Below are 144179 nucleotides of genomic sequence, written 5' to 3'. Positions count from 1 at the left end.
AATAGTAAAGACATCAAAACTATGGAATAACACATATGGAATCATGTAGTAACCAAAAAAGTGTTAAACAAATCAAAATATATTTTATATTCTTGAAAGTAGCCACCCTTTTCCTTGATGACAGCTTTGCACACTCTTGGCATTTTCTCAACCAGCTTCACCTGGAATGCTTTTCCAACAGTCTTGAAGGATTTCCTGCATATGCTGAGCACTTGTTGGCTGCTTTTCCTTCACTCTGCGGTCCAATTCATCCCAAAACATCTCAATTGGGTTGAGATCGGGGGATTGTGGAGGCCAGGTCATCTGAAGCAGCACTCCATCACTCTCCTTCTTGGTCAAATAGCCCTTACACAGCCTGGAGGTGTCATTGTCCTGTTCATCGTCCTGTTGAAAAACAAATTATAGTCCCACTAAGCGCAAACCAGATGGGATGGCGTATCGCTGCAGAATGCTGTGGTAGCCATGCTGGTTAAGTGTGCCTCGAGTTCTAAATAAATCTCTGACAGTGTCACCAGCAAAGCACCATCACACCTCCTCTTCCATGCTTCACGGTGGGAACTACACGTGCGGAGATCATCCGTTCACCTACTCTGCGTCTCACAAAGACACGGCGGTTGAAACCAAAAATCTCAAATTTGGACTCATCAGACCAAAGGACAGATTTCCACCGGTCTAATGTCCGTTGCTCGTGTTTCTTCACCCAAGCAAGTCTCTTATTATTATTGGTGTCCTTTAGTTGTGGTTTCTTTGCAGCAATTCGACCATGAAGGCCTGATTCACGCAGTCTCCTCTGAACAGTTGTTGTTGAGATGTGTGTTACTTGAACTCTGTGAAGCATATATTTGGGCGGCAATTTCTGAGGCGGTCCTCATGAGAGCCATTTTCATCATAACGCTTGATGGTTTTTGTGACTGCACTTGAAGAAACTTTCAAAGTTCTTGAAATTATCCGGATTGAGTGACATTATTGTTTTAAAGTAATGATGGACTGTCGTTTCTCTTTGCGCATTTGATCAGTTTTTGCCATAATATGGACTTGGTATTTTACCAAATAGAGCTATATTCTGTATACCAACGCTACCTTGTCACAACACAACTGATTGGTTCAAACACATTAAGAAGGAAAGAAATTCCACAAATTAACTTTTAACAAGGCACACCTGTTAATTGGAATGCATTCCAGGTGACTACCTTATGAAGCTGCCAAGAGTGTGCAAAGCTGTCAAGGCAAAGGGTGGCTACTTTGAAGAATTTCAAATACTATTTTTTGATTACTACATGATTCCATGTGTTTTTTCATAGTTTTGATGTCTTCACTATTATTCTACAATGTAGAAAATTGTGAAAATAATAAGTGACCAAACTATATTGCTACTTCTGGGACACACATTGGGCTATGCTACTGGTTCAAGAGCTATGCACGGAAGAGAGAGATGCCAGCGGAGATGCAGTATGCATGAATGCCCAAGAATGGGACAGTGAAGATAGATATGTGTAAATTAGAAGTTAATTCATAGGCTGGACTATTAATACACCATTCGAATGCTAGCCTATAAGACCTACTCTACTACAGTGCATTTAGGCGACCACCACCTGTGCTATGCCCACCCGTTTTGTGCCAATGAATTGAAGTTGAACATCCCCAAATACGTCAGTTGAATTAAATGTGCAATAAAAAGTATAGTGCCAAACCTATTTAACCCCCTAGAGTCGATGTCCGTGCAGCGCTGAAATCTAATTAGCATAATAATAAACAGCCCCATAAAAATCTGTACATTTAAAATAGAGAGATCCGTTTTTTTGCATTGGATGATTCCCAATCCACCGCGTCCGCCGATGTCACATTTCCACATATGCTGTGAAAAGTGACAGGGCTAGAGCGGTGTTTGTCAGACCATGAGACATCTCGAAAAATCGTCTGTAGTGTCAGAAAGGTTTGGCCTACAGGTAAAGCTCCACAAAAAAAGATAAGGAGCCAATGACCCTCTCACAAACACGGTTGTTTATTTTTCCGTTATTTTACCAGGTAAGTTGATTGAGAACACGTTCTCATTTACAGCAACAACCTGGGGAATAGTTACAGGGGAGAGGAGGGGGATGAATGAGCCAATCTTAAACTGGGGATTATTAGGTGACCGTGATGGTTTGAGGGCCAGATTGCAAATTTAGCCAGGAGTTAACACCCCTACAATAAGTGCCATGGGATTTTTAAGGACCTCAGAGAGTCAGGACACCCTTTTAACACCCCATCCGAAAGACAGCACCCTACACGGGGTAGTGTCCCCAATCACTGCCCTGGGGCATTGGGATATGTTTTAGACCAGAGGAAAGAGTGCCTCCTACTGGCCCTCCAACACCACTTCCAGCAGCATCTGGTCTCCCATCCAGGGACTGACCAGGACCAACCCTGCTTAGCTTCAGAAGCAAGCAAGCAGTGGTATGCAGGGTGGTATGCTGTTTTGTTCACCGTTTTGCTCCATGACACCCACAAGTGTTTTGGGACTGGACATGCCGATCTGCCAACTTCTGTAGCGTTGGAACAGTGCCCCCCCCCCCCCCCCCCCTGTGGACGACAGGTGCCAGTTTTGCATTTCTTTCCTGTCATTAACGAGATGCAACTAAAGCAAATGTTGCTTGATTGTTGGCTAATATTTCCTCATTATTTGTCTCTCATTACGGATACTCTCTTGCTACCTCAAACAACATGATCTTGCATTGAATTACAGCAGCAGGTCGTAATGGTAGTTTGTTGTTCTTAAAATTCCAATTCTATATTGTGCCAAATTAGCGCATACGTTGCCTAACAATAATGTTGTTTCCAACTATCAGCGACTGTTCTGTAAATCCAGCTGCATATTGAATGTTGAGATTGCCGAAAGACCAGACTCTTTGGCAATGGCAAGGAGTGGAATGTTAGATAAAGAGACTGGTAACGTTACTCAGTTTCTGGTACTCAGTTTAGTTTGCCGGTGTTGTGCCGAAAATCTCCCCCCTGCCAGAATTATCCCCCCTTCGCGTTCTTCATTGCTGCGACTTGCTTGCTAGTGTAACAGTATAGCTTCCGTCCCTCTCATCTGGGACCCTCTGCATACATCGACAACAGCCACCCTCGAAGCATCGTTACCCATCGCTCCTCAAAAGCCGCTGCCCTTGCAGAGCAAGGGGAACAACTACGTCAAGGTCTCAAAGCGAGTGGCATCACCGACTGAAACGCTATTAGCTCGCACCCCGCTAACTAGCTAGCCAGTTCACATCGGTTACACTAGTTGAGATTTCTGCTCTTCGCTCCGTTGTCAGTTTAGCGTACATTTCACTGATTTTAGTAGCAGAAAGAATTTGTCTGAACTCTATGCGTTCTCTGGAAAATAATGAACGAGGTGGAAGGTGTGTTCCACGACGTGCTAGCCCCTAGTTCATTGTCCCTTTAATACCATGGCTATAATTTAACACATTTACTGCTAGAAATGTGTTCAACATCCACTGAAGTAGTTGGCAAGTTTACTACTGTAGATAGCTACAGTAGTTGCGTTGGTAACCAAACAAACCGACCTCCTAGTTTAGCTAACCAACCCATCAGTCATAGCTAGCTATTATGAAAATCGAATTTAAAAAATCCAATAATGTTTTCAATTCGGCTTTTGCATTCAAAAGCAGCTCAAACATATAGCATTTAAGTGATAATGCCCTCGAAACCAGTGTTTGGAGGAAATATTTTCACGTGCCCAATGTAGCAAGTTTCGATAGTAACCAGGGGCTGTCACACACGGGGTCGTAGGAGCCGCTTCATAGCTCGAAACAGAAATTAGATATTTCATACTTCATTTTCCCGTTCCAACACCCGTGGAAATGTGGAACAGTCTTCTCAGGGAATTTGACGAGGACCCTTTCTTCTCGTAAGTAGTATCAATATTGTATTCTGCCACTCATCAATCGACTGTCTGAAGATTTTTCTAGAAAAATTATATTTATTTTAAATATCAGTCAAAAATCAACACCACTTTGAACATGACACATATAAAGATAAAGGACAATTACGACTGTAATCACCCCTTGTCTACAATGAGTCAGTAGTGTAGGCTATTATCAATAACGTTATAGTTTGCCAGTGATAAGATTGTGTAAAATAATGAATGTGGAGAATGTATCAGCACTGTATGTGTGTTAGCTTGCTAGACAATCTTAGAGGGGGATTATTCCATTATACAATTTTCAATAACTGCCAATATGCTAACATTCCATTCAAACAATGTAGTCAATCCCCAGCCGTACTCTGGCTAAAATCAGTTCATGATAGCATTTACACAAGTTGTACATGCAACAAGTACTGATAATGTATCATATAATAGCACTGACAGCTTTTCAAGAAAATTTAGAACGTTATGGTATTGTGACACGCTGGTAAAATAGTTAAGGCAAAACTTCGAATATTGTTTTTATAGAGCGAGCTCCGTTGTCACCACAGCTACCGACAACATGGCGTTGTTCTGATAGATCCTGCTCGAGCTTTGAATAGCCAGCCAATCGGAGGGTTCGTCAGAGGTCATGTGGCTGTTTGTTCATCAGCTCAACGTTCTAAAATGTAGCAAGTTTCGATGGTAACTTCATTGACACCGAGCGCGGGGGGCTGTCACGTTCACACACCGGTCGTAGGAGCCGCTTCATAGCAGGAGACAGAAAAGAGATATTTCATACTTCACTTTCCCCGTCCAACACCCGTGGAAATGTTTAACAGTCTTCTCAGGGAATTTGACGAGGACCCTTTCTTGTCGTAAGTAGTATAATTATTCGATTCTGCCACTCATTCATTCGACTGTCTGAATATTTTTCTCGAAAAATAATGTTTATTTTAAATACCAGTCAAAAGTCAACACCACTTTGAACATGACACATTGTCTCAGAAAATAGACAAGAACGACTGTATGCTACCCACCCCGTGTCTACAATGACACTATGTAGGCTATTATCTACAATGTTATATTTTAAGAGCTGCATTCACAATCAATAGGTTGAAGATATTATTATGGGGAAATTGTGTGCCCAATTCCAATGCTTTGTTATCGGCATAGCCAAAATCCTTATATAAGCAGTTCCAGACTGAAAAACTGGTTATATCTCCAGGCCATCAGACTGCTGAACAGCTATCACTTGCTGCATGGCTACCTGCCTGTACTCTGCCCTGCACCTTGGAGACTTATGCCCCATGTGTACATATAGAGTCATATTCTAAATAATTTAAATGACAACGAAGGCACACCGAAGTCGATGTTTGATGTGTGTCAATAGCTACTGGTTAACATGTAGGCTACAGTAATAGCATGGTACTTACTACTCAAAACATACCGGTGTCAGCAAAACATTGCTTCATGTTTTTCATTGGTGAATAGATGCTGTGACCCATTCCCCAGGATAAGTGAGAGAATGGAATATCTATTAAACACCTGGCCTAGATCCTTGTCATATCTTAGGCCTGCAATAAAATCTGATAAATGTCACCTTACAACCCCCATCTTCAGTCCACAAACCAGCCCTCCCCTTGCAATGCCCAGTTGCATGTTCTTGCTATTACTATTTTTATTATTAGAATTTTCTTTTTTAAAACATACATTCTACACAGAAGTGAAGCCGCTCCGAACACCCAAAACCTTCCGGTTGTCCCCGAACCCCCCCCCCCCATCCATCCCACATCTAGCTATGACTATTTGTACTATTTTCACACAGAAAAAAAAATGCCGATCACTGATTTGACCTAAGAAACAAGGCGGAGCAACACTGCCTCCTTTATTGAAGTGTTTGGGGAGGTGTTCCACTAATTGATAACTAATATAACTACGCCTACTCATATTAATTGTGGATTTGGTTGTATGACAGACAGTAAATTATGAAATGGTGAATGCCTGGTGTTAAGAAGTTTCATTCCCTCCTTTGTCTCCCTACCCTTTCCCTTATTCCAATATACAGCTCGTCAAGGTAGGACCATTTGTTTTTCACTCATTAGCACAGTCATCAATTCTGCAAAGAATTACAGAACCGGCATCTCTGGGAACGTTGAGGCTAATTCCCTCTCTTTTCTTTGTCTTCTCCACAGGGATCCATTCCAAGCACACAATACCCGTGTACAACAGATGATGCGGAGTTTCTCAGAGCCCTTCGGTCGGGACTTCATGCCCAGTCTGACTGGCGGGCGGGACAGGGGCCACGTATCCGGGGGCCAATTCAACTCTAGCATGGTGCCACGGGAGGACCACAGGGTGAGGACTGCTGCTTTGACTGTGACACACTGACTGGGGTAGGGTTACTAGGGCCAATGTGTTGTTATGGTGAACCAGGTTAGGTCCCACACATAATAATAACAATAATACATTTGTAAAGTGCATTTCCTATGCTCAATGTGCATGACACAAGTAGCCTGGGAGTATCGATATTGGCTAAAGCACATACAGATCCTGACCAGGATATGTCAGGTCAGGAGAGGGTTGTTGGTTTGAATCTCAAACAGGTGACTGCTTCAGTGCCTCTAGTTCATACCCTATCATTAAGCTGGTCTTCTTACTTGGAGAGCATTTCCCTTTGGATTTGTTCTTCTTATCTGTTTGTTCTATCATGTCAACTCCTTATCATTCCAAACATTTGTCTGCACAAACAGATCTGGGACCAGGCTATGTTCTCTTGGCTTGAGAAACAGAAACTGGCGACCATACCTCCCACTACATTGTAGATTCTCCCCATTCACTCGTACTCTCTTGGTGAAGGTGTGAAATCATATCCTTGGCCCAGGAGTTGGTCAGTTCCTGGTATTGGCGTACATACTGTCCTCTTAATCTATGTCAGTGAGTGAAGGAACCCAAACACCTTCACCACAACTCACCCCCCTCCACCCACCCCCCTCATTTCAGCGTCCAGCATTCAAACAAACAAGAACGCTGACCAGCCGAAAGAGAGAAAAAAGAAAAGGGCTTAGGTTTACCGGGGTCGTGATGGAAAATGGCCATGGACGTGTAACCGGATCCCCCCTGCTGCCAGGTCAGGCCAGCGATGCTGAAGTGCTTATTGAACCTCTGCTGCTGCTTGCTGGGGCACTGGAGAGTGTGGTGGGTTGTAGAAGGGCAACCCCCTCGCCTCTCTGGCCAGCTATCTTTGGCCTGAGGAGGGTATATTTAGAGCATTGTTCCACTGACACACTGCTTTCTCACTCAAACACACCAATGGCCCTCTTGAGGACCCTGCTGCCCAAGCTGTTGAAAAGACAAGTCAAAACAGACATGTTTGTTTTCATAGCTGTTTGGCCCATGGTTACATGCAGCAAATCAGGAAGGACACACTGTACACGTTTCTCACGACAGCATTGGTTATGAGTTTATCACAATCTAGTTCTGTTTTCTCATAGGCCTGAATCCTGACTTGAGATCCTTGTGCATAACGTTTTTGTGCAAATCATCCATTGGCATCAATGCATGATTGCAAAGTTAAGCATGTGCAAAGTTAGGATTCAGTGTGTGGTTAATTTTCTCTGTAAATTTGAACAATACTGAATTACAGTTTCATTACATTTAAACACTAGCCTATTAGCTCAGCTTTGCAATGCAGTTAGATGCATTTTCTATCAGAAGGCAAATAGACCATGTAGGCTGGTGGGAAGGCCACCACATTTTTTTCAATGCCCTTACCCAAAGTAGAACAAAGCACAACCATGTTTTTTCACATCCCTAATGTCTCCCATTTATGAAATGGATAGTTGTGTCCAAATATTTTTTGCAAAAGTGGTTAAATTTATAGATATTTTGACACACCCCCTAAATTCAAAAAGTACAGAATAATGCCTGGCTGTAGGGGGAATGGGCCGCATAAGCTCATGTAACCCAATATTGCAAGCTCTGATATCGCAACATTTTAAAATACAAGCAGTCAGTTGTCTGGTCTACATACATACACAAACAAACAAACGGCATTAGGATATCGTAATGCATCTTGGTAATATAAACCTGTAAACACAGAGATACAAGAGGCGGAAATGTCAGCTATAAATATTTATGATGAATGTAAGCTTTACTTTTTGCTACGTGCTTAAATTCTAACTTTCCATGTCAAATGTGCTCTCATTTAGTGATGTATCATCCTGCCTGACAAAAGTGCATACAGTTACATATGTTTTTTGATGTTGTGGCTAGTGTAATCTGCTCTAAGTAAAGCAAGTGGGCGCCGACATCGGAATTAGATTCGATTTTTTCCCATAATTGTATACAACACTCATGCCCATAAAGACTGATTTGGTGTAAATCCATTTTATTCGGAATCCAGTATGGTAAACATGATTACATTCAAACACCTTCGCCTGCATATAATTTGCCCTTGTTAATTTTGGATTGAATGTGTTATTCTGTCTTTAAAAAGGTTTCATCTTGGCATATCTAGGACTATGGGTGGCACTGCCACTGCCTCTGTTGTTTGAATACCAGATCCAAATAGCTTTTCAATGTGTGTTCATGTTTCAATCTCATTCACACACTTACAATGGGCAATTCTGAAAAATATAATAACAAACCTTTGATGACACAAGCACATAGTAGCGTAACCAAGTAACAGGAAAGCAACCTGTAATACAACATTCAGTCACTCTAGTAGCATATATGTACAGCGCTAACCTTTTCCCTCTTTCCCCACTGAAACTAAGTGTGCATGGTTGATTCAAAGTCTTTGAGGTGACCAGGACATGAGTGTGTCCTAACAGGGTGAGGAGACAAAGTAGCCAATAGTGGTTGTAGTTCTGGGGCCTGACCAGCTTGCATTGGTAACTGGCCATTCTAGGCAAGCTATCCTTCCTGTATGATGGGCAGGATATTGGGGCTGTGTGGTGATCAGTTTCCAATTCTACAACAGTTGGGTGCAGACTCTCAGGAGGTGCAGCTTGCATGCCAACCAGGGTTGGGCTCAATTTGAATTGAAGGCGGTCAGTTCAAGAAAGTAAACTGAAATTCCAATTCAATTATTGAAAAAAGGGCATCAATTTTCAATGACTTCTCAACAAACTGAAAAGGAAAAGCTATTCATGTAAAAAGTTTTAACATTTTAGAATTTTTAATTCAAATCACTTCCTGAATTGACTGACTTCAATTCTAATTGAGGCCAACCCTGAAGCCAATGAGACCCTTTGACTAATTTGAATGTTTTCTCAGCCTGAATGATCTTGGGGATACTTCAGTCGTGAAATGGTTAGTTGTCGGGTTGTGAAGGAGAGTCTGTGAAAGGGCTGTCACATACAGACCTGCCCATAGACCTTTCCAATGCTTAATTTAGTTTTTAATTTGTCACAATTCCTGCAGTTCACGTCCTACAAATTCCGTAATATTCTTCTGGAAGTCGGGTAGGATGATAATTTGGACGATATTGACTGTGGGTAGTTGGCTGTGAATACAGTCTGGGGCAGGACCAGGGGGAGATGAGGGTGACAGAACCAGTGATGGCGACCTCAGGAAGAAGTGTTATGATGGACGTAGCACAGCTCCACACACTGTACATTTAAAGATGATCCCTGGGCTTTGATGGACTGTAAAGGGTTTGCAGAGGAGGTGGCGCTGGTCAAGCATGGTGCACAAAGACCACTATCTCACAGTCAATCCCCAGCCACCATACACAATCACATACAGCAGGGCTGCCCAACCCTCTTCCTGGAGATCTACTGTCCTGTAGGTTTTCAGTCCAACCCTAATTTAGCATATCTGATTCAGCTAGTTAAGGTCTTGTTGAGCAGCTAATTAGTAGAATCAGGTGTGTTAAATTAGGGTTAGACTGAACCCACGGGACGGTAGATCTGCAGGAAGAGGGTTGGGCAGCCCTGACATATAGCATCTTTGTTTCAGTTTGACCGTCCTAAGGGGCCTCTTGTTTGCCCTAGATGGCATATATCCTTAAAGGGATGTTGGGATTACTGCACAGTTTCCCAGACCAATGCATGAGTCACCCCAACATGAAAGCTTATTCTTTACATGCAAGTCCAGTTCCGGTATGACATGGGCTGGCCAGCCATCGCAAAATAGGTACATATGATGGCAATGCACGGCAGCACTTTCCAGGTGGCATTTTGGCTATTGAACGGCCTACTGACATGTGACAGTCCAATTCCATGATGTCTCTGTCTATAGTAACTACCAGAGGGGAGGACTGTTTGTGGAGTGGACCTATCGAGGACTGGGAGATTCAGGATGGCATTGACATTGAAGAGGTGCAAATCCTATCATATGTGAAAGCCCAGTAAGTTGATGGCATTTCTCGTCAATGAGTGTCAGGTTGTGTTGGTTCAATGTGGGGAACACCTGCCTTATGAGCTTGTCATCATATGTGGTTACATCCTCCCCATACCTATAATGTCACCATGTCAACATGTATGGCGACTCCAGGGCAGACTGGGAGATTTGGGAAGGCCTTGACATTGGAGAGCTGCCATTCCTATGTCATTTGAAGGCCCACTAAGTTGATGGAATTTCTTGTCAATGAGTGTCAGGTTCTATTGCAAGAGTAGGGGCTGAACAAATAAAATCCACAATGAGAGTTTTCAGTGTCTGAACCCAATTGTTTTTCTTAGAGCCGATGAGATTACAATAGCCACAACATAAACGTGTTAGTGTATGCATCTCTGTCAGGCAGGACTATGCAGCACTGAATGACAGCAAAGTTGTCTATTAATCAGCTAGCAAAAATCATAATATTCATACTCTGTTTTCAGAAAGAATTCATACCCCTTTACTTATTCCATATTTTGTTGTGTTACAGACTGAATTCAAAATTAGATATATTGTTGTTTTCTCTCACAAATCTACACACTGCCCCATAATGACAAAGTGAAAACATGTTTTAGTAATATTTGCACATTTATTGAAAATGAAATACAGAAATATCTAATTTACATAAGTATTCACACCCCGGAGTCAATACATGTTAGAATCACCTTTGGCAGTGATTACTGCTGTGAGCATTTCTGTGTAAGTCTCTAAGAGCTTTGCACACATGGATTGTACAATATTTGACCATTATTCTTTCAAAATTCTTCAAGCTCTGTCAAATTGGTTGTTGTAAATTGTAGCAATGGCTAGATAACTATTTTCAAGTCTTGCCATAGATTTTCAAGCAGATTTAAGTCAGAACTGTAACTCGGCCACTCAGGAACAATCACTGTCTTCTTGGTAAGCAATTCCAGTGTAGATTTGGCCTTGTGTTTTAGGTTATTGTCCTGCTGAAAGGTGAATTAATTTCCCAGTGTCTGGTGGAAAGCAGACTGAACCAGGTTTCCCTCTAGGATTTTGCCTGTGCATAGCTACATTCTGTTTAGTTTTTATCCTGACAAACTCCCCAGTCCTTAACGATTACAAGCATACTCATAACATGATGCAGCCACCACTATGCTTGAAAATATGGAGTGGTACTCCGTAATGTGTTTTATTGGATTTGCCCCTAACATGACGCTTAATTTCTTTGCCACATGTTTTTGCAGTATTACTTTAGTGCCTTGTTGCAAACAGAATGCATGTTTTGGAATATTTTTTACTCTGTACAGGCTTCATTCTTTTCACTCTTTCAATTAGGTTAGTATTGTGGAGTGACTACAATGTTGTTGATCCATACTCAGTTTTCTTCTATCACATCCATTAAACAGTTTTAAAGTCATTGGCCTCCTGGTGAAATCCCTGAGCGGTTTCCTTCCTCTCTGGCAACTGAGTTAGGAAGGATGCCTGTATCTTTGTAGTGACTGCGTGTCTTGATACACCATCCAAAGTGGAATTAATAATTTCGCCATTCTCAAAGGGATATTCAATGTCTGCTTTTTACATTTTTACCCATCTACCAATAGGTACCTTCTTTGCAAGGCATTGGAAAACCTCCCTGGTCTTTGAGGTAGTTCATGCAACTTATGTGACTGGTTAAGCAAATGTTTACTCCTGAACTTATTTCGAAAAACATTATTCCACTTTGACATTATGGGGTATTGTGTGTAGGGCAGTGACAAAAACATCTATATTTAATACGTTTTTAATTCAAGCTGTAACACAACAAAATGTGGAAAGAAGTGAATGGGTGTGAATACATTCCTTCTATTGTATCTCTGTATTTACAGGTCTATATTTCCAAGATGCTAATTAATGCTGTCTGTGTATGTAGTGCAGACAACTGACTACTTGTATTATCAGAGCTTGCAATATTGGGTTACATAAGCTTATGTGGCCCTTCCCCCCTCCAGCCAGGCATATTCTGCTTTTTTTTTTAGTTTAGGGGGCGTGTTACAATATCTATCAATTTAACCACATTTGAAGTAAAATATTTTTACACATTTCAGACATGGGAGAGATAAGAGATGTGACAAAACATGGTTGTGTCGTTTTACATCGAGTAGGGGTATATTGGAAGCTCCTCAGAGCAGGACGGGGAGGACCATCCTACTCTGTGAATTTCAGGGGGAAAAAATAGTTACATTTAAGTTATCATTTTTAGATAAAACTATACTAAATATATTCACATCACCAAATAACTGATTTAAAGCACACTGTTTTGTAATGAAGGTCTACATTGGCCTCAATGTAGACCTACTAGAGGATAGCACGAGGGCGTAGCCGGAGGACAGCTATTTTCCGTCCTCCTCTGGGTACATTGACTTCAATACAATACCTAGGAGGCTCATGGTTCTCACCCCCTTCTATAGACCTAATGATTATAATGACTTCTGGAGTACTTCCTCCAACCTATCAGAGCTCTTGAAGTATGAACTGACATGTTGTCCAGCCAATCAAAGGATCAGATTACAAATTTGGTAATGAAAGCATAAGCTACAGCTAGCTAGCAATGCAGTATATAGAGTGTGGTGAGTAGTTGACTCAGAGTGAGAAAGATAATAGTTTAACAGTTTTGAACAAATTAACTTAATCAAAAATGAAGGAGAAGCAGCAGAGTTATATTTCATTGTACTTTTTCTTATTCTTAGTTTACCTTTCACTTAGCTAACGCAGCTAATACAGCCTACTCAACAACCTGACTCAAACGAACAGAGTGGAATGCTTTTTATGTTAGCTAGCTGGCTAAGGCTATCCAACACTGCAACTCTTCCAAGTCAAGGTAAGCTTTCTGTTTTATTGATGTATTGTCAACAGGGCCCGCTGGTGTAACTGCTAATCTGCTTGCTGTACACTACTGCCTGATTGTACACATGGATTGGATAGTGGGTTTACTAACACATTATTTCTAGTTTGTTGACAATAGAATTAATAAAATAAAATGTATTTTTATGGACTCGGGAGAAGCGAAGGTCGAGAGCAACCCAACCGAAACGCAACCCAACCAAGCCACACTGCTTCTTGACACAATGCCCATCCAACCCGGAAGCCAGCCGCACCAATTTGTCGGAGGAAACACCGTACACCTGGCGACCTGGTCAGCGTGCACTGCGCCCGGCCCGCCACAGGAGTCGCTAGTGCATGATGAGACAAGGATATCCCTGCCAGCCAAACCCTCCCTAATGATGCTGGGCCAATTGTGCGCCGCCCCATGGGTCTCCCGGTCGCGGCCGGCTGCGACAGAGCCTGGGCTCGAACCCAGAATCTCTAGTGGCACAGCTAGCACTACGATGTAGTTCCTTAGACCACTGCGCCACTCGGGAGGCGACAATAGCATTAATATGGTGACAACAATGTAGGCTGTGTAGCGGTTATGGTATAAATGTTTGTCTTGGAGAGGTTTTTGCGCCTTGTCACAGACAGCTGTTTTGTTGTGCACTGGAGTTCACAAGTGAAGGGGAAAAGGTGAGAGCAAGTGATGCTGTGTGTTGCTGCTATAAAAGTGAACTGTGTGTGCGGGTGATTAAAGGTGTATTCAATTCTGTTGCAAAACAATTCTTAAATGGAAGCAAACAGAACAAAACAGGGAGGGACCTACCTAAATTTGTCCAATAGAAACTCTTGTTTTATTTGCAAAACAGAATCAATCAATCAAATATATTTATGAAGCCATTTTTACATCAGCAGTTGTCACAAAGTGCTTATACAGAAACCCAGTCTAAAACCCTAGAGAGCAAGCAATGCAGATGTAGAAGCACATGGTGGATAGGAAAAACACCCCAAAAAGGTTGGAATCAAGGAAGAAACCTAGAGAGCAACCAGGCTCTGAGGGGTGGACAGTCCTCTGCTGGCAGTGCCAGGTGACGATTATAAGAGTACATGGTCATTAAGACCAGATTGTTCTTCAAGATGTTCAAACATTCATAGATGACCAGCCGGGTCAAATAATAATCACAGTGGTTATAGAGCAACCTGTGCAACAGGCTGACCTGTGCAACAGGTCAGCAACTCAGGAGGTGCAACTGTTTGGACTAATGATTACACACCCCAGATCAGCTAGATGCAGGCAAGAGTGTGCAAGGCAGTATTGAATGCATCACTGTTTGTCACCTTGATTACTCAAATTTGTCTCTCAAACCTTTGCAACTACGTTATAAACTTACATTTTTAGGCTAGGTTGTAGCAACTTTATGATGGGTATAGGTAATTTCAGTATCATGTAGTAGGCTACTAGCCAAACCTATCAATGTTACATTGAGCTGGGTGAATGGAATATGAATGACTGTCATTCATATTCCATTCATATGAATGACTCGTATGAATATTATAGTCATATTATAGTCTCGCTAGACCCACTGTCATATTCGTCGCCAGACCCACTGGCTCCAGGTCATCTATAAGTCCATGCTAGGTAAAGCTCCGCCTTATCTCAGTTCACAGGTCACGATAACAACACCCACCCGTAGCACGCGCTCCAGCAGGTATATCTCACTGATCATCCCAAAAGCCAACACCTCATTTGGCCGCCTTTTCTTCCAGTTCTCTGCTGCCTGTGACTGGAACGAATTGCAAAAATCGCTGAAGTTGGAGACTTTTATCTCCCTCACCAACTTTAAACATCTGCTATCTGAGCAGCTAACCAATCTCTGCAGCTGTACATAGTCCATCTGTAAACAGCCCACCCAATTTACCTACCTCATCCCCTTACTGTTTTTATTTATTTACTTTTCTGCTCTTTTGCACACCAGTATCTCTACTTGCACATGATCATCTGATGATTTATCACTCCAGTGTTAATCTGCTAAATTGTAATTATTCGCTCCTATGGCCTATTTATTGCCTATCTCCTCATGCCTTTTGCACACAATGTATATAGACTCATTTTTTCCTTCTACTGTGTTATTGACTTGTTTATTGTTTACTCCATGTGTAACTCTGTGTTGTTGTCTGTTCACACTGCTATGCTTTATCTTGGCCAGGTCGCAGTTGTAAATGAGAACTTGTTCTCAACTAGCCTACCTGGTTAAATAAAGGTGAAATAAAATAAATAAAAAATAATTATTTATATTATGCTATAATATAAATAAGGCCATGCTCATTAAAAATAAAATTCTCCCTAATCTTAAACAGCACTAGGGTTGCAAATCGACCCGTAGTTTACCAAAGTTACCGGACTTTTCAGTAATTTTGGTCATTAACAGAAAATCTATGGCAATCTATTGTAACTTTGGTCAATTATACTTGAATAACTTTTTTTATTTTTTTATCATATAGTATTCATTTTATTCTGTGTCTATATTGTCCATGAGTTTTTAGTAAATAGACCATATGGTTCAAGAAAAGAAAAAGAAACAAAAACAAATACAAGGGATATTTCAGGCTGAAACCAATGGTATTAACTCAGTTGATGGTTTATATTAATGTTTACAGCTTTGTCATTAAATGTTTTATTTGAAAATCATGTTATTGAATTGTTTGGTATATTTTACATGTGATAAGACCAGAAAGAGAGCAAGAGATAATTAGACACCTGTAAAAATCGGAAGTACCCAAAATGGCCACTAGATGTCTTGTGATATATTAGATAAAATCATTGAATGATACCAACATTCTGGTAGTATACTGGTAAACTTAGAAAGTTTCCAGTAATATACCCTCTCTTTGCAACTTTAAACGGCACCGACCGCCACTGCTCAAAAACTAAAGCCCTTCTTGAGGATTGGTCGATGGTCTAATGGTCATATTCATTAGGACATGAAAATGTTCTAAAACGTTTTGCAACAGATTCTGCAAATTTTCTTATTGGACAAGTTCAAGCTGTCTCTCCCTTTTTCAGTCCGTTTTCTTCCGTTTGGTGCCTAATGATCATGACCGAGATCTGTCTAATGGGCCTTTGCTCCCATTTCCCCTGAAGACACCTTCTCTCCCAGTATAAAGGTCTCATGATGACCAGGCAGCTGCCCTGTTTTAGAAGCCCTGAGGTGCTAAACTTAGTCCCTGAACTTTTTCACTAATCCTGCACCCCTCCCCGTGTGCCCAGTATATTTATCCCTGGTAATTACTTTCAACGGACACCAGCCTCAGCTCTATCTTGCTGCTCGCGACCCTGTAACTTTTTATTAGTCCTCTCCTCTCTCCTCAGAGGCAAGCACGCCAAGTGGCCTCTTGTTGAGTACAGCACAGAGAGACTGTGTACTTCCCAAATGGCACCCTATTCCCTAAATTAGTGCACTACACAGGTCATTAGTAGAGCACTACATTGGGAATAGGGTGCCATTTGTGAGGCAGACACTGTTTTAGAGCGCTTTAAAGAGCGCTACTGTAGCTAGCTAGCTCACAGTCGAAGGTGTTGTTGGTAAGAGCGTGTGGTGCACTGTGCACAGCGGTGGCTAGTTCTGTAGCAGTGCGCTGTTGTAGGGATCTTTCAAAAGCTACTGGTGGATGCAGGGCCAGATTAAGAAATCAACTTTGCTTTTTTTAAATATAAAATAGTTTCTATTGGTTCTACAGACTGATTAGTCTTCTCTTTTCAGCAGTAGGAATTTCTTTCCAAACTGTACATTTTTCCTGCGATTGTATTTTAAAATCTGCGAAGCAACAGCTGCAACCATCCATAGAAATATAATCCATAGATGGGAGTTCGCATTCAGGTCAGAACTGGCATCCATTGCTAGTGTACCCATGAGATTAACAGTCAAATTGCCAGGGTAAGAGGTTACAAAACCCTTCTACGGGGTATATGTCTATAGCCACAATGCAACAAGCTGTATATTTGGCATGCATGCTGCCCAAACTGTGGTCTTCCCAACTGTAGGCATACCTGTAACTGCCAAAATAATGGAAACACTTGAGTAAATGAGGGATGCAAAGTATACAGTGCATTCGGAAAGTATTCAGACACCTTGACTTTTTCCACATTTTGTTACGTTACAGCCTTATTCTAAAATTAATCAAATAAATGTTTTTCCTCATCAATCTACACACAATACCCCATAATGACAAAGCGAAAACAGGTTTTTAGAAATACCTTATTGACATAGGTATTCAGACCCTTTGCTATTAGACTCAAAATTGAGCTCCGGTGCATCCTGCTTCCGTTGATCATCCTTGAGATGTTTCTACAACTTGATTGGAGGCCATCTGTGGTAAATTCATTTGACTGGATATGATTTGGAAAGGCACACAACTGTCTATATAAGGTCCCGCAGTTGACAGTGCATGTCAGAGCAAAAACCAAGCCATGTGGTCGAAGGAATTGTCCGTAGAGCTCTGAGACAGGATTGTGTTGAGGCACAGATCTGGGAAAGGGTACCAAAAAATGTCTGTAGCATTGAAGGTCCCCAAGAACCCATTGGCCTCCATCATTCTTAAATGGAAGAAGGAACCACCAAGACTTCCTAGAGCAGGCTGCCCGGCCAAACTAAGCAATCGGGGGAGACGGAAGCCACTCTTCAGTTAAAGACACATGACAGCCAGCTTGGAGTTTGCCAAAAGGCACCTAAAGACTCTCAGACCATGAGAAACAAGATTCTCTGGTCTGGTGAAACCAAGATTGAACTCTCTGGCCTGAATGCCAAGCGTCACATCTGGAGGAAACCTGGCACTATCCCTACGTTGAAGCATGGTGGTGGCAGCATCATGCTGTGGGGATGTTTTTCAGCGACAGGGACTGGGAGACTAGTCAGGATCGTGGCAAAGATGAACGAAGTACAGAGAGATCCTTGATGAAAACCTGCTCCAGAGCGCTTAGGACCTCAGACTGGGGCGACGGTTCACCTTCCAACAGGACTACCCCCGAAGCACACAGCCAAGACAACACAGGAGTCTGAATGTCCTTGAGTGGCCCAGCCAGAGCCTGGACTTGAACCCGATCGAAGCATCTCGGGAGAGACCTGAAAATATCTGTGCAGCTACCCTCCCCATCCAACCTGACAGAGCTTGAGAGGATCTGCAGAGAAGAATGGGAGTGCCAAGCTCAAGACTCAATGCTGTAATCGCTGCCAAAGGTGCTGAGTAAAGGGTCTGAATACTTATGTAAATGTAATATTTAAAATTATTTTATTTTTAAAATAAATTAGCAACAATTTCTTAAACATTTTTTTCTTTGCCATTATGGGGTATTGTGTGTAGATTGATGAGGGGGGGGGAAATGGTTGAATCAATTTTAGAATAAGGCTGTAATGTAACTGGAAAAAGTCATGGGTTCCGAATATTTTCCGAAGGATATATATATATATATATTATTTTTTGCTTCCACTTGGGCCCCCCACGGGCCTGGGCCCAGTGGTTTCAGCACCGGTAAGCCCCTGCATTAATCCGGCCCTGGGTGGATGTTGTTTTGAGTTGTTCCTTTTGCTCTTCCATCTGCTTGGCAAGCGTACTCTGGCACCCACTGCAGAAGGGTTAGCAGCTATGAAAGATGTTATTGCTCCGCTACCGATCTCAAGTATCACACATGCTTTAGTGAATCCGCACCCTATATCAGATACGTGCACACAGGAGCACACACACATCAGCACACGCACGGACGCATTCACGCACGTACACACACACACACACATGACCACACATTCACAGCATCGTTGAAGTAAAGCTGCTGTTTCTTTTGCCGGTTTGCTGAGCATTCGATCCCCCCCAGCCTGTGAATATGTTCCGTCTTCTCTCTCAAAGGTTGTTTGGCTGTTTGGGAATATCACATTCCCTTCCTTCACACTCAACTACTTGCTTAGTTAATATCATCTTTCATAAGATACCTTGGATTCAGAGGAGTTGGTTTTATTTCGTATCACTTTATTTTATTGCTCATTAAAGAAAATATCAAATTGTTATATTTTGGTTAATTTAATTTCACTGCTTTAATTAAAGCCAAGAATAAATCTCAGCGTTTTATATATCTGTCATAATAAAAAAAACGTTATCATGTGTTTTGATTTATAAAAGGAAATGGGCACTTTGTCGCTAAAGTTACGCCTACTATCCTACGCCTCGTATCATCAATCTGCTGACCAGTTTTTTTATTTTTTATTAGGATGGCATCTTTAGCCTCCCCAGTGGTTTATAACAGTTCCTCGAACCCATGCCTTCACAGCTCGCATATCCCTCCAATCCCTGAAAGCTGAAATAAAAGCCCTATGCCCTGGCCTGTCTGACTCATAGCTCCACTTTAACCAGCGAGAGGGGGGAATAGAGTAAGACGAGATGCCATGACAGGCTGGGAGGGGGGAAAGGGGACCGTGAGTTTAAAAAAATCGAGCAGTAGCACAGCCGCCCCCAAAATAATGTGTTAAAGCCCCTACGAGTCAATGCTTTACATTTTGCACGATCAACCTCTGCGGCCATCAAAAATATGCCTGACGTGGGTGTAACGGGCATTTATTAGTTTATACATGCTAATCAGAGATATAATTGGCCCGCCGTGCTATGTACAGGCCTATCAGGGGCAGCGAGGAGCGTTTTACATCACCCTGACCTTTGGAAAAGAGCTGAGCGAGCAACCGAGATAGACCCAGACTCTCCGCCCCCCCACCCATCTGCCCACCCGTTGGGTTTTTTCAGAACGAGGATATGTTTTCAGTGTTAAACCCCCTGTAATCCATGGCAACGGGTCCCAATTACATGGAGAGCATAGCTCTCTCAACACCCTCCAGGCTGAGCTCCAGCCACCAGCCCAACCTCTCTCCCTCTCTCTGGTGTCTGTGTCCACATACGGTGCCCCTGGCTTGGGTTGGGATGTTTGGGATGCCTGCCCAGGCCTCCAGGGGTTATAAACACCCTGGAGTAGAGAGTCAGGGGAGCAGCGGCTCGGACTGAAATAGTCTTTCTCCCAATTTGCACATTCAGCAGGTTCTAGGCCCCATGGAAATGTGGGAAGGGCTAAGGTTCAGATTCACAGTGTAATATAACAAGAAAACAAAGCTAAAGAGACTACAGACTACATACTGAGAACAAACTGAATACATGTGTAAAGACGGACACTATTTTGTATATGAGCCTTCCTGCCCCAGTGGTGCTTTGCTTTCTCAGGCTTCTTTGAGCGTGTGTGTGTATATGTGTGTGCTTATGTCTGTGTTGCTGCTGCTCTTCACTCTATGTTCATTCTGTATTGTACTGCTTTTCAGACGATAAGCCAGTCGCTTTTGCCTTTTGGCTGTGTTGATAGCACGGTTAGTACGGCAGACTACTCAAATGCGATAATGCAGCACCATTCCTTGTTTCAGCCTTAAACTGACCATTGGCAAGTACTAACCCCCCTCACCTACACTATATCTTTATAGACACACACAGCAAGTTTGAATCTAGCTGAAGTTATCGTAATACCGTAATATTTGTTATATTATTATTATTATTTGACCCTGCTGGTCATCTACGAACATTTGAACATCTTGGCCATGTTCTGTTATAATCTCCACCCGGCAAAGCCAGAAGAGGACTGGCCACTCCTCATAGCCTTGTTCCTCTCTAGGTTTCTTCCTAGGTTCTGGCCTTTCTAGGGAGTTTTTCCTAGCCACCGTGCTTCTACACCTGCATTGCTTGCTGTTTGGGGTTTTAGGCTGGGTTTCTGTACAGCACTTTGAGATATTAGCTGATGTAAGAAGGGCTTTATAAATACATTTGATTTGATATACTGTGAATCTGAGCAAAGGCCACATTCACAGTGCACATGTGCCATGCCAAATTGGTAAGATGTGAGAGTATGCATGTGTTTACCCCATACCAAGTGTATGTGTAGGCTTACTAGGCTACGTGTGTGTGCGTGCGATTGTATCTACCAGTATCAGTGTGCGTGTGGTCATGCACACACGGCCTGGTTGTTTTACGAGCTGGTTGACCCCTCCTGTTGATGGCGTTGGGTCAAATATTACCCCAGCTGGCACCCACAGCGGGCCAGATCAACTCTGCTGGCTGGCTGGTACCCATGGTGGCTCAGCCTAGCGCTTTAGCTCACTCTAGCAGTCCTAGGAGGCCTGTGGTTAGTTACTGTAACTTACACTCCACTACAAGAGAGACTAGGATCATGTGGTTGGGTCGAGTATTGTAAAACAGTCAAAGAGCTCTACCCAATGACATGCACAGGATGTTGATTTAAAGCCCTATTAGCCCTGGTAAAAAGTTATGCACTATAAAGGGGATAGGGTGCCCTAACGGACGCAGCCTAAAGCTACTCTAACTTATCAGTGTGATTTTTGCAGTTGTGATGTTTTTTTTCCAAATCACAAAGGTTGCATATGCCCAACTAATGCACGTTACTAAAGCATATCTATCCACTGAGATGGAGATGCAGAGTAGGTGAACAGATCTCCACATATGTGGTTCCCACCATGAAGCATGGAGGAGGAGGTGTGATGGTGTGGGGGTGCTTTGCTGGTGACACTGTCTGTGATTTATTTAGAATTCAAGGCACATTTAACCAGAATGGCTACCACAGAATTCTGCAGCGATACGCCATCCCATCTGGTTTGCGCTTAGTGGGACTATCATTTGTTTTTCAACAGGACAATGACCCAAAACACACCTCCAGGCTGTGTAAGGGCTATTTGACCAAGAAGGAGAGTGACGGAGTGCTGCATCAGATGATCTGGCCGCCACAATCACCCGACCTCAACCCAATTGAGATGTTTTGGGATGAGTTGGACCGCAGAGTGAAGGAAAAGCAGCCAACAAGTGCTCAACATATGTAACTCACCACCTGGATTTGGTCTTATGTAGCAAAATGTAAAATTGTGTTTTTTACATTGGATAAAAGTAGAGACTCAGAGCTACAACATGGTATATCATACACTGAATTTTTGAGGAACAATGGGAAAGTAGTTCTGCTTTGAAAGTTGATACATTTGTTAACTCACTTTTGAGAAAATGGTCTTTGAATGTTTTGTTATCTAGAGCTTTTTGTCTACACCCATTCAGCATCGTTCACACCCTCTTAAGCTTTAGCCCCACCCATCTCGTTTAGCTCTCGGAGCGTTCAGAGCGCACACCTAACGCTCTGGCCGAAGATTTGTTTACCTCTGGATAACACGGAAACAGCCTAACCAGCTCTGCTGGCAACAATTTCATTACGCTTTTTTGCCAAAGTTTACTGACACCGGCCATATTCAACGGGTGTAATAATGTCATACACGTAACGTTAGCTAGGGAGCCAGCTAACGCTAGCTAGCTAGCTAAAAGTACACTTTAGCTTAAGACATGTAGCTAGCTAGCTAGGTAAACAACATGTAAGATCACACACGTAACGTTAGCTAACGAGCCAGCCAGCTAATGTTAGCTAGTTAAACAACAATGAACATAGTGCCAAATCATGTTGTTACTACCCTGCACGAATCTGCTGGGAGCTAACCAACCAGGTTCAATGTTAGCTAGCTAACATTAGGCTCTAACTAGCAAAGCAAACGGCTCTGGGATACGAATAATAACGTCATACACGTAACGTTAGCTAGAGAGCCAGCCAGCTAACGTTAGCTAGCTAGCTAACAGTACACTTTTAGCTTGAAAGGAAACCACTTTTGTGTAATATCTGAAAATGTAGCTAGCTATCTTACCTGTATACATCATCATGCATGATGGACACGTTTCCCTGTCACGGATGCCATGCCACAGTTGCCCTTAGTTTGAAGATGTAATCCGGAGACCGGTGTTTTCTCCATCTCTTTAGCTATCATACTCTAATTCCACTGATTTCAAAACTCGATCCTCCAGAAAGTGGAGAGCAACATTAAAAAAACTAAAAAACAGCGTTCGACATGATTACCAACACAGACTGACCAGCTCAAATAGACAGAAGCCTTCTATATGGCAGACCAATCCGAACTCCTCTCTCGGCATGTCCAGCCCACTCATTAACTCAGCCAATCATGACTTGTGTGAAGGTTGCTCGCTTTTTCTGTGTCTTAACCAATAAGGCTTGTCATTTAACAATTCTATTCATTTTTACAGACATATAAGTTTGTTATTAAGGCACATGAAAGTTCACGTCCAGAAGGCCTTTCTGCCAAAAAACGCATTTTGATCAAAATAAAAAACTTTCAAATGGCTCTCCTGTGAAGTCGTGACTCACGTTATACGCCTAGTGTCTTGAAACAGGTCACGTGGGAAATCCTTCTAGACCGTTGAAAAAGCATTCCACATGAAGCTGGTTGAGAGAATGCCAAGAGTGTGCAAAGCTGTCATCAAGGCAAAGGGTGGCTACATTGAAGAATATCAAATATATTTTGATTTGTTCAACACTTTTTTTTGGTTACTACATGATTTCATTTGTGTTATTTTATAGTTTTGATGTCATCACTATTCTACAATGTAGAAAATTGTTTAAAAAAATAAAGAAAAACCCTTGAATGAGTAGGTATGTCCAAACTTTTGACTGGTACTATATATTTAACGAGTATTGGTTATGTTTTAGTAAAAAATGACAGCATACAGTGTTCAGCTGCACACTCTGATGACGTCAGAATGTGTCCACGCTCCAGGCGGACAAAGGAATCACTCTCCGTGTATCTCTGATTGATGAAAGATGTCCAATATAGTGATGAGTGATTTTAATAAACTAGATTATGATTATAATTGTTAAGCTAATGCGCTATGTTGTAAATCCTTACTTAGCTTAAGTCAAGCATTCACCCAGTCATGCATTGATGTCAATGGGAAAATAAGTGGAAATTCGACTAGTGGAAGTTTTGCCCCTATGATGGTACAGCGTGGAGGGAGATTTTATATTGTATGTCTGTTGTAATGGTGGTATGGACCATAAAGTTAGTTTTGAATGGCCCATTGTTCTTGTTCCCTCTGCAGGACATGGAGTCGAAGAATCCATTCAGTATGTTGGACAGCATGATGTTCGGCGTGAGGAACAGGATGGAGGACATGCACAGAAACTTTGTGAGTCACGTTGTGTCTCTTCTCAGACCCCACACAGCCCATACAAATAGAATTACTAGAAGCGTAATGGTATGAATGAATTAATTCTATTTTTATGACAGACTTTGTTCATCAGTGTTTTAGCATGTGGGTTCTACATGGCTTTATACTCACGTCAATCTGTGTGTGGGTTGTTTTCCAGGAGAACCTGTCCACAGACTCGAACGGCAACACCAACGCCCACTCATTCAGCTCTTCCTCAGTGATGACCTATTCCAAGGTTGGAGACGAACCCCCCAAAGTGTTCCAGGCCTCCTCCCAGACACGGCGCGCCCCCGGCGGGGTATGTACACTCAAGTATGGACAGAGATACTGCTGAGGGGCTGGGGGAGGGCTCTCCAAGCTGATACTGCACTGAACACTAAGGAGGAAGTTGTTTACGAGAACAGCAAGCGCTCAGAGTAATATAGAGAGTATAAGAAGAGTTTAATTCCAAAACGCTATATATCCATTTATTAGCTTTTATTGTTTAAAGAAATTATGAAAGAGATTGGTGTATTTTTTTCTCTATCTAATCATGGCATGGGGATGTTCAATGACAGACATGCACAGTATTTGTTTAAACTATCACTTGATGGTTTCATTTTAGAGACAAATCAATTTTTTTAGCAAAATGCTTTATATTTCTCTCAGAGAAATAAGTAGTACTGCTAGGTTTTACACAAGCAAATGTAACAAATATTTTTTTGTTTATAAAAAACTGGACAAGTTATACATTTGTTGACAGTAGTATAAGTATGTATCTGTATCTAAAACATTTGACATTTTAGTCATTTAGCAGATGCCCTTTCGTCGGGGCATGGAGTCAACATGGGCCAGCATCTTGTAGACTCCAATGGTTCCCACAGTTGTCAAGTTGTGGATATCCTTTGGGTGGTGGACCATTCTTGATACACAAAGGGAAACTGTTGAGTGTGAAAAGCAGCAGCATTGCAGTTCTTGGAACATTAAAACTGATGCGCCTGGCACCTACTAACATACCCCGTTCAAAGGCACTTAAATCTTTTGTCTTTCACATTCACCCTCTGAATGGCACACATACCACAATCCGTGTCTCAATTTTCTCAAGGCTTAAACATCATTATTAAACCTGCCTCCTCCCCTTCATTTACACTGATTGAAGTGGATTTAACAAGTGACATCAATAATGGATCATAACTTTCACCTGGATTCACCTGCTCAGTCTATGTCATGGAAAGAACAGGTGTTCATAAAGAACAGGTGTTCATAATCAGTGTATAGGGTTTTGTGAGATTTTTTTTCATACACCTAAAATCTATGAAATTGTAGACCTCCACAAGTCTGGTTCATCCTTGGGAGCAATTTCCAAACGCCTGAAGGTACCACCTTCATCTGTACAAACAATAGTATGCAAGAATAAACACCATGGGACCACGCAGCCGTCATACCGCTCAGGAAGGAGACGCGTTCTGTCTCCTAGAGATGAACGTACTTTGATGCGAGAAGTGCAAATCAATCCCAGAACAACAGCAAAGGACTTTGTGAAGATGCTGGAGGAAACGGGTACAAAATTATCTATATCCACAGTAAAACATCGACATAACCTGAAAGGCCGCTCAACAAGGAAGAAGCCACTGCTCCAAAACTGACATAAAAAAGCCAGATTACGGTTTGCAACTGCACATGGGGACAAAGATTGTACTTTTTGGAGAAATGTCCTCTGGTCTGATAAAACTAAAATAGAACTGTTTGGCCATAATGACCATCGTTATGTTTGGAGGAAAAAGGGGGAGGCTTGAAAGCCGAAGAACACCATCCCAACCCGTTAAGCACAGGGGTGGCAGCATCATGTTGTGGGGGTGCTTTGCTGCAGGAGGGACTGGTGCACTTCACAAAATAGATGGCATCATGAGGCAGGACAATTATGTGGATATATTGAAGCAACATCTCAAGACATCAGTCAGGAAGTTAAAGCTTGGTCGCAAATAGGTCTTCCAAATGGACAATGACCTCAAGCATACTTCCAAAGTTGTGGCAAAATGGCTTAAGGACAGCAAAGTCAAGGTATTGGAGTGGCCATCACAAAGCCCTGACCTCAATCTCATAGAACATTTGTGGGCAGAGTTGAAAAAGCGTGTGTGAGCAAGGAGGCCTACAAACCTGACTCAGTTACACAAGCTGTCAGGAGGAATGGGCTAAAATTCACCCAACTTATTGTGGGAAGCTTGTGGAAGGCTACCAGAAACATTTGACACAAGTTAAACAATTCAAAGGCAATGCTACCAAATACTAATTGAGTGTATGTAAACTTCTGACCCACTGGGAATGTGATGAAAGAAATAAAAGCTGAAATAAATCATTCTCTCTACTATTATTCTGATATTTCACATTCTTAAAATAAAGTGGTGATCCTAACTGACCTAAAAGAGGGAATTTTTAGGATTAAAAATTAGGATTAAATGTCAGGAATTGTGAAACTGAGTTTAAATGTATTTGGCTGAGGTGTATGTAAACTTCCGACTTCCACTGAATGTCTGACACAGCAAGAGTTTCCTGATGCTGGCTTTCTCAGTCATTATTGTCCATCGCCTCTTTGGTAACTCATTCTGATTGGCTGTCCCCGTGTCTAGATTAAGGAGACTCGGCAGTCCCTGAAGGACTCAGAGAGTGGTCTGGAGAAGATGTCCATTGGACACCACATCCAGGACCGAGGACACGTGCTGGAGAAAAAACACAACAAGAAGACAGGGGAACGGGAGCTCAACCAGGACTTCCAGAATCTGGATGAATGTAAGTCAGTTGTAGTGTAAGGACGTCAGCATCCCAAAAAACCCCAAAGGGTAATACTTTACTTTAACCCTGCAGGTAATATGCATTATGATGTGGTTCTAATGCACTGTAAGACATGAGGTAAGAATGTGTCACCCCCTTATGTCTTATCTCATAATGATCGTTACTTGAGTCTGTTGAAAATGTCCTACATAAAGAGACATAACATATTATAAGCCTTATAATAAAACATCACAAAGGTGCATACATGCTTATAACAATAACACATAATACTTGCGGTCTTTAATTAAAGTGTTACCAATTTATGAAGTGTTTTTTATGATGCTTTGAGGATTATTTTAAGGCATATAGGTTATCAGTGTTCGATGAATAGTCATAAACAAAGACATAGGAGAATCCTCTGATAGTAAATTCTATCCCAGCTCTGTTTGGGGTTTATATAGTCTGAGACATTCAGTTATGTTCCTATCTCAGAGAAAATAAGGTATTCAAATTCCAAGGAACTGCCCCTTGCCAGGTTAATCACAGCATCCCACAGAGTGATACCTAAACTGTTCCTGACCCCTAACCTCTGCCCTTTCCCCTCATAGCCGAGGCGCAGTCCTTTGACGAAGAGTGGCAGCAAGAGGTGTCTAAATTCCGACCATTTGCCCCCAAGTCCAGTCTGGAGGCCCCCAAGCCTAAGGTGGTGCACCGGGCAGCCCTCACTGCCGCCACCGGCACCGACCAGGGACGTAGGTCAGTCATCATGTGTCATAGGTCATATAATGACACGTAGGACAGATCCGCTCGAGGAGGAGTGGCCGTAAACCAAAACAAACCATTTCTGGATGCTACATCAGTGAACATTTTGGTTATGATTGAAGTGTCAAGTATTATACTACAGTTGATCAATGGTTTATTGAAATGTGGGTTGATGGATGAATGATTTATGTCTGCTTTCTCATTTCCCCCCTCAGGGACAAAGCAAACCCAAAACCCGAAGGAAGAAAGATACACATCGAAGATCTTAAAGTCAAAGGATCAGGCATGGCGAAGCAGTAGAAATGTCTAGCAAATAAAGCTACATCAGGCAACAGCTCTTTGATGCTTTTACCTGTCTCCAAGACAAGTTTGGTTTCCAGGTGTTTTGTCTCACAGGAAATCAGACAATGACCCAGTTGTTATGCTTTTTACCCTTTCATTTTCACACTAACAAGTAAAGTAAAGAACACTTGTCAAGTCAGGCACTCATTCTGTCAGAGTAGATCCACACAAGCTTCTTCCAGAAAGCTCAGGACTCCTGTGGAAGTAGCATTAAGACAGGCACACATAAGCTACTAGCGATTATATGTGATATATGATTTCAGAATCATGACATGAGAGCAGACGTGTCACATGTTATATCATTGGGCATCAGATCAACAGCAATGTTATCTCAGAAATACTATCCTTCTGCTTTTGGAAATGTCATGTTCACATTGTATAGATTGCATCAAAAGGAAACAAACGTATATATTTATGCAGTTAGACATTTGAAGTCCATAAGTGCACTTAGACGTCAAACTTGTGTGCTTTTTATGTGTAGTGGCCATTGTTTTATTAATGTATTTTACCTGCTGTAATCTTTGTAAAAAATGATAATACCCTTTTTATATTGTTATTTGACATGGGGTTCTCATGTTTTTCACCATGCTATTAATTTATACCATAAAACACAGAATTTATGGTTGGGATGAAAGTGTCCGGTTCATTCTAAAATATTCTTATCATGGTATTCTTATAGCTTGAACTCATAAGATTCTCAATTTGAAAAATAAATATTTTATCTCAAAAGAAAATGGTAGTGTAGTCTATTCTTAAAACTGAGTGTGTTTTTTGAAGGTTCCGAAACATCCTTGTATTTGATTAGTCATCAAGCAGTGTGTGTATCACTGTATAGGAGCACTGCTGACTGTGCCTGTGTGGCAGATACATCTAACAGGGTATTTTTGGAACAGACCTGTCAGTGACTCAGATGTCTGAGGTCACACACAGATGTTATGAACCCAGCGCACTCTCGCATCACGTGCCCCATCATGTGCTCCTGATTTAGTTTAACTTGTCTCCTCGCATTTATATCAAGTGTGAAAATATATTACGGAATCACCTATGATGTTAACGCAACAAATTTCCATATATGCAGGCTTCTCAATTAGAAATTAAAAGGCAGGTAGGGAGGAGAAGAGCAGTTAGGTCCGAGGGGTGGCGTCTTGCCTCAAGGTTTCACAGGACAAAGTGGCATAACTCCTCTGTGTTTATGTAACAAAGTATATGTCCCATCTATCTTAACAGGGCTGCAGAAATTAGCCAGGTCAGTAATATCATCTGGGTGTTAGGATTCAGATGGAATGTGTCTCCTCAATTTGCACTGATCTGTGACAATACATAATAGGTAAAAGAGATTCAAATGCTGGTTCATGGATGCCTACCAAGAATTTGCTTTCCCCTGACCAGTTCCATTACCTCTGGGCAGATGAAGGAAAGGAGACAAGAAGCCGTTTGACTATTTACCTCTAGTCTAGCAAGGCCGTTTCATATCTCGTCAAAACGTGGGTGTCCGAAGCTACCTTACCTCAAACATCTTCATTTGTTCTGTGACAAACATATACTGACCAAAAATATAAAATGCAGCAATTTCAAAGATTTTACTGAGTTACAGTGCGTTCGGAAAGTGTTCAGACCCCTTAACTTTTTCCATTGTTGCGTTACAGCCTTGTTCTAAAATTGATTAAGTCATGTTTTTCCCCCTCATCTACACACAATTCCCAATAATGACAAAGCAAAAACAGGTTTGACATTTTTGCAAATGAAATAACTTCAACACCACATTTACCTAAGTATTTAGACCCTTCACTCTGTACTTTGTTGAAGCACCTTTGGCAGGCAGCGATTACAGCCTCAAGTCTCAGAGTTCAATCTTTGTCTCTTCGGACCAGAGAATCTTGTTTCTCATGGTCTGAAAGTACTTTAGGTGCCTTCTGGTAAACTCCAAGCAGGCTGTCATGTGCCTTTTACTGAGGAGTGGCTGCCTTCTGGCCACTACCATAAATGCCTGATTGGTGGAGTGCGGCAGAGATGGTTGTCCTTTTGGAAGGTTCTCTGGAGCTGTCAGAATGACCATCAGGTTTTTGGTCAGCTCCCTGACCAAGGCCCTTCTCTCCTGATTCCTCAGTTTGGCCAGGCAGCCAGCTCTAGAAAGAGTCTTAGTGGTTCAAAATGTCTTCCATTTTAAGAATGATGGAAGCCACTGTGTTCTTGGGGACATTTAATGCTGCAGAAATGTTTTGGTACCCTTCCCAGATCTGTGCCTCAACACAATCCTGTCTTGGAGCTCTTATGGACAATTCCTTCAACCTCATGACTTGTTTTTTTCTCTGACATGCACTGTCAACTGTGGGACCTTATATAGACAGGTGTGTGCCTTTCCAAATCATGTCCAATCGAGTGAATTTACCACAGGCGGACTCCAATCAAGTTGTTGAAACATCAAGGATGATCAATGGAAACAGGATGCACCTGAGCTCAATTTCAAGTCTCATAGCAAAGGGTCTGAATACTTATGTAAATAAGGTATTTTTAATAAATGTCTAAAAAACTGTTTTAGCGTTGCCATTATGGGATCTGTAGATTGGATTAAATGCATTTCCCCTCATGTTAGAATAAGGCTGTAACGTAACAAAACGTGGAAAAAGTCAAGGGGTCTGACTGTATGTAAAAGTAAGAGACAAATTAAAGTGAGTGTAAAGGGTTTATTATAATTAAGACAAAGCTACTCTGCCACAAAGGTTTTGCAATTTGGTTGAATGGTAGCTGCTCTTGGACAGCATTGGTACTCATGACTTGGTCACCCCTCCCTCTGGTGGTCATATTTGGTAATGTCCTCTACTTGTAACAAAACACTTATTTACACGTTAGGGCACGCAAACTTGATTAAAGCTGAACTCCGTAGTAGCGGTAGTCAAAATTATCCAACTCGTTAGTTTTCTCTCTTGAATTCTGAACGGTGCTGTGCCAGAATGACCACCAGAGCCCGGCGCGCTACATGGTTGTGGAAATGTTCTTCAAGCCAGAGATGGAATGTTTCGCTGTACTCCAATTATCCCGAAAATTCGAATGGCGAATCAAGAATATTGAAATATCGCTAATTGTGTATTAAACTGCCCTTTGTCATCGTGCTAGGTTAGCTAAAGGTATATCAACTCATTGGTTTCAACAACACTTCGGTTGTGTTGTTGAATTCCTCCCAACACTATCAGTCGTATTTTAATGGAATCCAATGGGCTGCTATGGCATTAGCTAGCCAGCATGCTGACAACAGCGGCCCGCGTTCTGGCATAGCACCATTCCGACTCAAGAGAGAAATGAACGAGTCTGATCATTTGGTCTACAGAAGCGGGAAAGGGTGCCAAAGACGTGCCACCTCGTTATTGTTTTTGTGTGCGAGCTCAGAAACGTGTAGCAGCATAGGGGGGAATGCAGTACCGTACAAATTGATGTTGTGCTCTTCTGTCGCGCATTATGTCCGAGGGGAAAAAAGTGTTTGCTATATTACAACAACGAAGTTATTGACAAACGGACGTGGTTGTTTCATCCTTGCGGATTACAGCTTTAAGTGTTATTTCAATTGATTTTTTTTCTTTTTTTGAAAAGAAGTGCGAGGAACAAAATAAGAAAGAGCACCGGATTGTAAAAATACTATAGCAACCTTAGTTCAACGCCTAGTGACCTCGTCAAGACCCCATTGGTGTCAAAAGTGGGATAGTGTTGTTGAAAACATGACTTGCCGGATCTGAGGCACATTTCGTTTTCCATAATCCAAGAAAGTTGTGAATCTCATTACTTGATGCTCGAGGACATTTTGTTTGCTACTTTTCTGATTTTGGGGGGAAGAAAATTGAAGAGGGGCATCCCTTAAATAATTAATCAACTGTGTATGTCCTTATCAATCCTTACAAAAAATACAAAACTTTAGAAAAATAACCACCATGTGATAGTATAATGGAATGCCCATTTCTACAGGATTCCTTGCGGCTGGCCCTTTCCTGCGATTTTCTTGGAGCACTCCAATAGAGCGTTGTGAATGTCTTTGGCGCAGGAGATCTGTGACTTGATCATGCTGAGGTACTGTGAGTAGGACAGGGACTCTGTCTGTACGGTGTCAGGCTTGGTGGCTGTTGGGACCAAGTTAGGAGAGTGCTTGGCACTGTCAATGCTCTGGGATAAGCACTCGTAGGCAAGCCGCTATGGGGGAAAGAAAATAAGATTAATAGTGAGCAGATAACCAGGCTGCCAGCTTTATCAATGTATAAACTATACTGTATGTTATGGTGAATGATGCTCAGTACTCTAAAAGCCTAATAGAAAGACGTGTAATAAGAGGTGGCGAACAATTTCATTTTGTGTGTGCCTTACTAAGCAAAGTTCCAGCTGATCGCACAGGGCATAAAACTCTTCCAGACTCTTGTCAAACCGCTGTACACTGGCATCACTGCTCTTTCTGAAACACAAAGGCATTAGGAAAGTTGTGCATTCCAGAAAAAAAACACTTAAAGGCTGTGTGTGTGCCATTGAGAGTTAGGGAAAAAGGGTACTTACATGCCATTGTCAATTGATGTATTATGCCCCAAATTTAAAGAGGCAATCTTCATGACATTCTAGACAGAAAATAATGCTCAAGTTATCCTATATTTGATGCAGCTACATTTTGCAATACCTGTACATAGCTATAAGCATAATATTTTGTTACTATGCAAACATATTCCATTAAAAAGCATGATCCCCCTACTCCCTGCCTTTGACCGCTATTTGCAGTTCAATTTATAAGGTAATCATAAAAAAATATTGCCTAGTCAGATCATTACTACTGTTCCAGATGGCTGATGGGCATGATTATTTAGGTAGTGTAAAGCGTAGCACAGACAATTTGACCAACCTTTACTTGTCGATACTTCCTAAATTCCCGACATGGAAGACAACGCATTGCTAGTTGCAGATGGTTCATTTGAAAAATGCTCCGTTATTTATTTATTTTTTTTGCTCCATGAAGTAATCAAGAATGTGTACTCCGCCATCTTCTACATTTAAAATCTTCTCTCATTGAGACATGTGAGTCTCCACCCAAAAGTTCTGCATGTCATGAGTGACTCAGAAATATTGAAAGCAGTGGTTGAATTGGGCCAGGTCCTAGACCCTGCACTTAAGATCCAAATTAGAGCCAGGTGGGGCTCTTGCATCTTTGGTAATGTTAATTTCAAATATAATGAAAAATTGTTGTCCACATTTAATATTTCCTCAGCCAACAACGAGTAATCAACAGCAGACATTTAATATTTCCTGCGCCCCAGACGCACAGAGGTCTAAGGCACTGCAGCTTAGTGCAAGAGGCGTCGCTGGTTTGAATCCAGACTGTATCACATCCGGCCGTGATTGGGAGTCCAATAGGGCAGCGCACAATTGGCCCAACGTCATCCGGGTTTGGCCGTCATTGTAAATAAGAATTTGTTCTTAATTAACTGACTAGCCTAGTTAAACTAATAAAAACAAAGAGTAATCAACACCAGATAATCCAATAGGATTGCATTTCAGTTGTACAACTGACTAGGTATCCCCCTTTCCCTAGTAGAAAGGGTTTACCCATTCAATTGGTCAGCTTGTCCCATTCTATGGGAGCAAATAATATTCCTCTGAGTTTTCAAATTTCGAGTGGCACTGGGAGGAAAAACATGCATGCCCAGTTGTTGGAAAAACACTTTAAACTGCTTTCATTGCCACTTAACAGAGCAGGATCACAGCTTTCTATTCTACTTACATTTAGTCCTCAATTGCCAGTTGGACCATTTTAAAACCAGGGTTTTTAGCAGCAACATGGATTAGGCGCATAGCGATCACAAATGGCGTTGAATGCATTGTCGGAGATCTGAGCAGACTTAACATGGGGTAGCTGCTAGCCCTTCTCGTGACACCAATGGATGTATTGGAACGCTGTATCACAACCCATAGTGCAGCGCACAATAGGCCAACGTCGTTAGGGTTTGGCCGGGGTAGGCCATCATTGCAAATATGAATTTGTTCTTAATTGACTAGCCTAGTTAAATAAAATATGAAGGATTGATTGAACTCTAAAGCTGGGCAAGACTAAAGTTATCTTGAGCTAGTCAGCTGGTTACATCCTTGGAGTACGCCCCAGAACGAAGGACCCCCCACCTCCCAAATGAACCACTGGTTTAATGACACTCACCTGTCTCAATCAATGAGAAGATTTGAAAGACAGACGGCAGCGTACACATTGATTACTCGAAGGATCGCCAAGTAAAGTTTTTTCGAAAATGCACTTTACCCCCTCTGTGTGGCAGTGAAGAGACCAGACTGACTAACGTTAGCCATTGTTACCAGCTCATGTAAACAAAACGTGGAGTACCTGGAGGCTCTCTTTTAATTGTGGAATAAGCATTTTGAATCGATGAACTGGGTCGAAATCTTGCTGTTGACTCAACTGCTGTTGTTGAAGTGTAGCAGCTTGCTGCATTCCAACTTGTGGAATCGGTCCACCGGGTTGTTGCTGCGCTGCCATTTTGGTAAACTTCTTCGGTGGAATTTTTACGGTGGACTACATCATTTCATTGTGTGTTGCCGCCACCGACTGGGTGGGGTGAAAACTGAAACTTTAACCCCAAAGAGAAATAGTAATGGAGTCGTTTTGGATACTTTTTTAGGCACTCCGTTGGACAAAACCTATGAGGAAAAGTAATGGCGTTTTTGTAGGATTTTGGGATAAACGCCTTAAATAAGGTATGTGGTAAACACAGTCTTCGATCTTAAACGTTTTGTTCTTTGAGATAATCAGCTAACCTCACTTTGTGAATTTTGAAGAATTTATGTAACCATAAAAACACAGACTTCATAAAGGTAATGTTAACTGACTGCTATTATCTCATAGAACAAAGCATATAAAATCAATGCCTGTGTTAACCTCAGACCTTATTTTTCAGTGTTAATTCCAAAACCAGAGCTAATTTATTTCTGGTAAGGACTAAATACACTGCTCAAAAAAATAAAGGGAACACTTAAACAACACAATGTAACTCCAAGTCAATCACACTTCTGTGAAATCAAACTGTCCACTTAGGAAGCAACACTGATTGACAATAAATTTAACATGCTGTTGTGCAAATGGAATAGACAAAAGGTGGAAATTATAGGCAATTAGCAAGACACCCCCAAAAAAGGAATGGTTCTGCAGGTGGTGACCACAGACCACTTCTCAGTTCCTATGCTTCCTGGCTGATGTTTTGGTCACTTTTGAATGCTGGCGGTGCTTTCACTCTAGTGGTAGCATGAGACGGAGTCTACAACCCACACAAGTGGCTCAGGTAGTGCAGTTCATCTAGGATGGCACATCAATGCGAGCTGTGGCAAAAGGGTTTGCTGTGTCTGTCAGCGTAGTGTCCAGAGCATGGAGGCGCTACCAGGAGACAGGCCAGTACATCAGGAGACGTGGAGGAGGCAGTAGGTGGGCAACAACCCAGCAGCAGGACCGCTACCTCCGCCTTTATGCAAGGAGGTGCACTGCCAGAGCCCTGCAAAATGACCTCCAGCAGGCCACAAATGTGCATGTGTCTGCTCAAACGGTCAGAAACAGACTCCATGAGGGTGGTATGAGGGCCCGACGTCCACAGGTGGGGGTTGTGCTTACAGCCCAACACCGTGCAGGACGTTTGGCATTTGCCAGAGAACACCAAGATTGGCAAATTCGCCACTGGCGCCCTGTGCTCTTCACAGATGAAAGCAGGTTCACACTGAGCACATGAGCACATGTGACAGACGTGAAAGAGTCTGGAGACGCTGTGGAGAACGTTCTGCTGCCTGCAACATCCTCCAGCATGACTGGTTTGGCGGTGGGTCAGTCATGGTGTGGGGTGGCATTTCTTTGTGGGGCCGCACAACCCTCCATGTGCTCGCCAAAGGTAGCCTGACTGCCATTAGGTACCGAGATGAGATCCTCAGACCCCTTGTGAGACCATATGCTGACACATGCACATTTGTGGCCTGCTGGAGGTCATTTTGCAGGGCTCTGGCAGTGCACCTCCTTGCATAAAGGCGGAGGTAGCGGTCCTGCTGCTGGGTTGTTGCCCACCTACGGCCTCCTCCACGTCTCCTGATGTACTGGCCTGTCTCCTGGTAGCGCCTCCATGCTCTGGACACTACGCTGACAGACACAGCAAACCCTTTTGCCACAGCTCGCATTGATGTGCCATCCTGGATGAACTGCACTACCTGAGCCACTTGTGTGGGTTGTAGACTCCGTCTCATGCTACCACTAGAGTGAAAGCACCGCCAGCATTCAAAAGTGACCAAAACATCAGCCAGGAAGCATAGGAACTGAGAAGTGGTCTGTGGTCACCACCTGCAGAACCATTCCTTTTTTGGGGGTGTCTTACTAATTGCCTATAATTTCCACCTTTTGTCTATTCCATTTGCACAACAGCATGTGAAATTTATTGTCAATCCGTGTTGCTTCCTAAGTGGACAGTTTGATTTCACAGAAGTGTGATTGACTTGGAGTTACATTGTGTTGTTTAAGTGTTCCCTTTATTTTTTTGAGCAGTGTATATTTGCTACAAGAGAAAAACATACCATAACCTATCCGTTGTAGTGACCAGATAGTCAAGTGGCTTCTCTATCAATTCAAATAAACGGCTCTTAAAGGGAAGGTAGTCAGGAGGCAAGAGCGTATGGCACCATTCTAGCCAATGAGAGGGCAGATGTGTGCACAACTGTGTTTTTTCTCAAAGTTGCCAGTACACTTGCAACACCCTAAGCATTATGTAGCGAATAAGCAATTACATGTTTTGTTAACCAAATAAAGTACCACAGTATGAGTCATAATACCCCAAAAACCTAGCTGTCAAACAGGGAAATGGTTCCAATTGTTTTTCCACCGTTCTTTTTTCCCATAGCAGATTTTAGAAACATTTAAAAGAAGGGCTGTGTTCTGTGAAAGTTTACCCTGGCGTAACGTTTTGATAACCATGTACAGTGCAGTCAAAAGTATTCAGATACATTTTTACAAATGTTGCATTAAAGCCTTATTCTAAAATGTATTAAATATTTTTTCCTCATCAATTTACACACAATACCCCATAAAAAAAAAAAAAAAACGGTTTAGAATTTTTGGCAAATGTATACAAATTTAAAAAATATTTACATAACTAATCAGACCTTTTACTTAGTACTTTGTTGAAGCACCTTTGGCAGCGATTACAGCCTTAAACCTTCCTGGGTATGATTCTACAAGCATGGCACACCTGTATTTGGGGAGTTTCTCCCATTCTTCTCTGCAGATCCTCTCAAGCTCTGTTAGGTTCGAAGGGGAGCATTGCTACACAGCTATTTTCATATCTCTCAAGAGATGTCCAGGCTCTGGCTTGGCGACTCAAGAACATTCAGAGACTTGTCCCGAAGCCACTTCTGCGTTGTCTTAGCTGTGTGCTTAGGGTCGTTGTCCTGTTGGAAGATAAACCTTCGCCTCAGTCTGAGGTCCTGAGCAGGTTTTCATCAAGTACTTTGATCCGTTCAGCTTTCCCTCAATCCTGACTAGTCCAGTCCCTGCCACTGAAAAACATCCCCACTGCATGATGCTGCCACCACCATGCTTCACCGTAGGGATGGTGCCAGGTTTCCTCCAGACGTGACACTGGGCATTCATGGCCAGAGTTCATCAGACCAGAAAATCTTGTTTCTCATGGACTGAGAGTCTTTAGGTGCCTTTTAGCAAACTCCAAGCGGGCTGTCATGTGCCTTTTACTGAGGAGTGGCTTCCATCTGACACCTCTACCATAAATGCCTGATTGGTGGAATGCTGCAGAGATGGTTGTCCTTCTGGAAGGTTGTCCAATCTCCAGAGGAACTCTGGAGCACTGTCAGACTGACCATCGGGTTCTTGGTCACCTCCCTGATCAAAGCCCTTCTCCCCCGATTGCTTAGTTTGGCCAGCTCTAGGAAGAGTCTTGGTGGTTCCAAACTTCTTCCATTTAAGAATGATGGAGGCCACTGTGTTCTTGGCGACCTTCAATGCAGCAGAAAAGTTGTGGTACCCTTCCCCAGATCTGTGCTTCAACACAATCCTGTCTCAGAGCTCTACAGACAATTCTTTTGACCTGAAGGCTTGGTTTTTGCTCTGACATGCACTGTCAACTGTGGGACCTTATATAGACAGGTGTGTGCCTTTCCAACTCATGTCCAATCAATTAAATTTACCACAGGTGGACTCCAATCAAGTTGTAGAAACAGCTCAAGGATGATCAATGGAAACAGGATGCACATGAGGTCAATTTTGAGTCTCATAGCAAAGGGTCTAAATGATTCTGTAGATAAGGTATTTCTGTTGTTTTTTTAGACATTTGAAAGGAAAAAAAGTTTTTGCTTTGTCATTATAGGGTATTGTGTGTAGATTGATGATGCACTGTAAATCTCTCTTGGACCAGGTGACTTATTAATATATTGGCCTGTATTTACACCCAACAAATTCGTTGCTAATTAGCTGCTAATGTGGCTATCATACAGAACTACAGATGCCATGATGATCTGGACGATACTGCCAAATTGAGGTAAAGCTAAGAATCTCTGGATGAACTATCTAATGTTAGGTAAAATGCAGTAATTAATAAATTGGCTAAATGTATTTAAATGAACAATTCTGTGAACTGTCTTTGGCAAGATTTACATTTACACAATACCTGTTAGTAAAGTTATCAACTACAGATGACGTGCAGGAGCTTGCATGGATTTGTAGTTTTGCATGATGTCTACTTTAATGCTAATTTGTATTTTCGAATCTGAGATTAAATAGAGCTGAATTATTGATAAAAGTCACCTTTACATGGTTATCCTACACGAAACACAGACATTATTTTAAGTGTTTCTAAAATCCCCTCTGGTAAAAATGTATGGTGGAAAACATATTGGAACCATTTCCCTGTTTGACCGCTAGTTGTTATGGTTATTATGACACCCCGCTGTGGGGATGTATTCAAGACTGGCTCATTGACCTCCTTACATATACGCCTTTCTAGGTAAGCGATAAAGAAGAAAAACGTAACCTGCTGGGGAAGCCAGATTTCGGACCAAGTTATCCCTCTCGCCTTTTCTACTCTGAATATACTCAATAATAATACGTAAACAAAAAAATGCTCAGTCTTATTCAAATGTCTTCTCAAATCCCTACACAGGCTCTGGGACCTTTTTGGTGAAGTTTCAAATCAAGCGAGAACATCAACTACCGGTATCATACTTAGCTCTTAATCTAAGTTTAGGGTTAGCCATAAAGTTGGGGTCTGGTTTAAAACCAGATTTTAAGAAGATAAATGGTAGAAATAGGCGGGGTTTATTACTTAATGACTGTGGTAACTAGTGACAACCATAAAACGCCGTAGAGAAAGGAGAGTCCTAGTGATTCACTTTTGGCTTACTGCAACACAAATCTAAAATGGCAGGAGCTGATGGAGATGATTCTCTTTACCCCATCGCCGTGCTCATTGACGAGCTTCGTAATGAGGATGTGCAGGTAATCACATATGCTCTGTTCATACGAGGTATTATATTGGTGGTGTTTATTTTACTTAAGCATGTCTGATTTCAAAAAGGATAGCTAGCTAACTGTACCTTACATCCCGAGGCCCCTTGCCATGGCCTGTTCGTGAAGTCTGCCTGGCGCACCCAGTCTGGCTAACTAGATAGCTAACGTTAGCGTGTTTCTTGGTGTGATAAATATCAAACGGAATAGCTGCATGTCGTATTTAGTTACTGCCGTGTATAACTAACCGGTGTTAGCTAACGTTAACCAAGTGACCTAACGTTAGTAACTAACGTTAGTTTGCTGGGCGACTATCGCTATGCTAGTTAGCAGCTAACTACCTTAACTAGTTAATAAACGTAATCTAACTAGGTGGTCAAATTCGCATGTTAACTTGCAGAGGCACCTAGTTAACGTTACTTTATTTTGTTACTGAAATATCAAAATGTACTCTAAACACAACTTTACTGTAAACTCATGTCAATAGCTGCTAACGTTAACTACATAGCTTCCTTCCTTGTACCCGTCGGTCATCCAGCTCCACCCTGGTAATGGTTGTGAGACTATCATTATTGTAACAAACTAGTTATCTAGGTAACTACTGACATGGTTAGTTATGTACTATATCTGCATCTTGCTTTGGTGTCTCTGAAATCATTTAAAAAACACCGATTTTCAATACTCTAGTAAAAGGTTGTATCATGTTCATAGGAAGGCATCTACATGGGAATATGCTCACGTCTGAAATAGTATTTTTAGTTGGCCTTACTGAAACGCTAAGATGTTTTTTATAGATCATGGTGGCATCTCTTGTAAGTTTTATGTAATAACATTTCCTGGTATTGTCTACTTTCCCAGCTGCGACTGAACAGCATCAAGAAGCTGTCTACCATCGCACTGGCCCTGGGAGTGGAGAGGACCCGCACTGAACTCCTCCCCTTCCTCACAGGTACAGTGCATTCAAAGTATTCAGACCCCTTGACTTTTTCCACATTTTATGTTACAGCCTTATTCTAAAATGGATTAAATACATAATGTTCCTCATCAATTCTCACACCATACCCCATAATGACAAAGCGAAAACAGGTTTTTAGAAATGTTTGAAAATATAAAATACCTTATTCACATAAGTATTCAGACCCTTTTCTCTGAGACTAGAAATTGAGCTCAGGTGCATCCTGTTTCCATTTATCATCTTTGAGCTGTTTCTACAACTTGATTGGAGTCCACCTATGGTTAATTGATTGAAAAGGATTTGGGAAGGCACACACCTGTCCGTCATTATTAAATGAAATAAGTTTGGAAACACAGAGACTCTTCCTAGAGCTGCCCACACTGGGCAATCGGGGGAGAAGGGCCTTGGTCAGGGAGATGACCAAGAACCCGATGGTCACTCTGACAGAGCTCCTCTGTGGAGATGGGAGAACCATCCAGAAGGACCACCATCTCTGCAGCACTCTACCAATCAGGCCTTTATGATAGTGGCTAGGCGTAAGCCACTCCTCAGTAAAAGGCACATGATAGCCCGCTTGGAGTTTGCCAAAATATGATTCTCTGGTCTGATGAAACCAAGATTGGTTTGTGTCAAGATGCCAAGTGTCATGTCTGGAGTAAACATGGCACCATCCCTACGGTGAAGCATGGTGGTGGCAGCACCATGCTGTGGGGATGTTTTTTAGCGGAAGAAACTGTGAGACTAGTCAGGATTGAGGGGAAAGATGAACGGAGCAAAGTACAGAGTGATCCTTGATGAAAACCTTCTCAGGACCTCTGACTGGGGCGAAGGTTCACCTTCCAACAGGACAACAACCCTAAGCACACAGCCAAGACAACGCAAGATTGGCTTCTGGATAAGTCTCTGAATGTCCTTGAGTGGCCCAGCCAGAGCTCAGACTTGAACCCGATCAAACATCTTTGTAGAGCCCTGAAAATAGCCCTGCAGCAACGCTCCCCATCCAACCTAACAGCTTGAGAGGATCTACAGAGAAGAATGGGAGGAACTCTCCAAATACAGGTGTGTCATGCTTGTAGAGTCATTCCCAAGAATACTCTAGCCTCTAATCGCTGCCAAAGGTGCTTCAACAAAGTACTGAGTAAAGGATCTGAATAGAAAGTGATATTTCATTTTTATGAACTTGCAAAAATTTCTGAACCTATTTTTGCTTTGTCATTATGTGGTATTGTGTGTAGATAGAGGAAAACAATTTTAATCAATTTTAGAATAAGGCTGTAACGTAACAAAATGTGGAAAAAGTGAAGGTCTGAATGCACTGTATGTCCTAAAATTAAGACCAAGTTACAGCAATCATTATGAGTTGTCGCCCCTCCCCTTAATTATGTTTCACACCTGACCTCTTGTAGACACCATCTATGATGAGGATGAGGTGCTTCTTGCCTTGGCTGAGCAGCTGGGAAACTTCACCATGCTGGTGGGAGGCCCTGAATACGTTCACTGTCTACTGGTACGTATCTGTTGCAAACAAAATCTGTCACTGAGCATATAATGCATACAGATATTCAACAGACCTGACAACACTTTTATTTATTTATTTATTTTTACTTATCCAGTCAGCTACACATTGGCACATTTATGTCCCTGTGTCTTTCTCCGCAGCCGCCGCTGGAGAGCCTGGCTACCGTGGAGGAAACAGTGGTGCGAGACAAGGCGGTAGAGTCTCTGCGTAAGATCTCCCAGGAGCACTCTCCTGTGGACCTGGAGGTGCACTTTGAGCCCCTGGTGAAGAGGCTGGCCAGTGGTGACTGGTTCACCTCCCGCACCTCCGCCTGTGGCCTGTTCAGCGTCTGCTACCCCCGCGTGTCCAGCACTGTCAAGGCTGAAATACGCCAGTGAGTAACTATATTAGGCAGGACTAAGATCCCAATGGGATTGAAATATTAGAGGTGCGGACATTACTATATCATATCAGGGGTCCAATGCACCCACCTTCTGTAGTCACATACTAGCCTTGCAGGCCCAAGTCAATCAGAGAGCCAATCCAATGGATGTATGGTCTGACGGTGGGTGGGGTGTTCTCTCCACAGGCATTTCCGCACTCTGTGCTCAGATGACACTCCCATGGTGCGCCGCGCCGCAGCCTCCAAGCTTGGGGAATTCGCCAAGGTTCTGGAGCTGGACTATGTCAAGAGTGACATCATCTCCCTCTTCACCGCACTGGCCTCTGATGAGCAGGTACATGCATGTACTGATAACACGCACACGGGGTGTCCTGTAACATTGCGGTGGGAAGTGCGTGGAATTCTTCCAGCTATTTGCTAAACCGACTGGCTTGTTGCCAATGGAAATAGCATGGCCATACAAATGAGATGTTTTTGAATGGTGATGGATGAATATTGAATGGGCTTAGAACAGTCATATTTCAGCGACTTCAATAGGTCGCCCTAACTGGGACTCAAAACCAGGTCTAGCTATTGTTAACCCAACGCCTCAGCAGTTGCACCATGAAATCCGGCCCATGGGGGAATTGCGTGTTCCCTCTATGCATTTCTATGGTGTTGCGACAGTATTTTATTAAATTGGTATAGAATCAGTAATAATCCCATGGTCGCCTGTAGGACTCAGTGCGCCTGCTGGCCGTGGAAGCCTGTGTGAGCATCGCCTCGCTGCTACCCCAGGAGGACCTGGAGACCCTGGTGATGCCCACCCTGCGCCAGGCCGCCGAGGATAAGTCCTGGAGGGTCCGCTACATGGTGGCTGACAAGTTCTCTGAGGTGAGCACGTGGAAACATTGATGTGTTGCATGTATCCATGATGGCTCAAATATATTTGCTGCTTTACTGAACCTGGAATGGACGTAATGGGGGGGGGGGGGCTTATATTCAGTGGTCACTTTAAAACTGCCTACCAGTAAAAATGTTGTGCCAAATTGAGAGATTTGGCAGATGCAATTGCTCAAATTTGTGTCTAGGAGGAGTTATATTTTCAGTGGATTACTGTATTGAACTTAAGTAATATAATCCAAGGGGGAATGGATAGCAGGACAGTAATGGGGGCCTGTATTGTTCATAGTCCCCCAGCGTAGACCGTTCTTATTGTTTTCTTTACCACTTACATTCACTACACTAATCCATTGATTTCTAACCCATATGACCTTCTCTCGTCATTTAGTATCAAATGGGTCACGTTGCCACTGTTCCATAATGTTATAGAAGTTCAGTCAATCAATATAAAAGCTTTCAGGCAACCTCTCACAAATGAAAGCTTAGCAAATGTTTTTTTTTTGTGCACCACACTTACTGAAAGGTCTTCTACCACTTTCTCCCTTGCCACCATGAACTTTGGTAGCATATGTTCCCGACCCCAAATCCCATTCGATTAGTGTGTTGATCAGCAAATCGGAGCAAGGTTAAAAGGGGGATTGTCAGAGCCGTAGATGGAGAGCTCTGCTGGATGTTAATTGCCATGCCCATAGTTTGTGGTAGAAGTTCCCTCAACCAATTTAACAGTTGTCAGGAAACATCCACACACATTAAAGCCTGGCAATGGAAAATCGTTGTGTGGACTTTACCCCTTGCTGTTATGGACTTTGTAGCTTGTGTGTTCCCAACTTGAATCCCATCAGTTAAGTGTGTTGGTTATGGAGTCTCACACGGTGGGTTAGTGGTGGGTGTTAAATGCCTTGTCACTGCCTCCACAGCTCCAGATAGCAGTGGGCCCAGAGATCACCAAGAACGACCTCGTCCCAGCCTTCCAGAACCTGCTCAAGGACTGTGAGGCTGAGGTCCGATCCGCTGCCGCCAAAAAGGTCAAGGGTGAGTGTCTGGATGCTATCTGCCAGTCATAAAGCCTATGTTGAAATAATGGTTTGGATGAGAAGCTTTTACCGTCTGATAGACCACGGTATTTACAATCCCGATTTCTGTCCTCAGAGTTTTGCGAGAACCTTCCAGAAGACAGCAGAGAGACCATCATCATGACTCACATTCTGTCCTGTGTCAAGGTAAAAATAATAAAAAATAAAAAAACACTGTTCACTTTTATCCCTTTTTTATTCTGCTAATTTACGTATGCAGGTTTCTTTGACCTGTCAATTTCTCACTCGATGGAAGTAATTCTGAGCACCCATGAGTCATGAAGGGGCCAAAAAAAATTACTTATCTAAAAAAATAAAAGATGTGTTCTGAAGTCTCGACAATAACGCATGTCAATCAATTTCTTGTGTTCAGAAGTGCAAATGCGGAAGTAGCAGATATGTTTACACCCACAAATCAATTTTTATCACGAGTGTCTGTACTGAGCTGCTAAACGAGGAACTGGTTGTTTTTGACTGTACTTTCTATAGGTGAGCCATGAGGATATAATGCTTTTGTAGGTTGGGGTCTATGGCTAGATGAGGAGTTGCGCTCAGTATAGCCTTTGGACAGCAGGGGGAACTGTTGTATTCTAAATTACTTCCAAACCACCACATCATTTCTATTCTGTCGTAAGTGTTAGGACTGACTGGTTGGTTCCTGAGTTTAAATAACACTCTTTTATTTAGAAAATATATTTTGTTTGGGAAAAACATCTCTTCTAGGAACATCTCCAACCTAAAATAAAAAAAATAAAAAGCTTTTACATTTTAGTTATTTAGCACACGCTCTTATCCAGAGCGACTTACTGTAGTGCATACATTTTCCTAATGTTGTTGTCCACTGCAATGTCTGACTCGTTCTCCTCTGACAGGAACTGGTGTCTGACACCAGCCAGCACGTGAAGTCTGCCCTGGCCTCTGTCATCATGGGCCTGTCCACCATCCTGGGCAAAGACAACACAGTGGAGCACCTGCTGCCCCTGTTCCTGGCCCAGCTCAAGGACGAGGTAAACACCAGTCACTACTGCTCCTACTCGTTCTATTCATTAAGTACCAAATGGGTGGGGGGGGGGCTGCCTGGACTTGGAGAAATGTCTCACGTGTCCAGTCTGATCTGATCACCCTCTTAATATCCTCTAATGCTATTGACCTGGTTCAGGATCAGATGTACCTGGCTGGCTCCCTACCGGAGTAAAAACCTAGGGATGACCCTTATAGGGTTTGAACCTTTTCCCTGGTGACATTTGTTCTAGTGGTGCTAGGCTATTTGATGCGATTTTCAGTGACGTGTGGTTTCTTTCTGACACATCCTTCCTAAATGTAACATGTATCGCAGCTAAAATCCTGGCCGACACATTTACGTATCTCTAGTGGTTTATTAATACCAGAGTGGAAGGTTTGGGTAGATGAGGGAAATTGCCCTGACAGCCTTCCTATTAAAAGATGTTCTAGTTTGCCTCGCAGCCAAAGCTGACTTGACAAGGTTTATGTCATAAAGGATTACAGTCAGAACGGACAACCGAGGTGCGAAACACCCCAAATGACTCACGGATATAAAAAAAATATCTGTTTTCTTCGATATTTAGTATCTCAGCTGGCTGCTATCTGTCGTCTCCTATTAGGGTCACAAAATGCTTGATGTGAAATCTGTCTGCACATTCTGAGGCTAAGAATCAAGGGTCTGGGACTGGCGGAAGGTCTTTGGCAATCCGTTTAGCCTCTGTTGCTAATGTCATGTCGAGATTGGAGCCAAGATGCGCATCATTATAAGCAGATGGAGATGCAATAGCTGTCACAATGATTTTTGCCACTTTTTTTTAAGACCGCATGTCTTTCCTTCTTAAAGGAAGACAGACATATGAAATGTAATTGTCCCCACAACTTAAACAAGAGATCCCTCTCTCTTGCCCTGCAGTGCCCTGAGGTGCGCCTCAACATCATCTCCAACCTGGACTGTGTCAACGAGGTGATCGGCATTCGCCAGCTCTCCCAGTCGCTGCTGCCTGCTATCGTGGAGCTGGCCGAGGACGCCAAGTGGAGGGTCCGCCTGGCCATTATCGAGTATATGCCCCTGTTGGCCGGACAGCTGGTGAGTCATCGGCTGCGTCCCCAAACCACGCCCTATTCCCTATATAGTGCACTACTTTTGATCAGAGCCCCCTCCAGTCCCACCTCAGAAGACCTGTCTGTCACATCCTCCCTTCCCCCTAATCACACATCTGTCTGTGGCCTACATCTGCCTCGTGCCATGCATATGTGCCTCAATTTATGGTGGGCAAGTGCTCGTCACTAATATCATCCATGGATCTTTAAAAAAGAGCTATGCAAAGTATAAGTAATTCAGCTAGCTTTATTTTTGCTTACTGAGTAGAACTCAATTTTTGGTTGAATTGGAACCCTATTCAATAATAGTGTTGCTTGCACTGTAATGTTTGGATATGCAAATGGTTTAGAAAATTATTCTCCTAATCATTCTTTTCCAGGGAGTGGAGTTCTTTGATGAGAAGCTGAACACCCTCTGCATGGCATGGCTCATTGACCACGGTAAGACCCCTCCCCCATACGTCACACTTGTCCTCTGTGAGCTTAGTTGGTGTCCTCCTCCATTGGACAGAGGTGGAGTCACGTCCCAGAAGGATCGTGTCTCATGCTGCTCTCACTGCTTCCCTCCTCCCCTGCATCCTATGTGGTTTGGGGGGGGTAGAGATGGAGACGCGTCAGGCTGCAGCTCTCTCTAAGCTTCACGGCTGTGCCAATGACAAAAGTCTGACAACCCAGTGACTTAGACTGGGAGAGGCCAAATTCTCTCCTTAATTGCATGCTGCCCTCTGTAGCTGAGCTGGATAGAATGTGAAAACTACTGCAATGGGCTGCAACCCAAATGGCACCATATCCCCTATATTGTGCACTACTTTATTTAATTTAACTAGGCAAGTCAGTTGTGATACAGCTTGGAATCAAACCAGGGTCTGTAGTGACGCCTCTAGCACTGAGATGCAGGGCCTTAGACCGCTGCGCCTCTCGGGAGTCCAATACCCATAGGGCTCTAATAAAAAGTAGGGCACTATATAGGGAATCTGGTGCCAATTAGGATACAAACCATACTGTAATACACCGTAACAGGAAGGCATTTGAATATGAGCAAATCAGCTATTTTCTGCAGTAGCCTTTTCTGTTAAGTTAAATTCAATGCTGTATTGAGTAGAGATGTGACTATCAGGGACAGGTTTTTGTGCAGAACGTATAGAATACGGGAACAGGCATCCTGGGGGGGGGGGGTGGGACAAACCCTGGTCATCACGATACCGGTGATACTTGGCCTGTTATCACATTGTTATTAAAATGTTGGTATTGTAACAACTCCACTCTGAAAATAGGCGCATCTTGCAGTTTACGTATTTTTGGTGTTTTGAATGCGCTGGTTTAATTTGCATGTGATATGGAGACCTTGTTGGCTACGTCTCTTCGCTCTGCCTTTAATGTCAGCAGAATAATTATTTTACCTGCTCCCTTTTTAGATTGTTCTTTAGACGGGTTGGTCGTTTAGCAACAAAACCGTTGCTTACCCAACTATGGGTCAAATCTGGTGGGGGACTCTGGCTTAGACTGTTGACATGTAGACTGTATTTAGTCTCCAAATGTTTATTGAAACATAAATACATTTACACAATGAGTACTTGTCTCTCAAACATTGTTACAGTTGTTGGTTAGCTTGCTAACTAATGTTTGCCATATTAGCTTAGACGTGAGTTTCCCTTAGCGTTTTTTTCAGCAGCGGTGGCAAAGTTAATGTGGAGGGCTGCTGTCTCTGACCGACATGTTATGCTTTCTCGACAGCAGAGATGATTTGTTTTCAAGCTAATTTTCTGTAGTTCACCACATTTTGCCATGGGGCTGAGAGAAAGTGTGAAGTTTTTGCAATTGCTTATGCCCAGTTGTGCTATCTGAGTTACTCAAATACCAATTTCAGATAGATAGATGTGGTAGTTACCTGGAAAAATACACACGCACACCAGTCAAGTTTGGACACCTACTCATTCAAGGATGTTTCTTTTACTTTGAATATTTTCTACATTGTAGAATAATAGTGAAGGCATCACAACTATGAAATGACACATGGAATCATGTAGTAAGCGCAAAAGTGTTTCTCAAAATATATTTTAGATTCTTCAAAGTAGCCTTGATGACAGCTTTGCACACTCTTGGCATTCTCTCAACCAGCTTCATGAGGTAGTCACCTGGAATGCATTTCAATTAACAGGTGTGCCTTGTTAGTTTGTGGAATTCCTTCTTAATGCATTTGAGCCAATCGGTTGTGTTGTGACAAGATGGGGGGGGGGATAGAGAAGATTTGTCCATATTATGGCAAGAACAGCTCAAATAAGCAGAGAAACGACAGTCTATCATTTAAGACATGAAGGTCAGTCAATCTGGAAAATTTCAATAACTTTGAAGTGCAGTTGCAAAAACATCAAGTGCTATGATATAACTCTCTCATGAGGGCCGCCACAGGAAAGGAAGACCCAGAGTTACCTCTTCCGCAGAGGATAAGTTCATAAGTTACCAGCCTCAGAAATTGCAGACCAAATAAATGCTTCAGAGTTCAAGTAACAAACACATCTCAACAGCAGCTGTTCAGAGGAGTCTGTGTGAATCAGGCCTTCATGGCCTAATTGCTGCAAACAAACCACTTCTAAAGGACACCAATAAGAAGAAGAGACTTGCTTGGGCCAAGAAACACAAACAATGTACATTAGACCGGTGGAAATCTGTAATTTGGTCTGATGAGTCCAAGTTTGAGATTCTTGGTTCCATCCGCTGTGTCTTTGTGAGACGCAGAGTAGGTGAACAGATCTCCGCATGTGTGGTTCCCACCGTGAAGCATGGAGGAGGAGGTGTGATGGTGTGGGGGTGCTTTGCTGGTGACACTGTCAATTATATATTTGGAATTCAAGGCACATTTAACCAGCATGGCAACCATAGCGTTCTGCCATCCCATCTGGTTTGCCCTTAGTGGACGATAATTTGCTTTTCAACAGGACAATGACCCAACACACCCCAAGCTGTCTAAGGACTATTTGACCAAAAATGAGCGTGATGGAGTGCTGCATCAGATGACCTGTCTTCCACAATCACCCGATCTCAACTCAATTGAGATGGTTTGGGATGAGTTGGACCGCAGAGGGAAGGAAAAGCAGCCAACATGTGCTTAGCATATGTGGGAACACCAAGACTGTTGGAAAAGCATTCTATGGGAAGCTGGTTGAGAGAATACCAAGTGTTAACCTCTTGGAAATAGGGGGTGCCATTTCCACTTTGGGAAAAAATCGTGCCCAAATTAAACGGCCTCGTACTCTGTTCTAGATCATACGATATGTATAGTATTATTACTATTGGATAGAAAACACTCTGAAGTTTCAAAAACTGTTTGAATTATATCTGTGAGTAAAACAGATCTCATTTGGTAGCAAACTTCCAAATAGGAAGTGAAAATTCTGAAAATGGGTCTCTGTGTAAGGCCTTGCCTATTCAATTGCCTTTTATTTATGGATCTGTATGCACTTCATACGCCTTCCACTAGATGTCAACAGGCAGTAGAATGTTGAATTGGGTATCTAGCTTGATGTGAGACCTAATGAGAGCTTTTGGAGTGACAGGTCCGCCATATTGGCAGTATTTTGCTGCGCACCAGAGAGCACCATATTGTTTTCTGCAATGCATTAGGTAGACACGACGAAATGCTCCGTCTTGGAAGTTATTGGATACATATGAGAAAAACATCAAAGATGGTTTTTCAACTGAGTTTGACCAGTTTATTCGACTTTTATTATGACTTTTGGAATTTTTCGTTCCATGCGCCAAGAGTTCATGGACATGTGCGCTCCACCATGCTAGCCAAAGTTGCTAATTCGACAGAAGAAATGGACATTCTAAAACAAAACAACGATTTATTGTGGAACTAGGACTCCTTGCACTGCATTCTGATGGAAGATCATCAAAAGTAAGAGAATATTTATGATTTTTTGTGGAATATGTTGGCTCCAACATGGCGGAGAATGGCTGGGCGCTGTCTCAGAATATTGCATGCTGTGCTTTGTACTAAAGTTATTTTTTTTAAATCTAACACAGCGGTTGCATTAAGAACCAGTGTATCTTTCATTTGCTGTACAACATGTATTTTTTTAGCAAAGTTTATAATGAGTCTTTTGGTTAGATTACGTGACTATCCAAAATTTCTCCGGACAATTTGGTGCATTTTGGCACCATATTCACAATGTAAAACCAGGATTTGTAGCTATAAATATGCACATTTTCGAACAAAACATAAATGTATTGTATAACATGATGTTATAAGACTGACATCTGAAGTTGTTCAAAGGTTAGTGATTCATTTTATCTCCATTTGTGGGTTTTGTGAAAGCTACCTTTGCGGTGGAAAAATGGCGGTGTGTTTTTGGATATTGTGGTGAGCTAACATAAATGTTGTTTTCGCTGTAAAACACTTTTAAAAAATTGGAAATATTGGCTGGATTCACAAGATGTTTATCTTTCATTTGCTGTACAACATGTATTTTTCATAAATGTTTTATGATGAGTATTTATGTATTTCACGTTGCTCTCTGTAATTATTTTGGCTGTTTTGGTGCTATTTGTGACGATGGCTGCAATGTAAAACTACGATTTACTACACGATTCAATATGTTATTTCATAGTTTTGATGTCTTCACTATTATTCAAAAATGTAGAAAATAGTAACAAATAAAGAACCCTTGAATGAGTAGGTGTCCAAACTTTGGACTGGTACTATAATGTATTTGACCCCCTTATTGACCACTTTCTTGCAGGTATATCCCTTTTATGCACATCAGTGAGTACCTGGCAAATTTGGATTGGTGGGGTGTGTTTGCGTTTCAAATTTATGCTAATTGAATACAGGGGAAGTACTGCATAACATCTGTCAAAACACCTCAAAACAAGACGTGGTATCAACACAACGAGCTGGACCAAGAGCCACCTACGATTCCCGTCTTAGTCAGCAACTATGACGAGAAGCTGCAATCTGACTGTTCAGAATCATTATCAGCCAACCTGTACATAAAGCCTTCAACAGCGAGATTGCATCTCTTTTGGCCTATCGCATACATTTTATACTAAACAGTACGTTCCAAGTAGTATGATTAGCACACAGTATGTAGTTTTAGTAAGAAGTTGGTAAGACCGATTTTGGACACGGCCAGTGTCACACAGGTTTTAATATCCCATTGTGGCTCCACAGGCTATTGGCATGGTTCTTCTAACCCCAACGTGGTTCTCTAGCAGTCTGTTTATTACTGTATTAGGGGCCAAATAGGGTTCGGTTAGTCTGTGGTTTAGAAATGTGTTGTACCCAGGCCCCCTGGTCTCCCGCTCTTTGTCCAACAGCTAGTATCGATTATCTGGAAATCAGGCTTGTGTGTACCCAGATGTCAAGTCACTGTCTTCTGGGCACAGTTGAGTGTTTTGAGCAGTTGTGCATTCACTAGCCTCTTTAGCCATGATTACTGATGGACATGTTTTCCATGCGAATGGGATTTTTGCCAATATTTATTTGTTAAAAGGCAAACAAACTGTGACAATAATCCAAAGATAGCTGCCAAACTGGAATGGAAAGAGCTCAAAAGAACCAAGAATCCTGGCAAACATTTTCAAGGGCTGGTTATTTGAGGTTTTTACTGAGTATTGTACTGACTGCCTACTCTTGTAGAGTTTGGATGTCTATATTGAACTTTGATCTGTGTAATTGAGTTTTGTACACGTTTTCTTTTTTGGTAGGATTGCCATTTCAATTGAGAAATGCTAGTCAATAGGTCCACCAAGTTAAAATAATATTATAGTTTGGTAAAGGAAAGCTCTGACACAATCTTTTTTTTTTTTTTTTCTGACAACTACAACAAATGTACTACTAGTCCTAATTTCTATCTAGTTCTACAGGCCAAGGTCTCTAAGCGCGTTTGTGTTGTCGACAGTATACGCTATCCGCGAGGCAGCCACCTGTAACCTTATGAAGCTGGTGGAGAAGTTTGGAGCCGAGTGGGCGCAGAACACCATCGTGCCCAAGGTGCTGGGCATGGCCAACGACCCCAACTACCTGCACAGGATGACCACGCTCTTCTGCATCAACGTGAGTCCTCCTGACCTTCACACCACACACAAACCCTCAGAGACCATAGGCTTATACTAAGATGGAAGCTAGATCTACTCTGGTTTTTATAGAGCTAGCCATATTACCAAGGTGGATATTGATCATGTAGCTGCCGCCAAATAAAGTGGCTTGTACCTGCGCGTGCATGTCGCACATGGGGAGTTGAACGCCAAACTATTCATCGCGTTGACGCTGAACCATCAATCCATGGGCGATTCAATGCCACAATTTGACTTTTGCCGAAATCAACAGGAAAGAAGATCTTGCAAATTTTGCAGGCTATGGTGTAAAACAGGATATTAGAAGTGGGTATTTTATTACGTATTATTGGTGCATTGAAAAGCACAACAATGCACAAACAGCCCCCCCCTCCCCCCCATCAATAAAATGATTGTATTAAGTCATACAAAAGTTTTACTGTGTGTGAACTTTCAAATGCATGCTGTCACACTAAATGTTTGTGTATTTTATTACTATTAACACATTTGATTCATAAAATATTGAATCAGTCGTCTTCCTCAAATTAAGCGGATGACGCAATCTTTGCGAAAGGGAGGGAATCTGATTTCAGTGGTCCTCACCTCGCGGCTCTGTCATTTCATTCAGGGTAAGTGGAGTTAGCGGCCTGCCCTGGAGCAGGTTAGTTATGAAGGATTCTTTGCGTAGAAATGTACCTGGCTAAAAAGCGAGACACTTTCGTATGACCGGTTATCCCGCGTTAAACTCAGTTGACCAAAGTTGCCTCGCTTACCTTTCAAACCTGATTCGTAGTATAGGGCTCATGTCATTAAACCTCAGATGGATTTAAACCAAGCATTTTTGAAAAACTTTTGTTTTAAAACTAAATCGTACTGTTTTATCATGACTTTATTTTACATCCTGATATTTTAGGCATTTATCAATGCTCTTATCCAGAGCGACTTAGTCACTTGTCTAACAATCATTTGTTTTATGCGTTGTTGGTTTCCGTGCCATCCACCCCAGTCACTGTCTGAGGCCTGTGGCCAGGACATCACCACTAAGCATATGCTGCCCGTGGTCCTCAAGATGTCCAACGACCAGGTGGCCAATGTGCGCTTCAATGTGGCCAAGTCCCTCCAGAAGATCGGCCCTGTCCTGGACAGCAAGTAGGTCTTCCTCATCCACCACAAAGCCCTCGTTCATATCGTTCAGGCATACCTGAACAACCATCTCCAATTAATTGTACACAGTCTACATCGGGGTCGTGTTCAGTAGGCACAAAATGGGAGAAAATATTTTGAAACGGAGGAGGCTCTTGCTTGAACTGGTCCAGTAAGGATGCTCATTTGTTATTCCGTCACAGTATGTTTTGCGTCTACTGAACATGACCTAGATGTCCATTCTTAATTCTAGCGCTCAGCTAATCCGTTATGGCATGGGAGTGTGGGGAAAAGGTGTGCTTTGTCTGAAACGTTTTTGTTTTTCTCAGTGCCCTGCAGACCGAGGTGAAACCAGTCCTGGAGAAACTAGCCACAGACACCGATATGGATGTTAAGTACTTTGCCCAGGAAGCTATACGTGGTAAGTATAGTACACTGTCCATTTTCTTCTATGAAGTCTCTTCATAGGGCCACGTTCAGTTTGGCACGTTGTGGAACATTGCTGAAATAAATGTCCTTAATTGAATTGCCGTAGGTCCTTGTGCTACATGTCAAAGAAGCATGTTTGTTAGGCTGTTTCTATATTATGTATATCTGAGCATTCCACAATGTTATGCCCTGCTGAATGTGTTGCCCAATGTGAACGTTACTCCATCTTGTCATTCTTCTGGTTCCTTATGTTTTTCCCCATAGTTCTGGCCCTGGCATAAACCAACCCAAGCTTGGCTATCCAGAGGAAACAAAAACCCAAGATGGCACGACGTTGAAAACACTTTTCACAATATATTTATTGATGTTCAAGAGCAAATGGTGAATTAATGGCCCCTATTAACATCTATTCTTTTTTTTTTTACTCTGAAAATAAAATGTCCAAGAAAAGCGCAGGCTTCTAATTTCCCCTTGCTGTAAATCTTTTGCTTCTCCAAGTGTGATGAAACATGCATTTAAGCACAGTATGCTGACCACTGTGCATAAGTAACATTGCTGGTTTGACCCACACATTCCTCCCCGTACGTACATAGCCGTTGACTGTAACGTTTCTATTAGCACGGCCCCTTTCGCTTTCACATTTCTCTGTACGGCGCACCCAGAACACGCAAGCCATCTCTTGGTTGCTTGTCTAAGTGCTAGACACATGCTATTGCTGCAGCAGATGGTGAGGAAGGCTGTTTTATTTGCTTGTGAAGAACCGCAAGGCTAAGGCACCCACAGATTTGTTTACATGTGCTGCTTCCTCTCCTGGGACATTTCTCATGTATTCAGAAAAGCTGTTGTGCAGCACCCCATCCTCTCTTTCTGTCCTGTGTGTACAATGAATTACGGTTTAATTTGTTTGAGGACATTGGTTGTGGGTTACTCATTTCTATCTAGACTTAAAGGGATACTTTGATTTTGGCAATGATGCCTTGTATCTACTTCCCCGGAGTTAGATGAATTTGGGGATACCATTTGTTTAATTTTTTGTCTGTCCAGTATGAAGGTAGTTTCATGATCCAAAGTGAACTAGCGCTAACGCTAGTTAGCAACTTCGTTCAAACTGCACACCGAGACAAATGGTATCCACAAGTCTGTTTGACGCAGGGGGAAACAGTGGGAGAATTTGTCCACAATCTCTCTTGCTATATTGCTCTTAATTGTTGTGCCAATTACTGATGAGCAATGGCTTCTTTTGTTGTTGCTAGTTTTCATATGGTTTAACTCTTGATTGTCCTTGTATGTCAAAATGTTTTCTGTTCTCTAAAGACAAGGCATCATTCCTCACGGGTTGTCAGTCAGTTAAACAAGGCTGGCCACTACAGCTAAAATGACGGGAGCACTAAGAATAGCAGGGCTCTGTGTAGGTGGTTGCATAATGTTTTATAGGATGAGAAGAGTGTGAATGATTTGGTCAATTACGGTCAATTTCCCATTGGTCTCTTAAATAAATAAACCTTGATTTTCCCATATCATGAAGACCCCACTTTGGTTTTTATTAAATCTCTTCACAATTGTGATGCTGTACTTTTATCTTGAACTGAATAAAGTAATATAAAGATTTGGCTGTTGACTGATTTTCTTTTACTCTAGGAACCATACAATATAAACTTTAGCATTTTAGTATTGTAGCTGTTTAGTTGTCTGCACACCCAAGGAGTTTACAGATTTTTGCTACCTTAAAGGTAGTCAGCGAAATGATGTTGCACATCAGCACCGTAATGAGCAAGATTAAAGACTACTCCAGTGCCGGAGTTAGGTATAGGCGACATGGGCAGCCGGCCAGACCCACATCTTGCCGGGGACAGCACGGGGAGGCCGCACAAAAATTCTGAATGGTGACATTTGCACAATCGGTTTTCTATCGCTCATTTGCACGTCACATCAATGATATGTCACCTTGTGGGACTAAGTCAATTAACCGTGTCGGAATGGGCGCCCTGATTCTAGTTTGTGAGCTAGGCAGGCTACTGCCTGGGAAGGTCTCCTACTCAAGTTCGAGATGGGGTGGGGGTAGGTTGACCTCAGAACTCCCCGCTTGAAGCCCGAGGTACTGTAGGGGGAGCGGGGGAATCTATCAAATAGCGCACCTCTAACTTTGTACAGTACTAATGCAATTAGTAAAATCAGTCATACTACGAAATTCTACCAAATAAACCACAATTCATTCATAATCGTGTGACAATATAGTTTCAGACATATTGTTGCATTTTGTTTCTGGTTTGTGCGAAATTGTTAAGAGTAATATAAAACCAGTCTGCACACAAAGGTGATATGATTTAGTCTTGACTCTTGGTTGACTGTGTTGGGGGATGGGTAATGTATTGATGCTCGAGTGCCAAATCAACACAAATGGATAAGAAAAGGTCTAATCCATCAGGTGCCCAGTTTAGGAAAGAAGAGGAGAAACGTGCAAAAGATAAAGGAATGCAGCTATGTCATCTCTTTGAGTATAATATGATGCATGTAACACACATAAGTGTTATACTAGCCTATGTTGCTTGCTATGCTATTACACATATAGCGACAATATTCAGTTCTGTCCAACAAGCATACATACCATTGCCCAGGGAGCCATACAAACTAGACCCGCCACTGCTCTGCTCTGTCACACACAGTATGCGTACTGGTTTGCTTCAGGCTCTTATATGATAGCCACGGGACCAAAACAGCAGAGAAGTTTAGCCTGTCACGCCAAAACTCCTAATTCTGACCTGAGTTTAGCACGTTAATGGGTGTAATTAATTTGGTATGCACTTCTCTCTAAGCGTGTTCTAACTGTACTTAAGCATGAGAATGAAGGTGTGGCGGAGGTGACTACAGATACGCCGTATTCTGATTTAGACTTAATTCCCTCATAATTCCACGACCTTTGCGCGCAACATAATTTATAAGATTGAGCCACCGTTGAAAGTGGAACAACCTCTACTTATTTTTTTTTCGATAGAAACACCATTCTCCATGCACTGTAATTTAAAAATAAATAAGAGCTAGGTAAATGAGTAAACTGTTTGCATAAGGGGATTGTAAATATAAATGACAATTGATTTAGATCTATTTTGTCACTGGAGAAGTGAAACCAGACGTGGCAGCAAACTGGAGCATATCAACCAACATATCACCTTTTCCACAGTGAAGTTTATGAAACGCTGGCCTTATAACTTGCGATACAATTTGGAGACCCAAGATATAGACTTCTGTAGCCATGTGTAAATGTATAGTATAGCGCCAAACCAATCAAGTTGATTTGTGATTTCTAGAATGTTTTAAATATATGGCTGGACGCACTGTATTTTTTACAATTTGTATCCCGTTAAATATTAGCCACTATCGGTAGTCACTGTCAGTTATATCAACGTACATTTACACTGAGCATACCAAACATTAACACTTTCCTAATACTGAGTTTGCACCCCTCCTCTTTTGCCCTAAGAACAGCCTCAATTCGTTGGGGGCATGGATTCTACAAGGGATCAAAAGCGTTCCACAGGGATGCTGGCTCATGTTGACTCCAATGCTACCCACAGTTGTGTCACGTTGTCTGGATGTCCTTTCGGTGGTGGACTATTCTTGATACACTGTTGAGTGTGAAAAACCAAGCAGTGTTGCAGTTCTTGACACACTCAAACCGGTGTGCCTGGCACCTACGACCATACCCCGTTCAAATGCACTTCAATATTTTGTTGTCTTGGCTGTGTGCTTATAGTTGTTGTTCTGTTGGAAGGTGAACCTTCGCCCCAGTCTGAGGTCTTGAATGCGCTCTGCAGCAGGTTTTCATCAAGGATCTCTCTGTACTTTGCTCCATTGATCTTTCCCTCGATTCTGACTGGTCGGACATTCCCTGCTGCTGAAAAACATCTTAGAATCTTAGAATCTTATTTCTCATGGTCTGAGAGTCCTGAGCACACCCTCATCCCCATCGACGGGGCCGCAGTGGAGAGGGTGCCTTTTGGTAACTCCAAGCGGGCTGTCATGTGTATTTTACTGATGAGTGGCTGATGTCTGGCCACTCTACCATAAAGGCCTGATCGGTAGAGTGCTGCAGAGATGGTTGTCCTTCTGGGAGGTTCTCCACAGAGGAACTCTGGAGCTCTTTCAGAGACCATTGGGTTCTTGGTCACCTCCCTGGCCAAGGCCCTTCTCACCCGATTGTTCAGTTTGGCTGGGCACCCAGCTCTAGGAAGAGTCTTCGTAGTTCCAAACTTCTTCCATATAAGAATGATGGAGGCCACTGTGTTTTTGGGGACCTTCAATGCTGCAGAAATGTTTTGGTACCCTTCCCCAGATCTGATGCTCAAAACAATCCTGTCTCGGCGCTCTACGGAAGATTCCTTCGACCTCATGTCTTGGTTTTTGGCTCTGACATGCACTGTCAACTGTGGGACCCTTATATAGACAGGTGTGTGTGTGTGTGTGTGTGCCTTTCCAAATCATGTCTAATCAATTATATTTACCACAGGCAGACTCCAATCAAGTTGTAGAAACATCTCAAGGATGATCAATGGAAACAAGATTCAACCGAGCTCAATTTTGAGTCTCATAGCAAAGGATCTGAATACCTATGTATATTTCTGTTTTAAATTCTAAAAAGCTGTTTTCGCTTTGTCATTATGGGGTATTGTGTGTGAATTGAGGAGGACAAATTTTGATTTAATCCATTTTAGAATAAGGTTGTAACGTAACAAAATGTGGAAAAAGGGAAGGGGTCTGAATACTTTCCGAATGCACTGTACATAGCAGTTTAAATCTGGAGCCTGGCGCACAGTTCACGATGACTGTTGTCATCACAGTTCCATGATTAGTGAGGATTATTAGGGTACATTTATAGGACTAATGTTTACCCTAATTGTACACTTTTCATGTATTGAACAATTGAATATGGCAACTTTCAGGATGAATCAAACCACTGTTTTTGATTCACCAATATATTTTGTGCTTTAAGGCTCTCCAAACCTGTTTTTGTATTATTCATCAATACTTTCCTAACCCTAAATAACGTAGAAGATCAGAGTATTTTTTAACCTACCAATTGCTGCCGAAAAGGAGACAAATATGCATGTATTTACATAGCTTTCTTTAATTTATCCCAAATATTCTGAACCGTTCTCTTCATATATTCTAGTGAGTCTGTTGAGAAAATTCTAATTAAATGTACACCACATTTAAAGGGATGGATTAAAATAAATGTACTTAAAACCCTATTGAATGAAAACTCCATGAGAAAATCTTTTGGCCAGCAAGTGGGAGGGTTTACAGCAGGGGCCCAATTTCGACTTAAAAAATCTATGCCTTTCCTAGGCACTTCTCAGTAGTTGGTATTCAGACTTACTTTATGAACGCGTGTACCAGGCTTCCCCTTGCGTCTACTGAATACATTTAATTCAACCACTAAAAAACCTCCCACTTGCTGGCCAACAGATTTTCTCATGGAGTTTCCATTCAATAGGGTTTTAAGTACATTTATTTGAATCCATCCCTTTAAATACGGTGTACCTTTCATTTGAATTTTGTCGACAAGACTAGAATACATTATGAGAACAGGTTCAGAAAATAGGGATCAATGAAAGAAATCCATCTAAATATATGCATATTGCATCACTAACAGTTCGATTTAAAAAATACTCTGATGTTGTAGATTATTTAGGCACATTTTAGAGTTAGGAAAGTATGTACAGTACCAGAGAAAAGTTTGGACACACCTACTCATTCAAGGGTTTTTCTTTATGTTTACAATTTTCTACATTGTAGAATAATAGTGATGACATCAAAACTAGGGAGATGTGGGAGAAAATAGGGGGATGTGGGAGAGGGGGTGGTAGGCTATGATTGATCTCAAAGGAGAACATGAGATCTACACATGTTATACAATCAGAGGCAAAGGTGTGATCTGATTTGCCTAAGAGTTGGGGGGGGGGGGGGGGGGGGGGGGGACTTTGTAGCTCTCCCAGATGGGGGAATAGCGAAGGTCAAGAGTGCTCGATGAGCAAGTAGCACAGGAGATGTGTAATAAAGTCCTAAGCTACAATAAATGCTGCCTCAGGATATGTGGTTTCCAGTACAGTGTAGTTCCTTGCGAGCCAAAGAATGTTATCTCGGGAGGTAATGCGGTCGGCATTTGATGGTGAGGTTTTCCAGATCGGGAGAACAAAATTACTTGAGTTCCTGTACGTTACCACAATCACACCACGAGTAGTAAATCAGTAAACATATACCTCCACCCTGCTGGCTGAATGGACGGGGGCAGTATATCCGCAGAGAGACATGATTTCGTGAAACAGAGTATGTTACAGTCCCTGATGTCTCTCTGGAAGGAGATCTTCACCCTGAGCTTGTATACTTTGTTGTCCAGAGACTGAATGTTAGCGAGTAATATACTCAGAAGCGGTGGATGGTATGCATGCCTCCTGAGTGTGACTAGGAGCACAGTCCTTATTCCTCTTCTCAGGGGTTCGGGTGAATGGAACTGCCTCAGGGAGTTCAAACAAAGGATCCAATTCAGGGAAATCTAATTTCTGGTCGGTCGAAAAGCTGGTAAGTGATCGTCGATCTAATATCTGAAAGTTTCCCAGGTGGTGAAGGTAGGCAACAACACCTCCGGCACTTTGATTCTCATCATGGGGGCCCCACAAGGGTGCGTGCTTAGCCCCTTCTTGTACCAATTACTGTGTGGCCACCCATGTCTCCAAGTCAATCATCAAGTTTGCTGACGTCACAACAGTGGTAGGCCTGATTACAAACAACAAGGAGACAGCCTCGAGGCTGACGGCCCTGGTGGAGTGGTGCCAAGAAAATAACCTCTCCCTCAACGTTAACAAAATGAAATAGCTGAGTGTGAACTTCAGGAGATAGCAGAGAGAGCACAGCCCCATCCCCATCGACGGGGCCGCAGTGGAGAGGGTGAAAAGCATCAAGTTCCTCTGCATGCAGATCACGAACAACCTCAAATGGTCCATTCACGCAGACAACATAACATAACTGCATATAGCTAACGTTCTTTGATATTTGGTTCGATGGTGTTATGTATTTCCAAAACTTTGTTTACGGAAAGTATTCATACCCCTTGACTTATTCCATATTTGGTATGTTACATCCTGAATAAAAAATGGATTACATGTATTTATTCATTTTTCTCACCCATCTACACACAATACTGATGACAAACTCAAAACACGTTTTTAGATTTATTTTCATACCCGAGAGTCAATACTTTGTAGAAGCACCTTTGGCGGCAATTACAGCTTTGAGTTGTCTTGGGAAGGTCTACTGTATAGTAGCTTTGCACATCTGGATTTGGGGATTTTCTCCCATTCTTCCTTGCTGATTTTGTCAAGATCTGTTAAGTTAGATGGGGAGCGGCTGTGAACAGCAATCATCAAGTCTTTCTACAGATTTTCAATGGGGTTCAAGTCTGGGCTTTAGGTGGGCCACTCAAGGACTTTCACATTCTTGTTCTGACACCATTCCAGCGTTGCTTTGGCTGTATGCTTTGGGTCATTGTCCTGTTGGAACGTAAATCTTCGCCCCCCCTGTCTAAGGTCGTCACTCTGTAGCAGGTTCTCATCAAGGATTTGCCTGTATTTGGCTCCATTCATTGTTCCCTCTATCCTTACTAGTCTCCCACTCCAAAAAGCAAGTCCTGCAGACTCTAGTTTTGTCTTGTCTTGATTATTGTCCAGTCATGTGGTCGAGTGCTGCAAGGAAAGACCTAGCTAAGCTGCAGATGGTCCAGAACAGAGCGGCACGTCTTGCTCTTCATTGTAATCAGAGGGCTGATATAAATACTATGCATGCCAGTCTCTCATGGCTAAGAGTTGAGGAGAGACTGACTGCATCACTTATACTTTTTTATAAGAAACATTATTGTATTGGAAATCCCAAATTGTTTGCATAGTCAATTTACACACAGCTCTAACACACACACACTCTTACCCCACCAGACATGCCACCAGGGGTCTTTTCACAGTCCCCAAATCCAGAACAAATTCAGATAAGGCATAGAGTATTATATAGAGACATCATTGTATGGAACTCCATTCCATCTCATATTGCTCAAATGAACAGGAAACCTGGTTTCAAAAAACAGATAAAGCAACACCTCACGGCACAACGCCGCTCCCTTATTTCAAATCAAATGTTATGTCACATGCGCTGAATACATCAGGTGTAGTTCTTACTGTGAAATGCTAACTTACAAGCCCTTAACCAATGTACAGTTCAAGTCAGAAGTTTGCATACACTTAGGTTGGAGTCATTAAAATTTGTTTGTCAAACACTCCACAAATTTCTTGTTAAAAAACTATGGTTTTGGCAAGTCGGTTAGGACATCTACTTTGTGCATGACACAAGTCATTTTTCCAACAATTGTTTACAAACAGATTATTTCACTTATAATTCACTGTATCACATTTCCAGTGGATCAGAAGTTTACATACACAAAGTTGACTGTGCCTTTAAACAGCTTGGAAAATTCCAGAAAATAATGTCATGGCTTTAGAAGCTTCTGATGGGCTAATTGACATCATTTGAGTCAATTGGAGGTGTACCTGTGGATGTATTTCAAGGCCTACCTTCAAACTCAGTGCCTCTTTGCTTGACATCATGAGAAAATCAAAAGAAATCAGCCAAGACCTCAGGAAAAAAATTGTAGACCTCCACAAGTCTGGTTCATCCTGGGGAGCAATTTCAAAAAGCCTGAAGGTACTATGTTCATCTGTACAAACAATAGTACGCAAGTATAAACACCATGGGACCACGCTGCCGTCATACCGCTCAGGAAGGAGACAATTTCTGTCTCTTAGAGATGAACGTACTTTGGTGTGAAAAATGCAAATCAATCCCAGAACAACAGCAAAGGACCTTGTGAAGATGCTGGAGGAAACAGGTACAAAAGTATCTATATCCACAGTAAAACAAGTCCTATATCTACATAACCTGAAAGGCCGCTCAGCAAGGAAGAAGCCACTGCTCCAAAACCACCATAAAAAAAGTCAGACTACGGTTTGCAACTGCACATAGGGACAAAGATCTTACTTTTTTGGTCTGATGAAACAAAAATAGAACTGTTCGGCCATAATGACCATTGTTATGTTTGTAGGAAAAAGGGGATGCTTGCAAGCTGAAGAACACCATCCCAACCGTGAAGCATGGGGGTGGCAGCATCATGTTGTGGGGGTGCTTTGCTGCAGGAGGGACTGGTGCACTTCACAAAATAGATGGCATCATGGGTCTTTCAAATGAACAATGACCCCAAGCATACTTCCAAAGTTGTGTCAAAATGGCAAAAGGACAACAAAGTCAAGGTATTGGAGTTGCCATCACAAAGCCCTGAACTCAATCCTATAGAAAATGTGTGGCCAGAACTGAAAAAGCATGTGTGAGCAAGGAGGCCTACAAACCTGACTCAGTTACACCAGCTCTGTCAGGAGGAATGGGCCAAAATTCACCCAACTTATTGTGGGAAGCTTGTGGAAAGCTACCCAAAATGTTTGACCCAAGTTAAGCAATTTAAAGGCAATGCTACCAAATACGAATTGAGTTTATGTAAACTTCTGACCCACTGGGAAGCTTGTGAAAGAATTAAAAGCTGAAAAAAATCAATCTCTCCACTAATATTCTGACATTTCACATTCTTAAAATAAAGTGGTGATCTTAACTGACCTAAAACAGAGAATTTTTGCTAGGATTAAATGTCAGGAATTGTGAACATCTGAGATTAAATGTATTTGACTAAGGTGTATGTAATCTTCCGACTTCAACTGTAGGTCGGGGTAAAGTGATTTGACCTATATAGTGTGTATGTAGGTGATATGTAGGCTACGTGTGCCTTTAAAAAAAATATATATATGTGATGTAGTTCTGTTCTTGTCTATTAATGTTCTGTATCATGTCATGTTTCATGTTTTGTGTGGACCCCAGGAAGAGTAGCTGCTGCTTTTGCAACAGCTAATGGGGATCCTAATAAAATACCAAATACCAGTCCATGCTGCTGAAAAGCGTCCCCATAACATGATGCTGCCACCATCATGCTTCACGGTAGGGATGGTGTTAGACGGGTGATGAGCTGTGCCTGGTTTTCAGACATTGTGCTTTGCATTCAGGCCAAAGTGTTACATTTTTCTCATCAGACCCCAGAATATTGTGCCTTATGCTATCAGAGTCTTTCACGTGCCTTTTTGCAAACACCAGGCCTGCTGTCATGTGCCTTTTTCTCAGAAGTGGCTTCTGTCTGGCCACTCTCGCATAATGCCCAGATTGGTGAAGTGCTGTAAGACTGTGGTCCTTCTGGCAGGTTCTCCCATCTCAGCCAAGGAACTCTGTAGGTCTGTCAGAGCGGGTTCTTGGTCACCTCCCAAGGTCCTTCTTGCCCAGTTGCTCAGATTGGTCAGGTAGTCGGTCTGGGTAGTTCCATATTTTTTTCCATTTCCCAATGATGCAGACCACTCTTGGAAACGTTCAACATTCTATAAAAAGTTGTATCGCCTTCCCCTGGTATATGCCTCATCACAATTCTATCTTGGAGATCTACAGACAGTTGGTTGTACTTCATGGTATAGTTTCTGCTCTGAAATGCACTGTCCACTGTGGGACCTTATAAAGACTTGTGTTTCTTTCTAAAACATTTCCAAACAATCGAATTGGCCACAGTTGCAGCGACGTCTCAAGGGATGATCAAAGGAAATTGGATGCACCTGAGCTCAATTTGGAGTGTCATAGCAAAGGGGTGTGAATACTTATTTAAATGAGATATTTCTGTATTTTATTCTCAAAAAAATTGCAAGTATTTCTGTTTACATTATAGGGAACAGGCTTGCTTGCCAGTCCTCCATATTACAACACACCCCGGAAAATGTATTTCCGACACGACTTCTGAATTCTTCTGAATTAGCCGGTTTTATGTAATAACTAACGGCGACCCACTTCTGTAGAATCACCCAGAGCCCTGTGGAACCAGGTCAAAAGTGGTGCACTCTGGTGCCATTTGGGATGCAGACAGTGTTTGTATAATAGTGGCAATCGCTGCTGACTCATGCAACCAGATACTGTATATAGTAGAGCTCAACAACAAGTTCAAATCTAACGTTCAGTTCAGAGCTATTCAGTTATGGGCCTCAAGGGCTAATGGTTAATGAATTGATCAATTAATGAAATCATGTAATTGATTGGCCAGGTAGTTCACTCACCACCAGGTCTGAATCAGTCCCTGATTAGAAGGAAATAATGAAAACCAGCAGGCCTGGAATTGAATCACCCTCTGGTCGATTGGTTAAGATGGATGACCAGCTGCTCCCCTTCCCTTCTCTCCCCAGATGTCCATCCATACCTGGGCCATGTGCAGACCTGGTGGCCTATCTGTCCACATGTGTCAGTGCTTCAAAGTGTGTTCGCACAGCTCTCTCAGTGATCAGCCCAGCTACCTCCAGCCCATTCATGGAGACCCATTGTGCTCAATTGTTTGCAGATGTTCCTGCTCATGTTTGAGCATTATGGAATGGCAGCTGCTCTGGAGATGAAATATAAATAACTGTCAGGTTGTTTTGGCAACAGGGAGCTATAGCCTAACGTCGTTTCAACCCTGTCTCTGCTGCTGATCAGAGAGGCAAGTGTGAAAATCTGTGATGTGAGCAAAACCTGGTTGCATCAATGTTGTTTCCACGTCATTTCAACAACAAAAATTACATCTGACGTTGAATCAATGTGGGAAAACTGATTGGATTAGTAAAAAGTCATAAATTTAAGGGAATTTGGTATCTTTTTCACCCAACTTTTTAAGTAAATCCAATGACATGGTGAATGTTTTTGTTGATTTCACATTAGTTGGCAACTTGACATCTCAACCAAATGTAAATCAAAACTAGATGTTGAAACGACGTCTGGGTGAATCGTTCAGGGGCTGGTTTCCTGGACACCGATTAATCCAAGTTACAAAATTACACATTGGTTTTGTCGATGGACCACTTACAAGGGGCTGGATTCAAACCTTATTGCTGAAGTTCAGCGCTCGAGCACGATTTAAATTTAAAGGTAATTTCCGATTGAGCCGACATATGCAGTGTTTACCGTGAATCGAGTCTCTGCTAATGCGGGAACATTGCCTTTAAATTTCTATCTCCCTGTTGTGCAGCTCTTCAGCGCTATGAATTGAGTCCAGTCCAAGATAAGGAAACCAATATCATTTTGTAATTTGGTTAAAACTATCCCTTTGAGCCTATTGCCCTAAAACGCATGCTAATTAGTGGTCCCCCTTTGAAAGTGCTTCATAGACCAAAACTAGCCTTTTAATCTTCGTCTGGGAGAAGTGGTAGCATAACAGTACTGTACTAGTACACAGAGTGTTGGTGGTTAAATGCATGATAGGGAGCCTGGAGCGACATTGTCACAGCTGGACGTTGTTCAGTTTAGAGGTTGATGGATTAATCCTCTGCATTGGATTGCCAAACAGCTTTGTCAGGATTTACAGTGACTGTAGCCTAAATAACAGTTAAACAGAACCTTTTTAACAGAATGTTTGATTTAATATTATTAGCCATAATTCATATAGGAAGACCAGAGCTACTGAATTGAGGAGTTATGGGTTCCATTATCTCTTGGATACTAATATTTGAAACTGTCAAACAGAACTGCTGCAAACGTTGAAATAATGCAGCTGGCTCTTCTGAAACTAGATAAAGTCATTCATGACAGGATTCAGCAAAGGTACTTCAGCTCAGTGGGGGAAGAGATGCCCTCCGGTTGGTTTCTCTCACAGTGACAAAACATAGAATACGCAAGGGAAACAAGCTTTTTTTCATTTTCCTAAAGTCAACTTGCCCTCAATATGTCCTTTCTCTCTCACACACTATTTTGAGTCGGTTAGTCTGTCTATACCGCCCACTCGACCATCACAAGGAGAAGTGTCTTGCCTCTTGTTTCTGTGAGGGCACTGATGGACAAATAAAATCTTATAGTTAATTCGGTGTGAATAAACCATACAATATTTACTGCGTAAAATATTTAATCCTACAACTGTATCAAATTAAGGGCACCCTGATCAATACCTGATCAATAGGCAGGACGTGTGTTTTCTTCTTATCATGTACAGTTTTATTACATAAGCCATGGCCAAGCATATGCTCTCATTCCATGTAAAGAAGACACAGACCTCTTCCATGTAAGAAGGATCTTGCGTAACTGATGGGCAGCAGTCAGTGTAGGTCTCCGTCTGTCTTAGTGTTGTTCTACTTTACACCAGGCGTTTTAGAGACCCTAATCCCGGCCTGCACATGACCTAGAAATAACAACCTTGCATGGTCACACATATTAGTAGTAGGTCAGGCTAATGGGATGTGTCAGGCTAGACAGGTACCTTCTCATGTGGAGGTTTGCCTCTTATTCATTGTCAGCCCTAGCCATCCTCCATCAGGGTTGTGTTCATTATGGCATGTGACAGAAAATTGTACGTTTTGCAACAGAACACAAATGTCCAGGTAGTCTTTCCGTTTCAGTCTTTTCTTTTGTTTGGTGCCTAATGAATATGACCCAGGACTTGTTGGCTTTGTTCAGTGTAGCTTCAACTGACCCCAGAGGGTTAAACTGATGAGTACTCTCTGACCTCAGCTGGAGAGCAGAAGTATTCTGTTGTCATTCACCTGTTGCCATGGCAACCACCGATTTGAGTTTTACCAGCATGAACAGAGGGTAGAATTCTGATTTGGAAGAAATAAAATAGAAAACCCCTGTTTATATCTGGTGCTGACGTGTGTCCTGTGTTATCTTCTTGACATTCTGATTGTTCACACATTTTTAGACGGCATAAACAAGTGGAAAGACACTTTTCTAGGAAGACTTTCCACTTGCTGCGGGGATTTGCTTCCATTCAGCCACAAGAGCATCAGTGAGGTTGTACACTGATAGGCGATTAGGCCTGGCTCGCTGTCGGCGTTCTAATTCATCCCAAAGGTGTTCAATGGGGTTGAGGTCAGGGCTCTGTGCAGGCCAGTCAAGTTCTTCCAAACCATTTCTGTATAGACCCCGCTATGTGCACAGGGGCATTGTCATGCTGGAACAGGAAAGGGCCTTCTCCAAACTGTTGCTACAAAGTTGGAAGCACAGAATCGTCTAGAATATCATTGTATGCTGTAGCGTTAAGATTTCTCTTCACTGGAACTAAGGGGCCTAGACCGAACCATGAAAAACAGCCCCAGACCATTATTCCTCCTCCACCAAACTTTACAGTTGGCATTATGCATTCAGGCAGGTAGCGTTCTCCTGGCATCCACCAAACCCATATTCGTCAATCGGACTACTAGATGTTGAAGCGTGATTCAACACTCCAGAGAACCTTGTTTCCACTGCTCCAGAGTCCAATGACTGCAAGCTTTACACCACTCCAGCTGACGCTTGACATTGCACAGGGTGATCTTAGGCTTGTGTGCGGATGCTCGGCCATGGAAACCCATTTCGTGAAGCTACCGACGAACAGTTCTTCCAGAGGCAGTTTGGAACTCTGCAGTGTGTTGCAACAGAGGACAGACGATTTTTACTCGCTACGCTCTTCAGCAGTCCCTTTCTCGGTAGGCTACCACTTCCTGGTTGAGCCGTTGTTGCTCCTAGACATTTCCACTTCACAATAACAACCTCACAGAGATCTCCTCACAGTTGACCCGGGACAGCTCTATCAGGGCAGAAATTTGACAAACCGACTTGTTGGAAAGGTGGCATCCTATGGAGGTGCCATGTTGAAAGTCACTGAGCTCCTCAGTAGGGGCCATTCTACTGCCAATGTTTGTCTATGGAGATTGCATGGCGGTCTGCTCAATTTTATACACCTGTCAGCAATGGGTGTGGCTGAAAAAGCTGAATCCACTAACTTGAAGGGGTGTCCACATAATTTTGTATGTATATTGAAAGCAGGTGCTTCCACACAGGTGTGGTTCCTGAGTTAATTAGGCAATTAACATCCCATCATGCTTAGAATCATGTATAAAAATGCTGGGCGGGCCACTATTTTGGCTACCATGGCTATGCCCTCATAGGATAACGATGCCCCCCATCCACAGGGCACGAGTGGTCACCGAATGGTTTGACGAACACAAAAACGGTGCAAACCATATGCCATGGCTGTCTCAGTCACCAGATCAACCCAACTGAACACTTATGGGAGATCCTGGAGCGGTGCCCGAGACCGCATTTTTCCACCAACCTCAACATGGATTTTTTTTTTACAAGTTCCAAACACTTGTAGAATCTATGCCAATGTGCATTGAAGCTGTGCTGGCCCAACGCCCTATTAAGACACTTTATGTTGGTGTTTCCTTTATTTTGGCAGTTACATGAAACTGGGATTACAGGCCTGATTTGATTAACTGTATTCCTGCTCAAGTTTTCTGGACAAGGACTAAACTTTGACTGGGACATTAGCTCAATCTGTACTGGGAATAAGGAGACCGCTAGGTTGAAGACCAAGTGATCTCATCATCCACTTATGGGGAGGTCCTCGGAGTCATGGTTCGGCGGACTCACTCTAATGCTCCGGTATGTATAGTATAGGGTAGAGTTGAGTGCACTAATGGGAGGACATGGCATCTCTGGGTTCACTCAGTTCAGCCCCCGGGGAGCATTATTTGCTGATCCATACCCAGATAACTTATAGCAAAGGGCATCTGCCGAGAAATGGGCGCAATGGTTGAACTAATCAAATAACCTCCGAAGCAATGACGCTTGTTTGTGGGCCGTGTTTGTGTTGACAACAGTCCAGTTAGCAACCGAGACCGACACCAATGGGAACTGGTTCAGTTATTAGTAGAACTCCGGTAGGGGATCCTGATTGAATTCCAGACAAGAGAACCAAGAGGGATATAGGCTATAGTCATGTAGAGGCCTTTTGGAAAAGTGGAACATTTCACTGTCTGAGATGCTCTATCTATTCACACCCATTCCTGGGCCATATTCATAGTGTCTCTGAGTAGGAGTGCTGATCCAGGATCAGTTTGGCCTTTTAGATCATGTGAATATTATATGGACGGGGGACATGATCCTAGATGAGCAGCTTTATGAATACAGGCCCCGATTTACTCCACATCTAGATGAAATGTGCTGTGCTTGTGAGGGCAGACTTCAATCCATAAAGTTTAGACCATTAACTGGTCCAATTATGCCATTGATTACTGACAGAACTAGGACTGACTCAATGGTGTTAAGAACCCTGAACATATTTATCAACACAGTAATGATGCCACATACCCATCCATTTGAGAGTTTTTACAAAACACTTGCCACATTACCAATCAATTTGGATGTTGAACGGGTAATAAAGTGCTGATAATAACTGCCAATGGATGGCCTTTGAGACCTTGGATATAGTTCCTGAAATGATTTCAGGCTCATGTACTGTGTGACTCAACTGTTTATGATAAAAGGGCTACGTGTTATACTGGTACAATTGTGTGGGGATCCGTTGATGTCCCTATTTGGGCTGTTGTAATGGAATCTCAATATTCATCATTGGATTCAACACAAGAGTACGTAGTCAGATTATTTGGAGGAGAAAAGAAAGTAGATCAAGATACTCACACAAGTTGTTCGATAAACCTTTTTAATCTCAACAGCAAGTTAGCTTATGTGTGGTCAACATCAATGAAGGTAAATATAAAATTGGATTTTCTAACAGGTGTTTGTCAGCAGGAGGTGCAATTATGATACTGAAACACATCCACTACTAATCTTCATTATTTTCTGTATATTTTCAACTATTACTTAGAAATATTGCTATAATACTTTTTAAATGGCATATACTGATTGACCAAAAAAAGCACTGTCAAGAAGCTAAAACCAAGAAGCTCCTAACTCCACATGGTGGGGTTGTACAGGGAAACTTCTGAGGGGACTTTGGTTTTGTACCTTTGTAAAACCTGGGACTACTTATTTCCGGAAAGGATACCCCAAAATAAAAACAGAATGGAATTAAAACCAGAAATAAAAGCTAAAATATTCTTATCTTAATTCAAAACAAAAAAAGTTAAAAAGGCACACACTGAACACTATTCACGCTCAACACAATATTTGTTGCATCTTGAGAGCACTAAAGAGTCTCGAAACCCCTAATTTGTACAAAGCACAATGAACAACCAATAGTGTTATTCTCGCTGGTCTTTCTTTGAAAGAACCAAATGTTTTGTGTCCGTTTATTGAGATAAAAGACAGCGAATGGGTCCCTCGCTTTTGTTTCAGTCTCCCGGGGAAGCAGCAGACTAGGCTAAACACCATTCTGACTACCACCATCACCACGTCTCTGACTCTAGCTACATTTCCTTTGTCACCTCGTAAGTGCTCCAGTAATTCAACTTCCACAGACAATTCCTGCAGTCTATGGCTACGTCCCAAATGGCACCCTATCACCTATATAGTGCACTACTTTGACCAGAGCCAATAGGGCTCAGTTCAAAAGTATTGTACTATGGAGGGAATAGGGTGCCATTTGAGATGCAGATGGTGTCTCTAACCTCGAACACTTCGGTTTTTCATCATATTTAATGAAAAGTAGAGTCATGTCTTCGTCAGAAATCTATATGCTTCAAGTAGATTCAAAAGTTAAGTGTTCATTCTAAGCTTGTTGTAAGAGAGCCATGGTGAAACTTGTCAAAATTAATCCAGTGTCGGGTTACTAACGTCTTTTCCCCCCTTATGTTTTACAGCAACCTTTTAGGTTAGAGAAACATTACTTCAGAACCCCAGTAAACCCACTGTTAGACCCACATCAGCTGCATACAACAGGGGGTATAAGGTCACAATCTGGAGATAAAACTCACCTAACAACACTAGTGCAGCAAACTGATTTGATTGGACTTGACTTAGTGGCTTGCAAAAGTATTCACCCTCCTTGGCATTTTTCCTATTTTGTTGCCTTACAACCTGGAATTAAAGTAGATTTTTGTTGTATCATTTGATTTACACAACATGCAAAATATATATTTTTTTAAACAAGCAAGACAAACTTGAGCGTGCATAACTATTCACCCCCCCAAAGTCAATACTTTGTAGAGACACCTTTTGCAGCTACAAGTCTCTTGGGGTATGTCTCTATAAGCTTGGCACATCTAGCCACTGGGATTTTTGCCCATTCTTCAAGGCAAAACTGCTCCAGCTCCTTCAAGTTGGATGGGTTCCGTGGGTGTACAGAAATACTTTACCACAGATTCTCAATTGGATTGAGGTCTGGGCTTTGACTAGGCCATTCAAGACATTTAAATGTTTCCCCTTAAACCACTCAAGTGTTGCTTTAGCAGTACGCTTAGGGTCAATGTCCTGCTGGAAGGTGAACCTCCGTCCCAGTCTCAAATCTCTGGAAGACTGAAACAAAACAGGTTTCCCCTCAATAATTTCCCTGTATTTAGCACCATCCTTCAATTCAGACCAGTTTCCTAGTCCCTGCCGATGAAAAACATCCCCCCAGCATGATGCTGCCACCACCATGCTTCACTGTGGGGATGGTGTTCTCGGGGTGACGAGAGGTGTTGGGTTTGCGCCAGACATAGCATTTTCCTTGATGGCCAAAAAGCTCAATTTTAGTCTCATCTGACCAGAGTACCTTCATCCATATGTTTGGGGAGTCTCCCACATGCCTTTTGGCAAACACCAAACGTGTTTGCTTATTATTCTCTTTAAACAATGGCTTTTTTTCTGGCCACTCTTTCGTAAAGCCCAGCTCTGGAGTATATGGCTTAAAGTGGTTCTATGGACAGATATTCCAATCTCTGCTGTGGAGCTTCGCAGCTCCTTCAGGGTTATCTTTGGTCTCTTTGTTGCCTCTCTGATTAATGCCCTCCTTGCCTGGTCTGTGAGTTTTGGTGGGCATCCCTCTCTTGTCAGGTTTGTTGTGGTGCCATATTCTTTACATTTTTAAAATAAAGGATTTAAATGGTGCTCCGTGGGATGTTAAGTTTCAGATTTAAAAAAAATAACCTAACCCTGATCGGTACTTCTCCACAACTTTGTCCCTCCCTGACCTGTTTGGAGAGCTCCTTGGTCTTAATGGTGCTGCTTGCTTGGTGATGCCCCTTGCTTAGTGGTGTTGCAGACTCTGGGGCCTTTCAGAACAGGTGTAAATATACTGAGATCATGTGACACTTAATTAGTTAGGACTACACACAAGTGGACTTTATTTGTAACTTCTGAAGGTAATTGGTTGCACCAGATCTTATTTAGCGGCTTCATAGCAAAGGGGGTGAATACATATGCATGCACCACTTCAGATTTGACATTTTTTTTTTGAAACAAGTAATTTTTTTCACGTCACCAATTTGGACTATTTTGTGTATATCCATTACATGAAAACCAAATAAAAATCCATTTAAATTACAGGTTGTAATGCAACAAAATAGGAAAAACACTTTTGCAAGGCACTGTATTCCTTTTAGCTCCTCGTGAAGCAAAGGGCCTCACAATCTGATGTGTAGTTTGTTGGAAATATCTAGCCGATTTATAAAATATTTTTTCCCCTTCTTCCCTTTTATCTGCTGAGATGGTATTAGTGGGGGGATTATCTCCTGATTATATCATCACGGTCTACGCAGTGATCAGCGGTCACTGTGGATACGTTGGCTGTGAGTCATCATACTGGAATTCTCCCCAAAAACATCACACATTAAAGTACGACTTTCTGGTGAGGAAAAAGCCTGTTGCTTCAATATTGCCACGATAAAATATTGACTAACACTGCACTTATCAAGTGCGCATTAATTCATTACTTAGTCTCTTGTTCGTTTATTATTCTTTTTACTACTTCAAAACACCCAACGTGTTTTTGAGAGTTCTTGTCCTATTTCAATACTAAATAGCATCTTTGTCGTTTGGTTTGTGCTTTCGGTAAGCCAAGTTCCGTTGTGCACGTCTTCCAAAAACGACCAAACTGTGCCAAGTTTTCTTGCATCGTCCAGCACTTGTTCTCGACGAGGCCGCTGCGGCTGCAGTCAGCTTTGAGGCAGTTGTGTTCCTGTGGAGCGATATCACTTCACACGTGACACCCCCCATCATGGCAACATCCATCCACACATACCCAGCCAGCCATCCATGCTGGCACGCCCCCATCACCCAGGCCTGGATCCTAGCATAGGGCTGATGGGAACAGAGAAGTGGGAAGAAGGGAGATGGGGAGGATTTTGGTAGAAAGGTTCTGAGGTTGGTTCACCACAACTAAAAAAAAAAATAGTAGTCATTGATACAAAAAAACACTTCCCCTGTACCTTGACCCCCAACTCCACTCCATGACATCTACAACATAATGCTGTGTAGGTTTTCAACTGTCGGTAATACTGCTTTCTCCCCACAGTTCTACCGGCTTCAGTTCACCAGTAGGAAGCCGTGCTGCGAGTCTACAGTCTCCATCATCTCGCTGTCCAGAAAGGAGTCCTGAAGCTCGGTGGGTAACGCCAGCCCCTCGTACCCGGCAACAGGGGCTTCTCCTGGGCCAGGCCGGTGCGGCTGCCCGGGGTCCAGGTGGAACTCGTATTGCTCTGGATAAAGTGCCTCTTGCGGGGAGTGGAACTGGCCCTGCTGGTCACACAGCTGGTAGCTGTATCCCAGGGCCTCGGGGTGCTGGTTCTGCACCTGGCCGGCCAGGGCAGGGGGCATTAATACTGGGCTGAGGTGGGAGTGAGGGTGGGGGTAGTGCTGGGCCAGGTAGTGGTCGTAGACCAGGTTGGCACTGGGCTCAATGAAGGGGCTGAGGGCCTGGGTGTAGGGAGGGGAGGCCTGGGAGCTGCCCTGCTGCTGGTGGGCCCCAGCCATGGCCCCCTGCTGCTGTGGAGGGGCCCCTGGGTCCCCTGGATAGGAACCTTCCACTATCTGCATCTGGTTGAAGTAGGCTTGGAGGTGGGTCTGCTTCTGGAGGTACATCCTCTTCTGGTGCAACCTGAAGATATAGTGATAGGTTACAGCGACAACCAGGAAAATAAGATGGCGGTGGGATCGGTTTGATAAGTATGAATAGTCTAATAATGTACCTATGCTCCTGCAGCTGTTGCTCTAGACTCCAAGGATTCTCCTTACAAAAGAGCTGGCAGCTAGCAGGACTCACATTAGCCATAACACTAGCTTTCTGTAAGGGACAGAGTGGGAAATATGAGGGATTCAATAATTTTATCTGTGATTGCAATGACGGTGACCAGTCTCAAATGTGCCATCCATAAACATTGGCAGATATAAAATTACAATGAAATGTATATAAAAATCGTACAGTAATGCATACAAACAAATGATTAGCCATTTTCTTATTGTAATTGATTACTCCCTTAATAAATACTTTGATAAATACAAGCTAGATTTGAGTGGTGTTTTGGTACCTGTAGTCTGTGTGCGAGATATTGTGTCTCCAGGCTCTGTCTTCGGGACAGTAGAGGCTGGGCACCACCATGGTATAAAGCTAAGTTATCCTCGTGCTTAGATGCCTCGCCCTGAAAACACACAAGAGTTCAGAGGTTACACTCACAATCACACTGGGTTACAGACCGCCTACGCATACACAAATGCAGAGCAGGGTTTCCGTTTGCCAGTAATTGCCGGCTTTTGGCAAAATAAATACGTAAAGCAGATAAAATTGTCGGTGGCCAAATTGACCGGGAGAAAAAAAACAATCCCATTGAAAAATGCTTTTTATTAATTGATGGAAATACATTTGACAGTCATACTTATCGGCCTGTAGGTTAATCTGCCTAATTTTGTGGAATTAAATTTGGGCATGTGTATTGTTGTCATGTCTTATTTATCACACGAGCATAGCATAGCATAGAATATCACTTGTCAGACAGTGCTAGAGCTGCTGTAGCGAAACGGGCTTTTATAAATCCAGTCAATTCGCAACAATTCTAAATGCAATCACATATTAAAAACAGTTTTGATCACCACAATTAAAGAGCTGCATTTTGTTTAATTTTTACTCGTTTTTCTTCCCAATTTCGTGATTAGAATCTTCTCATCGCTGCAACTCCCCAACAGGCTAGGAGAGGCGAAGGTCGAGTCATGCGTCCTCCGAAACACGACCCGCCAAACCGCGCTTTTTAACATCCGCTCGCTTAACCCGGAAGCCAGCCCACCAACGTGTCGAAGGAAACACCGTTCAACTGACAACCGAAGTCAGCCTGCAGGCACCCGGCCCGCCACAAGGAGTCGCTAGAGCGATGAGCCAAGTAAAGCCCCCCCCCCCCCCCCGGCCAAACTCTCCCCTAACCCTGGCCAACGACGGGCCAAACACCAGGCTTTAGTGACGCTGCAACACTGCAATGCAGTGCCTTAGACTGCTGCGCCACTCGGGAGGCCAAGAGCTACTATTTTTATTTCTCAACTGGTAATTGAAGCATGCCATTCAAGTGCATAGGCAACAGTAGGCAGGCTATCAGTGCATCACCCATCACTTTGCAATGTGAGCTGGAGGCAGTTTGCATTTTGAATGTTTTACTTCATATTTTGAGGCATGTCTTACCTTGCTTCAAAGTAGCATAGGCAAATTCTGACCATAGAATTTTTTTATAAAGACTGCCATTGAAACTTTCTTTCATTGTCCAAAAGCACAATCCTAGTCATATTAGTAACCCATCCTAGTTGTTGCCTCTTTAGATTCCCCTTCTGTCTAAGTTTCTAGAGATTTAAGACTAGCACGTTTTCCATCCAAATGGCAACAGACTCATGCGAATATTCAAAAATATGCAAATTTTCTCACGATGTTTCCATCAAATTGACTTGTTGCAAATAAAACACTTTACGTGATACATGGGAAGTTAACCACAAAAGGTATCAAATAAAAAAATACGTTTCCATCGCATTTAACTTTCCTGATGGTTTCCTCACAAAAAAGTTTGCATTATATAGCGAGTATGCCCACTCTGGTATTGGCAGGTGCGCTCTAGCTAACAGCGCTACCTGCACGCTTTTATCCTAAACGTACTTTACACAAAGGTTGGATATAAACCTGGTTATTGTCACATATGGAACCGCTCACATCAGGTGCCCTGTTTAGAATGGTGTGATCCCACAAATTGCATTTTGACAAATGTTTAAAATGACGTTTTATTGGCTACTTCATTACAGCAGTTGCATGTTACGTTAAGAAGAATGACCATAATCTAAACGTGATTACTGTCATTCTGAGCACCGTGGGTGGATGCCTTAATGGGTTATGCACCCTATGCATATGGGTCCGGTACATCTCTGATGGCCGGTAAATTAAAATCTTCCCGGTAAGGAAACCCTGAAGCGGAGACACGCACACACACACACACAAAGCTCCACTGAGTAAAGTTATTGCCACTCTTGTATACAGGGCCAATGTGTTGTTGTATTGTTGCTGACTGTGTATAGTAATTGTGTGGTAAGCAACTATAGGGACCTCGTAGACAGACATGTTGCCAATTAGCCCTTAGACCACCAGGGCTTTGTCCCAAATAGGACCCTATTCCCAATCCCTGTAGAGTGCACTATTTTTGCCCAGAGCTCTGGTCAACCAACCAACCAACCAACCACACAGGCCTTGTTACACGCAGCAACCACTGTTCTAACCCAAGGGAAATGGATGCACTGATTCACAGATTGATCACGCGCTCTCTGTAGGGGTCATTGAATTGACTCGTTGTTGCCTGTTTACAAGCAGCAGCCAACGGTGAATCAGTTCAGTCACTCTTCCTCTCTCTTCTCATATTACCTCAACAACAATGGCTGCATTCACTATGTGCAGCACCAGGGGTTGACTGACTGTCAACAAGGGGACAATTGGCTACCTCCTTGTCCGGACGGAACATTATATAACCAGCCTCCTCTGATTCACCGGCTGGCTGGCTAACAAATCAGTGGTGAGGTCAGGAGAGGTGCTGCTGGGCGGGGTCAAAACAAGACATGGTATCAAGTAATAATGTTTGTACCATGTTTTGTGCTGTTACCATGTTGTCATGTTGTGTTGCTGCCATGCTATGTTGATGTCTTAGGTCTCTCTTCATGTAGTGTTGTCTCTCGTCGTGATGCATTTTGTCCTATATTTTTTATAAAATATTATTGGTCACATGCGCCGAATACAACAGACCTTAAAGTGAAATGCTTACTTACAAGCCCTAACCAACAATGCATTTAAAAAATAAATAATTAAACACCAAAAAATAAGAAAAAAGTTACATAATTAAAGAGCAGCAGTAAAATAACAATAGCGAGGCTATTTACAGGACGTACCGGTACAGAGTCAATGTGTGGGGGCACCAATTAGTCGAGGTAATTGCGGTAATATGTACATGTAGGCAGAGTTATTAAAGTGACTATGCATAGATAATAACAGAGTAGCAGCAGTGTAAAAGAGGGGGGGGGGGGGGGCAATGAAAATAGCCTGGGTAGCCATTTGATTAGATGTTCAGAAGTCTTATGGCTTGGGGGTAGAAGCTCTTTAAAAGCCTCTTGGACCTAGTCTTGGCACTCCGGTACAGCTTGCCATGCTGTACCAGAGAGAACAGTCTATGACTAGGGTGGCTGGAGTCTGACAATTCTTCGGAACGTCCTCTGACACCACCTGGTATAGAGGTCCTGGATGGCAGGAAGCTTGGCCCCAGTGACGTACTGGGCCGTACGTACTACCCTCTGTAGTTCCTTGCAGTCGGAGGCCGAGCAGTTACCATACCAGTCAGGATGCTCTCGATGGTCAAGCTGTAGAACCTTTTGAGGATCTGAGGACCCATGCCAAATCTTTTCAGTCTCCTGGGGGGGAAAAGGTGTTGTTGTGCCCTCTTCACGACTGTCTTGGTGTGTTTGGACCATTCTAGTTTGTTGGTGATGTTGGCAACAAGGAACTTGAAGCTCTCAACCTGGTTCACGACAGCCTCGTCGATGGGAATGGGGGTGTGCTCGTTCCTTCTTTTCCTGTAGTCTACAATCATCTCCTTTGTCTTGATCACATTGAGAGGTTGTTGTCCTGGCACCACATGGCAAGGTCTCTGACCTCCCTAAAGGCTGTCGGTTGTGTAATCGGCAAACTTAATAATGGTGTTGGAGTCGTGCAGTCATGAGTGAACAGGGAGTACAGGAGGGGACTGAGCACGCACCCCTGAGGGGCTCCCGTGTTGAGGATCAGTGTGGCGGATGTGTTGTTACCTACCCTGACCACCTGGGGGTGGTCCGTCAGGAAGTCCAGGATCCAGTTGCAGAGGGAAGTATTTAGTCCTGTGGCCCTTAGCTTAGTGATGAGCTTTGTGGGCACTATGTTGTTGAACGCGGAGCTGTAGTCAGTGAACAGCATTCTCACATAGGTGTTCCTTTTGTCCAGGTGGGAAAGGGCAGTGTGGAGTGTAATAGAGATTGCATCATCTGTGGATCTGTTAGGGCGGTATGCAAATTGAGTGGGTCTAGGATTTCAGGGATAATGGTGTTGAGTCATGACCAATCTTTTGAAGCAATTCATGACTACAGACATGAGTGCTATGGGTCGGTAGTCACTTAGGCAGGTGTTCTTGGGCACAGGGACTATGGTGGTCTGCTTGAAACATGTTGGTATTACAGACTCAGACAGAGGTTGAAAATGTCAGTGAAGACACTTGCCAGTTGGTCAGCGCATGCTCGGAGTACACATCCTGGTAATCCGTCTGGCCCTGCAGCCTTGTGAATGTTGACCTGTTTAAAGGTCTTACAATCGTCTGCAGAGAGCGTGATCATACAGTTGTCCAGAACAGCTGATGATCTCATGCATGTTTCAGTGTTACTTGCCTCGAAGCGAGCGTAGAAGTAATTTAGCTCGTCTGGTAGGCTCGTGTCACTGGGCAGCTCTCGGCTGTGCTTCTCTTTGTAGTCTAATAGTTGGCAAACCCTGCCGCATTGGAGCCGGTGTAGTATGATTGTATCTTAGTCCTGTATTGATGCTTTGCCTGTTTGATGTTTAGCCGGAGGGCATTTCTTATAAACTTCCGGGTTAGAGTCCTGCTCCTTGAAAGCGGCAGCTCTACCCTTTAGCTCAGTGCGGATGTTGCCTGTAATCCATGGCTTCAGATTGGGTGTGTACGTACAGTCACTGTGGGGACGACATCATCAATGCACTTATTGATGAAGCCAGTAACTGATGTGGTGTACTCCTCAATGCCATCAGAAGAATCCCGGAACAGATTCCAGTCTGTGCTAGCAAAACAGTCCTGTAGCTTAGCATCTGCTTTATCTGATCACTTTTTTATTGACCGAGTTACTGGTGCTTCCTGCTTTAATCTTTGCTTGTAAGCAGGAATCAGGAGGATAGAATTATGGTCAGATTTGCCAAATGGAGGGCGAGGGAGAGCTTTGTATGCATCACTGGGTGTGGAGTAAAGGTGGTTTAGAGTTTTTTTCCCCCCTCTGGTTGCACATTTAACATGCTGGTGGAAATTCGGTAAAACAGATATACGCTTCCCTGCAGGAAAGTCCCCGCCACTAGGAGCGCCGCCTCTGGATGAGCATTTTCCTATTTGTTTATGGCGGAATACAGCTCATTGAGTGCGGTCTTAGTGCCAGCATAGGTCTGTGGTGGTATGTAGACAACTATGAAATATACAGATATAAACTCTCTAGGTAGATAGAGTATCTCATGATAAGCTGTAGACCACACTACCTTGAGAGTTCCTTAGATATCGTGAACCAGCTGTTTAAAAATATACATAGACCGCCACCCCATGTCTTACCAGAGGCTGCTGTTCTATCCTGCTGATACAGTGTAAAACCCGCCAGCTGTACGTTGTTCATTTTGTCATTCAACCACGACTCAGTGAAACATAAGATATTACAGTTTTTAATGTCCCGTTGGTAGTTTCCTCCTAGGTCATCGACTTTGTTTGCCAATAGAACGGATGGCAGCGGGGGTTTCCTCGCTCGCCTACAAATTCTCAGAAGGAAGCCCGACCTCCGCCCGCTTTTTCTCTGTCTTCTCTTCAAGTAAATGACAGAGATTTGGGCCTGTTCGCAGGAAAGCAGTATATCCTTCACGTCGGACTCGTTAAAGGAAAAAGCTTCTACCAGTTCGTTGTGAGTAATCGCTGTTCTGATATCTATAAGTTATTTTCGGTCATAAGAGACAGTAGAAGCAACATTATAAAAAAAAAAAGAAACAAACCAAATAACACAGTTGGTTAGGAGCATGTAAAACGTCAGCCATCCTCTCCGGCGCCATTCTAATCCCAGCCCCCGTCCCGCAGAAGGCCTTTTGGTAGGCCGTCAATGTAAATTAGAATTTGTTCTTAAATGACTTGCCTAGTTAAATAAAGGTTAAATAAAATACATAGAAAAATCAAGATAACGAGCTGAATCCTCACTTTGTAGCTTTTTGTCATTGTTGCTAACTATCTCGATGTCTGTCTGTTCCATCCTCTCCTGACACTTTGGAGCCAGTACTGACCTGCAGCATAGGGTCCAGCAGGTTCTCCAGGTTTGCATGGGGCCCCAGGGTCCTCATGGAGGACGGGTCCTCCCCGGAGCCCATCTGCTCGTACATCTGTTTGTTCAGCTCCAGGATGCCTTTGGTCCGTGCCAGATTCTGGAGATGCTGCCGGAACGCAACCAGACCTAACAACAGAGTTGGGAGTCAGGGTTTCAGCAAAGCTAGAACGCAACCAGACCTAACGACAGAGTTGGGAGTCAGGGTTTCAGCAAAGATAGAACGCAACCAGACCTAACAACATAGTTGGGAGTTAGGGTTTCAGCAAAGCTAGAACGCAACCAGACCTAACAACATAGTTGGGAGTTAGGGTTTCAGCAAAGCTAGAACGCAACCAGACCTAACAGAGTTGGGAGTTAGGGTTTCAGCAAAGCTAGAACGCAACCAGACCTAACAACAGAGTTGGGAGTTAGGGTTTCAGCAAAGCTAGAACGCAACCAGACTTGGCAACAGAGTTGGGAGTCAGGGTTTCAGCAAAGCTAGAACGCAACCAGACCTGGCAACATAGTTGGGAGTTAGGGTTTCAGCAAAGCTAGAACGCAACCAGACTTGGCAACAGAGTTGGGAGTCAGGGTTTCAGCAAAGCTAGAACGCAACCAGACCTAACAACATAGTTGGGAGTTAGGGTTTCAGCAAAGCTAGAACGCAACCAGACCTAACAACAGAGTTGGGAGTTAGGGTTTCAGCAAAGCTAGAACGCAACCAGACCTAACAACAGAGTTGGGAGTTAGGGTTTCAGCAAAGCTAGAACGCAACCAGACTTGGCAACAGAGTTGGGAGTCAGGGTTTCAGCAAAGCTAGAACGCAACCAGACTTGGCAACATAGTTGGGAGTCAGGGTTTCAGCAAAGCTAGAACGCAACCAGACCTGGCAACATAGTTGGGAGTCAGCAAAGCTAGAACGCAACCAGACCTAACAACATAGTTGGGAGTTAGGGTTTCAGCAAAGCTAGAACGCAACCAGACCTAACAACATAGTTGGGAGTTAGGGTTTCAGCAAAGCTAGAACGCAACCAGACCTGGCAACATAGTTGGGAGTTAGGGTTTCAGCAAAGCTAGAACGCAACCAGACCTGGCAACATAGTTGGGAGTTAGGGTTTCAGCAAAGCTAGAACGCAACCAGACTTGGCAACATAGTTGGGAGTCAGGGTTTCAGCAAATTAGAACGCAACCAGACCTAACAACAGAGTTGGGAGTCAGCAAAGCTAGAACGCAACCAGACCTGGCAACATAGTTAGAAGTCAGGGGATTTTAGCATCCAAACTAATCGTTATAACCCGGTTCCCTTGTATTTATCCGAGTGAAATTACATAGCTATCACTTCTAGCCTACTTCCTCTACCGCCTGCAGGGAGAGAGTATGTACGTCATGAGTGTGTGTGTGTGTGTGTGTGTGTGTGTGTGTATTGGTGGTGTGTATCTCTGGCTCCTAAAAGGCTGGGTGACTGTTCCTGACGGCGTGAACCATGGGACCTGACTCATCCTAATGATAAGGCTATATAAAGATTTGAGACGCTCCTCCACGTCTCCCCCTGCAGCGGCACGCAGAACCCAGCCGCTGATTCACTGATGTTTCAAAACAGCCATTAGAAAGAACTGGGGCTCTGGTGACTCTAAACTCCTGCTGGGTGTGTCTGTGTGTGCAGACTGAAGAGGCAGCTGAGGGGGGGGGGGGGGGGGGACAACACATCTACCAGTACATTTTAAGGTCTCAATTAATTGAGTTACTTTACAGGGTGCTTCTGCAACGGGATGAAAAATTCAACAGAGCTATGTAGGCCAAACCTCCAAAGCACAGTCTGATTCACAAAATGAATCATCAGAGAGAGAGAGAGAAGAAAATAAGAGAACGAGAGCCAATTTTCAGGTTGAAAATGTGCAGGGGTGAGAATGAAGCTGGAAAGAAGGAGAGAAAGATACACGAAGAACGAGATGGAGATGGGTAAAGAGACAACCAGTGGATCTCACCTTGTGTGAGGGAGGTGTCAGAGGCGCGGCGGCCCTCCCTGAAGCTGATGGGAGAGCGGTTGTGGGCCTCCCTCCTCTGGGAGCTCAGGGCCTGCATGGTGGGGTTGGGGGGCCGCTGGCTCATGAAGGGGCCCTGGGTCACGTGGGACCCCGAGCTGTGGGTGTTGGCCAGGACCACCTCGCTGAGAGAGGGGGCGTCCTCCAGCAGACCCAGGTCGCTGTGCAAGGAGCCCATGTCGTAGCCCATGTCAGAGTCCACACTGCCCAGGGACGGGTTGTGGCCCATGGTGAACAGTTTATCTGTTGGTTCACAGCAATACAGGAAAGCAAGGGTTCATTGACAGTACTACTGATGGATTGGATATTGCTCTAATTGGGTCACAGGTTTTTCAGGGTAGGGTTGGCACAATTATCATATAAACGCGTAACCGTTAACTATGGACAATAACCGCAATAACCGTTGTCATAATAGTTTTCATACATTCATGTTATGATAAGGGAATCAACTTTATATTTAAGTAGATATAGTTCACCCAATAGGAGTTTTTAATTTTTAGGTAGATAGGAAGTAGGTAAAGTTAATCATTTTACGAGCCGAATGGCATGGTCGGGAGGAGACGCTTCGTTTCCAAAAGTTCAGAGCAATAGTCATTGAGACAAGGTGGTCACTAAAGCTGTGTTGTATTCATTAGGTATGTGATAGCACATTTTAAAAGATGCATTCAGATGCATTACGAGCTCAACATTTTTCAACAAAATGAATATAACCGTGGCCATTTGCGTGACAACTAATCGTTACCCGAAATGCCATAGTTGTCACAGCCCGTTTTCCGGGTAAGGTTGCCGGTCAGGAAAGATTCCCGAGGGGTATACTACAAAGCAAGATCAATGACTTAGCCTGTTAACTTTCCAGAATATTCCAAAAAATAAAAAATAAAAAAAATTAAGTATGAAATGGGCACGGTCTAATTGCCTCAACAACCATAATACACCAAGTTTAGCTTTCTTAAATGAACCAGAAAATCTATTGTAATTTCTGGTTGTTTATCAAAGTTAACTCGTTGATCCTGCTTTGTAGTGTACCCCCCTGGCCTTAGCTAGATATAATAAATAAAACCAGTTCATCCACTCATCCATCCACCTATCAATAAATGTGGTGCCTTTAAAATAACAATTTCCACTGGAAGCGCACATTTTCACCATTCACAAACGCAACACTTCCTGGCTTAGCAGATCAACAACCCATCGTATGAACACTATGTCCCCTATCTAGCCGATGGCGTATAAGACTCTCTAATGTCCCAGAACCTTGGTTTAGATCTTACCTTGGTTGATGACGGGGCCCAGCTCATTAGTAACCTCGGACAGGGTGTGTCGGCGCTGGCCGAAGCGGGCCGTCTGGAAGGCGGAGAAGAAGTGGGCGGGGTCGTCCTCGGCATCGGGCTCCTCCGTCTCTATGCCCTCGTCGATGGACGTCTCCATCATGTTACTGGGTGACGACACGCTGGACTTGCGCACCACTGTGGGGGGCAGGGGGTCCAGCATGCAGCCGTTCACCTAAAGGCAAAGACGGGGAGAGGCACGGTGAGTTGCTTGCTGGAGCAATTCATTTAGCTTAATCCATTTACTAAATGTGTTTATGAAATGTATTTCACAGGGACAGTGCACAGAAATAATCATTCTTTCCCTTTCCACATTGATGCTCAATTGTCAGCAAAAGAGCAAATTTTCATCCATACTCGCTAGAGTTGGGGATCGAACTGGGTTTCCAACCCAAGACTCTCAGGGCATTATCTCTAGGGAGCTAACGCGAGTTCCCAGCAAGGTTACTCATCATGCGAGAGGGTCTCTCCTTAACGCCTCTGTTACGCTTCACTCTGACGTGAATGGGACCTCCTGCTCTGTCACACATGCTTAACACGCACGGCCTAAGAGGGTGAAACCATTCATCAGGACATGGCTCCTCTCTCGGTTACATGACCAGGCAGCTTCCCCCCTAATGTACATATCCAGAGGGTGCTCTTTACTTGTGTTATTGGAGTGGATAGCTCTGGAGTTACAGAAACACACAATCTACTGCAAGGATTGGGGAATGGATGGGTAAACAAAATGTGTCTGCCATTTCTATCCTGCCCTCCCTTTCCCCCTGTTGCTCAGACACTGTGAGAGGGGGAGAGGGGTGGGAGTCTGGAATGCATGCACAGGAAGTGTGCTTTGGCCGAAAGCACAGCGAGAGACTCTCCCACAGACACAGGCACACGGAGACACAATCATATTCTCTCATCAAACACACACACACAATGTCTCTTGCACACACAGCGTCTCTCTCACGCACACGCTCTGTCTGTCTGTCTCTCACACACCCCTCGCTGACACGGATCAACTGAATGAGTTGCCGGGGAAACCAGAACCCTGGGCTCCTCCAGTCAGAGCTGCTTTGTACAATTCCTGATCCCAGTTTCCTGAAGCGTGCTGGGCCAGGAATGCTGCCTGTTACTCAACACACTGGGGAGGGATAGGGGCTGGCTGCTCAAACCCAGGCTATTACGGCACACTATACCCTATTTAGTACACTCGTTTGACCAAAAGTAGAGCAGGAAATAGGTAACAGTGCCATTTGGGACTCATTCCTAGTACCTACAGTGCCTAGAGCAAGCAGGGGCTCATCGGGAGTGAGGGAGGGCAAAGGGAACGGGCCTCAACAGACAGCATCCTGGCCATGTGTCCTGCTGGTGCTCCTGCTGCTGAGATTATGCTAGTTCCTTGTTCTTGAGTGGGCCCGCCGTGTTCACTCACCAAGATAACACTTGAGCGGTGCTTTGATTTAATCTCTTGCAAGTCTGCTGGTTACACAGCATTTTTTAATTAGGGCTAATAAATTTTTTTAAGGCCTATTTTTTTGTTGTAAACGTGATAAATAACGAAGTGGTCAAAATAAAACTAGTATAGGGTCTGTGTGTAAGGCAGTTTTTCAAAACCCAGCAGCAAGCAGGGGAATGGTAGGTTGTTCAACGCAGCGTGCTGACGTCAGAAGTGAAGTCGAATGCTAAAGCCTGGCCAGGCTGGAAGAAAAGGTCACAGTCTGGCACAGATAAAGACAGAAACTTAGCAGAGAGGGAGGGAGAGAGAGTCTGGGTCCAGACCTGCAGGGGCAAGAGTACAGCGGATGTCACATGGGCCAATGCTAAGTGTGCATGTTGTCCTAGTGTGTGTGTGTTTGTTTGTGTGAGGGGGAAAGAGGTCTCTAACTGTGCCTGAGCTGTAGAGAATTGGGCAGCTGTCACGTCAGATGTGCGGCCCCAGCCAGTGAGACAGACAGAGGGGACGGACGGGGCTGAGTGGAGTGGCTTACGTAAGCTGGCGAGGGGCAGCTGTGCCTTGCCTGCTGTGCGGTTACTGTTAGAATCAGCCAGCCCAGTGCCTCAGCCTTAAGGGCTCTGGGGAGCTGCTCACAGGGCAGGACATATCCCTCCTTTCCCCCTCTGACAACCAGGCTGTGGCAGGGTGCACAGACAGAGTGTATCCCAAATAGCACCCTGCTCCTTATATAGTGACTACTTTTGACTAGGGCACTAGTCAAAAGTAGTGCACCTTACAGGGAATCTATGAGCCCTAATCAAAAGTAGTGCACCTTACAGGGAATCTATGAGCCCTAATCAAAAGTAGTGCACCTTACAGGGAATCTATGAGCCCTAATCAAAAGTAGTGCACTGTAAAGGGAATAGAGTGCCATTTGGGACGCAGCAGAGGAAAAGGGGGCCATCCAAGTAGCACTAGCAGCTAGTGCCGGTCAGGAGGGGTCAGAATAGGACAGAATAGGCCAGGGGATTTGAACGAGGTTAACACCCAGACATGTTCCTAGCTTATGTACTCTACCGTGGTGCCCCGTTCTCAGTGAAATGTGAGTCAGAGCTCTTTCATAACACAACTGTGACGTAAACACCACCATCCATCACTCAGCCTGCGTCCCCAATGGCACCCTATTCCCTATATAGTGCCCTTCTTTTGACCAGAGCCTCAAAGGCAGTGCACTATAATGGCACCATATTCCCTTTATAGTGCGCCACTTTTGACCAGGCCCAGGTCAAAAGCAGTGCACTACTAACTAGTGAGTAGGGTGCCATTTAGGATGGAGCCTCAGTCAGAACTAGCTAGAAGCTCCCACACAAGGTATAAAAGGGGGTAAGAGGGGACTGGGGCTGGACTATGTCACTCCGCTGATTTTGTGTTGTTCTATTGAGTGCCGAACTGGCAACGCTCCCTTCTCTCACTGCCTGGCTATGGGGAGTTGGGGACAGTCTTGAACTCCCTGGGGAGGGAGGGAGAAAGGATGAGTGGGCTAAACCAAACAAAACAGACAGACAAGAGTCCCCTCTTGGATAACTCAACAGCAGTGGCCAGTCGGGGTTGCCTGGGGGGACGATCGGTCCTGTTGCAATCAGTGCTCCATGGGGTTGTGTTCAGTTGGGAGAAAATGCTCTGAAATGTTTTCAAACAGAGCTACTCCCTGAGTTTGTCCAATACGAACATCGATTTTTGTTTCACGTTGCCAATCCATTTGATGACACTCTCCTTTATGGTTTTCTTCAAACTTCCCAAATGTGTATATAGTTCAATATATCTTTTAATATATTAAATACTTAATATATCATACTTAATATAAAATACTTAATTTATCAAAATGCTCAATTGCACTAACTCAACAGTGTTATCCAGCTGGAAAAGTAGATAACACTCCACATAGTGGGTGTCTACGGGCCGGGGTGCTTCGGTTCAGAATAGCTTGTGACCTTAGATGACATGGGGCGACTTGTTTGGAGTTGTGACTTACTTTAGGAGTGGCCACATCCTCGACCATGAAGCTGTGCTCGGGCAGCAGCGGCGACAGTGGGAAGTTAAAAGCATCGACAGAGGCTTGGGACAGCGCTGGGGAGCGTAGTAGACCCCGCACCCCATGGGGCAGGAGACCCACCTGGGGGGAGCCACCGCTCGGCTCGCTCGGCTGTAGGGGAGATAGATGAAGGGGTACAGAGAGCGCGAGAGAGAATGAGGGAGGAAGATAAGTAAACGAGAGAAAGAGATGAGGAAAAAAGTTGGATAGAGAGAGAATCAAAGAAAGAGAGGAAGAGGGTGAAATAGAGAGCGAACAAGAAAGAAAGGAAGTCGAAAGGATAGAGTGGAAAAAAAGGGGGAAAAAGAGGGCAGTGAAAGGAAGAGAAAATATGTTTAATGAACAGCCAGGTGTGTGAATGTAAATGTCCTTGATCATTACAACCACAGACACCCATACTAATGCACCACACAGACAGACCTGTCTTGTGACGCCCAAAAAAATGGCAACGAAGACAGAGGGTTACCTTGACGACCGTCTGCTCGGCGATGGTGCTGGGCCGGCGCTGGCGTACGTCAAGCCGCTGCTCCACAGGGAAACTGCAGCGGTGGGCATTGAGACGCTCCACCAGCAGGTAGTAGATAGCAGCAAAGTGGTTGTAACTCTTGTTCTGGAGAGACTGGACACAGGAATGTTAAAGCTGCAATATGTAACTTTTTGGGCGACCCTACCAAATTCACAAGGAAATGTGAGTTATAGATATGTAATTCTCAATGAATGCCAATCTAAGAAGCGGGATCTGTTCTATGTGCACCATTTATATGCTTCCCGTTCTTAAGTTTCATTTTTGCGTCTTTTACTTTCGGTTTTGTACATCAGCTTCAAAACAGCTGAAAATAATATTTTTGTGTCATGGAAAATATATGTATTTATTTCACAGCGGTTTAAGATCAGTGGTTCCCAAACAGGGGTACTAGGACCCCTGGGGGTACTTGGCCTATCCACAGGGGGTACTTGAGAAGAATCATAGGATAAATATAAGCACCCACTAGGGCTGTTGTGGTGACCGTATTACCGCCACATGGGTCACGAGTCATGAAGGCAGTCAAATTCCACGTGACCGTTTAGTCACAGTAATTAGGCTTCTCCAAGGTATGATGCTGCTGATGGTCATTAGCAGCCTACCAAACTTGCTAACGGCCTGGTACTCCACACTCTATTGTCCCTCTAAATCACGCTGATGCAAATGTGATCGAAAATCTAATCAAACGATTCATGAGAGACCATGAGCTCATGTTGCGCAACATTTCTATAGGCTATGCAATAGTGCGATAAAACAAAGTGATGGCCTCTATTAAAAAGAGGTGGATTCTATCAGCTTTGTATAGGGTAGGCCTACTATAAGCAAATATTAAGCACGTTGCTTATCTTTAAAACAGGAGTATAGCCTACCTGGCTGGCATGAAAATGAACCACAGGAAAAGCAACCTCCATTTGACATTTAAGTGCGGAGTGGACATGTATTTTTCCCCGCTGCCCGTTTCGAGACAGGTGCATGATAATGGTTTGTTCGAAATTAAAAAGAATTTCACACATATATTATTTAGTATTTGTAAAGACAAGATTAAATCAGGAATAGTCTGATGGGTGACAATATTAGCTTATTACTTGTGAATGATAGATTATCACTACCAGCTTAAGGTAAGAAACAATTAAAGTGGCCAAATAACTTCTTAAAATTAAGCCTATTAATCTGCTTTACAAGGGGTGTAGAGCCTAACTGGCATACATAAGTAGCGCGTGAGTTTCAAGTTTGGGGAAGAAAATGTTCACCATAAAAATTTACCTTTATAATAAAAGCATTACGTGCATAATATAATTTGTGGTCCCTTCTGATAATGGTCTTTTCCTGCTATAGCCTACTGCCGTGTTCGATTTTCTACGCTTATAATGTGAAAATTGCATCCCATAACTGTCCCAGACTATGTTTGGAATATTTATATCTCCCACAGAATAGGTCAACTTTTGTACTATGGGGGATAATAGAGTGACATAGGCTAGTGCTTTTGCTGTTCGTTAGGCCTACTCATCTTGTTGACTGGCGAAGTAAATGTGGACAGTTCTTCTAATATCTTCAATATGCACCTCCGGAATTAGATAAGCACGAGCGCAGTTGCGTCCGCAATGTGTCTGTCTTCACTTGTAGCCTGTGAGAAAGACCAGATCAGGAGTGAAGAGTGCATTTTTTAAGAGCACCTTATGGCCCCACAAAGGGGAGGAAATTCGAAGCATTATCAAGTGCTTGTCAAATTGTGAATGAGAGACTGACGAAGTGTGTACAGCCTGCGCAAAAAACAAAAGCTGAGCTCATGTCTTGCAAGCAACTTTTTCAAATCATCATTAGTCGCATAATGCAGCCTTACAATGTATTAAAACATCTAAAAACATATAGCCCAATGTTTGTAGAACTCAGAATATGCTATTCTGTTCCCCTGAAATAGACTGCATTTTCATTATAATCACATTTCTTGAGACCTGTCTAAAATAAATAATGGATTTATTTTGACGGTTTAGGCTATATTACATGGATCTATTAGACTTTTTAAAATGTAGATGTTCCAAAGGTCTGCATCAGTGGTTTGTAGGCAGGAGATGATAAATGTGTTTATGTTAATTAACGGTCAATTACCGTGACAGTTTTTGCTTGCCAATCACTGGCTGATGAAATTTCATGACCACCACACCCACCAAATTATTATAATTGTATTATTAGCTAACAACCAACGGAAGTAATATGGGCAACCATTCAAGTTTGGGAGAAAAAAAAACGAAAATATGAATAGTTCTGGGTCCAGAGTGATGCCTAGAGTATCGATGAGGGAATTTGTCACCCAAAGCCACTTACATTTATGCGTACACACATTTTGTAGGTATAGGTGGCCCTGAGAATCGAACCCACTATCCTGGCTTTGCAAAAGCCATGTTCTACCAAATGAGCTAGAGGACCACACCTGTGCTAACATCAATACTCATAATAGGGTGTCATTAGAGATACAGTATATTCACACTTGCATACTACTTTGAATCCATGCACAACACATTGCTTCATTCCCTTTAGTATGCTAGTTAATGCTAGTGTACAAAAGTACACTGACATATAGTCTGCAAGTATACAAAATTGTGTTGTTTTGTGAGGTGGGGGGGCCGTCCAACCAAATCTTGCTAAGGCCCACCAAAAAAGTTATCTACCTGCTAGCGTAGATATTGTCTGTGTCCCAAATGGCACCCCTATTCCCTTTACAGTGTATTACTTTTGACCAGGGCCCTATGGTCAAAAGTAGGGAACTATATAAGGAACAAAGCACCCTCTCTCGGCCATCTCTCACCTCGATGGTCTTGTGTTGGTCGATGCCCAGGCTGTGCATGAGTCGCAGAACCTGCTCGCGGTACTCGCCCACGCTCAGGTCCCCCTCCTGTTGGTACAGCATGGGCCTCTGCACAGGCACGTCCAGTGCCATCCACTTGTGCTCCTTGATCTGAGCCACCGACAGACGCTTGGACGGATCCAGCACCAGCATCCGCCGGATCAGGTGCTCGCAGTCTGAGAAGGGAAGGGGAAAAGGAAAAAAGATGGAGAGAGAGAAAGGGGAACAAAATCCATGTACAATCCCTGGTTCTCAGATCCATAACAGATCTTCCAATATCACTTGAGACATCGTCTGATGACAGAGAGGAGTGTGTTCTCCTGTCACGTCTGACTTTCCACATTTGCCCCGACACATCAGACCATACACAACAACACGCAGCCCGGGACAGTGGTACTGTGTGTACGGAGCGTACCGAGTACAGAAGGAAGAATACCCCCGTTTGAGTGAAGAGAGCGCTCCAGCTAAAACGTTGGGGGAACAAAGCGGTTCTATTAAAGCAGGGCCGGCCACAGGGAAGGAGTGCCTCCACTACTCATGCTAAGAAAAACAGATGAGCTCAGGCAGGAATGCACAGCAGGCTTTCTCTTGTTTTTCTCTAACCCCCTCTTGTTCTCTTTCTATCCCTCTCTCTCTGCTTTCTTTACTCCATCCCTCTCACACTCCCCTCCCCCATCTCTCTCGGAGGAGGATGGAGAGACCTCTTATCCTTCAGTTAGCGGCTAAATGAGCTTGACGTCACCAACCGCTGGGTCTTAATAGGATTACTGCCCACTGGGCTGAGGCTGTTCTGTTTTGTGCTCGTGTGTGTGTGTGTGTGTGTTTGTATCTGTGTGTGTGTGCGCGCACATCAGTCTGCCTGCATGTGTCTCTGCTCTTCTCACCTCTTTGGCACGAGCAACGTACTCATCTTGCCTTCTGCGGTCTTATTTACAGTGCCTACGGAAAGTATTCAGACCCCTTGACTTCTTCCACACTTTGTTACAGCCTTAATCTAAAATGTATTCAATCCCCTTAAATCTACACACAATACCACATAATGACAAAGCATAAAAATGTTTATAGGCATTTTTGTACATTTATATATAAAAAAAGATATATACATATATCACATTTACATACAGTTGAAGTCGGAAGTTTACATACACTTAGGTTGGAGTCATTAAAACTTGTTTTTCAACCACTCCACAAATTTCTTGTTAACAAACTATAGTTTTGGCAAGTTTTTCCAACAATTGTTTACAGACAGATTATTTCACTGTATCACAATTCCTGTGGGTCAGAAGTTTACACACACAAAGTTGACTGTGCCTTTAAACAGCTTGGAAGATTCCAGAAAATGATGGCATGGCTTTAGAAGCTTCTGATAGGTTAATTGACATAATTTGAGTCAATTGGAGGTGTACCTGTGGATGTATTTCAAGGCCTACCTTCAAACTCAGTTGCTCTTTGCTTGACATCATGGGAAAATCAAAAGAAAATCAGCCAAGACCTCAGAAAAAAATTGTAGACCTCCACAAGTCTGGTTCATCCATGGGAGCAATTTCCAAACGCCTGAAAGTACCACGTTCATCTGTACAAACAATAGTACGTAAGTATAAACACCATGGGACCACATAGCCGTCATATCGCTCAGGAAGGAGACGCGTTCTGTCTCCTAGAGATTAACGTACTTTGGTGCGAAAAGTGCAAATCAATCCCAGAACAACAGCAAAGGACCTTGTAAAGATGCTGGAGGAAACAGGTACAAAGGTATCTATGTCCACAGTAAAACGAGTCCTGTATCAACATAAACTGAAAGGCCACTCAACAAGGAAGAAGCCACTGCTACAAAACCGCCATAAAAAAGCCAGACTACGGTTTGCAACTGCACATGGAGAAATGTCCTCTGGTCTGATGAAACAAAAATAGAACTGTTTGGCCATAATGACCATCGTTATGTTTGGAGGAAAAGGGGGATGCTTGCAAGCTGAAGAACACCATCCCAACCGTGAAGCACGCGGTGGCAGCATCATGTTGTGGGGGTGCTTTGCTGCAGGAGGGACTGGTGCACTTCACAAAATAGATGGCATCATGAGGAAACCCAATTATGTGGATATATTGAAGCTACATCTCAAGACATCAGTCAGGAAGTTAAAGCTTGGTCGCAAATGGGTCTTCTAAATGGACAATGACCCCAAGCATACTTCCAAAGTTGTGGCAAAATGGCTTCAGGACAACAAAGTCAAGGTATTGGAGTGGCCATCACAAAGCCCTGACCTCAATCCCATAGAAAACTTGTGGGCAGAACTGAAAAAGCGTGTGCGAGCAAGGAGCAAGGAGGCCTACACACCTGACTCAGTTACACCAGCTCTGTCAAGAGGAATGGGCCAAAATTCACCCAACTTACTGTGGGAAGCTTATGGAAGGCTACCCGAAATATTTGACTCAAGTTAAACAATTTAAAGGCAATGCTACTAAATTCTAATTGAGTGTATGTATGTAAACTGCTGAACCACTGGGAATGTGATGAAAGAATTAAAAGCTTAAATATATAATTCGCTCTACTATTATTCTGACATTTCACATTCTTAAAATAAAGTGATGATCCTAACTGACCTAAGACAGGGAATTTGACAAGGATTAAATGTCAGGAGTTTTGAAAAACTGAGTTTAAATGTATTTGGCTAAGGTGTATGTAAACTTCCGACTTCAACTGTAAGTATTCATACCCTTTACTCAGTACTTTGTTGAAGCACCTTTGATTACAGCCTCGAGTCTTCTTGGGTATGACGCTGCAAGCTCTGCACACCTGTATTTTTGGAGTTTCTCTCATTCTTCTCTGCAGATCCTCTCAAGCCCTTTCAGGTTGGATGGGGAGCGTCGCTGCACAGCTATTTTCTGGTCTCTCCAGAGATATTCGATCGGGTTCAAGTCAGGGCTCTGGCTGAGCCACTCAAGGACATTCTCCAGTCTCCAAGTCCCTGCAGCTTAAAAACATCCCCACAGCATGATGTTGCCAGGTTTATGCCAGAGGTGATGCTTGGCATTCAGACCAAAGAGTTCAATCTTGGTTTCTTCAGACCAGAGAAACTCCAAGCTGGCTATCATGTGCCTTTTACTGAGGAGTGGCATCCGTCTGGTCACTCCACCATAAAGAGCTGATTGGTTGAGTGCTGCAGAGATGGTTGTCCTTCTGGAAGGTTCTCCTATCTCCACAGAGGAACTCTGAAGCTCTGTCAGAGTGACCATCGGGTTCTTGGTTACCTCCCTGACCAAGGCCAATCTCCCCCGATTGCTCAGTTTGGCCGGGCAGCCAGCTCTAGGAAGAGTCTTGGTGGTTCCAAACTTCTTCCATTTAAGAATAATGTAACCCACTGTGTTCTTGGGGACCTTCAATGCTGCAGAAATGTTTTGGTAGCCTTCCCCAGACGTACCTCGACACAATCTTGTCTCGGAGCTCTACGGACAATTCCTTCGACCTCATGGCTTGGTTTTTTCTCTTACATGCACTGTCAACTGTGGGATCTTATATAGAAAGGTGTGTGCCTTTACAAATCATGTCCAACCAATTGAATTTAGCACAGGTGGACTCCAAATTGTAGAAACATCTCAAGGATGATCAATGGAAACAGGATGCACCTGAGCTCAATTTCGAGTCTCATAGCAAAGGGTCTGAATACTTATGTAAATAAGGCATTTCTGTTTTTTAAAAACCCGTTTTTGCTTTGTCACTATGGGGTACAGTGTGTAGATTGAAGAGGATTTTTTAAAAATGTACTCCATTTTAAAATAAAGCTGTAACATAACAAAATGTGGAAAAAGGGAAGGGGTCTGAATACTTTCCGAACGCGCTGTATGATGACTGCCCTGTTACCGAATGAGCACTTCTCTGGCCGAGAAATCCAGCAAGAGAGAGGGATGAGAGAGAGAGAGAAACTATGCAATCCACATTGACCCTCTTCTTTTCTCTTGAGTACATTTAAAATAAATTTTTATTCATTTAACCTTTATTTAACTAGGCAAGTCGGTTAAGAACACATTATTTACAATGGCGGCCTACACCGGCCAAACCCAGACGACACTGGGCCAATTGTGCGCCGCCCTATGGGACTCCCAATCACGGCCGGTTGTGATACAGTCTGGATTCGAACCAGGGCAGACACTCTGGGCAGGGCAGACACACATCCAAACTGTATCACAGTTAGTGATGCCTCTAGCACTGAGATGCAGTGCCTTAGATCGCTGCGCCACTCAGGAGCCCAGTACAATCAGGACAGCATCATATTCAGGGCCGGAAATATTCAGGGCCGGACTGTTAACACCTCCTTTCGACAGTTAAAGAAAGCGGGGGGGGGGGGGGGTTCTCGGATTTCTGTTACACCAAATCCCCTGGGGCCGCTTCGTTACGGAGGTCAAAGAATGTACGGTCCTGGGATGTACAGTACTGAAGGCAAAATAAAGTAGTGTACTACCAGTACAGCGCGGCCTGATTTTTATATACAGCCTGTGTACTGTACCGTACAGTGTGTGTATGTGTGCCAGTGTGTGTGTTGCAGAGACTGAGAACATGTGGGGAGGACACGGCCCTCTGTTCTTCTCGTATGAAGCGGAAGGAGAGAACAGGACCGGAGCGCGCCGTGGGGCTGCATTCTCAACATGGACTAAATAGTCCACCCCTAAAAGGGGAGGCTGGCAGAGCCCTGCTTGAACTTCACTGGCTCTTGCCCAGGTTATGTAAACACAATGACTCTGGCTCTCTCTGATTAGAGTTAAATCGCACCAGGTTGACGTATAGTGTTCGCTCGAACCTGACATGCTGACTTCTCTAGATTTGGAGCACCACCAAAAGGAGCACTGTTAGGATCTTCAGTGCCCATATTCATAAAGCGTCTCAGAGTAGTAGTGCTGATATAGGGTCAGTTTTGCCTTTTCGAGCATAATGGAGAAGATGCACAGTATATGGACAGAGGAGACCTGATCATAGTTCAGCACTCCTACTCAGATGTTTTATGAATGGCTCAATCTTGTCCCTCTGCAGCAGACATATGGTGAACAATATGTTTGGAACATTGAACTGCAATAAAAATCACAGTATCGAATCACAATACATATCGTATTGGCACCTAAGTATGATAATGTCGTATCGTGAGGTCCTTGGCAATTCCCTGCCCTAGTAGTAAATGGGTTCCATTTTGGACAGGTGTTTTGAACAGGTATTTATGCCATGCCGGGCAGTTGAGCCTCACTTCAAAAGCAGTCTACGCTTTCTATGCTAGACCCATGTGCAGTGGTGAGACACAAGAGGGGGGATTCTGAAGAGCTCCAAGCAGCCAGTTAAATGGGTTATACAGTATTGGTACATATACTGAACACAAATATAAAACGCAACATGTAGGGTGTTGGTCCCATATTTCATGAGCTGAAATCTCCCATACGCACAAAAAGCTTATTTCGCTTACATTTTGTGCACAAATTTGTTTTCAATCCCCATTAGTGAGGATTTCTCCTTTGCCAAAATAATCGATCCACCTGACAGGTGTGGCATATCAAGAAGCTGATTAAACAACATGATCATTACACAGGTGCACCTTATGCTGGGGGACAGTAAAAGGCCACTCTAAAATGTGCAGTTCCGTCACACAACCCAATGCCACAGATGTCTCAAGTTGAGGGAACAAGCAATTGGCATGCTGATTGCAGGAATGTTCACCAGAGCTGTTGCCAGAGAATTTAATGTCCATTTCTCCACCATAAGCCACCTCCAACGTCGTTTTAGAGAATTTGGCAGTACGTCCAACCGGCCTTAACTGCAGGCGGCGTGTAACCACGTCAGCCCAGAACCTTCACATCCGGCTTCTTCACCTGCGGGATCGTCTGAGACCAGCCACCCGGACAGCTGGATGAAACTGAGGAGTATTTCAGTCTATAATAAAGCCCTTTTGTGGGGAAAAACTCATTCTGATTGGCTGGGTCTGACTCCCCAGTGGGAGTGCACCCCTGCCCAGTCATGTGAAATCCATAGATTAGGGTCTACTGAATGTATTATATGAATTGTAACTCAGTCAAATTGTTGAAATTGTTACATGTTTTTATTCACTATACATTTTTGGGAACGTTAAAATGGACAATATATAGCCATTGATTCGAGGAGGTTATATTTCTACAGCTTTATGTCTCAACCATTTACCTAAACAAGTGGTGGGGTAACCACTGTTGTTTTTTGTATGTCCTCTGCTGGCATCACAAGTAAACAAACCCCATTCCAACAACCACACAGACTGTTTTTCCATTGGAGCAGTGGTGTCACTTCCGTCTTTTTTGGGGTGTAAAGCACTAGGTTATTGAGTCTCACCTTCTGTCATGAAGTAGGGGATGCGGAAGCGACCCTCCAAGACGCGCTGTCGGAGAACGGGCAGGGTGGGGCCATCGAAGGGCAGGGCGCCACACACCAGCACGTACAGCACCACCCCCATACTCTATATGAAGACGAAAACACACACAAGCACAGCCAGACAGACGGACAGACAGACTAGGTCAGGGGCTGCAGTGTGAATTACACTCACATAACTAGATCTATCAGGGTAGAAAGGCACCCAGATGTATGCGAGGGCGAGTTCACTATCCCGTAATACAGGGAGGGCTATAAAGAGAGGTTGGGAAATCTTATGATTTCACATGATGTCTTCAGGTCGCCTTTGAAAAAGAGTGTAAGCAGGGCTATTTGGTTTTTTGACAAGATGTAATTCTCATACACTTATCACTGCAAGGGGGAAAGCAAACAGACAACAAACACAATCAGATCCCCGACGCAATCCCCAAAAGCAGTATCTTTTTTTATCTCACCTTCTCGCAGTTCAGCACCTTGATGCATTCCAAATGGCAACTTATTCCCGAAATAGTGCACTGCTTTTGATAGGGCTCTGGTCAAAAGTAGTGCACTATGTACGGAGTAAGATGCCATTTGGGACGAAGAACTTTTCCCCGGATTTGTCTTTGTTTAATCTGGTTGGCCTCACTATTGCTTCTAATGTCCATGATTACACTAGATCCAGTGTCAAATAAAATGTATAGTCAGTTCTGGGACACTCCGTGTGTATCACCGAGGGACTAGTTAGCAGTATGTGTGACTCATTGCAGAGCAGGTGTGTGAAAACGGCCCCTATTCCTTGTATAGTGCACTACTTTGGACCAAAGCCAATAGGGTACTATTGAGGGAATATGGATGCCATTTAGGGCGTAGACAAAAGCATCGTCTTACCCAGATGTCCAGCTGGGGGCCCTCGTACTGTTGTCCCTCAAACACCTCCGGAGCGGCGTAGGGGGGGCTGCCACACCACGTGGCCAGGGGCTCCCCGGGCTGGAAGAAGTTCCCAAAGCCAAAATCTAACAAAAAGGGGAGAATGACACAGTTAACTTATTACCCACCTTCACCTTGACTCAAACAAACATACACTGGGTTGAGTTCTTCTGCCCATAGACGGTATGGATGGTTCTGCCCGGGCACAATTAGCTGGCTGACTGACTAAGTGAGTGATGGGTGGTGAGAGGTGAGGGAAGGATGGAAGGGAACGGATCGGAACAGATGGAGATGCAGACAGAACACCGAGTACTGAGAGAGCGCGAGAGACCAGACGGGTCAAAGGATCAGAAGGTGGCCGACTCGTTGCACCAAACCTAACCATAAACATCAATGCCTTTCTTTAAAATCAATACACAAGTATATATTTTAAACCTGCATCTTTAGTTAATATTGCCTGCTAACATGAATTTCTTATAATTAGGGAAATTGTGTCACTTCTCTTACGTTCCGTGCAAGCAGTCAGGGTATATGTAGCAGTTTGGGCCGCCTGGCTCGTTGCAAACTGTGTGAAGTCCATTTATTCCTAACAAAGACCGTAATTAATTTGCCAGAATTGTACATAATTATGACATAACATTGAAGGTTATACGATGTAACAGCAATATTTAGACTTAGGGATGCCACCCGTTAGATAAAATACGGAACGGTTCCGTATTTCACTGAAAGAATAAACATTTTGTTTTCGAAATGATAGTTTCCGGATTCGCCCATATCAATGACCAAAGGCTCGTATTTCTGTGTGTTATTATGTTATAATTAAGTCGATGATTTGATATTTGATAGAGCAGTCTGACTGAGCGATGGTAGGCAGCAGCAGGCTCGTAAGCATTCATTCAAACAGCACTTTCGTGCATTTGACAGCAGCTCTTCGCTGTGCTTCAAGCCTATCAACTCCCGAGATTAGGCTGGTGTAACAGATGTGAAATGTCTAGCTAGTTAGCGGGGTGCGCGCTAATAGCATTTCAAATCGGTGACGTCACTCGCTCTAAGACCTTGAAGTAGTTGTTCCCCATGCTCTGCAAGGGCCGCGGCTTTTGTGGAGCGATGGGTAACGATGCTTCGAGGGTGGCTGTTGTCGGTGTTCCTAGTTCGAGCCCAGGTAGGGGCGAGGAGAGGGACGGAAGCTATACTGTTACACTGGCAATACTAAAGTGCCTATAAGAACATCCAATAGTCAAAGATATGAAATACAAATAGTATAATAGAGAGAAATAGTCCTAGAATTCCTATAATAACTACAACATAAAACATCTTACCTGGGAATATCGAAGACTCATGTTAAAAGGAACCACCAGCTTTCATATGTTCTCATGTTCTGAGCAAGGAACTTAAATGTTAGTTTTTTTTACATGGCACATATTGCACTTTTACTTTCTTCTCCAACACTTTGTTTTTGCATTATTTAAACAAAATTGAACATGTTTCATTATTTATTTGAGGCTAAATTGATTTTATTGATGTATTATATTAAGGTAAAAGAAAAGTGTTCATTCAGTATTGTTGTAATTGTCATTATTACAAATAAAAAAATAAAAAATTGACCAATTAAATCGGTATCGGCTTTTTTGGTTATCCAATAATCGGTATTGGCGTTGAAAAATCATAATCGGTCGACCTCTAGGTGAGATGCAGTGCGTTCAGACAGTATTCATACGCCTTGACTTATTCCAAATTTAGTTGTTACAGCCGGGATTCAATTTATCTGTTCTCACCCATCCACACACAGTAACCCATAATTACAAAGTGAAAACGTATTATGTATTTTGCTTTCAATAAATGTGCAAAAAATGTTTTATCACATTTACATACAGTACCAGACAAAAATGAGGACACACCTACTCATTACAGGGTTTGTCTAATTTTTATATATTGTAGAATAGTGAAGAAATCAAAACTATGAAAGAACATAAAAAGTTAAATAAATAAATATATATTTGATATTCTTCAAAGTAGCCACCCTTTGCCTTGATGACAGCTTTGCACAGTCTTGGCATTCTCTCAACCAGCTTCATGAGGAAGCAATTAACAGGTGTGCCTTAAGTTGGTCTTTGTGGTTAAATCTGTGTTTGAAATTCACTGATCGAATGAGGGACCTCACAGATAATTGTATGTGTGGGTTACGGAGAGGAGGTAGTCAAAAATCAGAGTGGGTCCATGCAACTTGTGTCTTGTTAGGCACATCTTTACTCCTGAACTTTCAGGCTTACAATAACAAAGGGGTTGAAGACTCAAGGTATTTCAGCTTTTCATTTATTAGTAAACATTTATAAAAACATAATTCCACTTTGACATTATAGGGTATTGTGTGCATACCAGTGACACAAAATCTCACTTTAAATTCAGGCTGTAACATAACACGTGGGAAATACTTTGATGGCACTGTATATGTACTGTATTATTTTTTTTTAAACAAAAGTTAGCCTACTAACTAGTTAGCCTACTAACAAAAGTGTTAGTGTATATGAAATAACAGGAAAAAGGCCAGAACTGTGGAAAAAGCATAATGAATGGATTCAGTCTTACCTTTGGAACATGACCATCTTCTATCCCTGGAAGCAAATTATCTATAGTTTGTATCTCTGCTTCCATCTAACAAACCATGAGTAGTGCAACATAAGGACAGACTACCAAGTATCACACAAATGCACCACAAATCAAAAATAACAAATGAGAATAAGAATACAGGTAGGTAGCAATACTAATAAATAACTATGTAACAGTATATTAGTCAAGTCTAGTGGCTATGTTTGAAAAACTGTTCCTTTCCGGGAAACGGTGTCCCAAATGGCACCATATTCACTATAGTGCACTACTTGTGACCGGGGCCTCTGGTCCAAAGTAGTGCACACCATATAGAGAGTAGGGTCTCATTTAGGACGCAGCGTAGAACAACCTGCAGGTTTTTTAGCCAATGTGATATGTAATGCACATATTTGTGTGTTGAGGCCATTGGTGGGCTAGCTGGGCCTTCATGAGGTCATCTCCCAGGAGACTGACATGAGCTCATAGAGTGACTGTGTTCTGATTGTTCCCAGGGAGAGAGAGAGAGAGAGAGAGAGAGAGAGAGAGAGAGAGAGAGAGAGAGAGAGAGAGAGAGAGAGAGAGAGAGTCAGTGAGCTCCAAACGTACACTTGATCTAAATCATAACTCGGAAAGAAAAAAAGCTCTCTGTCTGCCTTTCATTAAAATTAAACTTCCAACAACCTGTTGCCAAATCTTCTACCAGTATGAAGCTGCTAGCTTTTTCTCTTACGCAAATCGCTACCTCCTCCCCACCCCCTTCTTTCCCTCTGCCTTTCTGTCTCACTCCCTCACGTGTCTGTTCCTTATGTTTAAGATTCCCATTTGAATAAACTTCAGTGTCGCTGCCCTCGAGTGTGAGAACGGAGAGATCGTTATCTGTGGAGCACGACAGTGTTAAGGGACCCTGTTGTAACAACTAACTTTATCAGATGAATAAAAAGTATTTAGTATTTTCTCCGCTCTTTAAAAAAAAAAAAAATCATCCCTGTTATATAAAGCCGAGGGAAGAAGATGCGTTGCGACAAAAACAAATAATAATACGCTGCCTTACGTAATGGGGGCAGGTCGTGTTGGACTGTGTGGCACAAAGCAGTGTTCAGTAGCTCAGCAAATTGATTTAGCCTCTTCAGTACTCTGGCCAAATGCTGCGCTCACCCCCCCTCCCATGAGAGGCCAATGTCCAAGATCAACCCGTATAAAGCTGCAGCAGTGTCCCGGACTGCAACCCAAATGGCACCCTATTCCCTTTTTAGTGCACTACTTTTGACCAGGGCCCATTAGGAAGCCCATAGGCAGGACTCCAGATTAACATTTTACTAACTCGAACAGGAAGTACCAGTGACGCGCTCAATACGGAAGTTTTCAGATGAGCTACAGAACTGTTTAGTACAGACTGGAATATGTTCCGGGATTCATCAGATAACATTTAAGGACGCTTATAAGAAATACCACTACGACCCCTGACGATCCATCAAACAGTCAAAATGTCAATATAGGACTAAGTTTGAATCCTACTACGCCGGCATTGACGCTTGTTGGATGTGGCAGGGCTTGCAAACCATCACAGATTACAAAGGGAAACTCAGCCGCGAGCTGTTCAGTGATGTGAGCATACCAGACAAGCAAAATTCCTTCTATGCTCGCTTCGAGGCAACCAACACTGAACCATGCATGAGAGCATCAGCTGTTCCAGACAACTGTGATCTCGTTCTCCGTAGCAGATGTGAGTAAGACCTTTAAAACAGGTTAAAATTTATATGGCCACATAGCCAGATGGATTACCAGGACTTGCTCTGACCAGCTGGCAAATGTCTTGAATGCCATTTTCAACCTCTCCCTGACCCAGTCTGTAATACCTACATGTTGCAAACAAACCGCCATAGGCTACCTTGACATTCTTTGGCACAGGGACTAACTAAATGACTATCACCCCGTAGCACTCACATCTGTAGCCATGAAATGCTTTGAAAAGGCTGGTCATGGCTCACATCAATACCACCATCCCAGACACCCTGGGCCCACTTCAATTCGCATACCGTCCCAACAGATCCATAGATGACGCACTCCATATTGCACTCCACACTGCCCTCTCCCACCTGGACAAGAGGAACACCTACAGTGGGGAGAACAAGTATTTGATAACCTGCAAAATTGGCAGTGTTTCCTACTTACAAAGCATGTAGAGGTCTGTAATTTTTATCATAGGTACACTTCAACTGTGAGAGACGGAATCTAAAACAAAAATCCAGAAAATAACATTGTATGATTTTTAAGTAATTCTTTTTGCATTTTATTGCATGACATAAGTATTTGATACATCAGAAAAGCAGAACTTAATATTTGGTACAGAAACCTTTGTTTGCAATTACAGAGATCATACGTTTCCTGTAGGTCTTGACCAGGTTTGCACACGCTGCAGCAGGGATTTTGGCCCACTCCTCCATACAGACCTTCTCCAGATCCTTCAGGTTTCGGGGCTGTCACTGGGCAGCCCCGAATCCATTTGTTTTGATTCCGTCTCTCACAGTTGAAGTGTACCTATGATAAAAATTACAGACCTCTACATGCTTTGTAAGTAGGAAAACCTGCAAAATCAGCAGTGTATCAAATACTTGTTCTCCCCACTGTACGTAAGAATGCTGTTTACTAACTATAGCTTAGCGTTCAACACCATAGTGTCCTCCAAGCTCAGGACCCTGGGACTGAACCCCTTCCTGGACTTCCTGACAGGCCGTCCCTAATTGGTGAGGGTAGGCAAGAACATACCCGTCACGCTGACCCTCAACACACGTCACTCATTTGACATTTTAGTGCATTCATCTTAAGATAGTTAGGTGGTAAAACCACATATCACAGGCATAGTAAGTACACTTTTCCTCAAAGTAGTGAGGAGGGGGATTATTTAAAGATACTCTTTGAAGAGGTAGGGTTTCAGGTGTCTGGACTGGGCTGAGCAGAAACGCCAAGAGACCAGAGGTGGCAGAACGGAGTGCTCGGGTGTAGGGTTTGAGCATAGCCTGAAGGTAGGGAGGGGCAATTCCTCTTGCTGCTCCATAAGCAAGCACCATGGTCTTGTAGTGGATGCGAGCTTTGACTGGAAGCTAGTGGAGGGTGCGTAGGAGCGGGGTGACATGGGAGAACTTGGGAAGGTTGAAAACCAGGCGGGCTGCAGCATTCCGGAAAAGTTGTTGTCTGGGCTCCCCGCTTGGTGAGTGTGTGTGTGTGAGGCAGGGTCGTACTCCACGGATGTTGTAAAGAATGAACCTGCAGGAGCGAGTCACTGCTTTAATGTTTGCAGAGAACACCTTCATTAAGTTAGCTGATGACATGACGGAGGTCAGTAACCTGGCAGTGTGATGCCAGTACAACAACCTCTCCCTCAACTTTAGCAAGACAAAAGAGACGATTGCAGACTACAGGAAACGGCGGGTCCAACACGCTCTCATCCACATTAACGGGGATGTAGTGGAAATGGGTCGAGAGCGTCAAGTTCCTCGGTGTCCACATCACTAAGGAATCATCATGGTCCACACACACCAACACAGTCGTGAAGAAGGCACGACAACGCCTCAGGAGGCTGAAAATATCCACAAAAAGTTCTACAGCTGCACCATTGAGAGCATCTTGACTGGCTGCGTCACCGCTTGCTATGGCAACTGCTTGGCATCCGACCACAAGGCACTACACAGAGGGTAGTATGTCACTGGGGCCGAGCTCCCTGCCATCCAGGACCTCTAACAGGCGGTGCCAGAGGAAAGTCCTGAAGATTGTCAAAGACTCCAGCAACCAATTATCAAAGACAGCACGGTAAGCGGTACTGATGCACCAAGTCTGGAACCAACAGGACCTTGAACATCATCGCGTACGCTGCTGCTATATTTATCCTGTTGCCTTGTTACGTTATCCCTACCGATATGTACATATCTAACTCAATTACCTCGTACCCCTGCACATCCACTCTGTACTAGTGCCCAGTGTATATAGCCAAGTTATCGTTACTCATTGTGTATTTATTCCTCGTGTTATTGTTGGGAAGGGCCCGCAAGTAAACATTTCACTGTTAGTCTACACATGTTGTTTACGAACCATGTGACAAATATACTTTTATTTTAAAATGACAACAGGATAGCTGTGTTTTCCACGCAATAGGACTTTAAATGCTATACATTTATACAGGAAAGCAGAGCGAGTGGCTCACTCAACACAGCAGCAGCAGTTCCCAGCTAAACAGGTACAGGGGCAGGCAGACACTTTAATTACAGGAATGATGAGGATAAATGTACTTTACTGCTCGACCAAATCATGGGTTTTAGCCTCCTAAAGAAAATAGGGTGTTTTGAGTGAGGTGACCATGTAGAATGTGCTGCTCGCACTGATGCTACCAATTGAAAAAATTTCACTCGCACAGCCATGTAAAAGGGATGCAAAGTGCGACTAAATGGTTGAAAGTAGTGCACTATATGAGGAATAGGGTGCTATTTGGGACTCGCTCTCTCTCTCTGCCACTAGTGTGACGTCAGGGTTTCCGTTAGGAAAATGTGGCGCTGGACAACGTGACTGGGGAGATTTATATTTGACGGCCATTTGAAACATTTTAACCATGAGATTGTCTACCCACGGTGCTCAGAATGACAGAAATCCCATTTAGATTATGGTAATGCATCTTAACAAAACATGGAACTCACTCATGTAATGAAGCAGCCAATAAAACCTTATTTTCAAACATTTGCCAAAATGCAATTCGCGGGAAAACCCACTCTAAACAGCGCACTTAATAGCAGTTCCATATGTTAGAAACTTAGAAAGAAGGAGCGGGGGATATAAAGACTCAACAACTAGGATGGGTTGCTAATATGACTAGGATTGTACCTTAAGTTTCTGGACAACGAAAGAAGGTTGACATGAAAACCAATAAGATATGAGAGAAATGGCATAGCGGGTCCAATAGGGAAGTAAATTGAAATAATTTGCCAAAATTATATAAATTACTCCCGTTTATACAGAAAGAAAATCCTTCAAAATACTTCACCAGAAAGCTTAGCCACAGAGGAATCAAGGACCATTAGCTTCTTTTAAAAAATAGCTGTGGATTGTTTCAAATCATAAGCTCATAGGCTTATGCCTATTTGAGCAGTGCGCATGGCAATAGGCCTAGCCGATTATTGAGTTGCAGTTGTCAGTGAAAAGCATAAGTAAAATGTGTGAAGCAGTGGAGGCTCCTCAGAGGAGGAAGGGGAGGATCATCCTCCACAGCGAATCACAAATAAAAACAGTGAAACATTTAAAAAAAGTTATTTTAGATAAAACTACACTAAATATATTCACGTCACCAAACAATTGATTAAAACAGTGTTTTGCCTGTGTGCAATCTAACTAATTATGTGACTTCTGAAGGTAATTGGTTGCATCAGATCTTATTTAGGGGCTTCATAGCAAAGGGGGTGAATATATATGCACGCACCACTTTTCAGTTTTTTTAATTTTACATTTTTTGAAACAAGTAATTTTTTTCATTTCACTTCCCCAATTTTGAGTATGTCCATCACATGAAATCTAAATAAAAATCCATTTAAATTACAGGTTATAATAGGAAAAACGCCTAGGGGGATGAATACTTTGGCAAGGCACTGTAAGCATGATCGTCAAATGTATTTGCATTGACTTGTATCTCCATCAGTGAATAAACAGCATAATTTTGCAATGGGATTTTTTCCCCTCCCGGTCATTTTAGCCTGCAACAGATTTATTTATATTTTTTTCATTTTTTGGGGGTGGACAAAAGCCAGCAACTTTTGGCTAACGGAAACCCTGTGTGACGTGTACCACAGACTGCACAACACACACTTAACAACAGCAATGCAGCATTATCCATTGACATGTCTAGCTAAAAACAAAGTTTCATAACCATCATCTAAAATGAACAGTAATCCAATCCCATGCAAATCTGGATTCTATTCTGGTAATTCTGTGAATCTGGGTTTACTGAATGAAAGTAATCTGAAATGTGTTTTTTCCCTCTTTTTTCTATACCTCACCTGAAAAACTCTCTAGCTCTGGCAATGCAATGCATCAAGGTCAGAGTGATGCTTGCCACAAGGTCAAAATGTGAAATGTTAAAAGAAGTGCAGGCGCGATATACGTACGTCTAGATTTAGCCTAGTCTTTAGGCTACATTTGAACTAGAGACAAAAGAAGCGGTCAATCATATACCTTTACGCCCATATCTAAGACGGGGGATCTAAAGGTGTCTATCACCCCGAGACAAAGGGAGTTGTAGATAGACTAGCCGAGATAATTATGTCGGTGAGAGCCCTGGCACGTTAAGGCAGAGTAAAGAAGGAGTGAGGGCTTATCAGAGGAGCTGACCCACTTTGCGGGCTGCATACTGAGCAGCGCGGCTGGCTGACGTCAATGCTCCCAACAGCCCAGGGGCTCGCTATGTGGGGAGGGTGGGCTGCGCAACGCCGCGCCCAGCACCAGTCACTCCGTCTGTGTCCCAAATGGATCCCAACAGTGGCTGTTCGTTTATAAATGAGGGACAATGCGATGTGTCCTTGTTCAAGTTGACACAAGTGCATAGGGAGCTCAGCTCACTATGGTGATTTATACAGCTGGTGGACAGTGTGTGTGGTTGAGTATCACCCTGTCTGAGGTACAGAGGCATGGGGGGGGGGGGGGGGGGGGGGTGAATGAGAGGGTAGTTTAATGATTATATCACACCTGCACCTTGAACATGTTATTCTGTGTAATGGGTGGCCTTTCAGCTTGGTCCATGAACAATAAAACAAGACATAGTGTGGTAGTATGGGTGAAGAGGGGCGGTGGTGTCAAGCAGTGTACCACTGTGATCAAACGTTGTTTGCTGCAGCAGCAGAACCAATCAATGGTCACATATGATATGGCAAGTGTTTTCAAAGCAGTTCATTTGATGCCAGCCTCAACCCCAAGTGTGATTAAGAGGCTTCCTGATTAGTGCATGATATGGCCGCTTCTCAGAACGTGCTGTACTGGCCTGGCTACACACACACACACACACACACACACACACACACAAGCTCTTTGAAGTAGAAACATAAAAGCAACACTCCCTGCTGCCTGGCACTTGGGTGACCTTTCCCTGACTGACCATCAACCACCACAGCACTATGGAGCGTCTGAGAGACTGACTGCCCGGGCAGTTCTGGGTATACAAAAGGAGACCTTTAAAAAAGGGAGACTACAGTGGCAGTGCATCCTCTTCTTTGAGGATAAAACATGAACCACACAATGTCCTTCGGTGAGGTAAAACAAGGGGTGAAATATCACCGGGGGAACATTTATCTGTTTCTCTGTGCAGTGAGTCTCTTTAAGTCCAGAGACTAGAACAAAATGACCAAAAAAACATTGTCCTCATCTAAGACAAGCAAAGCACAGGGTGTACCAATGTCCTTGTGTGCCTGCCTGATGTATTTGTAATCCTAGGTTAATGTTTTCACTGGTCCATTTCCCTCAAAAAGTGTACCTTTCCCAACAATTGGATCGGAATCATTGTGGTGGCGATATTGTCTTTGGTAATAACAACCACCACCTGCAACCACTACCGATCATCGTCTCTTACAACCACAGAGAGACAAACTGGGTAGTGTTCATTAGATATCAAACGGAACAAAACAGACTAAAACCGAGGAGGGACTACAGGGACTCATTTAACGTTTGGAAACGTTTTCCTTTGCGTGCCCTAATGAACACGGGAAGACAGGCTTCTTGCGTATCTCTCTCCGTCAGTCACTGTCCGGACTAGCCTAGATCTCACACCCCTGGAGCAGGAACGCAAGGACTCTATGGGCATGCGCGCGTCACCGTGTTTGACAAACATCTCAGGACACTCCTCACCCAGCCCTCTCGCAGATGCTCGATGACATTTTCACCAGCCCGCTCAAAATGCCATCTTCCTGATAATGCAACAACAGCCCGAGGCCCCGCGCAGTACGGCCTAGCTTTCAGCTCCTGCTTCCCTGATCTAGCTAGGGGGCTTTGGTCACCTCAACACAGTGCAAATGGCCTGCTCTGGTCGTTAGACATTTCAGAACTGAACCGTCGCTGAGGTCATTGCTCCTGGCCATGTAATCCAACAGCAATGTTCTGATCAAAACAAGTTGTGAAGTTGTTCTCAGTGCAATATAAAAAGACTCGGTTTACAACTTCTAGGCCTATGTCGATTTACAGGATCTTCACAACTGTGAACATGAAACCCTCTCTACACAAGGTATTTTCACACAGTCCATCCCACTGGCTATTCCAAGATTATTCTTAGGTTCCCCTGGAACACTAAGAGTAGGGAATTTTGGAACCCTAGCGATGAGGAAGTCCAGGAGTGTTTCTTGACCATGTGACTTGACCAGAAAAAAATGGAGTCAGGAAAAAACACAAAAATGTCTAGCTTCACTGCACTGACCACCTACCTGCTATCTTGATGTTCATGTGTCCGTCCAGCAGCAGGTTCTCAGCCTTCAGGTCTCGGTGGACTATGTTACGGTTGTGGCAGTACTCCACGGCTGATAGGATCTGCCAGAACTTGCGCCGCGCTTCTAGCTCGCTCAGTCGCCCGTGTTTGGCCAGGTAGTCTAGAGAGGGGAAGAGGGATAGAGTCATATACATTCATCAGCTGGCTTACATTCAAATCAAGGGTGGCTAGGATGCATAGCCCTCAAACATGTACTGTAGGGCTGTGTGTGCTCCATGTCTTCTTCCTAACTAAGGCTTGCTAGACTACACATTAGACCAAATCCATCTGTGTGACTAACAGAACCCCCACTCTGCTCATGCCTGAACAGTAACAGGCTAATACAATTCCATTTGGGTTTATTTTGCCATATGCCATGGTTATAGAGTACAATCACATAGTGGCATGGAACACCTCAGCTCTCTCAACTATTCGTCCAGTAACCACCCCTCCTCTGGCCAGCCGACAAAGGAAAGGACAGTGATGAGCCACAATAAGGAGCCTGGCCTGTGATTCTGTGGTCGGGCCGAGGCAGCAGAGTAAACACCCCACCCTGCACGAACGTAATCATGTGGTCAGTCACCACACCCAGGAGTGCTGGGTCAGCCCCCAGGCCCTCAGACCCCTGCCAGCCAAGCCCGTAGACCCTACAGGCCCAACTAACGCATACAGTGCTCGACTAACACATTCTAGCCCAGTCTGGCTAGCTCCCTCCACTTACAGCTGGAGGGCTGAGGTGAGCTGGCAGGGCTGGGCAGTGACAAACACATTATAGCCGAAGCCTACTGTAATACACAGAAAACATTGAAAATGTCCTCATCGGCTAACTCAAGGAGGGGATAGAAGGAGGGTTACTCAGAACTGCCCTGCTGTTTGTGCATTAGCACATAAGAGGCGGAGGGAGTGAGTGAGAAAGAGCCAAGATTACCTAACTCCAATGTCCCCGAGTGCTGCAATGTCGTGCAAAGAGCTGTATAACGGTCTTCTGTTCTGACCCCTGCGCTGCCTCTCTAAGGGACAAACGGGTGGAAACAATTTGGGCAACGGACCATTTTCCTGAGACGAATGCAAACACTTGGAATCTATTTTGGGGCTTCCGAGTGGCGCAGCGGGTCTGAGGCACTGCATCTAAGTGCTAGAGGCATCACTAGAGACCCTGGTTCGATCCCGGGCTGTATCACAACCGGCCGTGATCGGGAGTCCCATAAGGCGCACAATTGGCACAGCGTCGTTAGGGTTTGGCCGGGGTAGGCCGTAATTGTAAATAAGAACTTGTTCTTAACTGACTTGCCTAGTTAAATAAAAGGTTAAACATTTTTTTTACAAAATTAAAATAAAAAAAATGTTGGGGGCTTGGCTTATCTTGTTTTAATTGACTTTAAGAGTGAAACAACTAGAATAGTCTACATGTTAAAGAAACCTCCCCATCCATCTCCAAAGATCATGGACCCATCATGGCTCGATTCTGTTGATATCTCTTAAATTAGTATTCAGCGATGCTGACAGTCTTCGCACACACAGCAAGTCCAAAAATCCTCCAACAGCAAACACTTCACCCAAACTCTCACAACGTCGCTGGGACCAAAAGGCTCCTTAACAGCTTTTATCCGAAAGCCACAAGAGTGCTGAACGGTTACTCAAATGGCTACCCAGACAATTTGCATTGACACCCTTTAAAAAAAAAAATATTATATTTTTTTACAAAGACTCTTGCTTGATGTACATTCACTGGACTCTAACTACACACACACAAAGAGTAGTAGCAGCAGTGTATCTATGCATAGTCACTTCACCCCATAGCTACAGTGCATTCAGAAAGTATTCAGACCCCTTGACTTTTTCCACATTTTGTTACGTTACAGCCTTATTCTAAAATGGATTAAATAAATAATCTCAATCTACACACACAATACACCATAATTAAAGCGAAAACAGGTTTTTAGAAAGTTATAAAAAAAAACTAAAAAAAATAAAAAACTTATTTACATAAGAATTCAGACACAGACCCGAAATGGTGCATCCTGTTTCCACTGATCATCCTTGAGATGTTTCTACAACTTGATTGGAGTCCACCTTTGGTAAAATCAATTGATTGGACATGATTTGGAAAGGCACACACCTGTCTATATAAAAGGTCCCACAGTTGACAGTGCATGTCAGAGCAAAAACCAAGCCATGAGGTCAAAGGAATTGTAAGTAGAGCTCCGAGACAGGATTGTGTCGAGGCACAGATCTGGGGAAGGGTACCAAAAAATGCCTGCAGCATTGAAGGTCCCCAAGAACACAGACGTTTGGAACCACCAAGACTCTTCCTAGAGCTGGCTGCCTGGCCAAACTGAGCAATCTGAGAAGGGCCTTGGCCATGAAGGCCTGACAGAGCTCTAGAGTTCCCCTGTGGAGAACCTTCAGAAGGACAACCATCTCTGCAGCACTCCACCAAATCAGGCCTTTATGGTAGAGTGGCCAGATGGAAGCCCCTCAGTAAAAGCCACATGACAGCCCACATGGAGTTTGCCAAGAGGCACCTAAAAATGACTCTGACCATAAGAAACAAGATTCTCTGGTCTAATGAAACCAAGATTGAACTATTTGGCCTGAATGCCAAGCTGGAGGAAACCTGGAACCATCTCTACGGTGAAGCATGGTGGTGGCAGCATCATGCTGTGGGGATGTTTTTCAGCGGCAGGGACTGGGAGAACAGTCAGAATCGAGGGAAAGACGAACGGAGCAAAGTACAGAGAGATCCTTGATAAAAACCTGCTCCAGAGCGATCAGGACCTCAGACTGGGGCGAAGGTTCACCTTCCAACAGGACAACAACCCTAAGCACACAGCCAAGACAACGCAGGAGTGTCTTCAGGACAAATATCTGAATGTCCTTGAGTGGCCCAACCAGAGCACGGACTTGAACCCGATCGAACATCTCTGGAGAGACCTGAAAATAGCTGTGCAGCAAGGCTCTCCATCCAACCTGACAGAGCTTGAGAGGATCTGCAGAGAAGAATTGGAGAAACTCCCCAAATACAGGTGTGCCAAGCTTGTAGAGTCATAGCCAAGAAGACTTGGATGTAATCGCTGCTACAGGTGCTTCAATAAAGTACTGAGTCAAGGGTCTGAATACTTATGTAAAATGTGATATCAGTTTAATTTTAAATACATTTTGTAAAAATGTCTAAAAACCTGTTTTTGCTAGGTCAATATGGGGTATTGTGTGTAGATTGACGAGAAAAATAACTTAATCAATTTTAGAATAAGGCTGTAACGTGGAAAAAGTCAATGACCTTGACTAACCCGTAACCATTGCACATTGACCCAGTACCGGTACCTGGTCTACACCCGTTGTATTCGGCGCATGTGAAAAATACAATTTGAATTGTAACCATCCGCAAATTACAAATCAAATAAAACTCGTTACGACTTCGTCCCGTCAATTACAACCAGGAACAGATATAAATGGGAGAGAGAATTAATAATTTCCCATCCAGTCTCATCAACAGCCTCTGGGGAACTCGTGTCATGATGGCATCTTCACACCTGCAACCAGCAGGCAGCCATGCATGCAGCTCTGTATTTCACACCCTCACATAGCATGGAGGGAGAAAGACAGAGAGGAATGGGAACTCATTTCTCTCTACAGTACAAGGGCAAAATTACATTCAAGACATTTCAACGATACAAAACATTTCAGGAGACCAAAGTCGAGTTTTTAAGAGTCTGAGTCATTTCAACAGCGTCAACCATCCTGTGCTCACACACGAGACAGCTGGATAAAAATGAAAAATTGAGCAACTGCAAAGTTAGGCTATTCCTAAGGGCAATAGCAAGCATTAAATCCATCCTTCTGAATTACAATTCCCTCATATCCAGTTCATTATGCAAATGAGAATGCATACAGCTAAAATTCCAGGAACCTGTGACATTATGGCCAGACAGTACAGTACTTCTGATGAATGGTTAACTTCAGAGGGGAATTAGAAAAACATGACACTGATTAGAGAGGGTGCCATATTCCATATTGTTTCCCCTCTTGACTGAGGCTGCTCTTTGTGGCGTGTCGCTAATAAAAATACCAAAAAACTCACTTGGCATGGGAATGTGGCGAGGTGCTCTGAATACAGAGATTGGGTGGGTGGGTGGGCTAGGCCTGCTGCAGCTACACAACACAGCTATGTGATAAACCTCTCTGCATATACTGAGTAGTAAGCCTACAGCGGCCTCTTGCCCTATAGTACCTAACCAATCCTTCGCTAGAGAAAGTCTGGACTTTGGATCCTGGATACCCATTTGGCTGGAATTAGCTGACACTTACATTGGACAATAGAAGTGTTGTTCACTGTGCTAGATACTATTTTTTATTGCATTGAAATAGACATTACGAGAAATATAATATAGGGGCTGAGATGATTTTTGAATGACCACTCCTTCCTCTGTCCCCCATAGATACAACATCTGTAAGGTCCATCAGGCAAGTATTGAATTTCAAGCACAGATTCAACAAAAAAGACCCGAGAGCTTGTCGAAAGCATCAAAGAAGGGCAGTGATTGGACGATGGGTAACAAAAACAAATCAGACATTGAATGTCTCTTTAAGCATGGTTAAGTTAATAACTATGCTGTGGATGATGTATTAAACCACCCAGACACAAAGATACAGTTGTCCTTCTGAACGGAGCTGCTTTCCACCAGACACTGGGAGAGGAATTCACCTTCCAGCAGAATAATAACCTACAACACAAAGCCAAATCTACACTGGAGTGGCTTACCAAGAAGACAGTGAATGTTCCTGAGTGTCCAAGTTACAGTTGACTTAAATCTCCTTGAAAATCTATGGCATGACTTGAAAATTGCTCTCTAGCCTTGATCCCCAACACTTTGACAGAGCTAAGCCGTTCCATTCACACACGAGCAACAGCGTCTGGTGCGCTCTAGAGTGCTTCCGCTAAGGGCTAATGACACAAAAAAAGCAAGCTTGTCACAGCAGCTACCGTCACACCAGTGGATGGATGAGTAATGCACTGCTTCAACGTCAGAAAGGGCAAGGAGGAGGACCAACAACATGGCAGCACAGTTAGGTGTACTGAGTCAAAGAAGTGCTGCATTCTGGGAGAAAGTGGGGGGGGGGTGAATGATGAATCACCGGTCCAGAACACGGTGTTAAAAACAACGAGGGAAAAGCTCAGAAGAGCACCGTGTTCCAGTTCTGTTGGGTAGATGTGTAATCTCTTAACAGCTGCTCAGGTTTTGAAGAGATTGGGAAGCCGAGCGAGAGCAGGACCTGGCGTCCGTACATTTCTCAGTTGGCCGGCGTCCAGACAGCCAAGCCAGGGGGAGCCTGCCCACTGAACAAGGGAAATAACGACGCTCTCCCTCTCGCCCGATCAATCCTGCAACGTTCTCAGCTCCAAACTTATTTTCCTGAAATTTAGTGCGGAAGTAAAGACGTACCCATACGCTACACAATTCAACATTACCTAGCATGCTCCAGGTCAATCAGCCATCAAAACGATGATACTAGTGTCAACTAGGTGAGTCAACAGTGTAGCCAAGCCTTTTCAGCTCAGACAAAAACACCCGATACCTACTGAGTAACAGAATTTGAAAAGATTACAGACCCAACTACTGCAGCGGACAATAGAAGTTGACAGCCAAAATGAATCTCGCCGTGGCACTCTCTTAAGAAGACAGATGTGGTTAGGCCTAGTCAATTAAACCCAGCCACTCTCCTGTAGTGTTTTCTTCTTAATATGCATGGCCTACATTTTTTTTTACACCCCCTTTACAAATTCAAATTGATGTCCCTTTGCCCCGCCCCGCCCCCCTCCTCCTCTGCCTGGCAGTTCTGTTCCTCCTCATTATTTGTAGTTGACCCAATTTCTCCAGGTTTGATCCACTCCTGCAGCTTGGAGGGTGGGTGAGGCTGACAAGCCAGCAGACAGGTTGGCATGGCTGCTTTCAATGTGTCTGGCCCACCACCCTGCCAGACTCAAAGTCCACAGGGCTGGGATGGATGGATCGTAGAAATAGACCTACTGGAACTGTAAGTCATTGACTTGTATAGGAACGTCCGTTTTAGTAATCCCAATTCTATGGGATGGACAGACAGACTAGATCTCCTCCCAGACAGCTAGCTAGTTGACACGGAGTCTGGGACAAAGCTGGATGGACACGGACCGAGAGCAGCAGGCTTATAAAAAGGACTTCTAAGCATTGATAACAGATAGGTGGGTGAAGTACTTTCTGGTGATTGGATAAACTGTGGCTTCACAAAGCCACTAACAGACACTACTTGACAGCCAAGCTACTCAGTCAAGTAGCACAAATGTAGCTTGGTGAATCTTTAGATTGATGTTAAGTGGAAGGGATGTCTGTTTATAGTGGAAGAATACAGAACATTATAATCCTGTTTACCTACGTCAGCTATTGTGCTGCTTGCTGGGTGTCTGAAAATCTCAGTGAGGATGTTGATGGCGAAAAGCATATAAATGCCTTATATAACCATATTACTTGGTGCAATAAGCACAATAAGTGGGGACAAAATGGTTCTGTAATACCTAGACGTGATCCGCGGAGAAATCTAAGTATTCTCTGAAATGAGGTTACCCAAATGTACTGTCCGCCCTTCAGTAGGGCACTGTTGGAGTGCTGCACTGATGAACTATCAAGCCCAGTCTATTTCTATCATAATGGGCTTGTAGTGGGCTGATTGCAAGACAAGTCCTCCAGGTGCCACATAAGTCAACGCAGCCCCAGAAAGAGCCCTGAGCCCAGAGTGGCTTCCCTACGGGTGTCATTTGGGATGTGGCCCCGGTCTCAACGCTGTCGTCTTTGTCCCATTCACTCGCCACTACTCCGCACCCTTCTTTATCAGTCGTGGTGAAAACAAGACGGCTGTTGTTAGAATCAACACCAGTGTCAGGGTCTGAGCTTGACCCTGGCATGACCCAGGCACGGGGAGAAGCAGAGTGTCAAACACAGTTTGTTTATTTAGTGCAGTATCGTTGCTTTGGACACACACACACACACACACACGAATGCCATCCAAAATAAGGCATCGACCCCTCGATGAGAATCATTGCCACATTTCCCTGTCACATACAGTGCCTTCAGAATGTATTCACACATTGTTGTTGTGTTACAGCCTGAATTTAAAATGGATTAAAATGAGATGGATGGTTTTTTTTAACACCTTTTTGTCCCCAATTTCATGATATCCAATTGGTACTAGTTACAGTCTTGTCCCATCGTTGCAACTCCCGTACGGACTCAGGAGAGGCGAAGGTCGACAACCAAGCGTCTTCTTGACACACTGCTCTCGTAACCCGGAAGCCAGACGCATCAATGTGTCGGAGGAAACACTGTACAACTGGCGACCGTGTCAGTGTGCATGCTCCCGGCCCGCCACAGGGGGTTGAATACATATGTCATCAAGATACAGTGCAGTCGGAAAGTATTCAGACGCTAAATAAAACTGAAATGCCTTGTATAAGTATTCAGACCCTTTGCTATGAAACTTGAAACTGATTTCAGGTGAATCCTGTTTCCATTGATCATTCTTGAGATGTTTTTACAACTTGGAGTCCACATGTGGTAAATTCAATTGACTGGACATGATTTGGAAAGGCACACACCTGTCTATAAGGTCCCGCAGTTGACCAAGCCAGGACGAAGAAATTGTCCGTAGAGCTCCGAGACAGGATTGTGTCGAGGCACAGATCCGGGGAAGGGTACCCAAAAAATTCTGCGGCATTGAAGATCCCCAAGAACACAGTGGCCTCCATCATTCTTAAATGGAAGGAGTTCGGAAACACCGAGACTCTTCCTAGAGCTGGCCGCCCGGCCAAAATGAGCAATCGGGGGAGAAGGGCCTTGGTCAGGGAGGTGGCCAAGAACCCGAAGGTCACTGACCGAGCTCCAGAGTTCCTCTGTGGAGATGGGAGAACCTTCCAGAAGGATAACCGTTGGCATGGGTAAGGCAGACAACTTTGTTGAGTGTCCTGCATCACTTTACTTTGTTCCACGGGTAAAGAAATGTCATCCTTTATGTGTCAAGCAAGCACTCCCTTTCCTCCCTCTATACAAAAAAATGAATAAATGAGCGAACCGGAAAACGCTGCTTTTATAACCAAGATGGCTGGTGGCAACAGCGCTGGTTCTCATTGGAGCAGACCAGAGAGCCTGGCGTGTCTGTTAGTGATAGAACTCCTACCGCAATGGTACATCAAGATTGGTTCTATAAGTGCTAATAGGTTATTTCCAGGGCTTCTGGTTTTGCCCTCCTTTCATGGCCGGACTCTTATTCATTCTTCACAGCTGCTCCAGTCCAGTAGTAGAATCCCGCCAATTGTTTGTCTTTCACTTTTTAAAGGGGCAACGGATAACCAACCCACTCACCTTGTGCACACCCTCGAGCACACAGAACAGGAGAGTCACTGTACCCGGCTCTGCATTGCCTACAGTACCATGATGTGTCAAACATCATGCAACACGACTCATCAATACAAAAATCACTTTACATAACCATTGGGAAATGGCTTGCCTCGGGAAGAAGGCCTGTCTGTGAGGTCCATGTACTGTACAAAAAAAAACTAAAATGTGCTTTGGGGTAAAATAGCATTCACATTTCACATCTTTACCTACATCATATGATATTATCTTAGGTTTAGATTCTGTCTTATTTGGTGGGGATATAGAACAGACAGGTAAAGCCTGTAACAACTCTGTACAGATACAGACGGGTATTGAGGGAAGCCTGTTTTGACTGACCCCTGAACTGAAAATGGAGGTCAGACAAGCTCTATTAACCCGTGCCTCCTCCTCCTTGCCCTCTCCCTGCCCCAGTGGGTGCCATCCAAGTGGCACAACAACGTAAACAAGGGTATTTGGACAAACTACCAGCCTTGTTTAGTCAAAACATAAGACCAGGAAATCATCTCTAAATTCACCATCTACGTGGTTCACAATCCTACATCATAGAATTCTAATTATATGGGTTTAAGGCAATGCTTCTCACCTATGACAATCAATCTTCACTGAAAGTAGGCTTAGGGGCAAGATATGCAAATGGTGAGGAACTCAAGGGAACATTTAATCAAATCATCTCATTCTCTCTCTCAACAGGTGGAGGCATTCCTTTGTCCTACTACCTGTCCTTAGACAGACAATGAAAGAAGCCTTCCTTTCTGATTAAGCAAAAGCCTATCAGGAACATACACTGAGTATATCAAACATTATGAACACCTTCCTAATATTGAGTTGCACCCCCTTTTGCCCTCAGAACAGCCTCAATTTGTTGGGGGCATGGACTCTACAAGGTGTCCAAAGCGTTCCACAGGGATGCTGGCCCATGTTGACTCCAATGCTTCCCACAGTTGTGTCAAGTTGGTTGGATGTCCTTTGGGTGATGGACCACTCTTGATACACACCGGAAACTGCTGAGCGTGAAAAACCCAGAAGCGTTGCAGTTCTTGACACAAACCCGTGCGCCTGGCACCCACTACCACAGGGGTTCCCAAACCTTTTCACTCGGGCCCCGCAATCCAGCATTGGGGAACATCCGCACCCCTCCTTCATACGCGCCACATTTATTTCTACGGGCACAAGCACTGTTCATGACACAAACTGTTCACACCCCTCTTGTTGGTGGAGAGAAAATGTTGCTGGTTTAAAGCACATTTTGTCATTGGCTGCATAGAACATTTTGTCCCTTTTATAATGCAAGTGTTCTTGCAATTCTATACATTTTGCCATGTCTAATGTGTATTCATGTGATATTTGAGTCATAAAACAGTACTAGAAAATCTATGGGCTAAAAAACATAGCTAAAAACCATTAGCTGACATGGGCTAGTTGATCCGGACATTATCTAGAAGTTATAAATAGCTCTCTAATGTATGCAATGACTGACATGACAAGAGGAACTGATGATGCACTACCTAATTTGTAAATTGCACCTTGTGCATTCTACTATCACAACTTTCAAGAGTAAGTTGAAAGCCGGACTTAGTTCCTTAAAAAAAAAAAAGAGCAAGGTGTTCTTAATGTTTTGTACACTCAGTGTATCGGCTACAGCATGCAAGTAGGCTACACACAATATAACTAACAGGAGAGGAGGTGACAACACATTACAAAAGAGCTTTACGCAAAAATTGTCCGACATTGTTTTCGGGGGAAAATTCGCTTGGTACGTCTGCGTCACTTACCGAAAATCTCCCCGTTCTTGGCAAACTCCGTCACCAAATAGAGCATGTTCTTGGTCTCCATTACCTGTGGAAGAGGGAAGGAAACAATGAGTAAGCAATAATCACACAGCAAAACAGATTAAGACCAACTTCAGCAATGACCTCGGTGCTGTTAAGATGCCAAGTCATCTGATAATCCTTGTGCATGGATTCCGGGAACAGTATTAGGCTGGCCGACGCGGGCCTACCGAGAACCGCAATACAGTCTTGACGAAAGGATCATAAGGAACAAATGAATGAATGCAAACTTGCACTGATCAGCAGAGTAAATGTTGAAAATGTTGCACAGTAAAGGCTTATCCTGGCTGCACACAACAACAAAAAAAGTCATTTTTGGGGAATTACAAAAATTACACAAATATGAGAGAATAGGAACGATGTTCTATTCCATGGTTGAACGGCTCCTCCATTCCCAGTAGAGTGCCAGCGGTGTGTGTGGGAGGACACCAGGGTCTACATCCCAAATGGCACCCTATTCCCTATGAAGCGCACTTCTTTTGACCAGGGCCCTATGCGAAGTAGCGCACCACATAGTGAATAGGGTGCCATTTTGGGACACATCCCCTGGTGTCCTCCCACACACACCGCTGGAACTATCAGTACAGAATTAGCCAAAGAAAACAAAGGGATGAAGAGAGCTAAATTGAGAGAGAGAGGAAAAGAGATGCATTAATGAATCAGATACATTCACATATAAATCCCCCAAAGTGATGATTTCATGTAAATTCCCATCTGGGCACACTAACCCATTGCTCTGCACCCTTTCTGACCAATATGCCCCTGCCTCCAGGACTTTATCAAAGAACCTGTAGGGATAATCAATGTGACTTTCCCCAGTGCTTTCCATAACATGCCGACCACTAATCATCCAAATTCTGCCAGAGTACTCTGTCAATGATACAAATGGGGAAATGACATGGATTGTTGTCCCATGTAAAGGACAACATTATAGCCTACAACTTCTCTGTGTTGTTGGGAATGCTTGATGGGGACAAATAGGCAATATATTGATGATGGTGGGGATGAGGAGCTTATTTGAAACAGTAAAGATGGGCAAAGAAAGAGCTGTGTGTGTGTGTGTGTGTGACTGTGGAAAACGTGGGTCTCTGAGTCCACTGAGGGGGCATCCTGTGAAGCAAAGAACCCAAAAGGGAGGGAGGGGGGGGGGTGTTGGTTGTTTGGGGATGAGAGAGCGAGAAGAGAGCCGATGCCGAGCCTGCTGCCCTCTGTTCATGAGGCCTGAAAGGAAATTACTAATTGACCCAAGCCGTTTGAATGGGAGAGCTGTTGGAAATAATGATACACAATGATTACACAGCAATGTCTGGACCCGAGCCATTTGCTTGTGTAATAACAAACTGCTATTCACATTGCCAATGACCAAAGTGACCTAAAGTCTTATGTAATAAAGTGAAGTCTGGGGTGGGCTTTTCAGGTTGACTAGTAGGATCTCCTCTGATGATAGAGCTTGGCAGCTGAACATTGCTTTCCCCCTCTGCTATTAAACACGAGAGGCTGAAACCTACAGCTCAGTTTGGGTGAAATTCTGTCAAGCACCTTGACACGTTGCTTGAAGGTGCATAAGGGTTGGTTGTTTAGTCATTAACTCCATCAGACGTCAGTTCTGATATCTATGAAGGTCTAGGACTGTGAAGGCCAGGTAGATTGGAGATGTTTGCTCACCTATTAGAAAATATCCTGAATGACTGTAGGCGTTGCAAATGTATACAAAAAACAGTGGTGTAAAGTACTTAAGTAAAAATACTTTAAAGTACTACTTAAGTCATTTTTGGGGGGTATCTGTACTTGACTATTTCTTGACAACTTTTACTTCACTATATTCCTAAAGAGAATGATGTACTTTTTACTCCATACATTTTCCCTGACACCCAAAAGTACTTGTTACATTTTGAATGCTTAGCAGGACAGAAAATGGTCCAATTCGCAGAGAACATCCCTGGTCATCCATACTGGCGGACTCACTAAACACAAATGCTTTGTTTTTAAATGTCGTCTGAGTGTTGGAGTGTGACCCTGGCTATCTTGCTTAATTATTATTCATACATTTACTTTTGATACTTAACTACATTTACTTTCGATACTTAAGTACATTTAGAATTTTACTCAAGTAGTACTTTACTGGGTGACTTCCCCCTTTTACTCGAGTCATTTTCTATTAAGGTACCTGTACTTTTACTCAAGTATGAGAACTGAATTCCACCACTGACAAAACCCCAGAGGACCAAATAAAAAGTGAATGTATGTTGTATACTGCTTTTTTAAGAGGAGAGGTTTACCTGGTACAACTTGATGATGTGCGGGTGGTCCAACATTTTCATGATCTGTACCTCCCGGTAGATCTTCTCCAGGTTCACAGCATCTAGTTGGCTCTTGTCTATTATTTTAATGGCAACCTGTGGAACACAGAGATGAGTCCCTGGACAAAACATTCAAAAGGATTCCCTTGAGGTCTTTTTATGCAAAGGAAAAGAAAAAATGCTTTTTTTTGTAGGCCTACATTTTTAAGTGTCGCTTAGACTGAGGAAGATAATTCTAAAGTCAAAAGGGGAAAAAAAGTGGTAAGCAGTAGGCCTCTCTCCATAAAATAAGTCCACAGCACTCTCAGTTATTGCAAGGCAAGCAGAGACAACAACAAAAAAACTCCTCAAATGCTCTCATTTGCACACAAAAAACTGTTTGCTGGAGGTAATCATAAACAGCTTTTATATTCTGTCACCCACACTGGGTGAGAGGTAAGGGCGGCAAACACTAGCAGAAGCTGCTGGAAAACAGGCCATTTCTTCATCCTTGCGAGAGTTGATTAACAGGGTCTCCATGTCATGATAACACGCAATATCCCAAGTCTCTCTCTCATAAACAGCATTTCATCACCAGGACTTGAAGAGATCCAAATGTCTGCGAGCCAAGCTCATGGAGTAAACAAAAGCGAGGGGAGGCCTTTAATCATTCCACTCTTATCTTACCCAACGCAACGCTCGATTAGATACATAGCACTACACTAACGCTCCTCTCGTTCTTCGTTAGAAACAGAACATATTGACGCCTCGATCACACCTACAGCGTCATTGCGCAAAGTGGTATGCAGCATCATCTGGATATTTGCGCAACAAAAGTTCAACATTTACCTTCTGCAACCATTTCTGTCAAGCCATCCACACATACAATTTGATGCATACGTCCGATATATCCAATGAGGTCAAGTAAGGTCGGAGGCATTCGTGAACTGAGGTCCGACTGATCGCAAGATCATAAATGAAAGAGACCAATGAAAAAAATGGAACAACAGGAGATGGATAGTGGTGTAATCATTATTGCACACCATAGCAAACAGTTGCAAACTGTTTTGTAACAGAACACATTTTGCAATGAAAACAAGAGTTTTTGTTGGACAAATTCATGTAGGTCCCTTGCCATTTGATTCTGTTGGCTTCCGTTTTGTGCAAACACCCTAGTTCTCCCATCGTTATCCTACTGACTGAATGTTTTCACGCAACATGGATAGGCTAGGATTTCATCCCAAATGGCACACCAGTATCGCACTATGGGCCCTGGCCAAAAGTAGTGCACTACATAAGGAATAGGGTGACATTTGGGACACATCCTGGATATGGAGGGTCTGGACAACATGAAGGTCAGAGGGAGAGCAGCAGAGTAGACCTGTGTTCAGTGGCTTCGGCAGCCTCACAACATAAAATACAGCGAGGGTCATTCTAAGTACTGCACTGTCTGGTCTCTGCATGCTTATGACTCACGTTACACTCCGTAATGGTCATCAATTTGTATTCATCTGTGGTAGAGGGTGTCACATAATATGTTACTCCTCGCTTGTTTCAAAAACGTAGCCGGGCTTATGTTGGTCTTTGAAATGACCCGTGTGACTGGCTTGTTTAGCTGAGAAACGGTGCCACTGACCAGCTAAATAGATACATATGCTATTTTCAGAGGAATAGCACAGGACTCCAAGTTTCAGCGCCGAAATTGTTTCATTTTGCACCTTCGAGAGCTCTCTGAGCTCAAAGCTAATGAAGAAAGATGACCCATCTGTGTCTATTTTAAAAACAAGCACAGTCACAATGGTTACTAGTCCCCCTGTGTAATCGCAGTAGAATAGAAAGCTCATGGTGTTCCAGACATTGATGTTGCCAGTCAGGTGATTCAATCCAAACATGTCCTTCAAATGCAATTTTAACAAAACTATAAGATCTTACGATGTATGTTTATGCAGCTCTACTCGGCTCCATACACATCCTCAAAGAAACCATTTATGAATGTATCACACATTTTTGTCATCCTTTTTAAAAGATATGACATTGCATTGGCCTATTCCAGATCCTTCATTATTAGACCAACTGTTTTGCTTTAAGAGAAAAGACAGACGAGAGAGACTATCTAGCTACATCCGTACTCTGCATTGGTCAGAAAGCAGGAACTAAGGACACACTGTGCCCCGTGATGTTGTGTTGCCAGCTTGCAGGGCAAACTCTCCCATTGAGCAGTAGACTATCAAGGTGACTGCCAATATTACAAGTTACTTCTCGTGTAGGCTGCTATCTTACTCGAAATATAATCAAGTGGGATGGAACAAGTTGGCCACGTTAGCTACCGCAAGCGATATGTGATCCAGCTGCCTGGGGAAGCAAAACAGTGGGAAGCACCTCGATACAACCTCGTTACGTTAGCCAACTGGCATATCACGGTGACATCCAGATGGAAACCAATACTATAAGTAGGGCTGTGACGATTATGGAATTTCGGGTAAAGATTAGGCCCAATTGTCATGCAAATGGACACGGTTATTGTCACATTTGTCATTTTAATAGAAAAATGTATTTAAGCTTTGAATGCATCATAGAAAAGTTGCTATGACATATACAATGAATAAATAACAGCTTTGGTGACACCGCTGTTCCCAAAATAAATGGTTTTGACCGCTTGGAACATTAGAAAATGATGCTTCTCCTCCCAACCGTGCCATTCTGCTCGTAAAATTATTAACAACTTTATCCACTTCTTGTAAAAATTAATAAGTGTTATTGGGTAAACTAGATATACTAAATATAACGCTGAATCACTCCTTCTCCTGAAAAGAGTAGTAAGACGATTATGCCCAATAAATTGTTAAGTTCACGGTTATTGTCCATAATTGTCGGTTACACGATAATTGTGCCAGCCCTAGCTACAAGTTATTTCTCCTTCGCCCATCGAAACAAACATCACTTTCTTTCTTAGTTTGAACTAGTGTCATGCTGCTATTGTTGCCAGCTAGCCAGCATAAACTAACTAGCTGGGAAGGGCTCATCAGGAGGACTGACTGAACCGAATCCATTCATCTCCACTTGACACAACTGCGCAACATACATCAACAATTTGGGCACCAGGCGTGTCCGTATAGCCTCTCCCTAGTCCACCCTGTCTTCCATCTGTTTCTGTATACAAGCGCTGTAACATGGAAATACAGCCGTGTGGGAACCCTAACCCTATGAAGGTGTGTAGTAGTTGAACCTTTTTGTTTCTTGTAAATGATTTCTTGCTGATCTGAAAGATACGTTCTTATGTTTCCAAAACCATACCGCAAGCGATGCATGTTACTGTTTAAAGGAAGCGTCGTGGCTCAACAAAACTCCCCTGTAAGGAAGATGCCTTCGTCCAATGACTCTTATGTGTAATGTAATGGAACTGAAAGTCACGATCAAGGGCTATTAGCGTCTGTGAATGGAGTATGTACACAGCAGCTTCTTGATTGTCCCAAGAAGAGGCAACAAAATCACATTATTATTGGGTTATGTAACTCATGCAATGCTGCATGCCCTAGATATTTATGTGGTTGTTTACACCAGTCAAATTCCAATGATCAAAGCTCGATGATGAGTTTGTCATTTGAATCCATTTTTTAGTACTAGGGAAAAAAACAAAACGCGCACGCAAGGTGGGCTCCAGGACCGAGTTTGAGAAGCCCTGGTCTGTGGGGTGGCTTGTTGAGCACATTATACATAATATTATACAAACGTCACACAATTGTTACTGAGAGTAATGAAGCAATGTAATGATACATGGTCAAATAAAGGCAGTGTATTGCACAACATTGAGGTTACAAGGTGATAGGATAATGATGCGTCTCATGAATCAGCTTCACGGTTAGGCGAACGTTCGCTACATCTAAAACTGGGTGACACCCAATTTGACGAGTTCACCATAGTCGGACAGTTTTGATAAACAAGTTATATAATAGTTGGTCTATTGCTTTCTTCATGTGTGGGTCAAAAGCTTTGCAAAAAAAGAGACTACCGTGTTTGCAACAAAGCAAGCTACCTAGGTGTGAAATAGTTTAAACATGTCAATGTCAAATGTGAACAGAATGAGTTAACTACAGAATAAATGTGCAAATATAACTTTAGATAGCAAGCTAATTTATAGTTGCAAAACAGGGGGTAAGTAACTAACGTTAGCTTGTTAGTTAAAAAGGCAAGGTTGGTGTCCTTTGCAAGAGAATCACACGCTTATGCTTACTGTAGCTCACCGTTACCTAACATGCTAGCCAGCTAGCTAACGTTAATTTGCTCAGTACTCACCTCGGTCTTGGTAATGCGATGTCTAGCCAGCTTTACAACGGCGAAATTACCCTTTCCCAGAGTACGTTCGATATCGTAGAAGCCCACTCGGACAGGACCCCGGAACATCGGTTTTTGGTGATTGTCAGCCATGACCATGCTGTATTAAATGTGGTTTGGGGTGAGGAGGTAAGGGCTCGCAACTTTAGCCTACAGATATCGAGGAAGGCAAAACAAACCGCCCGCTAAAATGTGTCTATTCAAAATAGACAAAGTACAATTCTCGGTCGCCCTGCCAGTTTGAACGTTAACAACCCTTCAGACCAACGAGACGACAGATGACATTTACGAGTGCCACGGGCTGTCACGCCACGTTCTCCAAAACAATAAGGCTATAATATTTCAGCTAGCTATCTCTATTAACTAAAGTACACGAGTTGACTTGCAGGAGGCATCATATTCTCTCGTTGACGTACATTGACGTCAGAGCCATGGGGTATTTGTACAGGGGGCGGGCCTCTGAAGCTGTTCCACGCTTCAGTGCCAATTCATTTCCAAGGCAACCTGACCCACCTCTAACGTCAACCGGTTACATTGCTATTCTGAAATCTGTTAGCTCGCCGCCCTGAGTAGATAGTTGACTTTGAAGTTTGGCCTGCAGGTGCACACATAAAGATTTTGTTACTCAGGGTCAAAGTGCAGGGACTGGACTGTGTGCCTTATTTATGTACATGTATACTAGCAAATTACTCTATGCATGCAAGTTGTTTTGATATGTAAAGTTGTGTGTGCAGCTGGGCTCTGACTATGGAACATATGCATGTTTATTCACAAAGCAAATTATGCATGAAAGTGATGCAACCACAAATACATCTCAGTACCAGAGACGTCACTACAGACCCTGGTTCGATTCCAGGCTGTATCACAACCGTTGATTTGGGAGTGCGATAGGGCGGCGCACAATTGGCCCAGCGTCCGGGTTAGGGTTTGGCCGTCATTGTAAATAAGAATTTGTTCTTAACTGACTTGCCTAGTTAAATAAAGGTTAAATAAAGATGCTTGCCAGGTTTCCCAGCTATGCACAAAACGGCAAACATTCATTTGGATTATGCTGGATGGTGTGTGTTCTGCAATTCAGGTTTGTACATTTTGGATACAGGCTATTATGCCGAATCAATTGGTTTGAGACTAATAAAATAATATAACAGAGTATGAGCAAATTATGATCCTTTTTTTAACATACCCGTTGCACATCTAGCGATCAACATAGAATTTGAGTTAAGGTGCTGGAGTTCGAGACCAATGGAAAGACAGTTAAAAGATGACACGAAACAGCACCACCTGCTGGTTAAACAAACAATATGGAAGCCATAAGTAAGTACTTTTTGCAATAGTACAGTGAAGTAAGCTATATCTTACCAAAGGTTTTATGACTTAGAAATGGTCTATTTTTCTGGCTTCTTGTACACAAAAACACAATAAAGTCACATTCAAGTAAAACTAATAAAATAAAAACACTTATGCATGTCATTCATAGGCTTTATTTGTAGCCAGAGCAGTGTGTGCGATATTTGATAGGCCTACATGTCCAGCAAGTACATGTTTTGTTAATTAACCTATCGTGACAGCCTTACATGGAAAACTGTTGAGCGCAGCACCCCAAAAGCCTCTGCTGTCACTGCTAGATTTCCTGGATGTGCGAGTTCCAGATGTGCTTTCGGCATTTCCTGTCCGACATCCTTCAAGAACACTCAGCTTTAGCTACTTTTTCACAACACTCTAGTCAGCCCCACTTGAATATACAATGTACGCAAAACATATATTTTCTTGATTTTCTCCACAACATTGTGATAAATACAAGTTTATAAGACGAAGACACAGGAATAGGCAAATAAATGAATGCTACACGCTGTTATTCAACCTGGACTTTGGTGTAGCCATGAAAAGGCACATTAAAGACTATATCCAGCCAGCTCAAACTGATGTCATAACAGTGGAGGCTTTGGTAAACATCGTTGGGAGGATCATCTCTCGCAGACCATTGCTCAGCAGTTTCGTGGGGTCAGACTTCTGTCATCCGAGTTTCCGAAGATATTGTCCTTTTCACTGACATCAGCCTCCACACAGGAAGCCTCAAATGGGTCTTCTTTGTACGGTTAATGGGCATACCCTAAAGCAAACACTTTATAACACCACACAGGATCTGTCCGTCCTGTCTCGCATCACATGATGCCATACAACCCACCAGCAGGATATATGAAAGATGAATGAAGACACCAACAGTCAGATGCCCAGATGGCTCAATGGACATGTGGTAAAGAGAGAGGCACTGCAGGACAGCAACATTATTCATAGATCTCATTCTCCACCCATCCAGTCTCTTTGAGATAGTGCCGACCCTGGTCTTGGCAGGCCTCATAGATGCCATTGGTCACAAAGCCACTCTCTGTCACTGTCTCCTTGTTTGAAACATTCTCGTAATCATCACACTGGGTATGAAGAGAGGAGGCACAGAAGGACATCTTCTTGATTGATTTAGGTGCCATGCTCTGCAGATCGGCTGGTTGAAGCTTGGTGATGTCCTGGTAGGCATAGGGTCCTTGGATGTTGCAGGCCGCTATGGACATTGTACCCCATTGCTCTTCCTTAGGGTAGCTGTCTGTTTGAGACTTTCTGCTGCATAAAGACAGTCACACTATCAGTTACAGAGGCAAGTAGTGAGCCACACACACCTCCAGCATTGCCTACGTCAAATACGGCATTCAGAACCACCTCAAAACAAAACATCTCTTAAGGCCCTCTTATGCTCTGTGACGTCTGATGTTGATTATGTTTCCAAAGCCCTCTTGTGTGCTTCCTCTGTTTTGCCCCTCTTATGTCATTTTTTGAACTTAGAGATTTTTTACACACTTTTAAATAATGTTAAGTGCCCTTGAAAGGTGCCTATCGTACAAAATGTGTTATTGCATGCTATTATTTAATGAAGCAAACAAGTATTACCTTTTGGCCGCCCGTTTATAGCAGAAGACTCCTGTAGCCACAAGCAGCAGCAGTAGAACAGGGATAGTGGCAAATAGAATGTAGGAGACATATATGGCATTATCTGAAAGAGTTACTGCAGGGAGAAAAAGAACATCAGAGGTAAGATAATGGTATTATAGCCTGGTCCCAGATCTGTTTGCGCTATCATGCCAACTCCTTGTCACTCATTGTCAATGACAAGGAGCTGACATGATAGCACAAACAGATCTGGGACCAGGCTAATGGCAGTAAGTTGGCACCTCACTATGAATATTTTTGGAAAAAACGTTGGAAAATAAATGAGGAGATTACTTATTGTATTTGGGACACAATGTACAAGGATCAAACTCGATAGACAGTGCAGAATTTTTACCTGATGATTCAGACAGTCCTATTTTTGTTTTCTCATCACTCACTGTAGCTGACGGGAGGTTTGGCATTAGAGATATAATTGGGGCAACTGGAAAACAGATCATGAACAAAACGTGTAAATAGACAGACACTGTAACAAAACGTGTAAATAGACAGACACTGTAAGTTCGTATGATATCCAAAAACGTCATATTGCCCAAATAAATATGTAGACTAAAAATAAGCAACATTTGTCTTCATCTGAGATGACAGAATGAGCACGTGTGATGCAGAAATGGGTAGACTAGTATAGTATGACTAATATGCAAATTAGCAGCCTACTAGAAATATACTCCTTGGGTTTCAAGCAGCATCACTGGTAATCTATAATTGTACTATAGCCTACTGTAGGCTATAGTACTGTACTGTAGCCTAATGCATTGCCTCTATTATCTGGGAAGAGGATGAATTGAACGGGACTCTGATAAAGTTCTATTTTACCCTCTTCTATTCTATTATATTGTGATTCATAAATCTTAACCACTAGATGTCATCCTATACATAGACACTTTGGCGATTGAGACTGGTGATGTCATAATAATGTTTGAGCTGTTGATCTCAGTATCAACAAATGACTAATCCCAAGGATTCACATATTTGACCTTAACAAAATCTAAATGTTTCTGTTAAAAATGTCAAAACAATGTTTATAAATAGCACTTTTATGTAAGCGTAACTTAGTGAAATCATCACTTACTGTAGGACACAGCCAGGCCTAATTTCTGAACATTAAAGAAGGTAAGGGGAAGATATAATTCACTAAATTGATGGACAAAAATAAACATTAGATCTCTTTTTTTATGCAGACCTTTACCTATATTGAATGGACTCAATCACTGGTCTATGTGTTACAGTAAATGTGTAAAATCAGACCGTCACACTGGTAGGCTAAACGTGTGGAAATGTATAATAGATTTCCTGATTTTACACATTTACTGTAACATATGCACCAACCATATGTTTTGTGGTCCAATGGACTCTAAAATATCAGAGTCATAATACATTTTTTTAGCTGCAGGAGTGGGTTTACCTGTGTATATTGAATTCCACACCACAGTAAACACTGGCAACTTTTCTGTAAGAGAAAGAAAGAGACAATCATCAGCTGCAAATTAATATGGACTATATTGATTCTGAATGATCTTTTTCTCTGGTTCCTTGGTGATAAGCTGGTATTCAATCAAAATCATACCATACACTATTATCTCCTTCAGCGGAGATAAACTACAGGATTGAGAATGGATAAATGTAATGTAACATGGGTCATATTCATTAGTGCACACTGTTGCAAACCGTAACAAAACGTTTTGTCAACGGAAACGAGAGATTATTATTGGACAAATTCATGTAGTCCCTCCCTTTTTCGGTACCTTTCTTTCCGTTTGCTGTCTATTGAATACAACCCTGGTTTAATCTGTTCATGTCTAAATATGGACACTATCAAGGACACCGGGGCCATGTTCAGAAGGGCACAATGTTGTGGAACGTTCAGATAGAAAAACATCATGTAGAACAAACATAACTCTCTGACATGTAGATTAATGAATCATGTTGGCTCTATTCATGAAATTTCTATCTGCAATGTTCCACAGCGTTTCCCTACTCAGAACGTGTCCAGGGTACAGTTCACCTTCAGAGTACTTGCAGACGAAATTGTTCTTGGTGTTGCAGTTTTCATCGTTCCACTGGAACATGAAGCGCCCGCCTTCGTCAGGGAGGGCAGAGGGCTGGTGGTAGAGCACCACACACATCTCGTTGCCACACGATGGCTCGTCCCAATGCCAGTTTCTGCAATGAGAGTGTTTTCCATAGGTCAACAACCCTATCATAAATTCTCTGATAGTCAACATCATGCTTCTAAAAATGGACGCTCATCCTACTGATACCCAGTTTTGGGAAGTAGTGAACTACATGTAGTTCTGCTAGTAATTTAACTACATTTTGCAGTAGCTTGGTGGCATTTGAACTAAATTCAAATCAAAGTAGAGTTTTCAGTAGTTAATTACTTTTTTTGCCATGTAGTGGTGTAGCTAACTACTGGAACTACACACTATTCTTTTTTGCAAAATAAAATAAAATATGGGTGAAATCGGCAATCATTTCCTTTCTTTTTCGGCCTCAGGCCTGCCTAATTCTCACTTGAAAGATTTATTTTGTGATTAATAGGATAAATGACACATTCTGTTAAAATCTGACTACAGTGATCTGTTATTGCAATTTGTCGTCTTGTGACACTTCGGATTTACATATGATAATTTTTCACGAAGTAGTTTGGATGTAGGGAACTACTTTTTCAAAGTAAACTATGTTTTTTTAAGGGTAGCTTTAGTGTAGCTTAACTTCTGCCAGTGTGAAGTAATTAGTACCTTGGTAAACTATATTTTCAGAATAGCTCCCTCAACACTGCCGACACCACAACATTCATGGTTATTAACATTTTACAGATAAAATAGCAATGACCCTCAAAGCATGTAGACACCAACATAAGTTAATCTACGATGCTCTTTGATGACTCTCAGACTATTGTGAGTCATGTGAGGTATCTCTATGGCCCTGTATTGTCCTGTGGTGTGCATGGCAACAGCTGCAGGGATCTCCTAGACATTTTGATACAGGGATCTCCTAGACTTGAAACCAAAGTAAAACACAAGGACACCTGAATCTGGCCTTGCTGCCATCCAGCCAGTAGTACTGCGAAGGGCAGCCTATGGTAGTCATCCGGTGGCGTGGGCTTCTGTGCAGCCCGATCCAGAAGTCCCCATCAGTGGCCTGCAACTGCTGGATGAACCTCTCGACCAGGTGCTGCTCATTGTCAGTCTCGATACTGAGGATCTCCCCCCCATCCGTTCTGCAGGCCTGGCTGGCATCATTGAAGGTCACCCTCCGCCGTGGGTCCTGGAAGTAGTTGATCCTGTAGCAGGGTCGCTCTGTGCCACGTCGGCAGATCCTCTGGCCTACAGTGCATTGCATTGGAAAATAAGAAATTGCAAATCAAGAATGCAAATCAAATTGCAAATCAAATGCAAATCAAATTGCAAATCTAAGCATGGCTAATCAAGATTGGCAAATCAGAATGGTAATTAATTGGAATAATGTTGCAAGTTGTTTTGCAAGATGTGAAGACATATGGCACACTTATTAGCCTACATGAATTACATGATAATAGGCCTATGTGCAAGATCTCTTGATTTTATGTTGGCCTATTGCCATAAGCTTAAGAAATGTTTTATTGTTTTTCATAAGCGCTTGCATGTAACACTATGAATAGGCTGCATGTTATTATTTATTTATTATTACTCTCTTATTTTCTTTATTATTAGGGCCTTTATTAATAATGTTGCGAACCACAGTGATTAAGCTTTATGTAATATGGCCCACCTTGACTTTGCGCGTTGATTTTTGCACCACCTTTAGGCCATTGAATTCCACATTGGTCTTGTAAATCTGTAGCCTACTTGGGAGCACAATACCCCATCTCAAAACGAATCATATTTTTTCCGACACACAAACCAAAATGAAAAGCCTGCCCTGGACAATGTAAAGGCCTATTGAAGTGAAATTTCGCAGTTACTGTTTTTTCCATGTAGCCTCCTAAATCACCCGACTTTGAGCGACATTTGAAGTTTCTATTTAAACGTTTTAGTCGTCCAAAATCTTTCTTCTTTCGTTAGGCACTAAAGAAACATTTTTTTTTTTCGCACAATCAACAGGACGCAATATTTTCATGCATTAGATCACTTTGGTTAATCATACCGTTACTTTTTTGACAACGGGCTTTGACAAGTTTGAAATTTTTCCCTGTAAACACTCACCATTGAGTTCAAATTGGGTGAATCCTGGTTGGCAGAAAACGGCGAGAACAATACCGAGCAGTTTAATAAAATCCATTTCTTCATCTTCACTAAAGCGTTCGCGTGAATTCGAGCAAATCCGTGGCTGCTCGTCAAAGCCTGAGAGAGGGAAACAATCGGATATGGTCACATCAGAATTAGGTCGAAGTGTTTTTGTAGGATCCGGTTTTTAAACCCCTCGTACTGCGGATGGCCTTTGATTTTGTGTAAGTCCATCCAAGATAAAAGTTTAAAGGAGGAATGCTTCTCACATCTTGCTATGTTTTTTTGCACTCATATAAAGGCATAATGACATTAGGCTACTCCATGCTGTACCCACACAATAATCAAAGTCACATATATTTGATAGGAATGGGAGAGAGACTGGAATGAAGGGATGTCTTTGTATGGTATGTTATACTGAGTGAGAGAAACATACATAGGATTGAACAAGTGTATAGTAAATATTTTCAATTTCACATACATACACACGCGCCCATGCACGTGCACGCGCGCGCACACACACACACGCACGCACACACACACACACACACACACACACACACACACTACTTTAACTGAATATCAATCATTCATATGCAAAAGTTCCTGCTATTATAGCCTAGATCTACTGTGTGCTAGGGGAAAGATCTGACCACCGGGGTGGGAAATAAGAAATAGTTGATAGAAAAATGTGTCATTAATTATGTACATGGTGAAGCATTAATCTTAATTAATTAATCATTAATCGTGTTCTTCCACTTGAGGAAATTATGAAATTCTAGTCCCGGTTGGCGGGTGCGTATTTAGCAAGGCCTTTGCAGTCACTTTTCTTTGTGGACTGCCCTGCAAAGATCCATTGTACTGTAGCTACTATATATTTTTGCTCACTTTACCGTTTGCTCTAGTGGTTGTGTAACGGATGTGAAATGGCTAGCTAGTTAGTGGGTACGCGCTAGTAGCATTTCAATCAGTTACGTCACTTGCTCTGAGACTTTAAGTAGGGTTGCCTCTTGCTTTGCAAGGGCCGCGGCTTTTGTGGAGCGATGGGTAACGACGCTTCGTGGGTGTCAGTTGCTGATGTGTGCAGAAGGTCCCTGGTTCGCGCCCGTGTCGGGGCGAGGGGACGCCCTAAAGTTATACTGTTACAGTTGCTGAGCCATGGAAAACTTTGGTGAGACTTTGGGAAATGTTCAAATGTTCTAGGCAGCAAACTCCAGACAATGCAAGAAAATGGTGAGCGTTTTTTTTTGTGTGAGGTTACTATGTGATGACCAATGTAACCAAATAACAACAGCCCTGACATCTGTATCCACATCATTTACACATGGTCAGTCAGTAAAAAAGCCTGTTATACGCCAGAGCAGATCTGAGATATAATTGAGTGCTGATGCTCATCTGGTAGTCTCAGAGAGCCAACATCAGTCACCTCAGACTCTACCATAATAACACATTTGGTTGTATGCTGTGACCTAGGCTACATGGGAAAGGGTTGGCTAACTTGGCAACAAACGACAGAGGGTTGCCAGGTATGTTAAACCTGGAAACCCTAATTACCCCTATAGTGAACAGTTTTCAGTTAGTGTTTTGACTTTCACTATCAGAAACGGAAAAGTCCAGGGCCTGCGTTCATAATGCGTCTAGAGTAAGAGTGCTGATCTAGGATCAGATTGAATTGCTATTGAGGAGAGTTGATCACGGTGAGAGGTCATGGGCTCAGAGGAGTGTGCAAAGCATTGGCCCCTAACAGGAAGCCAGAAAGGAGGAAAGGGAACAGCTGTTATTTCAACACTATATTTCCTGTCCCAGTTCCTTCTCGTTTGTTTTTCAGGCACTTCCACTCATTTCCCTTTGTCTCTAGAAAAATGTAAATAAGTATTTTTCACATTTTTTATGGTGAAAAGGATTGTAGAATTGATGAAACTATGCATAGGCCTAATGAAGAATATGAAGAAAAATGTAGAGGCTTAAAAAGGCTTAAAACAGAGTAATCAATAACAGTATTATACACATGACATGCAGCAAATAGAACCCTCATCTCTCAACTAATAATATTAGTTACACATAATGTAGTCAGAACATAGTTTTGTGCAATATTGTCAATGAGCGATTATGCCCAAGCAGAATCAGGAAACATGCTTTCTCATACCATAAACAGCATTGTCGGTGTCCTGGAAAAACCTATTTATTTTTAATTTAAAAAAGAAATACATTGATGTTCAGATATATTTCCATGTAAGATTTTTGAATGACCTAGACTCATTTTATGCAAAATAAATTACAAATATATATATTTTCATCTACATCTAAATTAGTAAAAAAATGTGATACAAGATTTTTCCAGGAAGCAGACAGCATGTAAACAGAAAAAAATAGCCTATTTGGCCCAGCACACACAGTAGTAGTCAGCCACAAGTAAATCAGCCACAAGACCGAGACTCATTGGCCTCTCTTCTATCAGTTATCAGCAGATGGTAAACCCTGCAACACATGTTTTCTGGGAGCAAATGAAGAGCTCAGACAAGCTGGGCTGTGTTCCATAACACAGGCATTTTATGTGAGGCACTGTTGTGATGTCTGGCTGGCTCTGGGCCAGAGGTTCACTACTCGTCTTCCTGGAATGTAACGCTCTATCATGTCCCTTTATTAGTGACACAAGTCTTGGCCCCATGAGAGGGTCGTAACCTGAGTGAGACCAGGGTAGTGTTACTCAAGTCATGCAATGTCATGCAGTGTCTCTCTGTGAGGGGCTCCACATCTGCTGTAAATCAGGAATGGACTAGGCCCTTTTGATTTCAAGCCATCAGTATGTTATATAGTATGTTATATAATTAAGCAATAAGACATGGTGGGGTGTGGTATATGACCAATATACCACGGCTAAGGGCTGTTCTTATGCACAACGCATCGCGGAATGCCTGGACACAGTCCTTAGTCTTGGTATATTGGTCATATACCACAAACCCCAGAGGTGCCATATTGCTTTTATAAACTGGTTACCAATGTAATTAGAGCAGTAAAAATACATGTTTTGTGATACCTCTGGTATACAGTCTGATATACCACAGCTGTCAGCCAATCAGCATTCAGGGCTCGAACGACCCAGTTTAAAATACTAAATATGGTCTTACTGAAAGGTAGTGAAAGTCTATGATTTGGAACAGGCATTTTGTTTATTTTTTATAATCAGATTTGAATTTTTGGGTATTTCCAAATAATAAGAGGAACATCCACTGAGTGCACAAAACATTAGGAACAACTTCCTAATATTGAGTTGCACCCCGTTTGCCCTCAGAACAGCCTCAATTCGTCGGGGCATGGACTCTATAAGGTGTCGAAAGCATTCCACAGGGATGCTGGCCCATGTTGACTCCAATGCTTCCCCCAGTTGGATGTCAAGTTGGGTGGATGTCCTTTGGGTGCTGGACCATTCTTGATACACAAGGGAAACTGTTGAGTATGAAAAACCCAGCTGTGTTGCAGTTCTTGCACCTGACACCTACTGACATACCCTGTTCAAAGGCACTTCAGTCTTTTATCTTGTCCATTCACCATCTGAATGGCACACATACACAATCCAAGTCTCAATTGTCTCAAGGCTTAAAAATCCTCATTCAACCTGTCTCATCCCCTTCATCTACAGTGATTGAAAATGATTTAACCAGTGACATGAATAAGGGATCATAGCTTTCAAATGGATTCACCTGGTCAAGTCTATGTCATGGAAAGAGCAGGTGGTCCTAATGTTTTGTACACTTTGGTCCACAATCACTGATAACCACCCAAACTTGGCCAGCAGATGACAGCAAAAGACTCCTTCTCTCACGACAATCTTTTTTAACTCATCACCATATGCTGACCGTCATTGCATTGTCTTAACCAAGCAATGGCAGTGACCAATAATCACACTATTTCTACTAGTTCTACTCCAACATCTCTAACACACAAGAGCCGTCTCAAGGACACAACATGAAGCCATAACTAGACAATGGCCCTTGTATGGCCATAGAACAGAGACATGGTCAAACAGGGAAATGGTTCTAATCGTTTTTCCTCCATTAATTTTTCCCATTGGGGATTTTAGAAACACTTAAAATAAGGGCTGTGTTTTGTCTAGGTTTACCCTGGTGTGGTGTTTTGATAACCATGTTAATCTCTCTCGGACGAGGTGACTTTTATCAAAGTATTCAGCTCCATTTACTCTTAGATTTGAAAATGCTAATTAACATGAAAGTACACATCATCTAAAACTACAAATCCCTGCAAGCTTCTGCATCTCTAGCGGATACCTTTTATAACAGATACAACTTGCACAAGACAGATCACAGAATTGTCCATTTAAAGAAATGTAATCAATTTATTCATTACTACATTTATCTAACATTAGATTCTTACCTTTGCCTCGATTCGGCAGTCTCGTCCAGATCAACATGGCATTTGTAGTTCTTTATGATAGCCACATTAGCAGCTAATTAGCGTTTCATTTTCTGGGGTGTAAATACAGGTGAATATATTGATATATATTGATATATTGATCCTCTTAAAATAGATTTATACTGTTATGAAAACGACACGCCAGGGTAAACCTACACATTGTAAGTGATTCTAAAATCACACATGGGAAAAATGAATGGTGGAAAAACGATTCTAACCATTTCCCTGTTTGACCTCTAGGTTTTATGGGTATTATGACTCATACTGTGGTATCCTACAATATGTCCACCTTGCAAGCTGACATGATGAGAAAGGAGAGATAAGCTAGCTGTGTGATGCAGGGGCTGTCCACAGAGATACACAGGTAGCATTATGACTCTTTGATCTATCCACTATACCCTTCCAAAGTGTACAGTATCATTCTCTTACCCATTCCCAGCATCTCTTCTTGCCCAAATCAAATCTAATTGCCCTTGGTTATTGCTATGACTGTGATAAAATTTCTGCCACCATAGTTGATTCCTGAGAATGAATACTGTAAAAAGCACAATGGCGATTACTGTGTTGGAATATGTTGTCACTACAGTATAATCCTGGCTGACATGTCTTGACGTTATTACACTTGTCATGTTGTTTTCTGGCTCATTTTCAGTGTTGAAGTTTACAGTTCATGCAGGATTTAACTTTGTGAAATTTGAGGGTTCCTGTATTGGTGACTGAATGAATGAAAAGCTTTATTAGAACGACTGAATGGAGAACGATTCCACATTTAACAGCTATTATTAACCCATTCATCTTACATATGAGTTAATTGTTCTAAAATCCTTTGTGTCCCCCTCTCAAACCATATGCTTAATTGTTTAACTTACAAAGGGTCTGGCAAAACACTGTTGAGGGTAGTGCACCACATGAAGCAGTCAACACCATGAATCATTCACATTATCAGCCTACATTATGCTGAGAGTTTGGAGCATCGCCAACCACACTGCCCTCCACACCACCCTCCTTAATTCCCCCCACAGCCTACCTCCAAGGCTGGTTTTGGTTACCCTCCCTACTTCCACCCCCAGGACACTCCTGCCCCCCATGGCATTCCCAACCCTGCAACAGGAGCCACACCAAGACGTCCTGTGCTCACCCAGAATTGAGCAGTGGCAGTGACTCTGGTCGCATGCAGCAGCTCCACTCCTTTGGCGGGAGCTTCAACTGGTTGGACTGAGCTCTGCCAACACTGCTCTTCCAGTTCACGCCCCAGCTCCTGTATCCAGCTACTTGAGGGAGATTCTTCAAAGTAGCCACCCTTTGCCTTGATGACAGCTTTTCACACTCTTGGCATTCTCTCAACCAGCTTCATGAGGTAGTCACCTGGAATGCTTCAACTAACAGGTGTGTCTTGTTAAAATTTCATTTGTGAAATTTCTTTCCTTCTTAATGCGTTTGAGCCAATCAGTTGTGTTGTGACAAGGTATTGGTGGAATACAGAAGATACCCTATTTGGTAAAAGACCAAGTCCATATGTCAAGAATTATGGTCCATATTATGGCAAGAACAGCTCAAACAAGCAAAGCGAAAGGACAGTCCATCATTACTTTACTACATGAAGGTCAGTTAATCTGGAAAATGTCAAGAACTTTGAAAGTTTCTTGAGGTTCAGTCGCAAAAACCATCAAGCGTTATGATGAAACTGGCTCTCATGAGGGCCGCCACAGGAAAGGAAGACCCAGAGTTCATTAGAGTTACCAGCCTCAGAAAGTGCAGCCCAAATAAATGCATCACAGAGTTCAAGTAACAGACACATCTCAACATCAACTGTTCAGAGGAGACTGTGTGAATCAGGCCTTCATGGTCGAATTGCTGCAAAGAAACCACTCCTAAAGGACACCAAAAAGAAGAAGAGACTTGCTTGGGCCAAGAAACACGAGCAATGAACATTAGACTGGTGGAAATCTGTCCTTTGGTCTGATGAGTCCAAATGTGTGATTTTGGGTTCCAACAAATTTTCGGTTATTTGTAAGACACTAAGTAGGTGAACGGATGATCTCTGCATGTGTGATTCCCACCGTGAAGCATGGAGGAGGAGGTGTGATGGTGTGAGGGTGCTTTGCTGGTCAGTGATTTATTTAGAATTCAAGGCACACTTAACCAGCATGGCTACCACAACATTCTGCAGCGATACGCCATCCCATCTGATTTGTGCTTAGTGGGACCATCATTTGTTTTTCAACAGGACAATGTCCCAACACACCTCCAGGCTGTGTAAGGGGTATTTGACCAAGAAGGAGAGTGCTGCATCAGATGACCTGACCTCAACCCAATTGAGATGGTTTGGGATGAGTTGGACCACAGAGCGAAGGAAAAGCAGCCAACAAGTGCTCAGCATATGTTGTAACTCCTTATAGACTGTTGGAAAAACATTCCAGGTGAAGCTGGTTGAGAGAATGCCAAGAGTGTGCAAAGCTGACATCAAGGCAAAGAGTGGCTACTTTGAAGAATCTAAAATCTAAAATATATTTTGATTTGTTTAACACTTTTTTGGTTACTACATGACTCCATATGTGTTATTTCATTTATGTAATGGAGAAAATAGTTAAAATAAAGAAAAACCCTTGAATGAGTAGGTGTGTCCAAACTTTTGACTGGTACTGTAACTGCAGATGACCCTATGCCTCTTAGCTCTTTTGAGAATGAACTTAATACCCCCTCTGACTTCAAATCTTGTAGAGGGCTTAGGCTAATGCACTTAAATGTGAAAATTATGACATTATTGACATTTGGGTACAGGAATCATGTCCTGGCATTCTGGTTCTCTCAGAAACATGGTTAAATGGTTCTGTCTCTGACAAAGACATCAAAGTAAATGATTCGAATGTATTTAGATGTGACAGATTACAGAAAGGGGGAGGAGTGGCCATATATGTAAAACCTTATTTCATTACGTGCCAATCTTTGTAATGCCCGGGGTGTAGTGGATGAAGGAGTCAGACGCAGGAGACAGAGAGTTCAGAGTAGCGTTCCAGTTTAATTCCCAACACGGGTGAAACACGACGCTACTCTAAAAGTAATGCTCCACCACATAAAGTGAGAACACGAAATCACAAGACACAACGTACACGAACCGTGACACACGAGAATGTACTACCTGTACACACAACAATCCCGCACACCTGGGTAATAAAGCCCCACTAATCACCCTAACCACAAACAGGTGTAACCACTAAACAAAAAGGGAGGGGGAGGAAAAGTCAGTAGCAGCTAGTAGGCCGGTGACGACGACCGCCGAGCGCCACCTGAACAGGAATGGGAGCCACCTTCGGTGGGAGTCGTTACAATCTTTAAATATTTTTGTTCCCACGACGTTTGAGCTCCTGGTTGTAGATGTGTCCATAAACCAGAATACACATTTATTTTTTGCTGGGATTTACCACCTCCCCCTGCTGCCATGGTGGATGCTATTGGTGCTATAGCTGAGTGTTTAACACCTTTTCTGTCCTCAGAGTTGGTCATTTTAGGGAATTTGATTCTGGATTGGCTATCTCGAGCCTCAGATCAATTTAAGAGTAAATGCACTGATTTTTATCTGACTCAAATTATCTAAAAACCCACATGGCTAAATATGAAAAACCCTGCTAACTCTTCATTGATTGATAGCCCACATAAATAACCCACATAAATATTTGTTTAGTGGAGTATTTGCATATGATTTCAGTGATCATTGTCCCATAGTATGTATTAGAGAAACAGGTAAATACTAATCCTTGTTCAATTAAGAAGATGCATTTTAAAAAAGTTTTCTGATCATGATATGCTCTACTCTGATTTAGCCACGGTCTCATGTATTCCTGACCCTGAGTTGGCTCTCCAAAATGTATCCTCCATATTTATTAATCTGGCAGATAAACACGCCCCTTTTAAAGAATTTAGAGTCAAAGATAGACTGAACACCTTGTTTTCTTCAGAATTATCTGAGCTAATTCAGAGGAGAAATCGGGCCTAGGCCAAATCAAGGAAAGCTGACTCAAAGAAAAGAAAAGAAAATTTTATTTGTCACATACACATGGTTAGCAGATGTTAATGTGAGTGTAGCAAAATGCTTGTGCTTCTAGTTCCGACAGAGCAGTAATATCTAACAAGTAATCAAACAATTCCACAACAACTACCTAATACACACAAATCAAAAGGGATGGAATAAGAAAATGTACATATAGATATATGGATGAGCGATGACCGAGCGGCATAGGCAAGATCCAATAGGTGGTATAAAATACAGTATAAACATATGAGTTGAGTAATGCAAAATATGTAAACATTATTAAAGTGGCATTATTAAAGTGACTAGTGATCCATTTATTAAAGTGGCCAATGATTTCGAGTCTGTATGTAGGAAGCAGCCTCTCTGTGTTAGTGATGGCTGTTTAACAGTCTGATGGCCTTAAGATAGTTTTTCAGTCTCTCAGTCCCAGCTTTGATGCATCTTTACTGAACTCGCCTTCTGGATGGTAGCGGGGTGAACAGGCAGTGGCTCGCTCGGGTGGTTGTTGTCCTTGATTATCGGTTTGACCTTCTTGTGACATCGGGTGCTGTAAGTGTCCTGGAGGGCAGGTAGTTTGCCCCCGGTGATGTGTTGTGCAGACCGCACCACCCTCTGGAGAGCCTTGCGGCTGAGGGCAGTCCAGTTGATGCAGAACGGCAGGATGCTCTCAATTGTGCATCTGTAAAAGTTTGGGAGGGTTTAAGGTGACAATCCAAATATCTTTAGCCTCCTGATGTTGAAGAGGCACTGTTGCGCCTTCTTCACCACAGTGTCTGTGTGGGTGGACCATTTCAGGTTGTCCGTGATGTGTACACCAGGGAACATAAAACTTTACACCTTCTCCACTGCTGTCCCATCGATATGGATAGGGGGGTGCTCCCTCTGCTGTTTCCTGAAGTCCACGATCATCTCCGTTGTTTTGTTGACGTTGAGTGAGAGGTTATTTTCCTGACACCACAGTGCCCTCACCTCCTCCCTGTAGGCTGTCTCATCATTGTTGGAAATCAAGCCCACTACTGTTGTGTAGTCTGCAAACTTGATGATCGAATTCGAGGCGTGCATGGCCACGCAGTCATGGGTGAACATGGAGTACAGGAGGGGGCTGAGCACACACCCTTGTGGAGCCCCAGTGTTGAAGATCAGCGAAGTGGAGTTTTCTACCTTTACCACCTGGGGGTGGCCCATCAGAAAATTCTCTGGCAACAGCTCTGGTGGACATTCCTGCAGTCAGCATGCCAATTGCACTCTGTTCGGACTGGCAATGTTTCAGACAATTGATGATGTACTGTATCTTAATTAAAGAAAGCTAAATCAAGCTCTCGGACTCTGCTGGTGATCCTTCTAAACTTTGGAAAACAGTAAATGCACTGAAGTATAGGCAGGCTTTTAATACTGAACAAAAATACAAACGCAACATGTAAAGTGATTAATTCTCAGCTAAGAACTTTCTAATCTTTGAAATGTATTCTAAATGTACATCAGTCCGGTTTTAGACCAGGTCATAGCACTATCCCGGCTGTATCCCTAGTTATAATGATG

General features: G+C 43.1%; 4 protein-coding genes and 1 pseudogene across 5 annotated transcripts; 2 read left to right on the top strand and 3 right to left on the bottom strand.

Moving 5' to 3' along the window:
* The first annotated feature begins 3907 nt into the window (after positions 1-3907).
* Positions 3908-28791, top strand: LOC129832452 (myeloid leukemia factor 1-like; annotated as a pseudogene).
* Positions 28792-30721: 1930 nt separating this feature from the next.
* Positions 30722-34602, bottom strand: LOC129832453 (mediator of RNA polymerase II transcription subunit 29-like). Its single transcript, XM_055896525.1, has 4 exons — positions 34410-34602; positions 32588-32646; positions 32405-32489; positions 30722-32233 (listed from the first exon to the last, which is right to left on the bottom strand). Exons 1-4 carry the CDS (start codon positions 34560-34562, stop codon positions 32006-32008), a joined length of 525 nt encoding a protein of 174 aa, XP_055752500.1. The 5' UTR covers positions 34563-34602; the 3' UTR covers positions 30722-32005.
* A 4461-nt stretch (positions 34603-39063) lies between these two features.
* On the top strand, positions 39064-55712 carry LOC129832451 (serine/threonine-protein phosphatase 2A 65 kDa regulatory subunit A beta isoform). Its single transcript, XM_055896523.1, has 15 exons — positions 39064-39554; positions 40422-40512; positions 41925-42025; positions 42178-42410; positions 42606-42753; positions 43137-43292; positions 44219-44333; positions 44451-44521; positions 45247-45381; positions 46290-46463; positions 46858-46918; positions 52381-52535; positions 53541-53683; positions 54007-54098; positions 54371-55712. The coding sequence occupies exons 1-15, from the start codon at positions 39477-39479 to the stop codon at positions 54385-54387; spliced, it is 1770 nt and encodes a 589-aa protein (XP_055752498.1). The 5' UTR covers positions 39064-39476; the 3' UTR covers positions 54388-55712.
* A 14992-nt stretch (positions 55713-70704) lies between these two features.
* LOC129832449 (serine/threonine-protein kinase SIK2-like) lies at positions 70705-127395 on the bottom strand. Its single transcript, XM_055896520.1, has 15 exons — positions 126936-127395; positions 122643-122759; positions 120307-120370; positions 110068-110229; positions 99002-99126; positions 98096-98219; positions 91723-91937; positions 88863-89015; positions 88337-88507; positions 84831-85062; positions 83506-83805; positions 81501-81667; positions 75466-75576; positions 75127-75221; positions 70705-75035 (listed from the first exon to the last, which is right to left on the bottom strand). The coding sequence occupies exons 1-15, from the start codon at positions 127071-127073 to the stop codon at positions 74465-74467; spliced, it is 2745 nt and encodes a 914-aa protein (XP_055752495.1). The 5' UTR covers positions 127074-127395; the 3' UTR covers positions 70705-74464.
* A 1044-nt stretch (positions 127396-128439) lies between these two features.
* LOC129832450 (layilin-like) lies at positions 128440-134347 on the bottom strand. 2 transcript variants are annotated; one of them, XM_055896521.1, is made up of 7 exons: positions 134159-134347; positions 133003-133300; positions 131977-132134; positions 131377-131421; positions 130309-130395; positions 129915-130029; positions 128440-129590 (listed from the first exon to the last, which is right to left on the bottom strand). In XM_055896521.1, the coding sequence occupies exons 1-7, from the start codon at positions 134232-134234 to the stop codon at positions 129260-129262; spliced, it is 1110 nt and encodes a 369-aa protein (XP_055752496.1). In that variant the 5' UTR covers positions 134235-134347; the 3' UTR covers positions 128440-129259. The 2 variants fall into 2 exon arrangements, with proteins under 2 accessions (XP_055752496.1, XP_055752497.1); XM_055896522.1 differs by having other exon boundaries at positions 128440-129587.
* Between the last annotated feature and the right edge of the window lie 9832 nt (positions 134348-144179).

This window comes from Salvelinus fontinalis, chromosome 33 (genome assembly GCF_029448725.1).
Source record: "Salvelinus fontinalis isolate EN_2023a chromosome 33, ASM2944872v1, whole genome shotgun sequence".
NCBI classification, from domain to species: domain Eukaryota; kingdom Metazoa; phylum Chordata; class Actinopteri; order Salmoniformes; family Salmonidae; genus Salvelinus; species Salvelinus fontinalis.
Note: the sequence above shows the minus strand (reverse complement) of the source record. Positions and strands in the feature narration are given on the sequence as shown.

Excerpts from the sequence above, each read along its gene's own strand:
- LOC129832453 (XM_055896525.1), bottom strand. The coding sequence starts at position 34,562 with ATGGCAGCGCAGCAACAACCCGGTGGACCGATTCCACAAGTTGGAATG. Across the intron at positions 32,490-32,587 it reads ACATCAATTGACAATGGCAT|AAAGAGCAGTGATGCCAGTG; the intron begins GTAAGTACCCTT and ends TTTGTGTTTCAG. Across the intron at positions 32,234-32,404 it reads ATCAGCTGGAACTTTGCTTA|CGGCTTGCCTACGAGTGCTT; the intron begins GTAAGGCACACA and ends TTTCCCCCATAG.
- LOC129832451 (XM_055896523.1), top strand. The coding sequence starts at position 39,477 with ATGGCAGGAGCTGATGGAGATGATTCTCTTTACCCCATCGCCGTGCTC. Across the intron at positions 40,513-41,924 it reads ACTCCTCCCCTTCCTCACAG|ACACCATCTATGATGAGGAT; the intron begins GTACAGTGCATT and ends GACCTCTTGTAG. Across the intron at positions 44,522-45,246 it reads ACATTCTGTCCTGTGTCAAG|GAACTGGTGTCTGACACCAG; the intron begins GTAAAAATAATA and ends CTCCTCTGACAG.
- LOC129832449 (XM_055896520.1), bottom strand. The coding sequence starts at position 127,073 with ATGGTCATGGCTGACAATCACCAAAAACCGATGTTCCGGGGTCCTGTC. Across the intron at positions 88,508-88,862 it reads CCGAGCAGACGGTCGTCAAG|CCGAGCGAGCCGAGCGGTGG; the intron begins GTAACCCTCTGT and ends TCTCCCCTACAG. Across the intron at positions 75,036-75,126 it reads CAACAGCTGCAGGAGCATAG|GTTGCACCAGAAGAGGATGT; the intron begins GTACATTATTAG and ends CTATATCTTCAG.
- LOC129832450 (XM_055896521.1), bottom strand. The coding sequence starts at position 134,234 with ATGGATTTTATTAAACTGCTCGGTATTGTTCTCGCCGTTTTCTGCCAA. Across the intron at positions 131,422-131,976 it reads CGTCTGCAAGTACTCTGAAG|AAAAGTTGCCAGTGTTTACT; the intron begins GTGAACTGTACC and ends TTTCTCTTACAG. Across the intron at positions 129,591-129,914 it reads TATAAACGGGCGGCCAAAAG|CAGAAAGTCTCAAACAGACA; the intron begins GTAATACTTGTT and ends GTCTTTATGCAG.